The sequence below is a fragment of the Arachis stenosperma genome, chromosome 7 (assembly GCF_014773155.1).
Source record: "Arachis stenosperma cultivar V10309 chromosome 7, arast.V10309.gnm1.PFL2, whole genome shotgun sequence".
NCBI classification, from domain to species: domain Eukaryota; kingdom Viridiplantae; phylum Streptophyta; class Magnoliopsida; order Fabales; family Fabaceae; genus Arachis; species Arachis stenosperma.
The window spans coordinates 51,552,958-51,697,136 of record NC_080383.1 but is presented as its reverse complement, the minus strand read 5'-3'; the positions used below and the strand labels follow the sequence as shown (position 1 = coordinate 51,697,136).

Below are 144,179 nucleotides of genomic sequence, written 5' to 3'. Positions count from 1 at the left end.
CATAACTTGAGCTACAGAGATCCAATTGAGATGCTTCCCGTTGCGTTGAAAAGCTGACATTCAGAGATTTTCAACCATGTATAATAGTCTATAATGAAGCACAAAATTAAAGCTCAAACCAGAGGCAACTTTGGGCATCAAAACTGAGTTTAAAAAGGTAGAAAGGGCCAAGTGTTTGGCAACGCCCAAGCACCAAGCTCCCAGCCCAGAAAATTCTTGAGCACGTTGCCAACGTGCATAAAGCTGGCGTGTTTGCCAGTAACACCCACTGGGTCAGGATTGATGAAAACTTGCTCTGCTCTCTTTGCTCTCTTTAAAGGGGAATACTTCCTCCATTGGACCAAGAATTCAACAAGGGTAAAGCCCACATTGCTAACCCAATTGAAGATCTCCAAATGAGTTTTAGGAGTAGTATAAATAGAGTAGAGTTTTGTACTTTAAGGAGACTTCTGAACTTTTCACAATTAGATTTTTATTTTTTTTACTCTTTTTATTTTAATTTTTTTAGAGACTTTTATATACTTTTACTTTTACACTTAGATTTTGTAAAAGTTACTTTCGAAAGCAATTTGGAATTTCAGTTTTCTAAGAACTTCTTCTTCTTCACTCTTCATTTTCTTCTCTACTTAATTGGAATGTCTACTTTTGCATTTGTTGTTGAATTTAGAGCTATGATTCACTAAACCCCACTTTCATTACGGGGAGGAGCTCTGTTTATTTGAATGGGTTGACAACTATTCTTTTCCTTCTCAATTCAAGTGGTTCATCCAAGGAGAAACTCTTGTTCTTCACAGATTTAATTACATTCGAGAGAAGGGTTGAATCTACATTAATTATATGGTGAACTTGAGAAAGAATCCATATAATTCAGTTTAGAGTTATCCTTTCATGATTTCTTTGATCAATACACTTTGGGTTGGTTTGTGAGATGTAACCTCCCTTAGTTGAGATTCTGGAAGTTGTATGACTTTGGATTAGAAATTGAACTTCACCTCTTCTCATGACCAATTAGATCACAAGAGTGACAATTGATTGTGTTGAGAGAAATTGAATTGCCAAGAGATTGGGATTCAATTATTCACAATCCGCCATGGATCTATACCCATGATTGAGAAGGAGATGAGCAAAGTCAATTCATGACAATTTACATCTCTGATCCCTAATGATCTCTCTATCATTAATTCTCATATCTTTTGTTCTTTAGTTCTTTGAATACCCACTACCCAATTCCCTTCTACATTCTTACAATTTATCATTCTTGCCATTTACATTATGTTTTCTATTCCTTGTAATTTACCTCTCTACTCTCTACAATTCTGCAATCTTTACTTTCTTGCAATTTATCTTCGATGTCATTTAAGTTTCTTGCACTTTAAGTTCAGTTATTTACTTTAATTTTCCTTCTTTATTGTAGTTCTTAAAATTCCTTGTCATTTAACTTTCTGTAATTATATTCAAAAATCAAATCTCATGAATTCAAAACCATATTTGCTTGACTAAATATACCATTTAACTAAAGGTGCTTAATCTACCAATCTCCGTGGGATCGACCTCACTCTTAGTGAGTTTTATTACTTGATACGACCCGGTATACTTGTCGGTTGTACGTGAAATCTAAATTTTCGCGTATCAGCCTCCATGTGGCCCTTCAGCAGAACCTCGGATACTGGTAAGTTCAACTTTAGTTGTGATTTTTGGTACTTCTGTATGATATATTAAGTAGGTTTGAGATATGGCTGAAGCAATATTGTTTTGTTATGTTCAGGGAGGTTTAGAGGGTTGGTGGAGCGCATAGTTGTCTAGCACCCACCATGTCTCAAGACCATCGTCAGTTAGACAGCAGTCTGATCTCCAGGGTCATATTGCCATTGATTTAATCCAACTCCTCTATGAGTGTTCCGATTTTGTAAGGTGCGGTGCAGGCAAGTTATCACTTCAAACCATCCTACAGAAAGGTGTGGATGGCAAAGCAGAAGCCAATTGCACGAATATACGAGGATTGGAAAGAGTCGTCCAACAAGGTTTCCAAGCTGCTTCAGGCACTACAGAGCTACTTTCCTGGAACCATCTGTGACCTACGCGTCAAACCATTCTACGATGGACACCTCCTGGTACACGACTCCAGCATGTTCGACAAGGTATTTTGGGCTTTCCCGTTGGTGCACGAATCCCCGCAGTACAACTGTACCAGCAAGTTGGTGCACGAAATTCTAATCCCAATATCAAAATCAAGATTTCTTATGATCTCGTACCACTAACCAGCAAGTGCACTGGGTCGTCCAAGTAATACCTTACGTGAGTAAGGGTCGATCTCACAGGGATTATTGGTTTGAAGCAAGCTATGTTTATTTTATTATTCTTAGTCAGGATATCAATTAAAATTATCAGTTTGAATTATTAGAAAAATAAAAGAGTGTGAAATAATTACTTGTTGTGCAGTAATGGAAAATATGTTAGAGTTTTGGAGATGCTTTGTCCTCTGAATTCGTGTAACATAATGCTTCCTCACTTTCAAAAGTGCAAAGTTCCTTCCATGGCAAGCTGTGTGTAGGGGAATCACCGTTGTCAATGGCTACCATCCATCCTCTCAGCGAAAACGTTCCAAATGCTCTGTCACAGCACGGCTAATCATCTGTCGGTTCTCAATCAGGTTGGAATAGAATCCAGTTATTCTTTTGCGTCTATCACTAACGCCCAGCCTTCAGGAGTTTGAAGCTCGTCACAGTCATTCAATCCTCGAATCCTACTCGGAATACCACAGACAAGGTTTAGACTTTCCGGATTCTCTTGAATGCCGCCATCAGTCTAGCTTATACCACGAAGATTCTGATTAAGGAATCTAAGAGATACTCATTCAATCTAATGTAGAACGGAGGTGGTTGTCAGGCACACGTTCATGGATTGAGGAAGGTGATGAGTGTCACGGATCATCACCTTCTCCATAATTAAGCGCGAATGAACATCTTAGATAGGAACACGCATGTTTGAAAGGAAAACAGAAATAATTGCATTAATTCATCGAGACGCTGCAAAGCTCCTCACCCCCAAAAATGGAGTTTAGAGACTCATGCCATCAAAGAGTATATAATTCAGATCTGAAAATGTCATGAGGTACAAAATAAGTCTCTAAAAGTTGTTTAAATAGTAAACTAGTAACCTAGGTTTACAGAAATGAGTAAACTAAGATAATTGGTGCAGAAATCCACTTCTGGGGCCCACTTGGTGTGTGCTGGGGCTGAGACTTAAGCCTCTCACGTGCTTGGGCTATTTTTGGAGTTGAACGCCAGGTTGTAACGTGTTTTGGGCGTTGAACTCCAACTTGTAACCTATTTCTGGCGCTGGATGCCAGACTGCAACATGGAACTGGCATTGAACGCCAGTTTACGTCGTCTATCTTTGCGCAAAGTATAAACTATTATATATTGCTGGAAAGCCCTGGATGTCTACTTTCCAACCCAAATGAGAGCGCGTCAATTGGATTCCTGTAGCTCCAAAAAATCCATTCCGAGTGCAGGGAGGTCAGGATCCAATAGCATCAGTAGTCCTTTTTCAGCCTAACTCAGATTTTTGCTCAGCTCCCTCAATTTCAGCCAGAAAATACCTGAAATCACAGAAAAATACACAAACTCATAGTAAAGTCCAAAAATATGATTTTTGCCTAAAAACTAATAAAATTCTATTAAAAACTAATTAAAACATACTAAAATCTACATGAAATTACCCCCAAAAAGCGTATAAAATATCCGCTCATCACAAGTGCACTGGGTCGTCCAAGTAATACCTGAGCGAGTCAGGGTCGATCCCACGAGGATTGTGGTTTAAAGCAAGCTATGGTTATCTTGTAGATCTTAGTCAAGCGGATAGAAGAGTTATTGGATTTGAATGCATAAAAGTGAAATAGGGTATACAATACTTTGTGAATTCAAATGTAACCAGTGATAAGAAGATGGTTAAGGCTTGAAGATGCTTTGTCCTTCGGGATTAAATCTGGTCTTATTATCTTCTTCAACTGTGAATGATTTCCTCTATGGCAGGTTGTATGTGATTGACGCTGGTTTGAGCAGCCGCCAATACTCCTCCAGATCTAAACCTTATGCCAGTTCAACGCATTGATGTTGATAAAGAACGAAGATACATCTTAGAATAGAGAATCAAATACGAATTGAGAAAGAAATAGTAGTACTTTTATTAATCCATAAAACTCAGCAGGGCTCCTCCCCTCAACCTAGGAGGTTTAGAAACTTATACTGATAGAAAATACAATGTGAAAAATGAAATATGGCAGAAAATGTCCTCTATGATTATGTAAAAAATATCCCTTAAATACTAAACTAATGACTAAGGATTACATAAGAAGTGTAAAACAGTCTTTTAGTGCTAAAATCCACTTCCGAGGCCACCTTTGTGAGTGTTTGGGCTGAGGTTTGATGAGACCCACGTGCTATGAGGCCTCTAGGGCATTGAACACTGGCTAGGGGTCCTCTTTGGGCGTTTGGACACTGGTCTCCTCCTTTGGGCGCTGGACACCTGGATTGGGATAGGAGGCTGGCGTTGAACACCAGTTTTGGGCCTTCAATTCTAAAACAAAGTATGAACTATTATACATTTCTGGAAAGCTCTGAAAGTTAGCTTTCCATAGCTATTGAGAACTCTCTGTTTAGACTTCTATAGCTCCAGAAAAGCTCTTCCAAGTGCAAGGAGGTCAGATCCAGACAGCATCTGCAGTGCTTTTTTTGTCTTTGAATTAGACTTTTGCTTCAGCTCCTCAATTTTAGCCAAAAAATACCTGAAATTGCATAAAAACACACAAACTCAAAGTGGAATCCAAAAATATTAATTTTACACTAAAACCTATGAAAACTGAATAAAACTTAAACAAAATATACTAAAAACTATATGAAAATGATGCCAAAAAGCGTATAAATTATCCGCTCATCACAATACCAAACTTAAAATGTTGCTTGTCCCCAAGCAACTAAAAACCTCAGTAGGATAAAAAGAAGAGTAAGATACAATAAATCTCAGAGTTTCCAATGAAACTCAGTTTCAATTAAATGAGCGGGACTTAGTAGTTTTTTGCTTCTGAATAGTTTTCGCATTTCACTATCCATTGAAACTCAGAATGGTTGGCATCTTTAAGAACATAGAATCCAGATGATATTATTGACTCTCCTAGTTCAGTTCTTTTTTACTCTTGAACACAGCTTTCAGAGTCTTGGCTGTGACCCTAAGCACTTTGTTTTCCAGTATTACCACCGGATACGTAAATGACACAGCACTTTAACTAGGTGAAGCCTTTCGGATTTTGATTCAACTTTGCTAGAGTCTCCAGAAAGAGGTGTCCAGAGTTCTTAAGCACACTCTTAGGATCTTTGGATCCCTTTACCCTTGCCTTTTGGTTTAAAGGGTTACTAGCTTTTTGCTCTTGCCTTTTGGATTAAAGAGCTATTGGGTTTTTCTGCTTTTTATTTATTTATTATTTTTTTGCCATTTTTCTTTTTTTCTTTTTTTTGCATGCATATATATTATTTTTCTTTTGCAACATGCTTTTCCTTTTTCTTTTTGCTGCTTTTTCTTACTTCAAGAATCAATTTTTAGATTTTTCAAATTACCAATAATACTTTTCCTTTTTCATCATTCTTTCAAGAGCCAACATTCTTAATTTCAACTTCAAATATGCACTGTTTATTCATACATTCAGAAACCAAAAGCAATGCCACCACATCAAGATAATTGAACTATACTTATTATAAACTTTTGAAATTCATGTACCTCTCAATTTTTTTCAAATAAAATTTTCTTTTTAAGCAAGGTGAGAGATATATGGAACATTTTACATCTTTAAGACATAAATGGAAATGATCTTTCAATAAGAACAAGAGAACAGACAGAAAAACATAACAAAAAATAAAAAAATAACATAAGAAAAGGATATTAAAAGAACGAATCCACCTTTAATGGTGGCGGCTAGTGCTCCTCCTTGAGGATCCAATGTAGTGCTTGATTTATTCAATGTCACTCCTTTGCCTTTGATGTTCTTCCCTCATAGCCCTTTGATCTTCTCTAATTTTATTGAGGATAGTAGAATGCTCTTGATGCTCCATCCTCAACTGATTCATGTTAGAGCTCAATTCTCCCATGAAAGTATGCTATTGATCTCAATAGCTTTGAGGAGAAAAATATATCCCTTGAGGCATCTCAGGGATCTCATGCTGAGGCGGCTACACAGGCTCATGTGCATGCTCTCTAGTTTGCTCCATCCTCTTCTTAGTGATGGGCTTGTCCTCCTCAATGGAGATATCTCCCTCTATGACAATTCCAGCTGAATTGCATATATGACGGATGAGGTGTGAGAATGCCAACCTTCCTTTAATGGAAGGCTTCTCAGCTATCTTGTACAATTCTTGAGGAATCACCTCATGTACTTCCACCTCACTTCCAATCATGATGCAATGGATCATAATGGCTCTTTCAATAGTCACTTCTGACCGATTGCTGGTAGGAATGATAGAGCGTTGGATGAATTTCAACCATCCTCTAGCTATGGGCTTGAGGTCAAGCCTTTTTAGTTGAATGGGCTTGCCTTGGGAATCCCTTTTCCACTGTGCTCCTTCCACACAGATGTCTGAGAGCACTTGATCCAGTCTCTGATCAAATTTGACTCTTCTAGTGTAAAGATATGGGTCTCCTTGCATTAGAGGCAAGTTGAATGCTAACCTCACACTTTCTGGGCTAAAATCTAAGATTCTCCCTCAGACCATGGTGCTCCAATTCTTAGGATTTGGGTTCACACTAATGTCATGGTTTTTCGTGACCCATGCATTATCATAGAACTCTTGCACCATTAAAATCCCAACCTCTTGGAAGGTATTGGTTAGGACTTCCCAACCTCTTCTCCGAATCTCTCTTCGGATTTCCAAATACTCATTCTTTTTTAGACTGAAAGGGACCTCAGGGATCACTTTCTTCTCTACCACTACTTCATAGAAGTGGTCTTGGTGGGGTTTGGTGATGAATCTCTCCATCTCCCAAGATTCAGAGGTGGCGGCTACTACTTTTCCTTTCCTTTTTCTAGAGGATTCTCCAACCTTGGGTGCCATAAGTGGTAATGAAAATAAAAAAATAACACTTTTCTCACACCAAACTTAAAAGCTTTGCTCGTCCTCGAGCAAAACTAAAGAGAAGAGAAGAATGGAGTAAAAGAAGAAGAAAATAGAAGGAGATTGAGGGAGAGAGAGAGGGCTCGGCCTGATGGGGCTTATGAATGTATGAAATGTGTGTCTATGAAGGGTTAGAAGGAGGGGGTAGGGTTGGGTTCGGCCATAGGTGGGTAATTTGGAGGAAAATTTAATTTTAAAGTGGGTGGGGGTTGGTGGAAGTTATGATAGTTTTGAGGAAGTGATATGGATGTGATTGGGCTTAGGGCTTATAGGGAAGAGTGTATGGGGAAGTGTGAAAGTAAGAAGGAAGAAATAGGGTAGGTAAAGATGCTGTGGGACCCACTGATCTTGAGAGGGTAGGAAATTCAGATTCCCTGCCCTCTACACTAGCGTGAACGCCTAGGGTCTGCTTCTTGGCTGGCGTTCAACTCCAACAACACTCCATCCAGAGTGTTCTGTTTTCACTGCTGAACGTTTCTGTCTCTATTCTGACTGTTGCACATAATCATGAACCTAAAAAAATAACTTAAAGAAAAACAAAATAAAAGAAAATATAAATAATTAATTAAGGTTGGGTTGCCTCCCAACAAGCACTTCTTTAACGTCACTAGCTTGACGGTTAGCTCCTTACGGAGGTGAGTATGGGCTTAGAATTTCGCCCCTTACAGTGAACTTTCTTCCTGTCTTCCCATGAATGAGCTCCACATGCTCTAGATATAGGATACAACTCACTATATGTAGTATGACTAGTTTCTTGGTGAAGAAAACTTTCATGCCAGGTGAGAGGCCTTCAGTTGGGACTTTCTTGTCACTCTAGCGTTTAGGTACTTTCTTTCGAGTACCTATGTTCTCAGTGCTTGTTAATGGCTGCCAAACACCAAACTTAGAATTGATGTTTAGGGGCTTAGTACAGCTCTACACTGAAAGAGATGGTTGGAACACTAGGTGTTGCATCATTGTCTCTTTCTTATTAGAGGGAAATTGGGGTGAGGCATCTTGAACAAGATGTAGTCCTCTCCTAGTTGGAAAACAATTTCTCCCTTTGCCACATTAATCAAGGCATTGGTAGTGGTTAGGAAAGGTCTTCCAAGAATGATGGATTCATCCTCATCCTCCCTAGTATCTAAGGCTATGAAGCTTGTAGAGATGTAATGGTCTTCAACCTTTACCAAGACATCCTCTACGAAGCCATATAGCTTCTTCATTGACTTGTCTGCCATCTATAGTAAGATATTTGTAGCTTGTACCTCAAAGATTCACAGCTTCTTGGTGCACGAAATTGTGATCCATTCTTTTCACAACTCAAACAGTCCCCGGTAATGGCTCCAAAAACTTGGTGCTCAATACCATGGTCTAAATATAATTTCATAACTTCGCACAACTAACCAGCAAGTGCACTGGGTCGTCCAAGTAATAAACCTTACGCGAGTAAGGGTCGATCCCACGGAGATTGTTGGTATGAAGGAAGCTATGGTCATCTTGTAAATCTCAATCAGGCAGATTCAAATGGTTATGGATGATATATGAATAAAACGTAAAATAAAGATAGAGATACTTATGTAATTCATTGGTGAGAATTTCAGATAAGTGTATGGAGATGCTCAGTCCCTTCCGTCTATCTGCTTTCCTACTGTCTTCATCTAATCCTTCTTACTCCTTTCTATGGCAAGCTGTATGTTGGGCATCACCGTTGTCAGTGGCTACAATCCCGTCCTCTCAGTGAAAATGTTCAACGCACCCTGTCACGGCACGGCTAATCATCTGTCGGTTCTCAATCAGGTTGGAATAGAATCCATTGATTCTTTTGCGTCTGTCACTAATGCCCAGCCTTCAGGAGTTTGAAGCTCGTCACAGTCATTCAATCATTGAATCCTACTCAGAATACCACAGACAAGGTTTAGACCTTCCGGATTCTCTTGAATGCCACCATCAATTCTAGCTTATACCACGAAGATTCTAGTTAAGAAATCCAAGAGATATCCACTCAATCTAAGGTAGAACGGAGGTGGTTGTCAGGCACACGTTCATAGGTGAGAATGATGATGAGTGTCACGGATCATCACATTCATCAAGTTGAGGAACAAGTGATATCTTAGAACAAGAACAAGCTGAATTGAATAGAAGAACAATAGTAATTGCATTAATACTCGAGGTACAGCAGAGCTCCACACCTTAATCTATGGTGTGTAGAAACTTCACCGTTGAAAATACATAAGAACAAGGTCTAGGCATGGCCGAATGGCCAGCCCCATGATCTAAGATAGCATAAGACTACTCAAAGATAGCTACCAAGATGAGAATACAATAGTAAAAGGTCCTATTTGTAGAGAACTAGTAGCCTAGGGTTTACAGAGATGAGTAAATGACATAAAAATCCACTTCCGGGCCCACTTGGTGTGTGCTTGGGCTGAGCATTGAAGCTTTCATGTGTAGAGACTTTTCTTGGAGTTAAACGCCAGCTTTTGTGCCAGTTTGGGCGTTTAACTCCCATTCTTGTGCCAATTCCGGCGTTTAACGCCGGGCAGTTTTGAGCTAATTTGGAACGCCAGTTTAGGCCATCAAATCTCGGGCAAAGTATGGACTATTATACATTGCTGGAAATCCCAGGATGTCTACTTTCCAACACCATTGAGAACGTGCCAATTGGGCTTCTGTAGCTCCAGAAAATTCACTTCGAGTGCAGGGAGGTCAGAATCCAACAGCATCTACAGTCCTTTTCAGCCTCTGAATCAGATTTTTGCTCAGGTCCCTCAATTTCAGCCAAAAAATACCTGAAATCACAGAAAAACACACAACTCATAGTAAAGTCCATAAAAGTGAATTTTAACTAAAAACTAATAAAAATATAATAAAAACTAACTAAAACATACTAAAAACAATGCTAAAAAGCGTATAAATTATTCGCTCATCACAACACCAAACTTAAATTGTTGCTTGTCCCCAAGCAACTGAAAACCAAATAGGATAAAAAGAAGAGAATATGCAATGAATTCCAAAAACATCTATGAAGATCAGTATTAATTAAATGAGCGGGGCTTTTAGCTTTTTGCCTCTGAACAGTTTTGGCATCTCACTCTATCCTTTGAAATTCAGAATGATTGGCTTCTATAGGAACTCAGAATCCAGATAGTGTTATTGATTCTCCTAGTTAAGTATGATGATTCTTGAACACAGCTACTTTATGAGTCTTGGCCGTGGCCCAAAGCACTCTGTCTTCCAGTATTACCATCGGATACATACATGCCACAGACACATAATTGGGTGAACCTTTTCAGATTGTGACTCAGCTTTGCTAGAGTCCCCAATTAGAGGTGTCCAGGGTTCTTAAGCACACTCTTTTTGCCTTGGATCACAACTTCATTATTATTTTTTTCCTTTTTTTTCTCTCTTTTTTTTTCGTTTTCTCTTTTCTCTCTTTTTTCTTTTTTTTTTTTTGAATATTCACTGCTTTTTCTTGCTTCAAGAATCATTTTTATGATTTTTCAGATCCTCAGTAACATGTCTCCTTTTTCATCTTTCTTTCAAGAGCCAACATTCATGAACAACAAATTCAAAAGACATATGCACTGTTTAAGCATACATTCAGAAAACAAAAGTATTGCCACCACATCAAAATAATTAATATGTTATAAAATTCAAAATTCATGCAATTCTTCTCTTTTTCAATTAAGAACATTTTTCATTCAAGAAAGGTGATGGATTCATAGGACATTCATAACTTTAAGGCATAGACACTAAGACACTAATGATCATAAGACACAAACATAGATAAACATAAGCATGAAAATTAAAAAAACAGAAAGTAAAGAACAAGGAAATTAAAGAACGGGTCCACCTTAGTGATGGCGGCTTGTTCTTCCTCTTGAAGATCTTATGGAGTGCTTGAGCTTCTCAATGTCTCTTCCTTGTCTTTGTTGCTCCTCTCTCATGATTCTTTGATCTTCTCTAATTTCATGGAGGAGAATGGAATGTTCTTGGTGCTCCACCCTTAGTTGTCCCATGTTGGAACTCAATTCTCCTAGGAAGGTGTTGATTTGCTCCCAATAGTTTTGTGGAAGAAAGTGTATCCCTTGAGGCATCTCAGGGATTTCATGATGAGTGGGATCTCTTGTTTGCTCCATCCTTTTCTTAGTGATGGGCTTGTCCTCATCAATGAGGATGTCTCCCTCTATGTCAACTCCAACTGAATAACAGAGGTGACAAATGAGATGAGGAAAGGCTAACCTTGCCAAGGTAGAGGACTTGTTCGCCACCTTATAAAGTTCTTGGGCTATAACCTCATGAACTTCTACTTCCTCTCCAATCATGATGCTATGAATCATGAAGGCCCGGTCTATAGTAACTTTGGACCGGTTGCTAGTGGGAATGATTGACCGTTGGATAAACTCCAACCATCCCCTAGCCACGGGCTTGAGGTTTTGCCTTCTCAGTTGAACCGGCTTCCCTCTTGAATCTCTCTTCCATTGGGCGCCCTCTTCACAAATGTCTGTGAGGACTTGGTCCAACCTTTGATCAAAGTTGACCCTTCTAGTGTAAGGGTGTTCATCTCCTTGCATCATGGGCAAGTTGAATGCCAACCTTACATTTTTCGGACTAAAATCTAAGCATTTCCCCCGAACCATTGTAAGCCAATTCTTTGGGTTCGGGTTCACGCTTTGATCATGGTTCTTGGTGATCCATGCTTTGGCATAGAACTCTTGAACCATTAAGATTTCGACTTGTTGAATGGGGTTGGTAAGAACTTCCCAACCTCTTCTTCGAATCTCATGTCGGATCTCCGGATATTCACTCTTTTTGAGTTTGAAAGGACCTCGGGGATCACCTTCTTCAAGGCCACAACTTCATAGAAGTGGTCTTGATGCACCATTGAGATGAATCTCTCCATCTCCCATGACTCGGAAGTAGAAGCTTTTGCCTTCCCTTTCCTCTTTCTAGAGGTTTCTCCGGCCTTAGGTGCCATAAATGGTTATGGAAAAACAAAAAGCAATGCTTTTACCACACCAAACTTAGAAGGTTTGCTCGTCCTCGAGCAAAAGAAGAAAGAAGAGAGTAGAAGAAGAAGAAATAGAGGAGATTGAGATGGCTTTGTGGTTTGGCCAAAGGGGGAGAAGTAGTATTTAGGTTGTGTGAAAATGAAGGAGTGAAGATGGGTTTATATAGGGGTAGAGAGAGGGGTAGGGTTCGGTTATGAATGGGTGGGTTTGGGAGGGAAAGTGGTTTGAATTTGAATGGTGAGGTAGGTGGGATTTTATGAAGGATGGATGTGAGTGGTGAAGAGAATAGTGGGATTTGATAGGTGATGGGTTTTTGGGGAAGAGTGGTTGAGGTGATTGGTGAATGGGTGAAGAAGAGAGAGTGGTGCGGTAGGTGGGGATCCTGTGGGGTCCACAGATCCTAAGGTGTCAAGGAAAATTCATCCCTGCACCAAGTGGCGAGCAAAAAATGCTCTCTATGCCAATTCTGGCGTTAAACGCCGGGCTGGTGCCCATTTCTGGCGTTTAACGCCAGCTTTTTGCCCTTTCCTGGCGTTTAACGCCAGTCTGGTGCCCCTTTCTGGCGTTAAACGCCCAGAATGGTGCCAGACTGGGCGTTAAACGCCCATTTGCTGCCCTTACTGGCGTTTAAACGCCAGCAAGATCTTCCTCCAGGGTGTGCTGTTTTTCTTTCTGTTTTTGTTTTTTCAATTGATTTTGTGACTTCCCATGATCATCAACCTATAGAAAACATAAAATAACAAAGGAAAATAGATTAAATATAACATTGGGTTACCTCCCAACAAGCGCTTCTTTAATGTCAGTAGCTTGACAGTGGGCTCTCATGGAGCCTCACAGATACTCAGAGCAATGTTGGAACCTCCCAACACCAAACTTAGAGTTTGAATGTGGGGGTTCAACACCAAACTTAGAAGTTGGTTGTGGCCTCCCAACACCAAACTTAGAGTTTGGCTGTGGGGCTCTGTTTGGCTCTGTTTTGAGAGAAGCTCTTCATGCTTCCTCTCTATGGTAAAAGAAGGATATCCTTGAGCCTTAAACACAAAGGATTCTTCATTCACTTGAATGATCAATTCTCCTCTGTCAACATCAATCACAGCCTTTGCTGTGGCTAGGAAGGGTCTGCCAAGGATGATGGATTCATCCATGCACTTTCCAGTTCCTAGGACTATGAAATCAGTAGGGATGTAATGGTCTTCAACCTTTACCAAAACATCCTCTACAAGTCCATAAGCTTGTTTTCTTGAATTGTCTGCCATCTCTAGTGAGATTCTTGCAGCTTGCACCTCAAAGATCCCTAGCTTCTCCATTACAGAGAGATGCATAAGGTTTATACTTGACCCTAGGTCACACAGAGCCTTTTTAAAGGTCATGGTGCCTATGGTACAAGGTATTGAAAACTTCCCAGGATCATGTCTCTTTTGAGGTAATTTCTGCCTAGACAAGTCATCCAGTTCTTTGGTGAGCAAAGGAGGTTCATCCTCCCAAGTCTCATTACCAAAAAACTTGTTATTTAGCTTCATGATTGCTCCAAGGTATTTAGCAACTTGCTCTTCAGTGACATACTCATCCTCTTCAGAGAAAGAATACTCATCAGAGCTCATGAATGGCAGAAGTAAATCCAATAGAATCTCTATGTTCTCAGTGTGAGCCTCAGATTCCCATGGTTCCTCATTAGGGAACTCATTGGAAGCCAGTGGACGTCCATTGAGGTCTTCCTCAATGGCGTTCACTGCCTCTTCCTCCTCTCCTAGTTCAGCCATGTTAATCATGTTAATGGCCTTGCATTCTCCTTTTGGATTCTCTTTTGTATTGCTTGGAAGAGTACTAGGAGGGAGTTCAGTAACTTTCTTACTCAGCTGACCCACTTGTGCCTCCAAATTCCTAATGGAGGACCTTGTTTCAGTCATGAAACTTTGAGTGGTTTTGATTAGATCAGAGACCATGGTTGCTAAGTCAGAGTGGTTCTGCTTAGAATTCTCTGTTTGTTGCTGAGAAGATGATGGAAATGGCTTGCCATTGCTAAACATGTTTCTTCCACCATTATTGTTGTTGAAACCTTGTTGAGGTCTCTGTTGATCCTTCCATGAGAGATTTGGATGATTTCTCCATGAAGAATTATAGGTGTTTCCATAGGGTTCTCCCATGTAATTCACCTCTTCCATTGAAGGGTTCTCAGGATCATAAGCTTCTTCTTCAGATGAAGCGTCCTTAGTACTGCCTGGTGCAGCTTGCATTCCAGACAGACTTTGAGAAATCAAATTAACTTGCTGAGTCAATATTTTGTTCTGAGCCAGTATGGCATTCAGAGTGTCAATCTCAAGAATTCCTTTCTTCTGATTCGTCCCATTGTTCACAGGATTCCTTTCAGAAGTGTACATGAATTGGTTATTTGCAACCATTTCAATTAGTTCTTCAGCTTCTGCAGGCGTCTTCTTCAGATGAAGAGATCCTCCAGCAGAGCTATCCAATGACATCTTGGACAGTTCAAAAAAACCATCATAGAAGATACCTGTGATGCTCCATTTAGAAAGCATGTCAGAAGGACACTTTCTGATTAATTGTTTGTATCTTTCCCAAGCTTCATAGAGGGATTCTCCTTCCTTCTGTCTGAAGGTTTGGACTTCCACTCTAAGCTTACTCAATTTTTGAGGCGGAAAGAACTTTGCCAAGAAGGCATTGACTAGCTTTTTCCAAGAGTTCAGGCTTTCTTTAGGTTGTGAGTCCAACCATATCCTAGCTCTATCTCTTACAGCAAAAGGGAATAGCATAAGTTTGTAGACCTCAGGGTCAACCCCATTAGTCTTGACAGTGTCACAGATTTGCAAGAATTCAGCTAAAAACTGATGAGGATCTTCCAATGGAAGTCCATGGAACTTGCAATTCTGTTGCATTAGAGAAACTAATTGAGGCTTAAGCTCAAAGTTGTTTGCTCCAATGGCAGGGATAGAGATGCTTCTCCCATAGAAGTCGGGAGTAGGTGCAATAAAGTCACCCAGCACCTTCCTTGCATTGTTGGCATTGTTGTTGTTTTCAGCTGCCAAGGGTTCTTCTTCTTTGAAGATTTCTGTTAGATCCTCTATAGAGAGTTGTGCCTTAGCTTCTCTTAGCTTTCGCTTCAAGGTCCTTTCAGGTTCAGGATTAGCCTCAACAAGAATGCTTTTGTCTTTGCTCCTGCTCATATGAAAGAGAAGAGAACAAGAAAATATGGAATCCTCTATGTCACAGTATAGAGATTCCTTGAGGTGTCAGAGGAAAAGAAAAATAGAAGGAAGAGGTAGAAAATTCGAACTTATCAAGGAAAGATGGAGTTCGAATTGTGCATTGAGGAGTAGTGTTAGTCCATAAATAGAAGGATGTGAGAAGAGGGGAAGAAATTTTTGGAAATAAATTAAAAATATTTTAAAAACATTTTGAAAAATACTAATTGATTTTCGAAAACTAAGAGTGGAAAAGAAATCAAGTGATTTTTGAAAAAGATTTTGAAATTAGAAATCAAAAAGATATGATTGAAAACTATTTTGAAAAAGATGTGATTAAAAAGATATGATTGAAAAGTTATGGTTTTAAAAAGATATAATTGAGAAGATATGATTTGAAAAATAATTTAAAAAAGATTTGATTTTGAAAATTAATGACTTGGCTAACAAGAAAAGATATGATTCAAACATTTAACCTTTCTCAACAGAAAAGGCAACATACTTGAAATGTTGAATCAAATCATTAACTGATAGCAAGTATTTTTGAAAATGGAAAGAAATTGATTTTGAAAACTTTTGAAAACTTGAAAAAAATTTGAATTAAAAAAAACAGAGTCTTCCCTCTTGTGCCATCCTGGCGTTAAATGCCCAAAATGGTGCACATTCTGGCGTTATAACGCCCAAAGCTCTACCCTTTTGGGCGTTAAACGCCCAGCCAGGCACCCTGGTGTCACCGTTGTCAATGGCTACTTCCCATCCTCTCAGTGAAAATGGTCCAAATGCTCTATCACAGCACGACTAATCATCTGTCGGTTCTCGATCATGTTGGAATAGAATCCAGTGATTCTTTTGCGTCTGTTATTACGCCCAACACTCGCGAGTTTGAAGCTCGTCACAGTCATCCCATCTCAGATCCTACTCGGAATACTACAGACAAGGTTTAGACTTTCTGGATCTTAGGAATGGCTGCCAATAATTCTAGCTTATAGCACGAAGACTCCGATCTTTCGGAATGGAGGCTAAGATAATACAAAAATACCCAATAAACAAAAAATAAACATAATTCCTCTGAAGCTTTGTCGTCCATATCTTGAAAAGGAATAACCTGTAGGGGAGTGAGAACGTCATCCTCGCTTGTTCTCACTATAGGGTTACAAAAATTGCTATAACAAGATACGTAAAAAAATAAATTTATTCTTAGAGTACAGTGATCATTGCTCGTCTTATGAGTCTTTCCAAAAACCTTGGGTACACATTAGAAATCCAGAAAATCCCTTTTTTGAAGACTAGGTAAATTTCTCAAATGATTTAAAACAAAACCCTTTTCCTTTCTTGTAAAATCTGAAAAGTTTTTCCTAGACAGTATGAATGACCAACAAGTCCCAAACATAGGTTCAATTAAGTATATGATGTAAGAGTTTGATTTTTCATACTTTTCTAGACCATAACCATGAAAGCAGTTACCTACGTGGTATAAATGACGATCCCATTCCAAGCATAGGTTCATTAAGTCTATGCTGAACCGGTCAGATACTTTATACAAAACTAGAACTCAATATACCAATCTCGGTCTCAAGCCCATCTAATCCAACACGCCCCCCAGCCCAAACAACTCAATCATCAACCAATTCATCACAAACCAACTAATCAAACACAATCACAAATAATGTAGTTCAAACATAATCAATAGCAATTACATCAATTATAGCAGTTAGCAATTAACATAAGTATTCACATAGGCAAACTAATTACAATGTGCACACCTAAACAATGTCACATAAATGTAAATGATGAATGTCTGCCCTACTGGCAGTGATATCACATTATCAGTTCAACTGCGAACTCGACACATCCCCATGGAGATGTTGCCCTTCGAATTCATGGTGTGGGAACCCCCGAGATATAATGCTCGAATCACTATCCAGGGTTTTGCTCCTGTACACTCTGATGATCCGAAGGGATGCAAGCGGGATCTATTGCCACCGACCTCACATCTAAGCGCAAGCGGGACGAACTGCCGCCCTTACACCGCCGCCGCTACCTCGACAGGCGAGATCCAACCACAACCCCTGCCGGGTGCATAGCGTCTCTGGTGCACGAAATTGTGATCATCAACAATGGCACCAAAAACTTGGTAGTGCTCTCAAACGTGAATCACACTTTGTCACAACTTCGCACAACTAACCAGCAAGTACACTGGGTCGTCCAAGTAATAAACCTTACGTGAGTAAGGGTCGATCCCACGGAGATTGTTGGTATGAAGCAAGCTATGGTCATCTTGTAAATCTCAGTTAGGCAGATAATAAATGGTTATGGAGTTTTCGAAAATAATAATAAATAACGCATAAAATAAAGATAGAGATACTTATGTAATTCATTGATGAGACTTTCAGATAAGTGTATGGAGATGCTTGTCCCTTCTGAATCTCTACTTTCCTACTGCTTTCATCCAATCCTTCATACTCCTTTCCATGGCAAGCTGTATGTAGGGCATCACCGTTGTCAATGGCTACTTTCCATCCTCTCAGTGAAAGTGGTCCCAATGCTCTGTCACAGCACGGCTAATCATCTGTCGGTTTTCGATCATGTCGGAATAGAATCCATTGATTCTTTTACGTTTGTCATCACGCCCAATAATCATGAGTTTGAAGCTCGTCACAGCTATTCAATCCCTGAATCCTACTCAGAATACCACAGACAAGGTTTAGACTTTCCAGATCCTCAAGAGTGGCCGCCATAGGGTTCTAACTTATACCACGAAGATTTTGGTTAGGGAATCCAAGAGATACTCTTTCGTTCTAAGGTAGAACGGAAGTGGTTGTCAATCACACGTTCATAAGTGAGAATGATGATGAGTGTCACGGATCATCACATTCATCATGTTGAAGTGCAACGAATATCTTAGAGTAAGAATAAGCCGAATTGAATAGAAAACTGTAGTAATTGCATTAAAACTCGAGGTACAGTAGAGCTCTACACCCTTAATATATGGTGTGTAAAAACTCCACCGTTGAAAATACATAAGTGATCAAGGTTTAGGCATGGCCGAATGGCCAGCCCCCAAAGTCTAAGAACTAAACGTTCAAAGATGGATGCTAAGATAAAAGACGAAACCAAGATGTCTAATACAATAGTAAAATGTCCTATTTATACTAGACTAGCTACTAGGGTTTACAAAAATAAGTAATTAATGCAGAAATCTACTTCCGGGGCCCACTTGGTGTGTGCTTGGGCTGAGCTTGAGCTTTACATGTGCAAAGGCTTCTCTTGGAGTTAAACGCCAAGTTGTAACATGTTTTTGGCGTTTAACTCTAGTTTATGACGTGTTTCTAGCGTTTGACTCCAAAATGCAGCATGGAACTGGCGTTGTCATCTAAGCTCGAATAAAGTATGGACTATTATATTTCTGAAAAGCTCTGGATGTCTACTTTCCAACGTCATTAAAAGCGCGCCATTTGGAGTTCTGTAGCTCCAGAAAATCCATTTCGAATGCAGGGAGGTCAGAATCCAACAGCATTAGCAGTCTTTTGTCAGCCTTTTATCAGAGTTTTGCTCAGGTCCATCAATTTCAGCCAGAAAATACCTGAAATCACAGAAAAACATACAAACTCATAGTAAAGTTCAGAAATGTGAATTTTGCATGAAAACTAATGAAAATATACCTAAAAGTAGCTAGATCCTACTAAAAACTACCTAAAAACAATGCCAAAAGGCGTATAAATTATCCGCTCATCACAACACCAAACTTAAATTGTTGCTTGTCCCTAAGAAACTTGAAAATCAAATAGGATAAAAAGAAGAGAATATACTATAAATCCCAAAATATCAATGAATATTAATTCTAATTAGATAAGCGGGACTTGTAGCTTTTTGCTTATGAACAGTTTTGGCATCTCACTTTTTCCTTTGAAGTTCAGAATGATTGGCTTCTATAGGAACTCAGAGTTCAGATAGTGTTAATTGATTCTCCTAGTTAAGTATGTTGATTCTTGAACACAGCTACTTTTATGAGTCTTGGCCGTGGCCCTAAGCACTTTGTTTTCCAGTATTACCACCGGATACATAAATGCCACAGACATATGACTAGGTGAACCTTTTCAGATTGTGACTCAGCTTTGCTAAAGTCCCCAGCTAGAGGTGTCCAGAGCTCTTAAGCACACTCTTTTTGCTTTGGATCACGAATTTAACCACTCAGTCTCAAGCTTTTCACTTGGACCTGCATGCCACAAGCACATGGTTAGGGACAACTTGATTTAGCCGCTTAGGCCTAGATTTTATTTCCTTGGGCCCTCCTATCCATTGATGCTCAAAGCCTTGGATCCTTTTTACCCTTGCATTTTGGTTTTAAGGGCTATTGGCTTTTTCTGCTTGCTTTTTCTTTTTCTTTCTAATTTTTTTCGCCACTTTTTTTTTCGCAAGCTTTGTTCTTCACTACTTTTTCTTGCTTCAAGAATCAATTTTATGATTTTTCAGATCATCAATAACATTTTTCTTATTCATCATTCTTTCAAGAGCCAACAATTTTAACATTCATAAACAACAAGATAAAAAATATGCACTGTTCAAGCATTCATTCAGAAAACAAAAAGTATTGTCACCATATCAATATAATTAAACTAAATTCAAGGATAAATTCAAAACTCATGTACTTCTTGTTCTTTTGTATTAAAAACATTTTTCATTTAAGAGAGGTGAAGGATTAATGGAATTATTCATAGCCTTAAGACATGGTTACTAAATACTAATGATCATGAAGTAAAGACACAAACATAGACAAACATATAGCATAAGAACCGAAAAACAGAGAAATAAGAACAAGGAATGAGTCCACCTTAGTGATGGTGGCGCCTTCTCCTTGAAGGACCAATGATGTCCTTGAGCTCTTCTATGTCTCTTCCTTGCCTTTGTTGCTCCTCCCTCATTGTTCTTTGATCTTCTCTAATCTCATGGAGAATGATGGAGTGCTCTTGGTATTCCACCCTTAGTTGGTCCATGTTATAACTCAAGTCTTCTAGAGAAGTGTTGAGTTGTTCCCAATAGTTGTTAGGAGGAAAGTGCATCCCTTGAGGCATCTCAGGGATTTCTTGATGATGAGCTTCCTCATGTGTCTCTTGAGATCCATGAATGGGCTCTCTTGTTTGCTCCATCCTCTTCTTAGTGATGGGCTTATCCTCTTCAATGAGAATGTCTCCTTCTATGATAATTCCAACTGAGTAGCATAGATGGCAAATAAGATGAGGAAAAGCTAGCCTTGCCATGGTGGAGGACTTTTCGGCTATTTTGTAGAATTCAAGAGAGATGACTTCATGAACTGCTACTTCCTCTCCAATCATGATGCTATGGATCATGATGGCCCGATCCACAATAACTTCGGATCGGTTGCTAGTGGAGATGATAGAGCGTTGGATGAATTCCAACCATATTCTAGCCACAGGCTTTAGGTCCAGTCTTCTTAATTGAACCGGCTTGCCTTTTGAGTCTCTTTTCCATTGAGCTCTTTCCACACATATGTCCATAAGGACTTGGTCCAACCTTTGATCAAAGTTGACCCTTCTAGTGTAGGGGCGTGCATCTTCTTGCATCATAGGCAAGTTGAATGCCAACCTCAGATTTTCCGGACTGAAATCTAAATATTTCACCCGAACCATTGTAAGATAATTCTTTGGATTCGGGTTCATACTTTGATCATGGTTCCTAGTGATCCATGCATTGGCATAGAACTCTTGAACCATTAGAATTCCGACTTGTTGAATGGGGTTGGTCAGAACTTCCCAACCTCTTCTTTGGATCTCATGTTGGATCTTCGGATACTCATTTTTCTTGAGCTTAAAAGGGACCTCAGGGATCACCTTCTTCTTGGCCACAACTTCATAGAAGTGGTCTTGATGGGCTTTTTAGATGAATCTCTCCATCTCCCATGACTCGGAGGTGGAAACTTTTGTCTTCTCTTTCCCTTTTCTAGAGGTTTCTCCGGCCTTAGGTGCCATAAGTGGTTATGGAAAAACAAAAAAAGCTATGCTTTTACCACACCAAACTTAGAATATTGCTCGCCCTCGAGCAAGAGAAGAAAGAAGAGAAGAATAAAACATGATCATGAACCTAATAAAACATAAAAGAACAATAAAAATAAAAATAGAATTAGATAAATAAAAATTGGGTTGCCTCCCAATAAGCGCTTCTTTAATGTCACTAGCTTGACAGTGGGCTCTCATGGAACCTCACAGGTGATCAGGTCAATGTTGTGGACTCCCAACACCAAACTTATAGTTTGAATGTAGGGGTTTAACACCAAACTTAGAGTTTGGTTGTGGCCTCCCAACACCAAACTTAGAGTTTGATTGTGGGGGCTTTGTTTGACTCTGTATTGAGAGAAGCTTTTCATGCTTCCTCTCCATGGTTGCAGAAGAAGATCCTTGAGCTTTAAACACAAGGTAGTCCCCATTTAATTGAAGGACTAGCTCTCCTCTGTCAACATCAATCACAGCTCCTGTTGTGGCTAGGAATGGTCTTCCAAGGATGATGCATTCATCCTCATCCTTCCTAGTCTCTAAGATTATGAAATCAGCAGGGATGTAGAGGCCTTTAACCTTCACTAACACGTCCTCTACTAATCCATAAGCTTGTCTTTGTGATCCGTCTGCCATCTCTTATAAGAATGTGACAGGCTGTACCTCAATGATCCCCAGCTTCTCCATTACAAAGAGTGGCATAAGATTTATGCCTGACCCTAGGTCACACAGAGCCTACTCAAAGGTCATGGTGCCTATGGTACAGGGTATTAAGAATTTACTAGGATCTTGTTTCTTTTGAGGTAACGTTTGCTGAACCCATGTATCTAGTTCACTAATGAGCAAGGGAGGCTCACCTTCCAAAGTCTCATTACCAAACAACTTGACATTCAGTTTCATGATGGCTCCTAGATATTGAGAAACTTGCTCTCCAGTTACATCTTCATCCTCTTCAGAGGAAGAATAGTCTTTAGAGCTCATGAATGGCAGAAGGAAGTTTAATGGGATCTCTATGGTCTCTATATGACCTTCAGATTCCTTTGGGTCCTTGATAAACCACTATTTTATGGTTTATCTTGTGTTTAATTGAGTGAATTTTATCAATCTTTCATACATTTATTCATATGATTTGCATGTTTTACAATTCCTTCCCAGAATTTGTGCTATGATTAAAAACATGCTTCTTTGGCTTTTATTTTCTTTTATTTAAATCCTCTCTTATTACCATTAGATATCTTGATATGTGTGTTAAGTGATTTCAGAGATTACAGGGCAGGAATGACTTAGAGGATGGAAAGGAAGTGTTCCGAGGGTTACCTGAAACGTGTAGCTCGGTCGTCTGGCAAGACCCGAGGTAGGGGTTCCGTGACCCGAGCTTGGTGTGCTGAGCGGCTGGGGGTTGTACCTGCAATGACACTCCGATGCTTAAGTTAGCATGGGTCCAAGCAGATATTGAGTAGAATTAGAGTATGAGTTATACCTGGGTGCTCCAGTGTATTTATAGTGGTTGGTCGTGATCTTCCCTGGATAAGATATTCTTATCTTATCTTATCTTTGGGAGTCTTATCTCTATCTTTTGTGGAACCGCCTTTCCTAGGCCTTTTTCGGCCTTTAGGTTTTGGGCTTCATTCCTTTTGATGGGCCTTCTTCTTTATTTGTCCGAGGTCCGACCTTAGGCGTGGGCCTTTGGGACGAGGTCGGACCTTCTGCGAACTTCCCGAGTTTGGAGAGCTCGGTCAGGGTATGAACAGTGCCCCTGTCCGAGTTCGTCCTTTTGAGAGGTCGAGCTCGGGCATAGTCGTCTTTTCAAAATTTTGAAAATGGCCGTTTCAGCATTTATTGCTTTTTACCGTTTCTCCTCGATTTCCGTTCGGGCTCTGTGAAGGCATTATTTATTTGCCCCTTTCCTCATTTTCTTTGTTTATTCTGTTCCCTTTCCTTTTTCTGGGTTTTTCGCCACCTCTCTTTCGAGCATCTTCCTTCTTTCTCTCTGTTCTTCTTCTCCGATTCTTTCTGTGCGTTGTTTTTCGGGGTTTCCTCTGCGCCGCTGTTTTCGTTCTTCTTGCATCGGAGCTTGTCGTTTTCTTCCTTTCTTCCAGGTTTGTTTCTCGTCTTTACTTTCGCTGTGCACATATGCTTTTGTTTCTTTTCTTCTATGCTGGGGTTGCCCCGAAAAGAGGCGCCGCCATTGTTTGGTTGTTTGTATGTGGGGGGGGGGGGGGCTCTTTTCTCTTGGTACTTTGTTTTCGGGTTACTGCATTTTTTCTTCTAAAAGAACTTTTGTTTTCTTGCTTCTGCTGAATGGGTTTTTTGCTGTCTGCCTATTATGTGATTTTTGGCTTGCTGTTGTATTCTTCTTTGTAGGCAAGATTTTTTATGTCTCGAAAGGTGTTTCAAGCAATGTCGACCAAGATTCCGAGTGGTCTTGGTTGGGTAGATCCTGTTCCTCTAAGGGTCCCTTCTGTTGTAGATTCTGAGTATCTAGTTAGGTTCCGTAGGGAGTGTAGTATTTGTGAGAACAGGGAGTCTGAGCGGGATTATGAGCTAGGAGCCCCGGAGTCCGAGGAGAGAGTGTGCTTCCCGCCTTTAGAAAGTTCCGAGAAGCTATTCTTTATGCTTACGATTGTTTTTTCTCTAAGCTGGGTGTACGACTTCCTTTTACCGACTTGGAGTCCGAGGTCCTTTGGTCTTGTAACCTTGCCCCTACGCAACTCCATCCAAATTCTTGGGCGTTTTTAAAGCTGTTTCAACTTTTGTGTCAGTTTTTGGGCGTCTCCCCTTCTGTTTCTCTTTTTCCTATCTGTTCGTGTTGACGAAGCCGGGGTCGGGTGCTGGGAAGGTGTCCTGGGTCTCTTTTAGGGCTAACCAGGGAAAGAAGTTTTGTACCTTGTATGATGAGTCGTTTCATGATTTCAAGAACTACTATTTCAAGGTCCGGGCTGCTGGAGATGTCCGACCTTTCTTTCTAGATGAGAGTGGGGAGCCTTCTTTTCCTCTTTGTTGGCAGGAGAATGTAGTGTCGGTTAAGTATATTTTTGAGAGTCTAGATGAGGTGGAGCAGGCTTTTGTGGGTGTGTTGAGCAGTTTATGGGGTCGGGCACCTCACTTGGATACGAAGAAAATGTTGGGAGATCCAAGCCTTCTCCGTTCCGAGTTAGGTAGTTCCCGACCTCTTTGAGATTTCATCTTAGTATTTTGGCTTCGTTTTGGAGGTTTTTCCGTTGTGATAATCCCTTTCTTTTGTTTCTGCAGAGATGTCTTCTCAGGCTGATTCCATGAAGTTCCTTCGTCGGTCGAAGAAGTCTGCGGCTGCTCGGAATGTCGAGGCTGAGGCTTCTGCCCGATCTTCTCCGCAGAAGACTACCGTGGGTGTTCAGACTCGGTCGAAGACCATTCCGACTCCTCAGTTCCGAGCTATAACTCAAGATCCTCCGACCTCCGGACCCGGTCACCTTTCCCCGTCTTCGACCTCGGGTCCTCCCCCCAAGAAACAGAAGACCTCTCAAGAGCTTGCCGGTTTCAATGATAAGGATTTTGACGCTCTTGGTTGGATTGAGCAGCACATTCTCCCCCAGACCTTTATTTCTACTGATGATGCGTCTATGGAGCATCACTTTCAGTATATGGCGCGGAGCTGTGTTCGGATGGCTAGTCTTCATGCCGCTATTGCTCGGGAGTTCAAGAAAGCTCCCCTTGGGGCGACCAGCTCCCGACTTGAGAAGGCACGGTCCGAGCTTGATAAGATTAGTCAACTGAAGGCTGCCAGGATTACTGAGCTGGAGGCCTCTTTGGAGGAAGAGAAAACTAGGGGCACCGCGGCTGTGGCGGCGGCGAAGACATCTGAGGAGATGGCGAGGGTGGCGACGGAGAACTATACTAAGCTGTATGCCGAGCTTGTGGAGACGAAGGAGAAGTTGCAGTCTGCTCGGGATGATTTTACGAGCTGGAAGATAATGTGGCCAAGGGTATGGATGCTATGTTTGTGAATTTGAGGGATCAGGTCCGGGTTCTTGCTCCCGACCTGGATCTGAGCTTATTCAGTATGGAAAACATTGTTGTGGAGGGAAAGATTGTTCCTGCTCCTGCCGAGGATGAGGTTCCGGTGTCCGACCACAAGGCTCCGGTGTCCGACCCCGAGGTTCCGGTTGTGAACCCGACTTCACCTTTGGCTGAGGATAGATCTGGTGTGGAGGTTTCAAGCCGGGATGATGGTGCTGTCGATGCAGTCCCGATTTCGATGTTCCCTCCGCAGCCTTCTGTTGATGCGGAGACCGGAAAGGACCTTGATCCTCTGTGATCTTTTTAGTGGTTTGCCCGGCCTGTGGGCTTTTTGTTGGATGGCTTTTGTGAACACTTTTGGACACCTTTTGCTTTTATTTAGCCACTTGTGGTGACTTTATTATGCGGTGTTTGTGTTTTGACCTTTGGTTTCTGCCTTCGTGCTTTTTAGTTGTTTTTCGGATAACAACTTTTTAGCTAGCGTTTTGACTTTATGTTTCCGCTTTCGTGCTTTTTAGTTGTTTTTCGGATAACAACTTTTTAGCTAGCGTTTTGACTTTATGTCTCCGCTTTTGTGCTTTTTAGTTGTTTTTCGGATAACAACTTTTTAGCTAGCGTTTTGACTTTATGTCTCCGCTTTCGTGCTTTTTAGTTGTTTTTCGGATAACAACTTTTTAGCTAGCGTTTTGAAACTTCTTTCGATTTCGTTCTTTTCGCTTTGTACTTTTTAGTTGCTTTTTGTAAAGCAACTTTTTAGTAAGCGTTTTTCGAAATCCTGGTTCTTGCCGTTTTAAGGCTTCTTTCTTGGGCCGAGCTTTTTCTCGGACATAGGGTGCTCGAGTACCTCCTTTTTGTTAGGTCCGACTTTGTCGTTGGTCGGTTCTTTTGAGTTATTTCTGTAATCTCTTTTTATTTGGCTTTTGAGCCATTTTAGAGTTACTTTATAACTTTTCCCTTTGTTGGGTCCGACTTCGTCGTTTGGTCGGCCTTTTTAAGTTATTTTTGTAACCTCTTTTTATTTGGCTTTTCGAGCCATTTCAGAGTTACTTTATAACTTCTCACATTAATTTGAACCTCGTCGCTTTATCTTTGCCGACCTTGTATGGTCTCTTGGCAAATGATTTTTTGCGTTTTGCCGAGCATAAATTAATGCGCCTTGGTGGGGTACTTTCTAGGATTTGCTTCATCATGAGGAAGAGAAAATAGAGAAATTTGATTAGTATTAAAAAGAAAGAATATTTACAAAGTGTTTACCTTTTAGGTCGGGTATCCTACTTAACCGGGTGTCTCATTAAAAAACCCTTGTAGGGAAAAAGAGTACACCTCGGGTTAAGTTTTTCTAGCTGTAGTACCGTCTTAGATTACAGGCGTGCCAGGTCCTGGGCAGCTCATTGCCTTCTAGGTCGGATATTTGTAGTAGCCTGTCCCTAAGACTTCTGTTACCTTGTAGGGCCCTTTCCAATTTGCGGCTAGCTTTCCTTCTCCCGACTTTTGTGTTCCGATGTCATTTCGGATTAGAATCAGGTCGTGACTGGAGAAGCTTCGCTTTATTACCTTTTGATTGTATCTGAGGGCCGTTCGCCGTTTTAAGGCTTCTTCTCGGATTCGGGCTCTTTCTCGGACCTCGGGGAGGAGGTCGAGTTCTTCCCTTTGTGCCTGTGGGTTGCCTCTTTCGTTGTAGAAGATGACTCTGGGCGACCCTTCATCTATTTCGATAGGAATCATTGCCTCCATCCCGTAAGCTAGCCGGAATGGGGATTCTCCCGTTGTAGAGTGCGGGGTTGTCCGATATGCCCATAGTACCTGGGGAGTTCGTCGGCCCACGCCCCTTTGGCCTCTTGGAGTCTTCGCTTTAACCCGGCCAAGATGACTTTATTTGCAGCCTCTGCTTGTCCATTGGCTTGTGGGTGCTCGACCGATGTGAATTGCTGTTTGATTTTTAGTTCGGCCACCAAGTTCTGAAAACTTGTGTCCGTGAACTGTGTTCCATTGTCTGTTGTGATGGAGTAGGGGACTCCGAACCTCGTGACGATGTTTTTGTATAGGAATTTACGGCTTTTCTGAGCCGTAATAGTGGCTAAGGGTTCGGCTTCGATCCACTTTGTGAAGTAGTCGACCCCTACTATGAGGTATTTGACTTGCCCCGGTCCTTGTGGAAATGGGCCAAGTAGGTCGAGTCCCCATTTTGCGAAGGGCCATGGCGCAGTGATGCTGATAAGGTCTTCGGGCGGTGCCTTGTGAAAATTGGCGTGTTTTTGGCAGGGGGGGCATATTTTCACAAACTCTGTCGCGTCTCTTTGTAAGGTCGGCCAGTAGAACCCGGCCCTGACTACTTTCTTGGATAGTGCCCGAGCTCCGAGATGGTTCCCACACATGCCTTCGTGGACTTCTTCGAGGACGCCCTTTGTTTCTGAGGTCGGAACGCACCTAAGGAGGGGGTTTGAGAATCCTCTTCTGTATAATACGTCGTGAATTAGCGTATAATTCTGGGCGTCCTTTGTAAGCCTTTAGCTTCTTTTCTTTCTATGGGGAGAGTTCCTGACTTCAGGTAGTTGAGTATGGGGGTCATCCATCCTTGCTGTTGGTTGGATATATTTAACGTTTCTTCCTCTCTTAGCACGGAGGGAGATTGTAGGGTTTCTTGGAGAAGGCTTCTGTTGTTGCCTCCGGGCTTGGTGCTAGCGGGCTTCGAGAGGGCGTCTGCCCGGGCATTTTGTTCCCGAGGTATGTGCTGGATTTGTATTTCCGGGAAGTGTCGTAATTGTGCCTGTGTTTGGTCCAGGTATTTTTTCATAGTAGGGTCTTTGGCCTGGTAACTTCCATTTACTTGTGATGTGACGACCTGGGAGTCGCTGAAGATCGTGATTCTCTGGGCTCCGACCTCTTCGGCTAGCTTTAGTCCTGCTAGTAGGGCCTCGTATTCGGCTTGGTTGTTTGAAGCCTGGAACTCGAATTTTAAGGATAGCTCTATCCGTGTTCCTTGGTCGCTTTCGAGTATAACACCGGCTCCGCTTCCTGTTTTGTTTGAGGACTCGTCGACATACAGATTCCACGAGAGTGGGGTTCCCGGGGTCTCAGTATATTCTGCGATGAAGTCGGCTAGATATTGAGATTTTATGGCAGTCCGGGCTTCATAGTGGAGGTCGAACTCGGACAGTTCTACCGCCCATTGTAGGATTCGTCCTGCCATGTCTGTTTTTTGTAGGATGTGTCTCATGGGTTGGTTCGTCCGGACTTTGATGGTGTGGGCTTGAAAGTAGGGACGGAGCCTCCGAGCCGTGAATACTAGGGCGTAGGCGAATTTCTCTATTTTCTGATAGTTTAATTCGGCCCCTTGTAGTGCCTTGCTTACGAAGTATATGGGGTGTTGTCCTTGGTCATTTTCTCGTATTAATGCTGAAGCAACTGCCCGATGTCCGACCGAGAGGTATAATACGAGCTCTTCCCCTTTTAAAGGTCGGGTTAGGATTGGTGGCTGCCCGAGGAATTCCTTGAATTCTTGGAAGGCTTTTTCGCACTCCGGGGTCCATGAGAAGGGTTTCCCTTTCTTTAGGAGTGAGTAGAGAGGTAGTGATTTTATCGCTGATCCTGCCAAGAATCTTGATAGGGCGGCTAGCCTTCCATTTAGTTGTTGTACTTCTTTGACACTCGTCGGGCTCTTCATTTTGAGTATCGCTTGGCATTTGTCCGGGTTTGCTTCGATGCCTCTTTGAGTCAGCATGAAGCCTAAGAACTTTCCGGCTTCTGCGGCGAAGGTGCACTTGGTCGGGTTAAGTCTCATGTTGTGTTTCCTGAGGGTGCCGAAGACACTTGTGAGGTCGGGAACCAAGTTTCTGTCTTCTTGTGTCTTTACCAGCATATCGTCGACGTACACTTCTAGCTGTAGCCCGATGTGCTCTGAGAATACTTTGTTCATTAGCCTCTGGTAGGTTGCCCCGGCGTTCTTCAGCCCGAATGGCATTACTACGTAGCAGTAGTTTGCCCTTGGGGTTATGAACGAGGTCTTTTCTTGGTCGGGTCCGTACATCGGGATTTGATTGTATCCCGAGTATGCATCCATGAAGGAGAGATATCTGTAGCCTGAGGCTGCGTCGACTAAGGCGTCGATGTTTGGTAGTAGATATGGGTCTTTGGGGCAGGCTTTGTTGAGATCCGTGTAATCGACGCACATCCTCCATTTTCCGTTGGGCTTTTTTACCAGGACCACGTTTGCGAGCCATAGGGGATATTTTACTTCCCTAATGAATCCTGCATCTAGCAGTGCTTGTACCTGTTCTTCTATTGCCTGCATGCGCTCGGGTCCGAGCTTCCGGCGTCTCTGTTGGACGGGTCTGGATCCCGGGTATACTGATAGCTTATGGCACATCAGGTCGGGACTTATGCCTGGCATGTCGGAGGCCTTCCAGGCGAAGAGGTCGGAATTCTCCCTTAAGAGGGTTATGAGTTCCTCCTTTAGGCCTGCTTCGAGGTTTGCTCCAATGTTTGTTACTTTTTCAGGTGTGTTCCCGATTTGGATCCTTTCGGTTTCTCCCTCTGGTTGTGGCCGAAGGTCTTCTCGGGTTTGAACTCGCCCGAGTTCTATTGTGTTGACTTCTTTCCCTTTTAGGCTTAGACTTTCGTTGTAGCATCGCCGTGCTAATTTTTGGTCGCCTTTTAGGGTGGCGATTCCCTTTGCGGTAGGGAACTTCATACAGAGGTGTGGGGTTGAGACCACAGCTGCCAGTCTGTTTAGGGTTGGTCGCCCAATGAGGGCATTGTATGCTGAGGTAACGTCGACTATAATGTAGTCGATGCTTAACGTTTTAGATTGCTCGCCTCTTCCGAAGGTAGTGTGTAGCGAGATGTATCCTAAGGGGTGGATCGGGTGTCCCCTAGCCCAAATAGGTCGGAGGGATAGGCCTTTAGCTCTTTTTCTTCAAGCCCGAGCTTGTCGAAGGCCGCTTTGAACAGGATATCTGCTGAGCTTCCTTGGTCAATCAGGGTTCGATGTAAGTTGGCGTTTGCTAGGATAATGGTGATCACCATAGGATCGTCGTGGCCGGGTATTATCCCCTGAGCATCTTCTTGGGTAAATGAGATGGTTGGCAGCTCGGGCAGGGGATTGTCTTCTCGGACATGATAGATCTCTTTGAGGTGTCTTTTTCGCGAGGATCTGGATGTTCCTCCGCCTGCAAAACCTCCGTTTATCATGTGTATGTGCCTTTCAGGGGTTCGCAGGGTCTGTTCGGCCCGATCCTCGTTATCTCCCCTCCTTCTCTTTTTGGTCTCTTCTCCTTTTTCCGCTATGTATCTGTCGAGTTTTCCTTCTCTGGCTAGCTTTTCTATAACATTCTTCAGGTCGTGGCAGTCATTAGTAGAATGACCGTAGAGCTTGTGGTATTCACAGTATTCAGACCGATCTCTCCCCGCTCTCTTGTGTTTTAAAGGTCGGGGCGGTGGGATTTTTTCGGTGTGGCATACTTCTCTGTAGACGTCTACCAGGGAAACTCGGAGGGGAGTGTAGCTATGGTACTTCCGTGGTTTGTCCGAGTTGGATTCTTCTTTCTTTTTTTGTTCTCGATCTCGGTCTCGGAGTGGGTAGGTTGATTCCTTCCTAGAAGAGTCTCTTAGCTGGGAGGTTTCCTCCATGTTGATATATTTTTCTGCCCGCTCTTGCACCTCGTATAAGGAGGTCGGGTATCGTTTGGATAGGGATTGGCTAAATGGTCCTTCTTTTAGGCCGTTTGCTAGTCCCATGATGGCTGCTTCAGTGGGCAAGTGTTGTATGTCCAGGCAGGCTTTGTTGAATCGCTCCATGTATTCTCGGAGAGTTTCTTGGTTACCCTGTTTGATCCCGAGTAGACTGGGGGCATGTTTTGCCTTGTCCTTTTGAATAGAGAACCTTGTTAGGAATTTTTTGGTTAGGTCCTCGAAGCTGGAGATTGATCCTGGTGGCAGGTTGTCGAACCACTTCATGGCCGACTTGGTGAGAGTGGTGGGGAAGGCTTTGCACCGAATCGCGTCGGAGGCATCGACCAGGTACATTCTGCTTCGGAAGTTGCTGAGGTGGTGACTTGGGTCGGTGGTGCCGTCGTAGAGATCCATATCAGGTGGTTTGAAGTTTCGCGGTACCTTCTCCTTCATGATCTCTTGCGTGAAGGGATCATGGTTGTTTTCGGGGGTGGTGCCGCGTTCCGTCCGGTCTTTCAACTCGGCCTCTATCTTCCGCAGCTTTTCTTCTAACTCTCTGCGCTTGCGAGCTTCCCTTCTCAAATCTTGTTCAGTTTCTTTCTGCTTTTTTATGTCCTCTTCGAGTTGTTTCAGTCGGTTTTGCTGTGCCCGTACTGCTTCTAGAATCTCTGAGCTCTCTTCTTTTTCGGGATTTTGTGGATTTTTGTTTGGAAGTGATGTCTTTGGGCGATTCTGTTTGTTTCCTCCTGGAGTGCGTGGTGATAGAGGGCTGTCCGGTCGTTCTCCGGTGTCAATTTCCTCTTCTTGTTCTGATGTAGCGTGGTTATTGTTGGGAGGGTCGTCCGCCATGGTAAAGGGATGACTTCCAGGGTCCCCGGCAACGGCGCCAATGTTCCGAGGGTTACCTGAAACGTGTAGCTCAGTCGTCTGGCAAGACCCGAGGTAGGGGTTCCGTGACCCGAGCTTGGTGTGCTGAGCGGCTGGGGGTTGTACCTGCAATGACACTCCGATGCTTAAGTTAGCATGGGTCCAAGCAGATATTGAGTAGAATTAGAGTATGAGTTATACCTGGGTGCTCCAGTGTATTTATAGTGGTTGGTCGTGATCTTCCCTGGATAAGATATTCTTATCTTATCTTATCTTTGGGAGTCTTATCTCTATCTTTTGTGGAACCGCCTTTCCTAGGCCTTTTTCGGCCTTTAGGTTTTGGGCTTCGTTCCTTTTGATGGGCCTTCTTCTTTATTTGTCCGAGGTCCGACCTTAGGCGTGGGCCTTTGGGACGAGGTCGGACCTTCTGCGAACTTCCCGAGTTTGGAGAGCTCGGTCAGGGTATGAACAGGAAGCATGCAAAAGCGGAAGGAATACAAGAAGTTGAAGAAATTGCTAAGCTGTCCAGCCTGACCTCTTCGCACTAAAATGGTCATAACTTGAGCTACAGAGATTCAAATGATGCGGTTTTACTTGCGTTGGAAAGATAACGTCTGGGGCTTCGATTTGATATATAATTTGCCATAGTGGCCATACTGATAGGCAACGCGAACGCGTGATCCACACGGACGCGTCGCATCTGCGAAAATCAGCGTGGCTAAATTCGTAAACAGCGATTTCTGGGCTGTTTCTGACCCAGTTCTGGGCCCAAAAAATACAGATTAGAAGCTATAAAGTGGGGAAATGCATCCATTCATGAAAATGCTTTCATAATTCATAATTTTTAGTTTTAGATGTAGTTTTTAGAGAGAGAGGTTCTCTCTTCTCTCTTAGGATTAGGATTAGGATTTTTAGGACTTAGGAATATTTTTATCTCATCTTTTTATCAGGATCAGTATCTTTTTATTTCGACTTCTCTTAATTGTTGATTATTGATGTTTCTTATTTGGCTTATGACTCTTCATATTTGGATTGATTTCATTTTATTAATGCAATTGAGGTATTTCAGACTTATATGTTACTGATGCTTGGGCTCTATCCAAATTATTTTCATTCAAGTAGATTTTTTTCCCTTTTGGCTTTAATTGATTAACTGGAAGCTCTTGAGTTATTAACTATTCATGATTGATTGTTATGTCGGCTAATTAACTGGAATTCCACTAACTCTAGTCTTTCCTTAGGAATTGGCTAGGACTTGGGAAATCTAACTAATTGGTTCACTTGACTTTCCCTTGCTTACGCAAAGGTTAACTAAGTGGGATTAACTTCCATTCTTATAGGAATAACTAGGATAGGACTTCCGAATTTTCATATCTTGCCAAGAGTTTATTTTATAGTTAATTATTTATTTTATTTGTCATTTAATTTACTTGTTCCTCACTTTCAAAACCTCAATTTACAAAACCCATAACCAATAATAAGAACATACCTCCCTGCAATTCCTTGAGAAGACGACCTGAGGTTTGAATACTCGGTTATCAATTTCAAAAGGGTTTGTTACTTATGACAACCAAAACGTTTGTAAGAAAGGTTGATTGCTTGGTTTAGTAACTATACTTACAATGAGAGTTTACTATAACTTATAAACCATCAATCTTCAGTTCTTCTGTCCTTAATAGGGAACTCCTTCTTGCTTGAGAGACGTCCCATGAGGTCTTCTTCATTGGGATTCACGTCCTCTCCTTCCTCTCTATGTTCGGCCATGTTGATTATGTCAATGACCTTGCACTCTCTTTTTGGATTCTCTTCAGTATTGCTTGGGAGAGTACTAGGAAGAGTTTCAGTGACTTTCTTACTCAGCTGGCCCACTTGTGCCTCCAAATTTCTGATGGAGGACCTTGTTTCACTCATGAAACTTAAAGTGGCCTTAAACAAATCAGAGACTATATTTGCTAAGTTAGAGGTGCTCTGCTCAAAATTCTCTATCTGTTGCTGAGAAGATGATGGAAAAGGCTTGCTATTGCTGAGCCTATTTCTTCCACCATTATTAAAGCCTTGTTGAGGCTTTTGTTGATCGTTCCATGAGAAATTTGGATAATTTCTCCACCATTATTAAAGCCTTGTCTCTGGATTGTTGTATTTTAGCTTCTCTCAATTTCCTCTTCAAAGTCCTTTCAGGTTCAGGATCAGCTTCAACAAGAATGTCTTTTTCCTTGTTCCTGCTCATATGAAAAAGAAGAGAACAGAAAAAGAAGAGGAATCCTCTATGTCACAGTATAGAGATTCCTTTATGTCAGTAGAAGAAGAAAGGAATAGAAAAAGGAAAAGAGTTAAGAATCCAAACACAAGGGGGAAGATAGGCTCGAATTCTTGAGATGAAGAGAAGTGTTAGTAGATAAATAAATAGATAGAAGAAGATGAGATAGAGGAGTTTTTGAAAAAGAGATAGTGATTTTCAAAAATTAAAAGAAGAATTAAAATTAAAATTTGAAACAATTAGTTAATTAAGAAAGTTTTGAAAAAGAGGGAGGAATTTTCGAAAATTAGAGAGGAGGAAGTAGTTAAGTGGTTTTGAAAAAGATAAGAATTTTAAAACAAACAAAAAATCAATTAGATAGTTGAAAAAGATTTAAAAATCAATTTTAAAAAGATAAGAAGTTAGAAAAGATATTTTGAAAAGATATGATTGAAAAAGATATTTTGGAAAAGATTTGATTTTTAAAATTAAAATTTGATTACTTGACTAACAAGAAACTAAAAGATATGATTCTAGAATTTAAAGATTGAACCTTTCTTAACAAGAAAGTAACAAACTTCAAATTTTTTAATCAATCACATTAATTGTTAGTAAAGTTTTCGAAATTTTGAAATAAAGATAAGAAAAAGATTTTGAAAATAATTTTAAAAATTTTCGAAAATAATAAAAAAAATGAAAAGATTTGATTTTTGAAAAAGTTTTGAAAAGATAAGATTTTTAAAATTGAAATCTTGACTTGACTAACAAGAAACAACTTATTTTAAAAATTTTAACTAAGTCAACCCAAAGATTTCAAAAATTATGAGAAAAATAAGGAAAAGATATTTTTTATTTTTGAATTTTTAATGAAGAGAGAGAAAAACACAAAAATGACTCATAACATGAAAATTATGAATCAAAACACATGATGCATGCAAGAACACTATGAATGTCAAGATGAACACCAAGAACACTTTGAAGATCAAGATGAACATCAAGATTTATTTTTGAAAAATTTTTAAGAAAAGAAAACATGCAAGACACCAAACTTAGAAATTTTTAACGCTTAAACACTATGAATGCAAAAATGCATATGAAAAACAACAAAAAACAAAAAACAAGAAAATTTAAAGATCAAACAAGAAGACTTGTCAAGAACAACTTGAAGATCATGAAGAACACATGCATGAATTTTCGAAAAATGCAAAAGTTTTTAAAACATGCAATTGACACCAAACTTAAAAATTGACTCAAGACTCAAACAAGAAACACAAAATATTTTTTAATTTTATGATTTTATAAAATTTTTTGTTTTTTTCGAAAATTAATTTTTGGAAAAAAGAAAATAGAGAAAAAAATTTTGAAAAAATTTTGAAAACTTTTTGAAAAGAAAATTACCTAATCTGAGCAACAAGATGAACCGTCAGTTGTCCAAACTCGAACAATCCCTGGCAACGGCGCCAAAAACTTGGTGCACGAAATTGTGATCATCAACAATGGCGCCAAAAACTTGGTAGCGCTCTCAAATGTGAATCACACTTTGTCACAACTTCGCACAACTAACCAGCAAATGCATTGGGTCGTCCAAGTAATAAACCTTACGTGAGTAAGGGTCGATCCCACGGAGATTGTTGGTATGAAGCAAGCTATGGTCATCTTGTAAATCTCAGTTAGGCAGATAATAAATGGTTATGGAGTTTTCGAAAATAATAATAAATAACGCATAAAATAAAGATAGAGATACTTATGTAATTCATTGATGAGACTTTCAAATAAGTGTATGGAGATGCTTGTCCCTTCTGAATCTCTACTTTCCTACTGCTTTCATCCAATCCTTTATACTCCTTTCCATGGCAAGCTGTATGTAGGGCATCACCATTGTCAATGGCTACTTCCCATCCTCTCAGTGAAAATGGTCCAAATGCTCTGTCACAGCACGGCTAATCACCTGTCAGTTCTCGATCATGTCAGAATAGAATCCATTGATTCTTTTGCATTTGTCATCACGCCCAACAATCGCGAGTTTGAAGCTCGTCATAGCTATTCAATCCCTAAATCCTACTCGGAATACCACAGACAAGGTTTAGACTTTCCAGATCCTCAAGACTGGCCACCAAAGGGTTCTAGCTTATACCATGAAGATTCTGGTTAGGAAATCTAAGAGATACTCGCTCGTTCTAAGGTAGAACGGAAGTGGTTGTCAATCACGCGTTCATAAGTGAGAATGATGATGAGTGTCACGGATCATCACATTCATCATGTTGAAGTGCAACGAATATCTTAGAGTAAGAATAAGCCAAATTGAATAGAAAACTGTAGTAATTGCATTAAAACTCGAGGTACAGCAGAGCTCCACACCCTTAATCTATGGTGTGTAGAAACTCCACCATTGAAAATACATAAGTGATCAAGGTTCAGGCATGGCCAAATGGCCAGCCCCCAAAGTCTAATAACTAAACATCCAAATATGGATGCTAAGATAAAGACGAAACCAAGATGTCTAATACAATAGTAAAATGTCCTATTTATACTAGACTAGCTACTAGGGTTTACAGAAATAAGTAATTAATGCAGAAATCCACTTCCGGGGCCCACTTGGTGTGTGCTTGGGCTGAGCTTGAGCTTTACATGTGCAGAGGCTTCTCTTGGAGTTAAACGCCAAGTTGTAACATGTTTTTGGCGTTTAACTCTGGTTTATGACGTGTTTCTGGCGTTTAACTCCAGAATGCAGCATGGAACTGGTGTTGAATGCCAGTTTGCGTCATCTAATCTCAAATAAAGTATGAACTATTATATATTGCTGGAAAGATCTGGATGTGTACTTTCCAACGCCGTTAAGAAAGCGCCATTTGGAGTTCTGTAGATCTAGAAAATCCATTTCGTTTGCAGGGAGGTCAGAATCCAACAGCATCAGCAGTCCTTTGTCAGCCTTTTATCAGAGTTTTGCTCAGGTCCATCAATTTCAGCAAGAAAATACCTGAAATCGCAGAAAAACACACAAACTCATAGTAAAGTCTAGAATTGTAAATTTTGCATAAAAACTAATGAAAACATCCCTAAAAGTAGCTAGATCCTACTAAAAACTACCTAAAAATAAATGCCAAAAAGCGTATAAATTATCCGCTCATCAGTCTCATAATTTCAATATAAAACAGTAATCCAGTGGTTTTTCAGAAACATTTTCAACATATCAATTAGGCTCAATATCTTAGTTCAAAATCATTCTTGGCCCATTTACTTTCAAATAACAACCGTATTCAAATTCGCATCTTGCCAAGAATCACTTTTCAAAAGGAGCCACTTTCCACGTCTTTCCAACACTTCCAAACAACCTCAAAACCATGTCAAATTGAAAATCATCTTTCGAAAGACTCAAAATCATCCATTTCTAAATCAGGATTTTGGTCATAAAATTCCTCAGCGGAGTCTCAAGACTTCAGGGGAGAATAACCTAACTCATTTCTTAAATTCATTGAAAACCTCCGAAACCTTAACTTCTTGATTTAAATAAATAAAATTGAATTTAAACCAAAACCAAGTCATGTGTCCAAATATTCCGAACCAATTTAAAGATCAACTTACTTAGGCCAAAACCAAGTCATTTAAACCAAAAACCAATTTCAGTTTCATTCTTAAATATGTTTCCAAAAGCTCGGGAATTATATCAGTTTTGCTAAGTCAAAGTTTCCTAAAATACTTCAAACTTTTCTTAAAACGTCGTAAAGTGAAATTAGTTAATCAAAATCCAAGTTCCTTTTAAATCCATTAAAACTCCTTCAGATTCGCTTATTTAATCAACTTCCAAAACATAATTATTTTCATCTTTAAATTGACTTTAAAACCTAATCCTTTTCTAAAATAGTTTACATTCAAAATATAATAATTTTCTTAATAAAAGAGTTCAAACCTGTTTCATATATCCGTAATTCAATTCAAGGCATTATTCATTCTTTTTTAAAAATTCGTTTCAAATAAAGTCTCGGATTTTATAAAAATTTCGGCAGTATATCCCCTAAAACTTGGAGTTTGCCGTCCTTTCTGGGTCCCAACAAAACCAATCATCAACTCTTTCCAATAGGTTCAAGACCAAATCAGTTTCCAATAAAACAAAACTCAACTTTCAGATTATCAAAAATCATTCAAATCAACCAATGCAGAAATCTCCAATCTATCAAAACCAGACATTGTTTCAATCAAACAGGCAACCATATTCATTCAAGATAAAATCAGACAATTCATAAGACTCACATAACCACCAGAAATACATTTCGCATAGCATATCTATTTATAACAATTTCCAATTTAAATAAAATTAGTTTGTATAAAAAGCCCCTACCTCAACTCGTCGAACACATAAACCAAATGCGTCACAGGAATCTTCTCTCTCAACTTGAAATCACCGACAACCGCAACCTCAGCTCTAAGCCACCTTCGCAGCAACGACAACAACTCTAATCGCAACATATAACAATCAGGACTCGACCCCACGTTATCAAAAGTCATATTCTTTAACCAAACACAACCAAATAATACCGAGAGGCTTTTCGAAACATAGATTACTTACCAAACTAGCGAAACAAAGTAGCCGCGAACTCCGAGCACGTCACGCAAGCATCGATACACAACCTTACGACTGATAACACGACAACACCTCAGCCTAAATTATCAGAAAAATAATCTAAAGGGCTTTCAAATCGAAAATGCTTACTGAACGAAGAAGAAACGGCTGAACCAAAACAGTGGCAGTCTCCGAACCGGTTCGGCGGTAGACCGATAGCCACTTCATGCGGCAGCGGTGACCTGAACACATGTAGCGACAATGAGGTTCCCAGAAACTCAACGGAAAGGAGAACCAACCTAAAACCCTTACCGACAGAATTTTCCGACAATGGTAGTGCCATTTTTCGGTGGCAGAAGCGGCCAGAAGGTTCAGCGGTGGTTTTGGCAGCCACAGAACTCCGACGACAGTAGCAGAAGCTCTAGTTAGGCACCGCGGAGTAGCAGATCAACAGATATGGAGGTAGACGGCGGTGTCGGGATGGCAGCCACCAGACACGGTGCCTCCTCCACTTCGGCCATGGCTCGCACCTTCTTCTCCTCCTGTTTGCGGTTCTGCGGTGGCAGCAAAGGACGATCGACGACGACAACGAGATCTTCAGCGACGGCAACGAGGATGCACGGCGATGGCTTCTCCTCGCGCGGTGACGGGTCGGGGCGGACGAATCTGCGGTGACGGGTCAGACCCGCGCCTCCCCTTCCTGTGGCTGAGCTTTCTCTCACGCTCGTTCTTCCTCTCCCTCTCTTCGTGCTCGCCGGCAGTGGCGCAAATGGCGATGACAAAACCCTAGTGGTGGCGGCGGTGGTTCAGCAGGGACGAGCTTCACATTGGCAGGGCAAGCAAGGTTGGTAACGGCACAGCATGATGGCAAACTGAACGGCGATAGCAGCGTGACTCATCTCCCCTTCCGATCGCAGCTCCGCCCTTTCCCTCTTTGATTCATTTTCTGCTTCTGTTTCAGTTTCTCTCCTTCTTCAGATAGCTGGGTGTGTATGTTTAGGGTAGAGAGGGGCAACAGCTGCGGCTACGTGGGTTTGAGGGGGCTAGGGTTACATTATTTTTAAAATTAGGGTTAGGGGTAATTTGGTAATATCAAATACAAGTTGGGATAATATAGTAATTGAAACCCCAATTAAGTCCAACACTAATTGTATATAGAAAATACTATTTGCTCATCAATTTTACAAATTATTTTCAATAAAATGTCCAAATCAAATAATTAGAAATAATATAATTAAATCCTTTATTTTCCCAAAACAGTAGTATCAATATCTTAAAATATTAGTTATTTAGTCCAAATCATATAAAAATCCTTATTATTTCACAATTACCAACTTTACCATTTAAATATATAACATAACTCAATAATTGTAAAATTAGATAAAATCTTAATTTAAATAGCCCAAACTCATTGTTTTTGGATTTCTAGAACTTGAAGTTGTAAATAGAAAATTAATCCATAATTATAGAGTTTGGATGAAAACCTTAATTTATTTCAAATCCAATTAATCAAAACTACCTTTAATTACTTTCACTAAGATAATTTATGAAATTAAAACTGTAAATATATATATGGTTTGAGATTAGTTAAAAATAGGACTTTTCAAAAGTCTTGGGTCTTACACCACCCAATAACCTTTTTATGTCTTCTTAGCACACTAAGCAGTTGCTCCTCTTGTTGGGAAGTGAGTTCCTTTGCAATGATAACTGGGAGCTTCTGATTGTCTTCAAGGTAGGCGTACTTGAGATGAGGTGGAAGGGGGCTTCAATTCCATTTTCAACTCACGGCTTGGTACTTGATCATCCAGAGCCATTGAAGGTAGCAGGGCGTCCTCAGTATGCTCAGATGGCTCCCCCACACTTGTACTTTGCTCCGTGTGCATCTCATCCATTGCTTCTTGGTGAACTTCTGCCATAGTCTCTTCAATAATGTCACATTTGAAGATGGAGTGGTCTTCTGGTGGGTGCTTCATAGCTTTGTCAAGGTTAAAGCTCACTGCTCTTCCATCCACTTCGAAGGAATAGGTACCCGAGAAGGCATCCAACTTGAACCGTGAAGTCTTCCCAAATGGCCTTCCCAGCAAGATGGATAAAGGTCTTCCGGAGTCATTAGGGGGCATCTCTAGAATGTAGAATTCGATAGGAAATGTCAGCCCCTCGATGCTCACCAGGACGTCCTCCGCAATGCCAACCACTGAAATTATGCTCTTATCTACCAAAACAAAATATGCTGCCGACCTTTTCAAGGGTGGGAGCCTCAAGGCATCATATACAAATAATGGCATAATACTAACACATGCACCTAAATCACACATGCAGTCAATAAATTGTACACCCCCTATAATGCAAGTAACCATGCATGGACCGGGGTCCCCACATTTTTCAGGTATAGCACCCATTAAGGTAGAAATAGAGCTACTTAAAGGAATAGTTTCTAAATCATGTATTTTATCTTTATGCATGAACAAATCTTTTAGAAACTTAGCATATTTAGGTACTTGTTGAATAACATAAAAAAGGGGAATAGTTACCTTAACCTTTTTGAAAATCTCTACCATTTTGGGGTCTAGCTCCACTTGCTTCTTGGTCCTCCTAGCAAGGTGTGGAAAGGGAATGGGAATGGCTTCTCTCACAGCATCATCTTCCTTAGGCACTCCATTCCTTGGTTGAGCAACTACTTCTTCAACCACATCATGTACCTCATTCTCTTCTTCAACATCCTCTACCTCAACAACATCCTCAACTTGAACATATTCTTTTGAGCTTGGCTCCTCGGGACTTCTCTCTGGCAATGTAGTTCTAGATCTCAAAGTGATGGTGTTGATTCTACCCTTGGGGTTGGGTAAAGATTGAGAAGTAAGTGCACTAGAGCTTGAAGGTTGATTGTTAGGGGTAGATGGTGGTTCCATTCGGGATATAAGAGCTTGTAGAGTTGAGGTAAGGCCGGTAAGGCTAGAGGTAAGTAAATTCTGAAGCTCTTTTTGTCCTTGTGGGGTAGAACGGAGTGTTTCATCTTGGTTAGAGGGAGGGGGAGGGTAAGTGATTTGAAGGGCTTGTTGTTGGTTGAATGGATGTGATGGTATTTATGTGGAAAAACGAATTTTTCCAAAACACCTAAAACTCACCGGCAAGTGTACCGGGTCGCATCAAGTAATAAAACTCACGGGAGTGAGGTCGATCCCACAGGGATTGAAGGATTGAGCAATTTTAGTTTAGTGGTTGATTTAGTCAAGCGAATCAAGTATTGGTTGAGTTGTTTGTAATTCGCAAAAACTAAATTGCAGTAAAATTAAAGGGAACTGAAATTAAAATGCTGAATCTTAAAGAACGAGAAATTAAATGGCAGAAACTTAAAACGCAAGAAATGTAAATTGCAGAATCTTAAAGTGCAAGAAATGTAAATGGCTTGAATAATAAAGGGAATCGGGAAGTGGGTTTGCAGAAATTAGACAAGAAAAAGTAACTTGCAAAGAACAGAAAAGTAGAAGATGACTTGAATTGAACCGGATCTAGAATGGAAATGTAAATGAACTTGAAAAGCATTCAACAGAGAAAATAAAATGATAATTCCAGATCTCAGGACTCAAGAGACTAAATAACCAAGTCTAGATCTCAATGCCTTCCTAGATCCAAATTCAGAGAGCAATTGCAAAATTTAAGAGGAAAGCAATGTAGAAATGTAAATTCAAGTTCAATTTCCAGAAGTTGCAGTAAGAAAACAGAGAGATCTCAAGGTGAGATTGAGACAGAATTTCCTCAATTCTTCAACACCCAAGACTCAAGACAAGTGTAGATGAAATTGAAAACAAGGAAACTAAGAGGAAGAGAATTCAATTCTTCTTCCCAGGGCTCAAAATCTCTCAACAACTCAAAACCCAAAAGCTTTCCAAAACTCCCAGCAATACTAAAAGAAAAATTCTCAGGGAAAGCTCTCCGAAAACTTAAATTCTAAGCTATTTATACACTCTCTTCAAATGATCTTCAAGCCTTGAATTGGGCCTTTCCTCTTGATGGAATTGGGTTGAAAAAGGCCTCTGTTGATTGCTCTTGGAGTTGGAGAGAAACCCATTGTGAACCGGGCCATGAATCACAAAAGTTTGAGTCAAAGTTTGAGGCAAATTTTGGCTCAAGCTTTTCATATCAGCTAAAGCCCCCTTGCTGTCATCCACGTTTGAGCTAAAGTTTGAGGTCAAACTTTAAGCCAAACGTGAATCCCCTTTGTATGCCTTGTGGCACCAACGTTTGCCAAAAAGCTTGAGACAAACGTTGGCGCAAGCTTTTGTTCCTCCAGGGTGTTGGTGTGTGGCACCAACGTTTGCCAAAAAGCTTGAGGCAAACGTTGGCGCAAGCTTTTTCCTCCAGGGTGTTGGTGTGTGGCGCCAACGTTTGCCAAAAAGCTTGAGGCAAACGTTGGCGCAAGCTTTTTCTTCATCTAGGGTGAATTCAATTCTTCCAAAAGTTTGAGCTAAAGTTTGAGGCAAGCTTTTGCTCAAGCTTTTTGTTCTCTCTTGCTCCTTGCCCTTTCTTCTTTCTTCAACCTTTTTCAAAGCTCTTTTCCCCTATCATCAATCAACCAAACACATCAAAGCTATGCTCAAAATCATGAGTTTGTTATTCTTTCAAAATATATGACAATTATAGTACAAAATCTCATGAAATTGCATTAATTCATCTATGGTTGATTGAATCAAAGGAAACATGAAGTTCTACCCAATTGGCTTACTTATGGCTCAAGAAAGTGCATAAAATCAATTGAAAACATAAGAAAAAGACTAGTGAAACTAGGCTAAGATGACTCGTCATCACAACACCAAACTTAAAACTTGCTTGTCCCCAAGCAAGAAAGGAATTATTGAGAAGAAAGAATGAAATGGAAGAGGGTGTTCATGCTAGCAGAGTATTATTGTTAGCTCATGGGGTTTTCATGTAGATATGTAAATACTCACTTCTTATTGACTTTTAGGCCTAGAAAGTCTCCCACAAGCATCAAGCAACACACTGCTATGACCTTTCATTATTCCTTTGTCCTTGACTATTATTTTTCTTCAAAAGCTCTAGTTCAGTGTCATGTGTAACAAGTTCTTTTCTTTCTTTATGCTTGACACATTATTCACCATAGACACTTGGCTCACATTCCTTCTTAGAACATTGATGCCCAGCACCTCTTTGGGTTACTAAATGCCTTGTAGTTAGGTTGCTCTTGATAATGGACTTTCAGTTGATGATCCCGGGTTAGTTAACCTAAGTCACCAAGTGTTGATGCACTCCAAAGAACTTAATAATCCAAGCAGATCCTAGTACAAAGACACCACAGGCATATATTCTAAGGTTCAAGCTATTGGTGTCTAGCTTTGTTTCTTTTTTTTTTCTTTTGTTCTGTTGCCACTTTTGGCTCTTTCTTTTCTCTTTTTGTTTTTCTTTTTAACCAAGGACTTTTTAGTTGATTGAGATTCATAGACAGTGAGCTACTTTCTACTTAAAAGGAGACAACCTAGTTCTCTTATTCACTAAAAGTGAGCTATCATACAATCACACATACATACCACCACTTACTTTTATTGTACTTCTATCTAACAAAGAACTATCTCACTTCACATTCCAAACATTTCTTTTATTGAATTAAAGATGCAGGGGACAAAACATGCTTTTAGTTAAGTGAAAGTAAACACACAAGCACACACTTAGACTAGCTTACTTATTTTAAGAGAAACAAACATAATGCAAAGACTATTAACTATAATAACTACTAAAGATGCAAAGACTATTTTAACAGATAGGATGCATGCTTTTTCTTTGTAGTGATGAACAAGGAGCAAGTCCACCTTTCATTTGTCATGCTTTTTCTTTCTTCTTTCATTTGCTTGGGTGTTGGTGTTCTCTGTGTCCAAGTTTGTTGTCTGTTGACCCCTCCAGAACCCAGCTCTATTCATCGTTTCTTCTACTCGATCTTCAAGGCTTATAGCTTTGCTTACTTCTATCTCACTTTTCTTTTTGAAGAACTCATCAAAAGTTGGGAATGCTGGATCCATGTTGTGCAGATGCTCTCCAATATAATTCAATTTAATTTGACTATTTATGTTGTAATCAGCTTAGACTTCATATCTTGCATCTTGAAGGGCTGTGAATTCCTTGAGAGCCCTCATATTTTCAGCTTGCATTTGTGCCAACTTCCCAAATGATTCGTGAGATTGAAAAGCATGCTCCTCTTGCATCACAAAGAATTTTGATTCAAACTCACTTTGTTGGTTCATCATTTTTAACTGCCATTCCTCTTGCTCTTGTTGGTGATTCATGTATTGTAGATGGTACTCCTCTTGCCTTTCTTGAATTCTTGTGTACTGTTGTGATAACCTTCCAATTGCTTCCTGCATCTGAGTCATGTTCAGATTGTCATGTGGTTGGACGTGTTGCGGTTCCTCTTCCTCTTGTGCCTCTTCTTCCTCTTGTGACTCTTCCTCCTCCATTGGTTCATCTCTTTGCCTTCTTCTTTGTGGTCTTCAGCTCTACTGTGTTTCAGTAACAATCATCATCCTTTCAATGGTTATAGGCATGCCCGGGTTCAACCATGTTGGGTTCTCGTCCTCCATTGGCACTTTAGCTTTTGCGCACAACCTCATAATGGTGCTTGGGTAGTACAACCAAGACCCGGCCAAGTTCTTCTCTGCAATTTTCTGGATATCCTTTGCAAGGATTTCATGAACTCTTACCTCTCCTCCCACCATGATGCAATGCAACATAATGGCTCTCTTCCGATTGACTTCTGAGGTGTTTACTGTGCCCAGAATTGACCTTTTTAATAGCTCATACCATCCCTTTGCTTCAGGGATAAGATCTCCTCTCCTCAGGTATTTGTATTTGTTCTTGTCATCTCCTTCCCACTCTGAGTTTATCACACAAATATCGCTTGCAATTTCATCATAATCCGGATCTCCATTTACCCTTTGGTGATATCCCGGCTCATTAAAGTGGGCTGTTCTTAGTCCCAAGACTTTCTTGATGGCGTTTGGACTAAAGTCTACTTCCATTCCCCGCACGTAGCTCTTGTATGTTGGGGCCTCACTCATGTTAAGCCTTGAGACATTGGCATAGAACTCTCTTATGATGTTAGTATTGATCCGGGTGATTGGTGAGATGAGTTCTTCCCACCTCCTCTTTCTAATCTTGTCCTTCATTTCTTGGCACCCTTCATCCGGTAGCAAGAGTGGAACCTCTGGATATATCTTCTTCTCATTCATCTATTCAATGTGCAACTGATGGTACCAAGATTTGAATCTCCATCGGTCATATTCAGGTGTACTCTCCTCCACCACGGGCTCTTTTCCTTTTCTTCGTTTGGTTCTTGAGGAAGACGCCATGATCACTTGCTTGGTTGATCTTCTTGAGGTTAAAGGGAGTGTGAAGAATGTTGGAGATTTGGATGTGTTTTAGGAAAAGAAAATATTTGAGGCTGAGCTTATATGATGAAGAATAATGAAGGGAATGGAGTTTGAATGGTTGGAGTGCAGGGAGTGTGCAACTCTTCGGTTATGTGCATGGCTTGAAGGTGGTGTCTTATAATCACTTATTTGAACAATGGAGGGCTGGGATGCAATTGGATACTTTTCAAATCAAAGGTGTGCATGTAAGGTTGAATGAGGACAAAACTTGCTTCTTCAAAGGTCTTCAACGTGCTCATTCCAAGGAGTGTGCAGATTCACTTTTTGAAGCATGTGATGGGATTTTGTCCTCATCCTATGCTCCCCCTTTGTCCTGTCTCTTTCATTGAGTGTTCTTTGACCACCTAACCATCACAACAAGACAACAAAGATCAACATTATCAAACCGTGGCAAGAATGCCTTCTTTATTAACAACTATGTGAACTTTCATTCTTTACATCCATTTTAACCGTGACTTTTCTTGGGGGACACCAAACTTAATGTTTGGTCATATAGTTTAAAAATGTTTCTTCCTCCAACTAGTGTTCTTGAAATCCCAATGTTACTCTTTTTTTTTCATGAAGAATCAATTGTGTCCCTTAATTAGTGCATCAAGGTTTGATGAACACCAAACTTGTCTCTTGTTAAGGGGTAAATGTGAGATGCCAGCAGTTAATCACAATTGATGCCTTCATCACAGAATGTAATTTCTTTTCAATTGTAAAGTCCAGAAAGTAACAATGTATGATCATTGGTGCATGATTTTTAAATTTCATGAATGAAAAAAAATTGATCTTCTGAAAATATCCACATATGCAGACACCAAACTTAGTGTTTGGTCATATGCTTCATCAGGATAACTAAGCATATAGTCTGAAAATGTTTGTAATACTGGTTTGGTGTGCTTGAAGGCACACCAAACTTAGAAGTCTTAGCATATGTTTCAAAACAGTGCATGCATTCATTAAGTGCGTTCATGAAAGAAAAAATTCATGCTCGGATGATCATAGCTTATTGAATTTAAAATGACAGAAATCTTAAATCATGGGTTGCCTCCCATGGAGCGCTCTTTTATTGTCACTAGCTTGACACTGGGGCTTTCTTTTATGGTGGTTGATGATTGTAGTGCCTCAACTTGTCTCCCCTGGCTGTGATCCTCTTCTTTGTTCTCTGGTGTTCAATTTCAGCATGCTCTAATGAGAGTATATTGCTGACAGTGTAATAGTCATCAGTCTGTTGGCTTGCTCCCAATTGTTGATAGATCAATTGCACTTTATCACCTTTGAAAAGCCCTTCTGTTGGAATCTTTCTGTTCTTCCAACCCCTTTTTGTCTTGTTTCTGTGTTTCTTGCTCAATAGACATCTCGGCTACTTGTTCCTCTGTTGTCTCTTGATTTTCTTCTTGCTCTTGATGGTTATCTTCCAACATTTCTTCCACCAAACTCTCTATCATATCCACTCTCATGTAATCCTCTTGCTTAGAAATGTGTTGCATTGACTTGAAAACGTTTATGACCATTTGTTCATTGTGGACCCTGAAGATCATCTCTCCTTTTTCTACATCAATGATGGCTCTTGCTGTGGCTAAAAATGGCCTTCCTAAAATGATTGAATTGTTTCCTTCCTCTTTAGTATCCAAAATCACAAAATCTGCTGGGAAAATAAACTCCCCAACCTTCACCAACAGGTTTTCCACAATTCCATTGGGTGTTTTGATTGATCTGTCAGCCATGACCAATGACATCCTGGTGGGTTTAAACTCTTCTATGGCAAGCTTTCTCATCATTGATAGAGGCATTAGGTTGATACTGGCACCAAGGTCACAGAGAGCTTTGTTGAGAACCATTCTGCCAATAGTGCATGAGACTACAAAGCTTCCTGGATCCTTGAGTTTTGGTGGAATGCCTCTTTGAATCACAGCACTACATTCCTTGGTGAGTAACATAGTTTCCTTCTCAAGCCAGCTCCTCTTTTTGTTGATAAGCTCCTTCAAAAACTTGGCATACAAAGGCATTTGTTCCAATGCTTCAGCCAAGGAAATGTTGATCTCCAGCTTCTTGAAGGTCTCAAGGAACTTATGAAAATGTTGGTCCTTAGTTTCTTTGCTGAACCTCTGGGGATATGGCAGTGGAGGTGTGATGCTCTTTCCCACTTGCTGTTGTCCCTGAATCACTTCTTTTGAACTGTGTGACTGGTTGTTCTTCTCTTTGAGTTTCTCAGTGTCCTTGTTTGGCGTCACAACTTGACCCTCAGCTTCATCTGCCTTTGTTGGCTTTTCATCTTCTATTGGTCTTTTGCTGCTCTCCATTTGCTTCTTTGTAGTGTCATTGTTGCTCATCAATGTTCTCCCACTCCTTAATTGTATCGCCTTGCATTCTTCCTTAGGATTTGGGATTGTGTCACTCGGTAGGGAACTTGATGGTCTTTCTGTTGCAAGGTGTTTAGAGAGCTGGCCAATTTGCCTCTCTATATTCTTCATGGAGGCTTCATGGTTCCGTGTTGTCAATTCTTGGCGCTTCATCATCTTCTCCATTAACATTTCTAAGTTGGTGATTGATGAGCGGATAATTTGTACGCTTTTTTGCATTGTTTTTAGTATGTTTTTAGTATGATCTAGTTAGTTTTTAGTATATTTTTATTAGTTTTTAGTTAAAATTCACTTTTCTGGGCTTTACTATGAGTTTGTGTGTTTTTCTGTGATTTCAGGTATTTTCTGGCTGAAATTGAAGGTTCTGAGCAAAAATCTGATTCAGAGACTGAAAAGGACTGCAGATGCTGTTGGATTCTGACCTCCCTGCACTCGAAGTGGATTTTCTGGAGCTACAGAAGCCCAATTGGCGCGCTCTCAACGGCGTTGGAAAGTAGACATCCTGGGCTTTCCAGCAATATATGATAGTCCATACTTTGCCCAAGATTTGATGGCCCAAACCGGCGTTCAAAGTCACCTCAAGAAATTCCAGCGTTAAACGCCGGAACTGGCACCTAAATGGGAGTTAAACGCCCAAACTGGCATAAAAGCTGGCGTTTAACTCCAAGAGGAGTCTCTACACGAAAATGCTTCATTTGCTCAGCCCAAGCACACACCAAGTGGGCCCGGAAGTGGATTTTATGTCATTTACTCATCTTTGTACACCTTAGGCTACTAGTTTTCTATAAGTAGGACCTTTTACTATTGTATTTGACATCTTGGTAGCTATCTTTGAGTTTTATGCTATCTTAGATCATTGGGAGGCTGGCCTCACGGCCATGCCTAGATCTTGTTCTTATGTATTTTCAACGGTGGAGTTTCTACACACCATAGATTAAGGTGTGGAGCTCTGCTGTACCTCGAGTATTAATGCAATTACTACTGTTCTTCTATTCAATTCCGCTTGTTCTTGTTCCAAGATATCACTTGTTCTTCAACTTGATGAATGTGATGATCCGTGACACTCATCATCATTCTCACTCATGAACAAGGTGACTGACAACCACTCTTGTTCTACAAGCATATGAGGCTTAGTGAATATCTCTTGGATTCCTGATAACACGATGCATGGTTGATCGCCTGACAACCGAGTGCTCGCCTGACAAACGAGCCAGCCATTCCGTGAGATCAGAGTCTTCATGGTATAGGCGAGAACTGATGGCGGCATTCAAGAGAATCCGGAAGGTCTAACCTTGTCTGTGGTATTATGAGTAGGATTCAATGAATGAATGACTGTGACGTGCTTCAAACTCCTAGCAGGCGGGGCGTTAGTGACAGACGCAAAAGGATCGATGGATTTTATTCCGGCCTGACCGAGAACCGACAGCTGATTAGCCATATGCTGTGACAGAGCATGGGAACATTTTCACTGAGAGGATGGGAGGTAGCCACTGACAACGGTGAAACCCTACATGAGCTTGCCATGGAAAGGAGTAAGAAGGATTGGATGAAGACAGTAGGAAAGCAGAGAGACGGAAGGGAAGGCATCTTCATACGCTTATCTGAAGCTCTCACCAATGATATACATAAGTATCTCTATCTTTATCTTTATGCTTTATTCGTTTATCACTATACCCATTTGAGTCTGCCTGACTGAGATTTACAAGGTGACCATAGCTTGCTTCATAACAACAATCTCCGTGGGATCGACCCTTACTCGCGTAAGGTTTATTACTTGGACGACCCAGTGCACTTGCTGGTTAGTTGTGCGAAGTTGTGTTTATGCCATGGTATTGTGCACCAAGTCTTTGGAGCCATTACTAGGGATTATTTCGTGTATTAAAAAGTATTGATCACAATTTCGTGCACCAAGTTTTTGGCGCCGTTGCCGGGGATTGTTCGAGTATGGACAAAGTAGTGATCACAATTTCGTGCACCAAGTTTTTGGCGCCGTTGCCGGGGATTGTTTGTGTATGGACAACTGACGGTTCATCTTGTTGCTTAGATTAGGTATTTTTTCTTCAGAGTTCTTAAGAATGAATTCTAGTGTTTCATGATGATCTGTTGAAATCTGGCTGGCTGAGAAGCCATGTCTAATCTTATTGGACCGAGGTTTCAACTAATCATCACAATAACTTGTTGATCTCTATCAATCTTGCTATTGGAGCAATGATCTGCTAAGGCTTGGCTGGCCATTGGCCATGTCTAGTGTTTTGGACCGAAGCTTTCTTTGGAAGCTTGGCTGGCTGTGAAGCCATGTCTAATTCCTGGACCGGAGTCTTAGACTAGCATTGCAATGATTCCTGGAAATTCAAATTGAGAAATTCTGAAACCTTTATTTTCTTTTCCACTTAATTTTCGAAAAAAAAGCACAAAAAAATTAGAAAATCATAAAAACCAAAAATATTTCTTGTTTAAGTCTAGTGTCTCATTTTAAGTTTGGTGTCAATTGCATGTTTCTGTTCTTCTTGCATTTTTCGAATTTATGCATGTGTCTTCATTAATCTTCAAGTTGTTCTTGATGATTTACTTGTTTTGATCTTTGAATTCTATTGACTTGAGTGTTTTGTTGTTTCTCATATGCATTCTTATTTTGTTAGTGTCAATAGTATACAAACTGCTAAGTTTGGTGTCTTGCATGCATTGTTATTTGATTATTCCTCATTATCAAAAATCCAAACATTTTTTTAATTTGTGTCTTTTCAAGTCAATAATACAAAGAATTGAAGATTCAGAACATACTGCAGAGGAATTATACAGAAAAAGCTGGGCGTTCAAAACGCCCAGTGAAGAAGGACAGACTGGCGTTTAAACGCCAGCCAGGGTACCTGGTTAGGCGTTTAACGCCCAAAAAGGTAGCATTTTGGGCGTTAAATGCCAGAATGGATACCATTCTGGGCGTTTAACGCCAGGATGGCACTAGGGGGAAGATTTTGTTTTTCAAATCAATTTTTTTTCAAGTTTTCAAAGTTTTTCAAAATCAAATCTTTTTCAAATCATATCTTTTCAATCAAATGTTTTCAAAATCAATTTCTTTCCTTTTTCAAAGATACTTACTAACAATTAATGATTTGATTGAACATCTCAAGTTTGTTGCCTTTTCTGTTGAGAAAGGTCTAATGTTTGAATCATATCTTTTCTTGTTAGGCAAGTCATTAATTTTTAAAATCAAATCTTTTTAAAAATTGTTTTCAAATCATATCTTTTAAAATTGTTTTCAAATCAAATCTTTTCAATCATATCTTCTTAACCACATCTTTTTCAAAATAAGTTTTCAATCAAATCTTTTTAACTTCTAATTTCAAAATCTTTTTTTTTTTCAAAAAATCACTTGATTTCTTTCTCACTTTTATTTTCGAAAATCAATTAAGTGTTCTTCAAAATGTTTTCAAAAATCTTTTTAATTGAATTTTCGAAAATCTTCTTCCTCTCTTCCCACATCCTTCTATTTATGGAGTACTACTCCTTCTTAATGCACAATTCGAACTCTATCTAATCAAGTTCGAATTCTTCTACCTTCTTTCTTCTATTTTTCTTTTCCTCTGACACCTCAAGGAATCTCTATACTGTGACATAGAGGATTCCACATTTTCTTGTTCTCTTCTCTTTCATATGAGCAGGAGCAGAGACAAAGGCATTCTTGTTGAAGCTGACCCTGAACCTGAAAGGGCCTTGAAGCGAAAGCTAAGAGAAGCTAAGGCACAACTCTCTTTGGAGGACCTAACCGAATTCTTCAAAGAAGAAGAAGACATGGCAGCTGAAAACAACAACAATGCCAACAATGCAAGGAAGGTGCTGGGTGACTTTACTGCACCTACTCCCGACTTCTATGGGAGAAGCATCTCTATCCCTGCCATTGGAGCAAACAACTTTGAGCTTAAGCCTCAATTAGTTTCTCTAATGCAACAGAATTGCAAGTTCCATGGACTTCCATTGGAAGATCCTCATCAGTTTTTAGCTGAATTCTTGCAAATCTGTGACACTGTCAAGACTAATGGGGCTGACCCTGAGGTCTACAGACTTATGCTATTCCCTTTTGCTGTAAGAGACAGAGCTAGAATATGGTTGGACTCTCAACCTAAAGAAAGCCTGGACTCATGGGAAAAGCTAGTCAATGCCTTCTTGGCAAAATTCTTTCCACCTCAAAAATTGAGTAAGCTTAGAGTGGAAGTCCAAACCTTCAGACAGAAGGATGGTGAATCCCTCTATGAAGCTTGGGAAAGATATAAACAATTGATCAGAAAATGTCCATCTGACATGCTTTCTGAATGGAGCATCATAGGTATTTTCTATGATGGTCTCTCTGAACTGTCCAAGATGTCTTTGGATAGCTCTGCTGGAGGATCTCTTCATCTGAAGAAGACGCCTACAGAGGCTCAAGAGCTCATTGAAATGGTTGCAAATAACCAATTCATGTACACTTCTGAAAGAAATCCTGTGAACAATGGGACAAGTCAGAAGAAAGGAGTTCTTGAGATTGATACTCTGAATGCCATTTTGGCTCAGAACAAGATATTGACTCAACAAGTCAATTTGATTTCTCAAAGTTTGTCTGGAATGCAAAATGCACCAAGCAGTACTAAGGATGCTTCATCTGAAGAAGAAGCTTATGATCCTGAGAACCCTTCAATGGAAGAGTTGAATTACCTAGGAGAACCCTATGGAAACACCTATAATTCTTCATGGAGAAATCACCCAAATTTCTCATGGAAGAATCAAGAGAGACCTCAACGAGGTTTCAACAATAATGGTGGAAGAAACAGGTTTAGCAATGGCAAGCCTTTTCCATCATCTTCTCAGCAACAGACAGAGAATTCTAAGCAGAACCCCTCTGACTTAGCAACCATGGTCTCTGATCTAATCAAAACCACTCAAAGTTTCATGACTGAAACAAGGTCCTCCATTAGAAATTTGGAGGCACAAGTGGGACAGCTGAGTAAGAAAATTACTGAACTCCCTCCTAATACTCTCCCAAGTAATACAGAAGAAAATCTAAAAGGAGAGTGCAAAGTCATAACCATGGCCGAATCTGGAGAGGAGGGAGAGGAAGTGAACGCCACTGAGGAAGACCTCAATGGGCATGCACTAGCCTCCACAGAGTTCCCCAATGAGGAACCATGGGAATCTGAGGCTCAAAATGAGACCATAGAGATTCCATTGGACTTACTTCTGCCTTTCATGAGCTCTGATGAGTATTCTTCCTCTGAAGAGGATGAGTATGTCACTGAAGAGCAAGTTGCTAAATACCTTGGAGCAATCATGAAGCTAAATGACAAGTTATTTGGAAATGAGACTTGGGAGGATGAACCCCCTTTGCTCACCAAAGAACTGGATGACTTGTCTAGGCAGAAATTACCTCAAAAGAGACAAGATCCTGGGAAGTTTTCAATACCTTGTACCATAGGCACCATGACCTTCAAGAAGGCTCTGTGTGACTTAGGGTCAAGTGTAAACCTCATGCCTCTCTCTGTAATGGAGAAGCTAGGGATCTTTGAGGTACAAGCTGCAAGAATCTCACTAGAGATGGCAGACAATTCAAAGAAACAAGCTTATGGACTTGTAGAGGATGTTCTGGTGAAGATTGAAGACCATTACATCCCTGCTGATTTTATAGTCTTAGAGACTGGGAAGTGCAAGGATGAATCTATCATCCTTGGCAGACCCTTCCTAGCCACAGCAAAGGCTGTGATTGATGTTGATGGAGGTGAACTGATCATTCAAGTGAATGAAAAATCCTATGTGTTTAAGGCTCAAGGATATCCCTCTGTCACCATGGAGAGGAAGCATGAAAAGCTTCTCTCAAATCAGAGACAAACAGAGCCCCCACAGTCAAACTCTAAGTTTGATGTTGGGAGGCCACAACCAAACTCTAAGTTTGGTGTTGAACCCCCACATTCAAACTCTAAGTTTGGTGTTGGGAGGTTCCAACATTGCTCTGAGTATCTGTGAGGCTCCATGAGAGCCCTCTGTCAAGCTACTGACATTAAAGAAGCGCTTGTTGGGAGGCAACCCAATGTTATATTTTATCTATTTTCTTTGGTTATTTTATGTTTTTTGTAGGTTGATGATCATGAGAAGTCACAAAATCAATTGAAAAAGCAAAAACAGAATGAAAAACAGGAAGAAAAATAGCACACCCTGGAGGAAGAACTCACTGGCGTTTAAACGCCAGTGAGGCTAGCAGTTGGGCGTTTAACGCCCAGTCTGGCACCATTCTGGGCGTTTAACGCCAGAAAGGGGCTCCAGACTGGCGTTAAACGCTAGAAAAGGGCAAGAACCTGGCGTTAAACGCCAGGAATGGGCACCAGCCCGGCTTTTAACGCCAGAATTGGCTCAAAACGTGATTTTGAATACCATTTGGTGCAGGGATGACTTTTCCTTGACACCTCAGGATCTGTGGACCCCACAGGATCCCCACCAACCTCACCACTCTCTCTTCTTCACCCATTCACCAATCACCTCAATACCATACCCCTCCCCTATATAAACCCTTCTTCATCCCTTCATTTTCACACAACCTAAACACCACTTCTCCCCCTCCTTGGCCGAATACATAAGCCACTCCCTTTTTCCTCATTTCTTCTTCTTCTACTATCTTCTTTCTTCTTTTGCTCGAGGACGAGCAAACCTTTTAAGTTTGGTGTGGTAAAAGCGTTGCTTTTTCGTTTTTCCATAACCATTTATGGCATCCAAGGCCGGAGAAACCTCTAGAAAGAGGAAAGGGAAGGCAAAAGCTTCCACCTCCGAGTCATGGGAGATGGATAGATTCATCTCAAGGGTGCATCAAGACCACTTCTATGAAGTTGTGGCCTTGAAGAAGGTGATCCCCGAGGTCCCCTTTTCACTCAAAAAGGGTGAATATCCGGAGATCCGCCATGAGATCCGAAGAAGAGGTTGGGAAGTGCTTACCAACCCCATTCAACAAGTCGGAATCTTGATGGTTCAAGAGTTCTATGCCAATGCATGGATCACCAAGAACCATGATCAAAGTGTGAACCCGGATCCAAAGAAGTATCTTACTATGGTTCGGGGGAAATACTTGGATTTTAGTCCGGAAAATGTAAGGTTAGCATTCAACTTGCCCATGATGCAAGGAAATGAACATCCTTACACTAGAAGGGTCAATTTTGATCAAAGGTTGGACCAAGTCCTCACAGTCATATGTGAAGAGGGCGCACAATGGAAGCGAAATTCAAGAGGCAAGCCGGTTCAATTGAGAAGGCATGACCTCAAGCCCGTGGCTCGAGGATGGTTGGAGTTTATCCAACGCTCAATCATTCCCACTAGCAACCGGTCCGAAGTTACTCTAGACCGGGCCATCATGATTCATAGCATCATGATTGGAGAAGAAGTGGAAGTTCATGAGGTTATAGCCCAAGAACTCTATAAAGTGGCGGACAAGTCTTCCACCTTGGCAAGGCTAGCCTTTCCTCATCTCATTTGTCACCTCTGTTATTCAGTTGGAGTTGACATAGAAGGAGACACCCCCATTGATGAGGACAAGCCCATCACCAAGAAAAGGATGGAGCAAACAAGAGACCCCTCTCATCATGAGATCCCTGAGATACCTCAAGGGATGCACTTTCCTCCACAAGACTATTGGGAGCAAGTAAACACCTCCCTAGGAGAATTGAGTTCCAACATGGGACAACTAAGGGTAGAGCATCAAGAGCACTCCATTCTCCTCCATGAAATTAGAGAAGATCAAAGAATCATGAGAGAGGAGCAACAAAGACAAGGAAGAGGCATTGAGGAGCTCAAGCACTCCATAAGACCTTCAAGAGGAAGAACAAGCCGCCATCACTAAGGTGGACCCGTTCTTTAATCTCCTTGTTCTTTATTTCCTTGTTTTTCGAAATTTTCATGCTTATGATATCCATGTTTGTGTCTTATGATCATTAGAGTCTTAGTGTCTATGCCTTAAAGTTATGAATGTCCTATGAATCCATCACCTTTCTTAAAAATTGTTCTTAATTGAAAAAGAAAAGAATTGCATGAATTTTGAATTTTATAACAGTTTAATTATTTTGATGTGGTGGCAACACTTTTGTTCTATGAATGTATGCTGAACAGTGCATATGTCTTTTGAATTTGTGGTTCATGAATGTTGGCTCTTGAAAGAATGATGAAAAAGGAGACATGTTACTGAGGATCTGAAAAATCATAAAAATGATTCTTGAAGCAAGAAAAAGCAGTGAATACAAAAAAAAAAAAAAGAAAAGGGAAGAAAAGAAAACGAAAAAAAAAACGAAAAAAAAAGAGAAAAAGAAAGAAAAAGAAAGAAATTAAGTTGTGATCCAAGGCAATAAGAGTGTGCTTAAGAACCCTGGACACCTCTAATTGGGGACTTTAGCAAAGCTGAGTCACAATCTGAAAAGGTTCACCCAATTATGTGTCTGTGGCATGTATGTATCCGGTGGTAATACTGGAAGACAGAGTGCTTTGGGCCACGGCCAAGACTCAATAAGTAGCTGTGTTCAAGAATCATCATACTTAACTAGGAGAATCAATAACACTATCTGGATTCTGAGTTCCTAAAGAAGCCAATCATTCTGAATTCCAAAGGATAAAGTGAGATGCCAAAACTATTCAGAGGCAAAAAGCTAAAAGCCCCGCTCATCTAATTAATACTGATCTTCATAGATGTTTTTGGAGTTCATTGCATATTCTCTTCTTTTTATCTTATTTGATCTTCAGTTGCTTGAGGACAAGCAACAATTTAAGTTTGGTGTTGTGATGAGCGGATAATTTGTACGCTTTTTGGCATTGTTTTTAGTATGTTTTTAGTATGATCTAGTTAGTTTTTAGTATATTTTTATTAGTTTTTAGTTAAAATTCACTTTTCTGGGCTTTACTATGAGTTTGTGTGTTTTTCTGTGATTTCAGGTATTTTCTGGCTGAAATTGAAGGTTCTGAGCAAAAATCTGATTCAGAGACTGAAAAGGACTGCAGATGCTGTTGGATTCTGACCTCCCTGCACTCGAAGTGAATTTTCTAGAGCTACAGAAGCCCAATTTGAGCGCTCTCAACGGCGTTGGAAAGTAGACATTTTGGGCTTTCCAGCAATATATGATAGTCCATACTTTGCCCAAGATTTGATGGCCCAAACCGGCGTTCAAAGTCACCTCAAGAAATTCCAGCGTTAAACGCCGGAACTGGCACCTAAATGGGAGTTAAACGCCCAAACTGGCATAAAAGCTGGCGTTTAACTCCAAGAGGAGTCTCTACACGAAAATGCTTCATTTGCTCAGCCCAAGCACACACCAAGTGGGCCCGGAAGTGGATTTTTATGTCATTTACTCATCTTTGTACACCTTAGGCTACTAGTTTTCTATAAGTAGGACCTTTACTATTGTATTTGACATCTGGTAGCTATCTTTGAGTTTTATGCTATCTTAGATCATTGGGAGGCTGGCCTCACGGCCATGCCTAGACCTTGTTCTTATGTATTTTCAACGGTGGAGTATCTACACACCATAGATTAAGGTGTGGAGCTCTGCTGTACCTCGAGTATTAATGCAATTACTACTGTTCTTCTATTCAATTCCGCTTGTTCTTGTTCCAAGATATCACTTGTTCTTCAACTTGATGAATGTGATGATCCGTGACACTCATCATCATTCTCACTCATGAACAAGGTGACTGACAACACTCTTGTTCTACAAGCATATGAGGCTTAGTGAATATCTCTTGGATTCCTGATAACACGATGCATGGTTGATCGCCTGACAACCGAGTGCTCGCCTGACAAACGAGCCAGCCATTCCGTGAGATCAGAGTCTTCGTGGTATAGGCGAGAACTGATGGCGGCATTCAAGAGAATCCGGAAGGTCTAACCTTGTCTGTGGTATTATGAGTAGGATTCAATGAATGAATGACTGTGACGTGCTTCAAACTCCTAGCAGGCGGGGCGTTAGTGACAGACGCAAAAGGATCAATGGATTTTATTCCGGCCTGACCGAGAACCGACAGCTGATTAGCCATATGCTGTGACAGAGCATGGGAACATTTTCACTGAGAGGATGGGAGGTAGCCACTGACAACGGTGAAACCCTACATGAGCTTGCCATGGAAAGGAGTAAGAAGGATTGGATGAAGACAGTAGGAAAGCAGAGAGACGGAAGGGAAGGCATCTTCATACGCTTATCTGAAGCTCTCACCAATGATATACATAAGTATCTCTATCTTTATCTTTATGCTTTATTCGTTTATCACTATACCCATTTGAGTCTGCCTGACTGAGATTTACAAGGTGACCATAGCTTGCTTCATAACAACAATCTCCGTGGGATCGACCGTTACTCGCGTAAGGTTTATTACTTGGACGACCCAGTGCACTTGCTGGTTAGTTGTGCGAAGTTGTGTTTATGCCATGGTATTGTGCACCAAGTCTTTGGAGCCATTACTAGGGATTATTTCGTGTATTAAAAAGTATTGATCACAATTTCGTGCACTAAGTTTTTGGCGTCGTTGCCGGGGATTGTTCGAGTATGGACAAAGTAGTGATCACAATTTCGTGCACCAAGTTTTTGGCGCCGTTGCCGGGGATTGTTTGTGTATGGACAACTGACGGTTCATCTTGTTGCTTAGATTAGGTATTTTTTCTTCAGAGTTTTTAAGAATGAATTCTAGTGTTTCATGATGATCTGTTGAAATCTGGCTGGCTGAGAAGCCATGTCTAATCTTATTGGACCGAGGTTTCAACTAATCATCACAATAACTTGTTGATCTCTATCAATCTTGCTATTGGAGCAATGATCTGCTAAGGCTTGGCTGGCCATTGGCCATGTCTAGTGTTTTGGACCGAAGCTTTCTTTGGAAGCTTGGCTGGCTGTGAAGCCATGTCTAATTCTTGGACCGGAGTCTTAGACTAGCATTGCAATGATTCCTGGAAATTCAAATTGAGAAATTCTGAAACCTTTATTTTCTTTTCCACTTAATTTTCGAAAAAAAAGCACAAAAAAATTAGAAAATCATAAAAACCAAAAATATTTCTTGTTTAAGTCTAGTGTCTCATTTTAAGTTTGGTGTCAATTGCATGTTTCTGTTCTTCTTGCATTTTTCGAATTTATGCATGTGTCTTCATTAATCTTCAAGTTGTTCTTGATGATTTACTTGTTTGATCTTTGAATTCTATTGACTTGAGTGTTTTGTTGTTTCTCATATGCATTCTTATTTTGTTAGTGTCAATAGTATACAAACTGCTAAGTTTGGTGTCTTGCATGCATTGTTATTTGATTATTCCTCATTATCAAAAATCCAAACATTTTTTTAATTTGTGTCTTTTCAAGTCAATAATACAAAGAATTGAAGATTCAGAACATACTGCAGAGGAATTATACAGAAAAAGCTGGGCGTTCAAAACGCCCAGTGAAGAAGGACAGACTGGCGTTTAAACGCCAGCCAGGGTACCTGGTTGGGCGTTTAACGCCCAAAAAGGTAGCATTTTGGGCGTTAAACGCCAGAATGGTATTCTGGGCGTTTAACGCCAGGATGGCACTAGGGGGAAGATTTTGTTTTTCAAATCAATTTTTTTTCAAGTTTTCAAAGTTTTTCAAAATCAAATCTTTTTCAAATCATATCTTTTCAATCAAATGTTTTCAAAATCAATTTCTTTCCTTTTTCAAAGATACTTACTAACAATTAATGATTTGATTGAACATCTCAAGTTTGTTGCCTTTTCTGTTGAGAAAGGTCTAATGTTTGAATCATATCTTTTCTTGTTAGGCAAGTCATTAATTTTTAAAATCAAATCTTTTTAAAAATTGTTTTCAAATCATATCTTTTAAAATTGTTTTCAAATCAAATCTTTTCAATCATATCTTCTTAACCACATCTTTTTCAAAATAAGTTTTCAATCAAATCTTTTTAACTTCTAATTTCAAAATCTTTTTTTTTTCAAAAAATCACTTGATTTCTTTCTCACTTTTATTTTCGAAAATCAATTAAGTGTTCTTCAAAATGTTTTCAAAAATCTTTTTAATTGAATTTTCGAAAATCTTCTTCCTCTCTTCCCACATCCTTCTATTTATGGAGTACTACTCCTTCTAAATGCACAATTCGAACTCTATCTAATCAAGTTCGAATTCTTCTACCTTCTTTCTTCTATTTTTCTTTTCCTCTGACACCTCAAGGAATCTCTATACTGTGACATAGAGGATTCCACATTTTCTTGTTCTCTTCTCTTTCATATGAGCAGGAGCAGAGACAAAGGCATTCTTGTTGAAGCTGACCCTGAACCTGAAAGGACTTTAAGCGAAAGCTAAGAGAAGCTAAGGCACAACTCTCTATAGAGGACCTAACCGAATTCTTCAAAGAAGAAGAAGACATGGCAGCCGAAAACAACAACAATGCCAACAATGCAAGGAAGGTGCTGGGTGACTTTACTGCACCTACTCCCGACTTCTATGGGAGAAGCATCTCTATCCCTGCCATTGGAGCAAACAACTTTGAGCTTAAGCCTCAATTAGTTTCTCTAATGCAACAGAATTGCAAGTTCCATGGACTTCCATTGGAAGATCCTCATCAGTTTTTAGCTGAATTCTTGCAAATCTGTGACACTGTCAAGACTAATGGGGCTGACCCTGAGGTCTACAGACTTATGCTATTCCCTTTTGCTGTAAGAGACAGAGCTAGAATATGGTTGGACTCTCAACCTAAAGAAAGCCTGGACTCATGGGAAAAGCTAGTCAATGCCTTCTTGGCAAAATTCTTTCCACCTCAAAAATTGAGTAAGCTTAGAGTGGAAGTCCAAACCTTCAGACAGAAGGATGGTGAATCCCTCTATGAAGCTTGGGAAAGATATAAACAATTGATCAGAAAATGTCCATCTGACATGCTTTCTGAATGGAGCATCATAGGTATTTTCTATGATGGTCTCTGAACTGTCCAAGATGTCTTTGGATAGCTCTGCTGGAGGATCTCTTCATCTGAAGAAGACGCCTACAGAGGCTCAAGAGCTCATTGAAATGGTTGCAAATAACCAATTCATGTACACTTCTGAAAGAAATCCTGTGAACAATGGGACAAGTCAGAAGAAAGGAGTTCTTGAGATTGATACTCTGAATGCCATTTTGGCTCAGAACAAGATATTGACTCAACAAGTCAATTTGATTTCTCAAAGTCTGTCTGGAATGCAAAATGCACCAAGCAGTACTAAGGATGCTTCATCTGAAGAAGAAGCTTATGATCCTGAGAACCCTTCAATGGAAGAGGTGAATTACCTAGGAGAACCCTATGGAAACACCTATAATTCTTCATGGAGAAATCACCCAAATTTCTCATGGAAGAATCAAGAGAGACCTCAACAAGGTTTCAACAATAATGGTGGAAGAAACATGTTTAGCAATGGCAAGCCTTTTCCATCATCTTCTCAGCAACAGACAGAGAATTCTAAGCAGAACCCCTCTGACTTAGCAACCATGGTCTCTGATCTAATCAAAACCACTCAAAGTTTCATGACTGAAACAAGGTCCTCCATTAGAAATTTGGAGGCACAAGTGGGACAGCTGAGTAAGAAAATTACTGAACTCCCTCCTAATACTCTCCCAAGTAATACAGAAGAAAATCCAAAAGGAGAGTGCAAAGCCATAACCATGGCCAAATCTGGAGAGGAGGGAGAGGAAGTGAACGCCACTGAGGAAGACCTCAATGGGCATGCACTAGCCTCCACAGAGTTCCCCAATGAGGAACCATGGGAATCTGAGGCTCAAAATGAGACCATAGAGATTCCATTGGACTTACTTCTGCCTTTCATGAGCTCTGATGAGTATTCTTCCTCTGAAGAGGATGAGTATGTCACTGAAGAGCAAGTTGCTAAATACCTTGGAGCAATCATGAAGCTAAATGACAAGTTATTTGGAAATGAGACTTGGGAGGATGAACCCCCTTTGCTCACCAAAGAACTGGATGACTTGTCTAGGCAGAAATTACCTCAAAAGAGACAAGATCCTGGGAAGTTTTCAATACCTTGTACCATAGGCACCATGACCTTCAAGAAGGCTCTGTGTGACTTAGGGTCAAGTGTAAACCTCATGCCTCTCTCTGTAATGGAGAAGCTAGGGATCTTTGAGGTACAAGCTGCAAGAATCTCACTAGAGATGGCAGACAATTCAAAGAAACAAGCTTATGGACTTGTAGAGGATGTTCTGGTGAAGATTGAAGACCATTACATCCCTGCTGATTTTATAGTCCTAGAGACTGGGAAGTGCAAGGATGAATCTATCATCCTTGGCAGACCCTTCCTAGCCACAGCAAAGGCTGTGATTGATGTTGATGGAGGTGAACTGATCATTCAAGTGAATGAAAAATCCTATGTGTTTAAGGCTTAAGGATATCCCTCTGTCACCATGGAGAGGAAGCATGAAAAGCTTCTCTCAAATCAGAGACAAACAGAGCCCCCACAGTCAAACTCTAAGTTTGATGTTGGGAGGCCACAACCAAACTCTAAGTTTGGTGTTGAACCCCCACATTCAAACTCTAAGTTTGGTGTTGGGAGGTTCCAACATTGCTCTGAGTATCTGTGAGGCTCCATGAGAGCCCTCTGTCAAGCTACTGACATTAAAGAAGCGCTTGTTGGGAGGCAACCCAATGTTATATTTTATCTATTTTCTTTGGTTATTTTATGTTTTTTGTAGGTTGATGATCATGAGAAGTCACAAAATCAATTGAAAAAGCAAAAACAGAATGAAAAACAGGAAGAAAAACAGCACACCCTGGAGGAAGAACTCACTGGCGTTTAAACGCCAGTGAGGCTAGCAGTTGGGCGTTTAACGCCCAGTCTGGCACCATTCTGGGCGTTTAACGCCAGAAAGGGGCACCAGACTGGCGTTAAACGCCAGAAAAGGGCAAGAACCTGGCGTTAAACGCCAGGAATGGGCACCAGCCCGGCGTTTAACGCCAGAATTGGCTCAAAACGTGATTTTGAATGCCATTTGGTGCAGGGATGACTTTTCCTTGACACCGCAGGATCTGTGGACCCCACAGGATCCCCACCAACCTCACCACTCTCTCTCTTCTTCACCCATTCACCAATCACCTCAATACCATACCCCTCCCCTATATAAACCCTTCTTCATCCCTTCATTTTCACACAACCTAAACACCACTTCTCCCCCTCCTTGGCCGAATACATAAGCCACTCCCTTCTTCCTCATTTCTTCTTCTTCTACTCTCTTCTTTCTTCTTTTGCTCGAGGACGAGCAAACTTTTTAAGTTTGGTGTGGTAAAAGCGTTGCTTTTTCGTTTTTCCATAACCATTTATGGCATCCAAGGCCGGAGAAACCTCTAGAAAGAGGAAAGGGAAGGCAAAAGCTTCCACCTCCGAGTCATGGGAGATAGATAGATTCATCTCAAGGGTGCATCAAGACCACTTCTATGAAGTTGTGGCCTTGAAGAAGGTGATCCCCGAGGCCCCCTTTTCACTCAAAAAGGGTGAATATCCGGAGATCCGCCATGAGATCCGAAGATGAGGTTGGGAAGTGCTTACCAACCCCATTCAACAAGTCGGAATCTTGATGGTTCAAGAGTTCTATGCCAATGCATGGATCACCAAGAACCATGATCAAAGTGTGAACCCGGATCCAAAGAATTATCTTACTATGGTTCGGGGGAAATACTTGGATTTTAGTCCGGAAAATGTAAGGTTAGCATTCAACTTGCCCATGATGCAAGGAAATGAACATCCTTACACTAGAAGGGTCAATTTTGATCAAAGGTTGGACCAAGTCCTCACAGTCATATGTGAAGAGGGCGCACAATGGAAGCGAGATTCAAGAGGCAAGCCGGTTCAATTGAGAAGGCATGACCTCAAGCCCGTGGCTAGAGGATGGTTGGAGTTTATCCAACGCTCAATCATTCCCACTAGCAACCGGTCCGAAGTTACTCTAGACCGGGCCATCATGATTCATAGCATCATGATTGGAGAAGAAGTGGAAGTTCATGAGGTTATAGCCCAAGAACTCTATAAAGTGGCGGACAAGTCTTCCACCTTGGCAAGGCTAGCCTTTCCTCATCTCATTTGTCACCTGTTATTCAGTTGGAGTTGACATAGAAGGAGACACCCCCATTGATGAGGACAAGCCCATCACCAAGAAAAGGATAGAGCAAACAAGAGACCCCTCTCATCATGAGATCCCTGAGATACCTCAAGGGATGCACTTTCCTCCACAAGACTATTGGGAGCAAGTAAACACCTCCCTAGGAGAATTGAGTTCCAACATGGGACAACTAAGGGTGGAGCATCAAGAGCACTCCATTCTCCTCCATGAAATTAGAGAAGATCAAAGAATCATGAGAGAGGAGCAACAAAGACAAGGAAGAGACATTGAGGAGCTCAAGCACTCCATAAGACCTTCAAGAGGAAGAACAAGCCGCCATCACTAAGGTGGACCCGTTCTTTAATCTCCTTGTTCTTTATTTCCTTGTTTTTCGAAATTTTCATGCTTATGATATCCATGTTTGTGTCTTATGATCATTAGAGTCTTAGTGTCTATGCCTTAAAGTTATGAATGTCCTATGAATCCATCACCTTTCTTAAAAATTGTTCTTAATTGAAAAAGAAAAGAATTGCATGAATTTTGAATTTTATAACAGTTTAATTATTTTGATGTGGTGGCAACACTTTTGTTCTATGAATGTATGCTTGAACAGTGCATATGTCTTTTGAATTTGTGGTTCATGAATGTTGGCTCTTGAAAGAATGATGAAAAAGGAGACATGTTACTGAGGATCTGAAAAATCATAAAAATGATTCTTGAAGCAAGAAAAAGCAGTGAATACAAAAAAAAAAAAAGAAAAGGGAAGAAAAGAAAACGAAAAAAAAAACGAAAAAAAAAGAGAAAAAGAAAGAAAAAGAAAGAAATTAAGTTGTGATCCAAGGCAATAAGAGTGTGCTTAAGAACCCTAGACACCTCTAATTGGGGACTTTAGCAAAGCTGAGTCACAATCTGAAAAGGTTCACCCAATTATGTGTCTGTGGCATGTATGTATCCGGTGGTAATACTGGAAGACAGAGTGCTTTGGGCCACGGCCAAGACTCAATAAGTAGCTGTGTTCAAGAATCATCATACTTAACTAGGAGAATCAATAACACTATCTGGATTCTGAGTTCCTAAAGAAGCCAATCATTCTGAATTCCAAAGGATAAAGTGAGATGCCAAAACTATTCAGAGGCAAAAAGCTAAAAGCCCCGCTCATCTAATTAATACTGATCTTCATAGATGTTTTTGGAGTTCATTGCATATTCTCTTCTTTTTATCTTATTTGATCTTCAGTTGCTTGAGGACAAGCAACAATTTAAGTTTGGTGTTGTGATGAGCGGATAATTTGTACGCTTTTTGGCATTGTTTTTAGTATGTTTTTAGTATGATCTAGTTAGTTTTAGTATTTTTATTAGTTTTTAGTTAAAATTCACTTTTCTGGGCTTTACTATGAGTTTGTGTGTTTTTCTGTGATTTCAGGTATTTTCTGGCTGAAATTGAAGGTTCTGAGCAAAAATCTGATTCAGAGACTGAAAAGGACTGCAGATGCTGTTGGATTCTGACCTCCCTGCACTCGAAGTGGATTTTCTGGAGCTACAGAAGCCCAATTGGCGCGCTCTCAACGGCGTTGGAAAGTAGACATCCTGGGCTTTCCAGCAATATATGATAGTCCATACTTTGCCCAAGATTTGATGGCCCAAACCGGCGTTCAAAGTCACCTCAAGAAATTCCAGCGTTAAACGCCGGAACTGGCACCTAAATGGGAGTTAAACGCCCAAACTGGCATAAAAGCTGGCGTTTAACTCCAAGAGGAGTCTCTACATGAAAATGCTTCATTTGCTCAGCCCAAGCACACACCAAGTGGGCCCGGAAGTGGATTTTTATGTCATTTACTCATCTTTGTACACCTTAGGCTACTAGTTTTCTATAAGTAGGACCTTTTACTATTGTATTTGACATCTTGGTAGCTATCTTTGAGTTTTATGCTATGTTAGATCATTGGGAGGCTGGCCTCACGGCCATGCCTAGACCTTGTTCTTATGTATTTTCAACGGTGGAGTTTCTACACACCATAGATTAAGGTGTGGAGCTCTGCTGTACCTCGAGTATTAATGCAATTACTACTGTTCTTCTATTCAATTCCGCTTGTTCTTGTTCCAAGATATCACTTGTTCTTCAACTTGATGAATGTGATGATCCGTGACACTCATCATCATTCTCACTCATGAACAAGGTGACTGACAACCACTCTTGTTCTACAAGCATATGAGGCTTAGTGAATATCTCTTGGATTCCTGATAACACGATGCATGGTTGATCGCCTGACAACCGAGTGCTCGCCTGACAAACGAGCCAGCCATTCCGTGAGATCAGAGTCTTCGTGGTATAGGCGAGAACTGATGGCGGCATTCAAGAGAATCCGGAAGGTCTAACCTTGTCTGTGGTATTCTGAGTAGGATTCAATGAATGAATGACTGTGACGTGCTTCAAACTCCTAGCAGGCGGGGCGTTAGTGACAGACGCAAAAGGATCGATGGATTTTATTCCGGCCTGACCGAGAACCGACAGCTGATTAGCCATATGCTGTGACAGAGCATGGGAACATTTTCACTGAGAGGATGGGAGGTAGCCACTGACAACGGTGAAACCCTACATGAGCTTGCCATGGAAAGGAGTAAGAAGGATTGGATGAAGACAGTAGGAAAGCAGAGAGACGGAAGGGAAGGCATCTTCATACGCTTATCTGAAGCTCTCACCAATGATATACATAAGTATCTCTATCTTTATCTTTATGCTTTATTCGTTTATCACTATACCCATTTGAGTCTGCCTGACTGAGATTTACAAGGTGACCATAGCTTACTTCATAACAACAATCTCCGTGGGATCGACCCTTACTCGCATAAGGTTTATTACTTGGACGACCCAGTGCACTTGCTGGTTAGTTGTGCGAAGTTGTGTTTATGCCATGGTATTGTGCACCAAGTCTTTGGAGCCATTACTAGGGATTATTTCGTGTATTAAAAAGTATTGATCACAATTTCGTGCACCAGTGATCCTCTGAGAGTCATGTGAAGTTGTTTGGTTATGGGGTGTTAATGGTTGATGGTAAGTGTTTTTGTTAGTGGGTTGGTTATTGGATGGAAAATGGTTAGAGTTGGGAAAGTTGTTTTGGGGTTTTCTGTAAGAGTTTTGGTTAGTTTGCTGCTGGTTGTGGTTTTGGTTGTTTCTTGAAGTGTTTTGGTTTGAGTTCCTCTGCCATGGTTGTTGGTTCTGGTTGTGATTATCCCCCCATCTGAGGTTTGGGTGGTTCTTCCAGGATGGATTGTAGGTGTCACCATACACCTCATTTGATCCTTGGTTGTGCATATACTGCACTTGCTCTTGTTGTTGTTCTTCTTGGTTTTCCTCATTCTGTCCCCAAGGAGTTATTGGGTGGCTTGTATTGACTGCTGCAACTTGGAGATTATAAATCCTCTTGGCCATTTGTTCAAATTGTTGCTGAATTTGCTACTGCGTCATTTTTGTTTTGAGCTAGAATTGAATCCACTCCTTCCAGCTCCATTACTCCTCTTCTTTGTGATGGTTGGCGTTGCCTTTGATGAGCAAAGAAATACTGGTTATTTGCCACCATGTCAATGAGGTTTTGAGCCTCTTCTACAGTTTTCATCAGTTGCAATGATCCTCCAGCTGAGTGATCAAGTGCCTCTTGAGCCTTTAGAGTGAGCCCTTCATAAAAGTTCTGCAGCTTGTCCCACTCAGTGAACATCTCTGGTGGATATTTCCTCAGTAGCGCCTTATATCTTTCCCATACCTCATACAGATTTTCAGCAACCAATTGTGTGAATGTCTGCACCTCTGTCTTCAACCTAATGATCCTTTGAGGGGGGTAAAACTTGGCAAGAAACTTGCTCACCAAATCATCCTAAGTGTTGATGCTTTCCTTCGGGAATGTTTCTAGCCATTGAGCGGCCTTGTCCCTAAGAGAGAATGGGAACAGCAGAAGTTTGTAAGTTTCAGGATTCACACCATTGGATTTGACAGTGTCGCAAATCCTCAAAAAGGTGGATAGGTGCTGGTTTGGATCCTCCAGTGGACTTCCTCCATAGTGAACAGTTGTGGCTTCAACTCAAAGTTGTTCGCATTGACATTGGGAGTGAGAATGCTGCTCCCACAATGTCTAGCATTTGCAAAAGTATAGGAGGCCAGTACTCTCCTCTGTTGTGGATTATTGTTAACTCCTCCTCCTGGATGATTGGGATTAGATGGATCTCCTTCCATCTCGTGATATTCTTCCTCAGATTCTTCCTCTCCAACAATGCCTTTCCCTCTTTCGGCTCTTCTTAATCTCCTGAGAGTTCTCTGGTCAGCTTCAGATAAAACAGGAGTAACTCTCCCTGTACCTGACATACAAACCACACAAAAGAAACACAACCAGTGACACTTCAATCTATTGCTAGAATAAAGTTTTAGTTAGCTTAAGCAAAAATTCAAACAGTTAGTGTGTTAGTCAGAAATTCAAGAAACAGAAAAGAAAAAGTGCTTGATCTAGATCTCCACTTCACTTAATCATTGTCAATCTATTTCAATCCCCGGCAACGGCGCCAAAAATTTGATGGTATTTTTGTGGAAAAACGAATTTTTCCAAAACATCTAAAACTCACCGGCAAGTGTACCGGGTCGCATCAAGTAATAAAACTCACGGGAGTGAGGTCGATCCCACAGGGATTGAAGGATTGAGCAATTTTAGTTTAGTGGTTGATTTAGTCAAGCGAATCAAGTATTGGTTGAGTTGTTTGTAATTCGTAGAAACTAAATTGCAGTAAAATTAAAGGGGAAGGGTGAATTTGCAGGAAATTAAAGGGAACTGAAATTAAAATGCTGAATCTTAAAGAACGAGAAATTAAATGGCAGAAACTTAGAACGCAAGAAATGTAAATTGCAGAATCTTAAAGTGCAAGAAATGTAAATGGCTTGAATAATAAAGGGAATCGGGAAGTGGGTTTGCAGAAATTAGACAAGGAAAAGTAACTTGCAAAGAACAGAAAAGTATAAGATGACTTGAATTGAACCGGATCTAGAATGGAAATATAAATGAACTTGAAAAGCATTCAACAGAGAAAATAAAATGATAATTCCAGATCTCAGGACTCAAGAGACTAGATAACCAAGTTTAGATCTCAATGCCTTCCTAGATCCAAATTCAGAGAGCAATTGCAAAATTTAAGAGGAGAGCAATGTAGAAATGTAAATTCAAGTTCAATTTCCAGAAGTTGCAGTAAGAAAACAGAGAGATCTCAAGGTGAGATTGAGACAGAATTTCCTCAATTCTTCAACACCCAAGACTCAAGACAAGTGTAGATGAAATTGAAAACAAGGAAACTAAGAGGAAGAGAATTCAATTCTTCTTCCCAGGGCTCAGAATCTCTCAACAACTCAAAACCCAAAAGCTTTCCAAAACTCCCAGCAATACTAAAAGAAAAATTCTCAAGGAAAGCTCTCCAAAAACTTAAATTCTAAGCTATTTATACACTCTCTTCAAATGATCTTCAAGCCTTGAATTGGGCCTTTGCTCTTGATGGAATTGGGTTGAAAAAGGCCTCTGTTGATTGCTCTTGGAGTTGGAGAGAAACCCATTGTGAACCGGGCCATGAATCACAAAAGCTTGAGTCAAAGTTTGAGGCAAACTTTGGCTCAAGCTTTTCATATCAGCTAAAGCCCCCTTGCTGTCATCTACGTTTGAGCTAAAGTTTGAGGTCAAACCTTAAGCCAAACGTGGATCCCCTTTGTATGCCTTGTGGCGCCAACGTTTGCCAAAAAGCTTGAGGCAAACGTTGGCGCAAGCTTTTGTTCCTCCAGGGTGTTGGTGTGTGGCGCCAACGTTTGCCAAAAAGCTTGAGGCAAACGTTGGCGCAAGCTTTTTCTTCATCCAGGGTGAATTCAATTCTTCCAAAAGTTTGAGCTAAAGTTTGAGGCAAGCTTTTGCTCAAGCTTTTTGTTCTCTCTTGCTCCTTGCCCTTTCTTCTTTCTTCAACCTTTTTCAAAGCTCTTTTCCCTATCATCAATCAACCAAACACATCAAAGCTATGCTCAAAATCATGAGTTTGTTATTTGGTGCACGAAATTGTGATCATCAATGGCGCCATCAACATGGTACGCTCATTGCAATCTCAACTCTCTATCACAACTCCGCACAACTAACCAGCAAGTGCACTGGGTCGTCCAAGTAATAAACCTTACGCGAGTAAGGGTCGATCCCACGGAGATTGTTGGTATGAAGCAAACTATGGTCACCTTGTAAATCTTAGTCAGGCATACTCAAATGGTTATAGATGAAATATGAATAAAACATAAAGATAAAGATAGAGATACTTATGTATATCATTGGTGAGAGCTTCAGATAAGCGTATGAAGATGCTTTGTCCCTTCCGTCTCTCTGCTTTCCTACTGTCTTCATCCAATCCTTCTTACTCCTTTCCATGGCAAGCTTATGCAAGGGTTTCACCGTTGTCAGTGGCTACCTCCCATCCTCTCAGTGGAAATGTTCAACGCACCCTGTCACGGCACGGCTATCCAGCTGTCGGTTCTTGATCATGTCGGAATAGAATCCAGTGATTCTTTTGCGTCTGTCACTAACGCCCCACAATCGCGAGTTTGAAGCACGTCACAGTCATTCAATCATTGAATCCTACTCAGAATACCACAGACAAGGTTAGACCTTCCGGATTCTCTTGAATGCCGCCATTAGTTCTTGCCTATACCACGAAGACTCTGATCTCACGGAATGGCTGGCTCGTTTGTCAGGCGAGCGCTCGGTTGTCAGGCGATCAACCATGCGTCGTGTATCAGAAATCCAAGAGATATTCACCCAATCTAAGGTAGAACGGAGGTGGTTGTCAGTCACACGTTCATAGGTGAGAATGATGATGAGTGTCACGGATCATCACATTCATCAAGTTGAAGAACAAGTGATATCTTGGAACAAGAACAAGCTGAATTGAATAGAAGAACAATAGTAATTGCATTAATACTCGAGGTACAGCAGAGCTCCACACCTTAATCTATGGTGTGTAGAAACTCCACCATTGAAAATACATAAGAACAAGGTCTAGGCATAGCCGTGAGGCCAGCCTCCCAAAGAGGGTTCAATCATAAAAACATGATCAAAAGATTCTAAGATTGAAAGATGAAAATACAATAGTAAAAGGTCCTATTTATAGAGAACTAGTAGCTTAAGAATGAGTAAATGACATAAAAATCCACTTCCGGGCCCACTTGGTGTGTGCTTGGGCTGAGCATTGAAGCATTTTCGTGTAGAGACTCTTCTTGGAGTTAAACGCCAGCTTTTGTGCCAGTTTGGGCGTTTAACTCCCATTTTGGTGCCAGTTCCGGCGTTTAACGCTGGGAAATCTGAGGGTGACTTTGAACGCCGGTTTGGGCCATCAAATCTTGGACAAAGTATGGACTATCATATATTGCTGGAAAGCCCAGGATGTCTACTTTCCAACGCCGTTGAGAGCGCGCCAATTGGGCTTCTGTAGCTCCAGAAAATCCACTTCGAGTGCAGGGAGGTCAGAATCCAACAGCATCTGCAGTCCTATTCAGTCTCTGAATCAGATTTTTGCTCAGGTCCCTCAATTTCAGCCAGAAAATACCTGAAATCACAGAAAAACACACAAACTCATAGTAAAATCCAGAAAAGTGAATTTTAACTAAAAACTAATAAAAGTATACTAAAAACTAACTAAATCCTACTAGAAACATACTAAAAACAATGCCAAAAAGCGTACAAATTATCCGCTCATCACAACACCAAACTTAAATTGTTGCTTGTCCTCAAGCAACTGAAAATCAAATAAGATAAAAAGAAGAGAATATGCAATGAATTCCAAAAACATCTATGAAGATCAGTATTAATTAGATGAGCGGGGCTTTTAGCTTTTTGCCTTTGAACAGTTTTGGTATCTCACTCTATCCTTTGAAATTCAGAATGATTGGCTTCTTTAGGAACTCAGAATCCGGATAGTGTTATTGATTCTCCTAGTTAAGTTTGATGATTCTTGAACACAGCTACTTTATGAGTCTTGGCCGTGGCCCAAAGCACTCTGTCTTCCAGTATTACCACCGGATACATACATGCCACAGACACATAATTGGGTGAACCTTTTTAGATTGTGACTCAGCTTTGCTAGAGTCCCCAATTAGAGGTGTCCAGGGTTCTTAAGCACACTCTTTTTGCCTTGGATCACAACTTTATTTCTTTCTCTTTTTTTTTCTCTCTTTTTTTTTTCGTTTTTCTCCTTCCTTTTTTTTTGTATTCACTGCTTTTTCTTGCTTCAAGAATCATTTTTATGATTTTTCAGATCCTCAGTAACATGTCTCCTTTTTCATCATTCTTTCAAGAGCCAACAACTTTAACATTCATGAACCACAAATTCAAAAGACATATGCATTGTTTAAGCATACATTCAGAAACAAAAGTATTGCCACCACATCAAAATAATTAATTTGTTATAAAATTTGAAATTCATGCAATTCTTTTCTTTTTTCAATTAAGAACAATTTTTTATTCAAGAAAGGTGATGGATTCATAGGACATTCATAACTTTAAGGCATAGACACTAAGACTCTAATGATCATAAGACACAAACATGGATATCATAAGCATGAAAATTTCGAAAAACAAGGAAATAAAGAACAAGGAGATTAAAGAACGGGTCCACCTTAGTGATGGCGGCTTGTTCTTCCTCTTGAAGGTCTTATGGAGTGCTTGAGCTCCTCAATGTCTCTTCCTTGTCTTTGTTGCTCCTCTCTCATGATTCTTTGATCTTCTCTAATTTCATGGAGGAGAATGGAGTGCTCTTGATGCTCCACCCTTAGTTGTCCCATGTTGGAACTCAATTCTCCTAGGGAGGTGTTTACTTGCTCCCAATAGTCTTGTGGAGGAAAGTGCATCCCTTGAGGTATCTCAGGGATCTCATGATGAGAGGGGTCTCTTGTTTGCTCTATCCTTTTCTTGGTGATGGGCTTGTCCTCATCAATGGGGGTGTCTCCTTCTATGTCAACTCCAACTGAATAACAGAGGTGACAAATGAGATGAGGAAAGGCTAGCCTTGCCAAGGTGGAAGACTTGTCCGCCACTTTATAGAGTTCTTGGGCTATAACCTCATGAACTTCTACTTCTTCTCCAATCATGATGCTATGAATCATGATGGCCCGGTCTAGAGTAACTTCGGACCGGTTGCTAGTGGGAATGATTGAGCGTTGGATAAACTCCAACCATCCTCTAGCCACGGGCTTGAGGTCATGCCTTCTTAGTTGAACCGGCTTCCCTCTTGAATCTCTCTTCCATTGGGCGCCCTCTTCACAAATGTCAGTGAGGACTTGGTACAACCTTTGATCAAAGTTGACCCTTTTTGAGTTTGAAAGGGTCCTCATGGATCACCTTCTTCATGGCCACAACTTCATAGAAGTGGTCTTGATGCACCCTTGAGATGAATCTCTCCATCTCCCATGACTCGGAGGTGGAAGCTTTTGCCTTCCCTTTCCTCTTTCTAGAGGTTTCTCCGGCCTTGGATGCCATAAATGGTTATGGAAAAACGAAAAGCAACGCTTTTACCACACCAAACTTAAAAGGTTTGCTCGTCCTCGAGCAAAAGAAGAAAGAATAGAGGAGAAGAAGAAGAAAATGGAGGAGATGGAGGAGGTTGTGTGGTCCGGCCAAAAAGGGGGAAGAAGTAGTGTTTAGGGTGTGTGAAAATGAAGGAGTGAAGATGGGTTTATATAGGGGTGAAGGGAGGGGTAGGGTTCTGCCAATATGGGTGGGTTTGGGAGGGAAAGTGGTTTGAATTTGAATGGTAAGGTAGGTGGGGTTTTATGAAGGATGGATGTGAGTGGTGAAGAGAAAGATGGGATTTGATAGGTGAAGGGTTTTTGGGGAAGAGGTGTTGAGGTGATTGGTGAATGGGTGAAGAAGAAGAAGAGAGAGGGTGGTGGGGTAGGTGGGGATCCTGTGGGGTCCACAGATCCTGAGGTGTCAAGAAAAAGTCATCCCTGCACCAAATGGCATGCAAAAATGCGTTTTGAGCCAATTCTGGCGTTAAACGCCGGGCTGGTACCCATTTCTGGCGTTTAACGCCAAGTGCTTGCCCATATCTGGCGTTTAACGCCAGTCTGGTGCCCCTTTCTGGTGTTAAACGCCCAGAATGGTGCCAGACTGGGCGTTAAACGCCCATCTGCTAGCCTTACTGGCGTTTAAACGCCAGTAGGTTCTTCCTCAAGGGTGTGCTGTTTTTCTTCCTGTTTTTCATTCTGTTTTTGCTTTTTCAATTGATTTTGTGACTTCTCATGATCATCAACCTACAGAAAACATAAAATAACAAAGGAAAATAGATAAAATATAACATTGGGTTGCCTCCCAACAAGCGCTTCTTTAATGTCAGTAGCTTGACAGAGGGCTCTCATGGAGCCTCACAAATGCTCAGAGCAATGTTGGAACCTCCCAACACCAAACTTAGAGTTTGAATGTGGGGGTTCAACACCAAACTTAGAGTTTGGTTGTGGCCTCCCAACACCAAACTTAGAGTTTGACTGTGGGGGCTCTGTTTGACTCTGTTTTGAGAGAAGCTCTTCATGCTTCCTCTCCTTGGTGACAGAGGGATATCCTTGAGCCTTAAACACAAAGGATTCTTCATTCACTTGAATGATCAATTCTCCTCTGTCCACATCAACCATAGCCTTTGCTGTGGCTAGGAAGGGTCTGCCAAGGATGATGGATTCGTCCATGCACTTCCCAGTCTCTAGGACTATGAAATCAGCAGGGATGTAATGGTCTTCAATTTTCACCAGAACATCTTCTACAAGTCCATGAGCTTGTTTTCTTGAGTTGTCTGCCATCTCTAGTGAGATTCTTGTAGCTTGCACCTCAAAGATCCCTAGCTTCTCCATTACAGAGAGAGGCATGAGGTTTACACTTGACCCTAAGTCACACAGAGCCCTCTTGAAGGTCATGGTGCCTATGGTACAAGGTATTGAAAACTTCCCAGGATCTTGTCTCTTTTGAGGTAATTTCTGCCTAGACAAGTCATCCAGTTCTTTGATGAGCAAAGGAGGTTCATTCTCCCAAGTCTCATTACCAAATAACTTGTCATTTAGCTTCATGATTGCTCCAAGGTATTTAGCAACTTGCTCTTCAGTGACATATTCATCCTTTTCAGAGGAAGAATACTCATCAGAGCTCATGAAAGGCAGAAGTAAGTCTAATGGAATCTCTATGGTCTCATTTTGAGCCTCAAATTCCCATGGTTCCTCATTGGGGAACTCAGTGGAGGCCAGTGCACGCCTATTGAGGTCTTCCTCAGTGGCGTTCACTGCCTCTTCATCCTCTTCAAGTTCGGCCATGTTGATGGCCTTGCACTCTCCTTTTGGATTTTCTTCTGTATTGCTTGGAAGAGTACTAGGAGGGAGTTCAGTAATTTTCTTGCTCAGCTGTCCCACTTGTGCCTCCAAATTCCTAATGGAGGATCTTGTTTCAGTCATGAAACTTTGAGTGGTTTTGATTAGATCAGAGACCATGGTTGCTAAGTCAGAGTGGTTCTGCTTAGAATTCTCTGTCTGTTGCTGAGAAGATGATGGAAAAGGCTTGCTATTGCTAAACCTGTTTCTTCCACCATTATTGTTGTTGAAACCTTGTTGAGGTCTCTGTTGATCCTTCCATGAGAGATTTGGGTGATTTCTCCATGAAGAATTATAGGTGTTTCCATAGGGTTCTCCCATGTAATTCACCTCTTCCATTGAAGGGTTCTCAGGATCATAAGCTTCTTCTTCAGATGAAGCATCCTTAGTACTGCTTGGTGCATTTTGCATTCCAGACAGACTTTGAGAAATCAAATTGACTTGCTGAGTCAATATTTTGTTCTGAGCTAATATGGCATTCAGAGTATCAATCTCAAGAACTCCTTTCTTCTGATTTGTCCCATTGTTCACAGGGTTCCTTTCAGAAGTGTACATGAATTGGTTATTTGCAACCATTTCAATTAGTTCTTGAGCTTCTGTAGGCGTCTTCTTCAGATGAAGAGATCCTCCCGCAGAGCTATCCAAAGACATCTTGGATAGTTCAGAGAGACCATCATAGAAAATACCTATGATGCTCCATTCAGAAAGCATGTCAGAAGGACATTTTCTGATTAATTGTTTGTATCTTTCCCAAGCTTCATAGAGGGATTCACCTTCCTTCTGTCTGAAGGTTTGGACTTCCACTCTAAGCTTACTCAATTTTTGAGGTGGAAAGAACTTTGCCAAGAAGGCATTGACTAGCTTTTCCCAAGAGTTCAGGCTTTCTTTAGGTTGTGAGTCCAACCATATTCTAGCTCTGTCTCTTACAGCAAAAGGGAATAGCATAAGTCTGTAGACCTCAGGGTCAACCCCATTAGTCTTGACAGTGTCACAGATTTGCAAGAATTCAGCTAAGAACTGATGAGGATCTTCCAATGGAAGTCCATGGAACTTGCAATTCTGTTGCATTAGAGAAACTAATTGAGGCTTAAGCTCAAAGTTGTTTGCTCCAATGGCAGGGATAGAGATGCTTCTCCCATAGAAGTCGGGAGTAGGTGCAGTAAAGTCACCCAGCACCTTCCTTGCATTGTTGACATTGTTGTTGTTTTCGGCTGCCATGGGTTCTTCTTCTTTGAAGGTTTCTGTTAGGTCCTCTATAGAGAGTTGTGCCTTAGCTTCTCTTAGCTTTCGCTTCAAGGTCCTTTCAGGTTCAGGGTCAGCTTCAACAAGAATGCCTTTGTCTTTGTTCCTGCTCATATGAAAGAGAAGAGAATAAGAAAATATGGAATCCTCTATGTCACAGTATAGAGATTCCTTTAGGTGTCAAAGAAAAAGAAAAATAGACGGAAGAGGGAGAAGAATTCGAACTTAGTCAGATAGAGTTCGAATTGTGCATTGAGGAGGAGTGGTACTCCATAAATAGAAGGATGTGAGAAGAGAGGAAGAGTTTTTTTTTTTCGAAAATTAATTAGAAAAAATTTTAAAATCATTTTGAAAAAGATTTTGAAGAAGATATGATTGAAAACTTTTTTATTGAAAAAGATGTGATTAAAAAGATATGATTGAAAAAGTTATGTTTTTAAAAAGATATGATTGAAAAGATATGATTTGAAAAACAATTTAAAAAGATTTGATTTTAAAGATTAATGACTTGCCTAACAAGAAAAGATATGATTCAAACATTAAACCTTTCTCAGCAGAAAAGGCAACTTACTTGAAATGATGAATCAAATCATTAATTGTTAGCAAGTATCTTTGAAAATGGAAAGAAATTGATTTTGAAAAAGATTTGATTGAAAAGATTTGATTTGAAAAAGATTTGATTTTGAAAAACTTTGAAAACTTGAAAAAAATTTGATTTGAAAACAGAATCTTCCCTCTTGTGCCATCCTGGCGTTAAACGCCCAGAATGGTGCACATTCTGGCGTTTAACGCCCAATGCACTACCCTTTTGGGCGTTAAACGCCCAGCCAGGCACCCTGGCTGGCGTTTAAACGCCAGTCTGCCTTCTTCACTGGGCGTTTTGAATGCCCAGCTTTTTCTGTGTAATTCCTCTGCTGCATGTTCTGAATCTTCAGTTCCCTGTACTATTGACTTGAAAATAGAACCAAGATCAAATAAACAATGCATGCAAGACACCAAACTTAAAATGAGACACTAGACTTAAACAAGAAACATAAAATATTTTTTGGTTTTTATGATTTTGTAATTTTTTTGTGCTTTTTCGAAAATTATATGAAAAAAGAAAATAAAGGTTTCAGAATTCTTAATTAGAATTCCAGGAATCATTGCAATGCTAGTCTAAGACTCCGGTCCAGGAATTAGACATGGCTTCACAGCCAGCCAAGCTTTCAAAGAAAGCTCCGGTCCAAAACACTAGACATGGCCAATGGCCAGCCAAGCCTTAGCAGATCATTGCTTCAACAGCAAGATTGATAGAAATCAACAAGCTCTTGTGATGATAAGTTGAAACCTCAGTCCAATAAGATTAGACATGGCTTCACAGCCAGCCAGATTTCAACAGACCATCATGAAACTCTAGAATTCATCCTTAAAGAAATTCTGAAAAAAAATACCTAATCTAAGCAACAAGATGAGCCGTCAGTTGTCCAAACTCAACAATCCCCGGCAACGGCGCCAAAAACCTGGTGCACAAAATTGTGATCATCAATGGCGCCATCAACATGGTACGCTCATTGCAATCTCAACTCTCTATCACAACTCCGCACAACTAACCAGCAAGTGCACTGGGTCGTCCAAGTAATAAACCTTACGCGAGTAAGGGTCGATCCCACGGAGATTGTTGGTATGAAGCAAGCTATGGTCACCTTGTAAATCTTAGTCAGACAGACTCAAATGGTTATAGATGAAATATGAATAAAACATAAAGATAAAGATAGAGATACTTATGTATATCATTGGTGAGAGCTTCAGATAAGCGTATGAAGATGCTTTGTCCCTTCCGTCTCTCTGCTTTCCTACTGTCTTCATCCAATCCTTCTTACTCCTTTCCATGGCAAGCTTATGCAAGGGTTTCACCGTTGTCAGTGGCTACCTCCCATCCTCTCAGTGGAAATGTTCAACGCACCCTGTCACGGCACGGCTATCCAGCTGTCGGTTCTCGATCATGTCGGAATAGAATCCAGTGATTCTTTTGCGTCTGTCACTAACGCCCCACAATCGCGAGTTTGAAGCACGTCACAGTCATTCAATCATTGAATCCTACTCAGAATACCACAGACAAGGTTAGACCTTCCGGATTCTCTTGAATGCCGCCATCAGTTCTTGCCTATACCACGAAGACTCTGATCTCACGGAATGGCTGGCTCGTTTGTCAGGCGAGCGCTCGGTTGTCAGGCGATCAACCATGCGTCATGTATCAGGAATCCAAGAGATATTCACCCAATCTAAGGTAGAACGGAGGTGGTTGTCAGTCACACGTTCATAGGTGAGAATGATGATGAGTGTCACGGATCATCACATTCATCAAGTTGAAGAACAAGTGATATCTTGGAACAAGAACAAGCTGAATTGAATAGAAGAACAATAGTAATTGCATTAATACTCGAGGTACAGCAGAGCTCCACACCTTAATCTATGGTGTGTAGAAACTCCACCGTTGAAAATACATAAGAACAAGGTCTAGGCATAGCCGTGAGGCCAGCCTCCCAAAGAGGGTTCAATCATAAAAACATGATCAAAAGATTCTAAGATTGAAAGATGAAAATACAATAGTAAAAGGTCCTATTTATAGAGAACTAGTAGCTTAAGAATGAGTAAATGACATAAAAATCCACTTCCGGGCCCACTTGGTGTGTGCTTGGGCTGAGCATTGAAGCATTTTCGTGTAGAGACTCTTCTTGGAGTTAAACGCCAGCTTTTGTGCCAGTTTGGGCGTTTAACTCCCATTTTGGTGCCAGTTCCGGCGTTTAACGCTGGGAAATCTGAGGGTGACTTTGAACGCCGGTTTGGGCCATCAAATCTTGGACAAAGTATGGACTATCATATATTGCTGGAAAGCCCAGGATGTCTACTTTCCAACGCCATTGAGAGCGCGCCAATTGGGCTTCTGTAGCTCCAGAAAATCCACTTCGAGTGCAGGGAGGTCAGAATCCAACAGCATCTGCAGTCCTATTCAGTCTCTGAATCAGATTTTTGCTCAGGTCCCTCAATTTCAGCCAGAAAATACCTGAAATCACAGAAAAACACACAAACTCATAGTAAAATCCAGAAAAGTGAATTTTAACTAAAAACTAATAAAAGTATACTAAAAACTAACTAAATCCTACTAGAAACATACTAAAAACAATGCCAAAAAGCGTACAAATTATCCGCTCATCATTATTCTTTCATAATATATGACAATTATAGCACAAAATCTCATGAAATTGCATTAATTCATCCATGGTTGATTGAATCAAAGGAAACATGAAATTCTACCCAATTGGCTTACTTATGGCTCAAGAAAGTGCATAAAATCAATTGAAAACATAAGAAAAAGACTAGTGAAACTATGCTAAGATGACTCGTCATCAGGATGTGCTTGGTATTGTCTTTGGTGAGGTGCTCGGTATGGAGGGTTGCTGGTTCCGGTTCTGTTGATAGTTGTTGTTATTCCACCTTTGATTTTGACCGTTGTTTCTGCCTCCTTGGTTGTAGTTGTCCCTCCATCCTTGGTTGGAATTGTCTCTCCATCCTTGGTTGGAGTTGTTGGTATGCAAAATTGTGATTCACACTTTTCACAACTCCGCATAGCTGACCAGCAAGTTCACTGGGTCGTCCAAGTAATACCTTACGTGAGTAAGGGTCGATCCCACGGAGATTGTCGGCTTGAAGCAAGCTATGGTCATCTTGTAAATCTCAGTCAGGCGGATTCAAATGGTTATGAGGTATTGATAATTAAAAGATAAATAAAATGTAAAATAAGATAGGGATACTTATGTAATTCATTGGTGGGAATTTCAGATAAGCGTTTAGAGATGCTTTGTTGCTCCTGAACTTCTGCTTTCCTATTGTCTTCATCCAATCATGCGTGCTCCCTTCCATGGCAAGCTGTATGATCCTCTCAGTGAAAATGGTCCGGCTACAGTCTCTGTATGGCTAATCAACTGTCGGATTTCTCGTCTCGGATGAAAAATACCAGGCACAGCTACCGCAGGGCTAATCATCTGTCGGTTCTCACTAGCGTCGGAATAAGATCCATTGATCCTTTTGCACACTGTCACTGCACCCAACATTCACGAGTTTGAAGCTCTTCACAGTCATCCCTTCCCAGATCCTACTCGAAATACCACAGACAAGGTTTAGACTTTTCGAATCTCAGGAATGCTGTCTAGTGTTCTAGCCTATACCACGAAGATCTTAATCTCAGATTTAGATGCTCTGTTGTCAGGAGAGACGATGTGAATTGTTGATTAGAGACCCAAGAGAATATACTCCGGCTGTCGTCCAATGACTACGTTGAACATCATGTAGACCGCTTTGTGGTTGTCAGGCACGCGGATCTTGGCTAAGCGAGTACTGAAGATAAAGGGTGATTGTCACGGGTCACCCATTCAGTCTGACTTAACCGAATTAAGTACAAGAGTATATCTTGGAGAAGAAGTAGGCGTGAATTGAATGAAAAACCATAGTACTTGTATTAATTCATGAGGAACAGCAGAGCTCCTCACCTTAATATATGAGGTGTAGAAACTCCACCGTTGAAAATACATAAGAACAAAATGGTCTAGGCATGGCCAAATGGCCAGCCTCCAAAAAGGGTTCAAAGAACTCCCCAAAAGGTCCAAGACTCTTTAATACAATAGTAAAAAGTGCTATTTATACTAAACTAGTAAACTAGGTTTACAGAAAATGAGAAGATAGTGCAGAAATCCACTTCCGAGGCCTACTTGGTGTGTGTTTGGGCTGAGTCTTGAAGCTTTCATGTGCATAGGCCATCCTTGGAGTTAAACACCAGCTTTGGTGCCAGTTCTGGCATTTTACTCCAGAAAAGAGTCTCTGGTGGGCGTTTGGACGCCAGTTTGGACCATCAAATCTCAGGTAAAGTATGAACTATTAAACATTGTTGGAAAGCCCAAGATGTCTACTTTCCAACGCAATTAGGACCACGCCAATTGGACTTCTGTAGCTCCAGAAAATCTACTACGAGTGCAAAGAGGTCAGAATCCAACAGCATCTGTAGTCCTTTCTCAGCCTCTGAATCAGATTTTTGCTCAAGTCCCTCAATTTCATCCAGAAAATATCTGAAATCACAGAAAAACACACAAATCATAGTAAAGTCCAGAAATGTGATTTTTGCATAAAAACTAATAAAAATATACTAAAAAGTAACTAAAACATACTAAAAACTACCTAAAAATAATGCCAAAAAGCGTATAAATTATCCGCTCATCACAACACCAAACTTAAATTGTTGCTTGTCCCCCAAGCAACTGAAAACAAAATAGGATAAAAAGAAGAGAATGTACAATAAATCCCAAAATATCTATGAAGCTTAGTTCTAATTAGATGAGCGGGGCTTGTAGCTTTTTGCTTCTGAATAATTTTGGCATCTCACTTTATCTTTTGAAATTCAGAATGATTGGCATCTATAGGAACTCAGGATTAAGATAGTGTTATTGATTCTCCTAATTCAGTATGTTGATTCTTGAACACAGCTACTTATGAGTCCTGGCCGTGTCCCTAAGCATCTTGTTTTCCCGTATTACCATCGGATACATAAATGCCACAGACACATAACTGGGTGAACTTTTTCAGATTGTGACTCAGCTTTGCTAGAGTCCCCAGTTAGAGGTGTCCAGAGTTCTTAAGCACACTCTTTTTGCTTTGGATCACGACTTTAACCACTCAGTCTCAAGCTTTTCACTTGGACCTTCATGACACAAGCACATGGTTAGGGACAGCTTGATTTAGCCGCTTAGGCCAGGATTTTATTCCTTTGGGCCCTCCTATCCATTAATGCTCAAAGCCTTGGATCCTCTGTACCCTTGCCTTTTGGTTTAAAGGGCTATTGGCTTTTTCTGCTTGCTTTTTCTTTTTCTTTCTTTTTTTTTCGCCTATTTTCTCTCTTTTTTTCTCGCAAGCTTTGTATTTTTCACTACTTTTTCTTGCTTCAAGAATCAATTTTATGATTTTTCAGATTATCAATAACATTTCTCCTTTTTCATTATTCTTTCAAGAGCCAACAATTTTAACATTCATAAACTTCACTATAAAAAATATGCACTGTTCAAGCATTCATTCAGAAAATTAAAAGTATGGCCACCACATCAAAGTAATTAAACTAATTTCAAGATAGAATTTGAAAATCATGTACTTCTTGTTCTTTTGCAATTTAGAAACATTTTTTATTTAAGAAATATGAAGGATTTTTGGGACATTCATAACTTCAAGGCATAGACACTAGACACTAATGATCATGTAATAAAGACACAAACATAGACAAAATATAAAGCATAAGAAACAAAAAATAGAAAAATAAGAATAAGGAAATTAAAGAACGGGTCCACCTTAGTGATGGCGGCTAGTTCTTCTTCTTGAAGATCCTATGGAGTGCTTGAGCTCCTCAATGTCTCTTCTTTGCCTTTGTTGTTCTTCCCTCATGACTCTTTGGTCCTCTCTTATTTCATGGAGGATAATGGAGTGCTCTTGGTGTTCCACCCTTAGTTGCTCCATATTGGAACTCAAATCCCCTAAAGAGGTGTTGAGTTGTTCCCAATAGTTGTGTGGAGGAAAATGTATCCCTTGAGGCATCTCAGGGATTTCTTGATGAGGGACTTCCTCATGCTCTTGTTGAGGTCCATGAGTGGGCTCTCTTGTTTGCTCCATCCTCTTTTTAGTGATGGGCTTGTCCTCTTCAATGAGGATGTCTTCCTCTATGACAATTCCGGCTAAATTGCATAGGTGATAGATGAGATGAGGAAAGGCTAACCTTGCCAAAATGGAGGGCTTGTCAGCCACCTTGTATAGTTCTAGAGGTATGATCTCATGAACTTCCACTTCCTCTCCAATCATGATACTATGGATCATGATATCCCGATCCACAGTTACTTCAGATCGGTTGCTAGTAGGAATGATAGAGCGTTGGATGAACTCCAACCATCCTCTAGCCACAGGCTTAAGGTCCGGCCTTCTTAGTTGAACCGGCTTGCCATTGGAATCTCTCTTCTATTGAGCTCCTTCCACATAGATGTCCTTGAGGACTTGGTCCAACCTTTGATCAAAGTTGACTCTTCTAGTGAAAGGATGAGAATCTCCTCTCATGATTGGCAAGTTGAACGTCAATCTCACATTTTCCGGACTGAAATCTAAGCATTTCCCCCGGACCATTGTGAGCCAATTCTTCGGGTCCGGGTTCATACTTTGATCATGTTTCTTAGTGATCCATGCATTAGCATAGAACTCTTGAACCATTAAGATTCCGACTTATTGAATGGGATTGGTGAGAGCTTCCCATCCTCTTCTCCTAATCTCATGTCGGATCTCCGGATATTCGGTCCTTTTGAGCTTGAAGGGGACCTCGGGGATCACCTTTTTCTTGGCCACAACTTCATAGAAGTGGTCTTGATGGGCTTTTGAGATGACTCTTTCCATCTCCCATGACTCGGAGGTGGAAGCAATTGCCTTCCCTTTCCTCTTCCTTGAGGTTTCTCCGGCCTTAGGTGCCATTAATGGTTATGAAAAATTAAAAAGTAAGGCTTTTTTTCACACCAAACCTAAGAGGTTTGCTCGTTCTCGAACAAAAGAAGAAAGAAGAGAGTAGAAGAAGAAGAGAAGTGGGAGATGGAGGCGTGAGAGGGTTTCAGCCAAGGGGAAAAGAAGTGTTTGTGATGTGTGAAAGTGAAGGAATAGGTGTGAGGTATATATAGGGTAAGAGGAGGGGTGGGTCCGTGTGAAGTTGGGTGGGTTTGGGAGGAAAATGGTTTGAATTTGAATGGTGAGGTAGGTAGAGTTTTATGATGGGTATTTGGGAATTAAGGGATGGATGTGAGTGGTGAAGAGAATATGGAGAAGAGGGTTCCAGAGAGCTATGAAGAGGAGAGAGAGTGATTTTGTTATGCTGCTGTTTTGAATTAATTTAGGAGTAATTGTTTGTAAACTACTGTTTTAAATTAATTTAGGGGTAATTATTTGTTATGCTACTATTTGTATTAATTTTGCTGTTTGAATTAATTTAGAGCGATTAATAATTATTTCTAGTTGTCCTACTGCTGTTTGATAAGATCATATAATTTTTATGATGTTTATTTATAATTTATTTTTTATTTTATTTTAAAATGGTTTTTTTTATTGAACTACCTACTATTAAACTAGTTGGATCAATAAACCAATAAATAAGTAGGTAGCAGTTTGATAACTGGTCTGATTTCGAACCTTGCCACTAACTACCATCTTTGTTTTCCCCCAATATCATGAAAGTGACAAAACACTCCCTCGGTCCCTCCACTACACCATTGCATTGAGTCATTGACCCGTTTTCTTTCCATTATTTATTTATAATAATTCACTCTCACTACTCACTGTTCTCTCTCTCTCTCTCTCTCTCTCTCTCTCTCTCTCTCTGTATGTATGTATGTAGGTGATGGCTGCTTCTTCATCTTCTAAGTCTCTGGTGGGGCCTCTTGCTCTTGTCTCAGAGAATGGTAGCAGAGTTTGGGAGGATCCTTCGTTCATCAAGTGGAGGAAAAGGGATGCACATGTCACCTTGCGTTCTCATGAATCTGTTGAAGGTGTCACACGATCCCGCAATTATTTACCTTCATCACTCATTATTTTTTCTTGGATAATTGATGATGATTGGCATGCTTTCTTCTTGAGTTTATTTATTTATATTTTGATTTATCGGATTCAAATGCATTTTGCTGAAATGCAATTCGTCGACCTGGGTTGGGATTCGTTTAATAGGATGCAAATTTGTTCCTTTCTAAATTTGTAAGCATCATTTGTGATTGGAAATTATCCTTTGGACTTTCTTTTTAAAAATAATTTTTTAAATAATTATCTAGGGAAAATTTCATGGGCAATTTTCGTATTTTTTGTATTTAGGGAGATTTAGTGTGCTATTATTTCTGCAAAACTATCAATTGATTGAAATTAAGTTATAATATGATACAGTGAAGTCTGCATGTATATTGTATACAGATAATATTGTCCAATAAGTATTTGATGGAATCTGAATTAATATGAATATATTTAGATTCATTTCACTGCTACCTGAACTTGTCTTTAGGATCAGAAAAGTTTATGCGATTTCTGAGTTTTGAAGAATGGTTCCTGGTGCCTACAGGATATGGCTAAATCAATGATTGTGGTTTTTGAAATAGTTGGTCTCCCTTGTACATATGTTTTCAAAAAATTCCCGCTACGTCTATGCCCTTTATAATAAACACGTTTTGACACCAGTATTTTCTTAATAACCTAATATACATTCTCTTTGTGTTGTTAATTAAAAAATAATTTAAATACACAATTAATCAATAACAACTAGATTTTTATACGGGTGTCAAGAGTGTTTGGTGTATGAATACTGTTTTTCTTTTCAAACACTTTACATTGTGTTTGTGGTAAGCTTTGCAATATGCACTTCTTATTTATGTTGGACAACCTGAATTTTGTGATGAGTAGGATCTCTTAGATATTGGTATAAACGCAACAAAGTGGATTTTCTGGCATCAAAATTTGCTGTTTGGAATGATGATGCTATTCAAGGATCTCTTGATTGTGCCGCATTTTGGGTAAAAGATTTACCCTTTGTCAAGTCCTTGTCTGGATATTGGAAGTTTTTCTTAGCTAACAATCCCGACAATGTCCCTAATGAATTTTATGGAAATGAATTCCAAGATTCAGACTGGAAAACTTTACCTGGTAAGTTCATCTTAATTTTGAGTATGCCATATGTTTTAAAAAATTTATTTAGCTTCTAGAGCTTTACTTTCTTGAAGTCTCCTAGTTCTGAAGCATGTCCTTTATGATTTGATATTTGAAAATGAATATTTTTAGGAAAATTTGTATGAAATACTTTCGGAAATGACAACTTTATCTTTGTTTTAGAACAAGAGTTCCATTTTGATGCATTGACAATATAAATTTTTACAATGTCATCCAACCAAATTAGATGATTGATTCAAGTAGTATGTATGAAACCTTTTTACACTAACAATGCATACTGTTAAATCCTTATAACAATCATGAACTATATATGCCATTGTTACATAATTTTTGCCTGACTTTTTGCTGTTTATTTGATTTTCTTTTAATGGTGGTTTAGTGACTATTTCTCTGAGAGATTGTAACGATGTAGTAAATTTTCTCTTGGTTGAGGGACTAAAATTAGTATTCCTAATCCTCTCTGTTCAAACTTTCCTTTTCTTTGTTGCAGCTTCAGTTCATTAACAAATGAATTATTAATAAATGAATTATTATTTAATATCATATTAGTTTGTTATATTTGTCATGATTATATCAACTGGATGGTGCTTCGCATAATGGGTTCCCTTTGTGTATTTTGAAACATTCAGTAGGCTCCTAGGTCATACTTTGAAATTGTTGCTAGTTATACTCTTCGGTTTTCATAGACAATTTTGTGCGTGGTTAATGAATGGAATCAACTTAGGGGAGATCTCACCTTTTTTATTTGTTAATATTTATATTACCATTCATATAATTTTTTCTAAATCCATTTTTGTTAATTGACTTATCAATTATCGTTTTCGCCATTTACTGTATTCACAAGTGCTGATATCGTCTATGTCTAAATTTCCAAACTTTGGCAGTTCCTTCGAATTGGCAGTTGCATGGATTTGACCGCCCGATTTATACAAATGTAACATATCCATTTCCACTAAATCCTCCTTTTGTTCCTATGGAAAATCCAACTGGCTGCTACAGAATAAACTTCCACATTCCCAAAGAATGGGAGGGTATGTCTAATTGCGAATTCTGTAGAAATGTGAATTCTTTTCTCTATCTTTTGTTAACCAGTCTACGCTATAGAGGAATCTTGTGTTGTTTTTCTCTCTCTATTTCCATTCACTTCTAACTGTTGTTATTTATAACTATGATTGTTATTTATAACTATGATGCATTGTGCTTTACCTGCAATTTATGATGTATTATAAAGTACAAGTCACATGTGTCCATTGTTACACCATTAAATGAAAAGGTTATTTAATAGTATAAGAATTGCTTAAAGTTACACCGTTGTAATGTAACACACACACACACACACACACATCTTGCAACAGTGAAGTAGATTTGTTTTGTTCTTTGTTTCTTTTCAAATCACCTTCTATCATTCCCTCATTTATAAACCATGTTTTAGTTTTAATTTTTTTTTGTGCGTACCAACCATTACTTTATTTTATAGGTAGAAGAATTTTGCTCCATTTTGAAGCAGTTGATTCCGCATTTTGTGCTTGGATAAATGGGCATCCTATTGGATATAGGTATCTCTCCCTCTCCCTCTCCTTCTTCATCATTCCATCTCTTCCTCCCTTCATGTGGCTTCTGGAAGTTCCAGGTTCTGGAGGTGGATGTATACATTATGGATCGGTATGTTACTATGTTAACAGTGATGCCATATGACAAGGAGGCATTTTGTGAAATTGATGATAAGTTGATAACTTTTTTCTTGAGTAATGAAAAATATTATCACGTGTTCATATCTTGCACCAAATATAGCAGTGGAAAACACCAACCTAAATTGGAAAGGCATACATATTTATCTTATAGTACAAATTGTATTAAATGCCTTATTTTTGTCTAGAAAAGTCTTAGTGCCCTATTTCCACGAAGCTTTTAAATTAACTAACTCTTGGTCTCATTGACAGAAATTTTGATTATTTTGCAAGGACAGCCAAGATAGCAGGGTACCTGCAGAGTTTGAAATCACTGATTTTTGTCATCCATTTGGTTCAGACCATAAGAATGTTCTAGCTGTTCAAGTGTTTAGATGGAGTGACGGCTCTTACCTTGAAGATCAAGACCACTGGAGGTTATCTGGCATACACCGTGATGTACTTCTCCTAGCCAAACCAAAGGTTTGTTTTCTCTAAATTGCTCCTCTCGTACTTATGCTGTCTCATTTGATAGATGCTTTTGTGGGTAAAATTCTAATAATGCAGATTCTAGAAAGATGAAACGTAAGTCAGCACTATATGCATATGATATCAAAATGCAATGTTGAAGTTATTTTAATCATCAGTGTTACGAGTTTATGAAATCTCTAGTAGAATAAATTAAGCATCTTGTGTCTACCTGGTATGAGGGACGTGGAATATTTAGAGGTATATGTCTCTTTGATATGCAGAGAGATTTGAGAGCTTTGCTTTTTTAAATTTTTATGTATTCCAAATGTGCATTAATGCAATTTCTTCTTCATCCAAAAGGTTAAAGTTGGATTAGGTCCTTAATGCACCTCAATTATGATTTAGTCGTCCTAGAAAAATCCAAGTTTTAGAATAATATGGATTTATATTTTATAAATTTATTATTGTTTTTAATATAAGTCGAATCTACCGTTTGATGAGTTCTTCCAACACCCTCCCTTCTTCTTGCTTGACGCTAATATCTAATATGTGTGACATAGGTATTTATAATGGATTATTTTTTCAAAACAAACATTGCCGAGGACTTTTCATCTGCAGATATATTGGTAAGCATAATATCTTGTGAAATAATATTTTTCATGTTACAAATGTACATCGTGTTTGAAAATAATCTTATATGTGGAAGATTTTACCTTATTCCAATTACTTTTAACTCTTTCTTTTTTTTATTTTTTATTTTTTTTATATTTTGGGTACAAGTTGAATGCGAATACCATAATTTATTTCAATACGAAACTTGTTATGTTTTATTTTCACAAAATAGATTTAATCTTTGTTGCCCTTATTCTACATGATTGTACACTTATTTTGTCATTTTCTTTTTCTTGAAAATCTATATATTATTATAATATATCAAAAAGAGACCAAAGTAATATTATAGTGTGCTAATAACACCTTAAGTTCTTAAGGTATTTATAAATTGTCAACACTAGACTTAGTTTGTAATAACTTAGAGAAAAACATGTATCTATACAGCCGCATTTGTTATGATATTATAGAGAATATCATCTATGTAACCAATCTAAGATTAAGCTCGTTTAGTTTGAAATAACATAGAAAAATAAATCTATCAACATAGCCACATTTATAATACATAGAGAATAACATCTATTAAACTAATTCAGTATCAATTTCATAATCTTTCACATTAAGTTCTCCAATTATTAAAAAAAAAATATATTATAGAGGATGCTGATTCATATCAATAATTTAAATTCGAATATTGCATGTCTTATTTGTTGAGCAAACTTCATTTATGAAAATTATATAAAAGAGACTAAAGTAGTACTATAATGAGTTAATGACACCTATGTTCTTAAGTTTTCTATAGATATGACATGCTATCACTAAACTTATTTTGTAACAACATAAAAAATAACATCTTTCTACATAGTGACCATTATAATATCATATCGAATAGCATCTATATAACCAACCTAACTGTTCTAACATTAATCTCATAAGTTCTCCTATTATGTAAAATTTTATATTGTATAAAGGATGCTAGTTTATATCAAGCGCATAATTGTAATAGTTTTAATTCTAGTTAGTCCATATACTTGACACTTTGCAATATATCGTCCTACATACGAGAAAGTTAGCCATAACATTGTTCAAATGAGCAAAATATCATACTCATTTAGAATATTTTATTAATGACAATGAAATTTGAATACCAATTATATTGGTAAGTGTTAAGGCTGAAAATGCTATGTAAATACTGAGAATTTTTTTGCATTTTAGATAAGTAGAATTAAAAAAGAAAAAGGCAAAATTCATTTATTTTTTTTATCTTTTATTATTTGAGTATGTATATATAATGGTTCCCCTCTATTAAAACTGTCAGAGTTCAAGTAAGTTCATATATTTGTGAATTATTTCTAGGTCAATATTTGGAAAAGAAAAAAAAATGGGTCAAACATGTTATACTCTAGACTTATATAAAATATATAAGAATATTTGTATATAATGCATCATTTACTAATATATTTTTAAAATTAGACTAAATAATTCTATTGAAAAAAGTTTGATTAAATAATTTAAAAATTACTTAATTTTTAACAAAAAGAGTGTTCTAATTTGTATTCTGGTTTAAATCTAGTTGATGATAATTCTGGGCCAAAGGTGGAGGTTATCTAAAGTTTCTTCCAAAGTTCAAATACAGATTTGTAATGTGGTATCATAAGGTCTGCCTGGGTTCATGGTTCACTTTGATTGCCACTAACCACTATTGTGTTTAAATTGATATTGTAACTTTTTTATTATTTTATATATTCATGTTTGTATTTGGGGCATCATATTTTATTAATATCTCTTACCTATGATCCAGGTAGAAGTTAAAGTAGATAATTCCTTAGAGACATCCAAGGATAATCTCCTAACAAACTACAGCATTGAAGCTGCATTGTATGATTCTGGAAGCTGGTATACCAGTAATGGGAATCCTGACCTCCTCTCATCTAATGTAGTGGACTTAAAATTTCAACCATCAAGTGCACCAACATTAGGTTTTCATGGTTATGTGTTTGGTGGGAAATTGCAAGCACCAAAGCTTTGGTCTGCAGAGCATGTGAGTAATTTCAATCACTTTCTACATGTTTAGACCGAACTCTTATTATTGAGACATCAACCAATGATTTTAATCTGAAGATCTGAGCATTCATGTCTTAAATGATCACTGATTCTGTAAAAGTTCATGCTTTGATCTCAATTCAGTATTGAGCTAAAGATCTGGTATTTTCAAATTCTTTCATTTCATACTTACTCTATGGCTGTTATCTGCAGATATGCTCAAAGTTTATTGTTTCTCTCATTCTTCCCAATCAGTACATTTTTGTTTACCTTATCATCCCCATATGGTTTTTGAATACAGCTCTGTACCTTTTTCTGTGAACTTTGAAGACTTTTGTCCTCATTTGACATCTTATATTATTTGAATTTATCTCAGCCATACCTCTATACCTTAGTTGTCGTCCTCAAAGATAAAACTGGAAATATTGTTGATTGCGAGTCATGTCCAGTGGGCTTTAGGAAAGTATCTACGGCCTACAAACAATTGCTTGTCAATGGAAAGGCTGTCGTAATAAGAGGTGTGAACAGGCATGAACATCATCCACGAGTGGGAAAGGCAAATATAGAATCCTGCATGATCAAGGTAATGTTTGTCAGTTTATCCTCTCATATAGTAATTAAGAGAAAACAATATAATTAAGCTCTCCTGAACTTTCAAAAAGTGCAATGACACCCTAAAGTTATCAAATGGCCAGAGACGCCCTTTCGTGAACTTTTCTTAAGGGGGTAATTTTGTCAATAAGATATCACGTGAAGGGGTAATTTCGAAGAAAATTTAGCAAATCTTTTTGCACCATTTGATAATTCCAAAGCGTTCATTGCACACTATGAACGTTTAAGGGAGATGTCACAAGACCCAATGTTTAAGGGGTTAATTGCATTTTTCCCTTTAATTAATTTGGTGGTTAGTTTTTACCTTTATTATGGGCACTTTTCATACACTGATTACAACTTTGCTAGTTTGCTACAGGATTTGGTTTTGATGAAACAAAATAATATTAATGCTGTTAGGAATAGCCACTATCCTCAACATCCACGCTGGTATGAACTATGTGATCTGTTCGGCATGTACATGATAGATGAAGCCAACATTGAGACTCATGGTTTTGATTATTGTACACATTTCAAGCATCCTACTTTGGAACCGATTTGGGCAGCTGCAATGCTGGATCGAGTGATCAGCATGGTCGAGAGAGATAAAAACCATGCATGCATTATTTCTTGGTCTTTAGGGAATGAATCTGGATTTGGGCCAAATCATTTTTCTTTAGCTGGTACCACACTTACAGCTCACTCGCTTAGATTTTGTGCATAACTGAATCAATTTATTACTTTATCCTGCCAGTTATTTTTTGGAAAAATTGCTTAGTAAATTTATCTTGTACCCTGCGAATAAATTGCTTCCGAAAAATTGCGTTCTCTTTTTCAGAGCTTATTAATAACCATTTTAAGTATATGCAGGGCAAGTCGCTTACTGTAGTTAAACATTCACATATGTTGGTAGGAAAAATCAACAATTATTCACTGAGAATAACTTTGAAAAGAATAAGTAGGACAGCATTATTAAATGCATCTTATTTGGCTTTATTACCTTTTGAATTGTCATAAGGGAGTTAATTCTTTCGAATGATACAATAGGTTTATTTTTTAATTTTTATCTCCATTCAATGATGAGATATTTGTCAGGTTGGATTCGTGGAAGAGACCCATCGCGGGTAGTGCATTACGAAGGTGGTGGATCTAGAACTCCTTGCACAGATATTGTGTGCCCCATGTATATGCGTGTTTGGGACATGCTGAAAATTGCAAATGATCCAAATGAATCACGACCTCTCATTCTTTGCGAGTATGCATTATCATCATCATCATAATCATTATTACTTATTTATTTTTGACATTTCTATATTTGGATATTGGAATTTGTATCAACAATGCAGTGTTGATATTTTAATTTTCCATTTTTCCCTGTGATGCCCAAATGCCAGGTATTCACATGCAATGGGTAACAGCAATGGGAATCTACATATATATTGGGAAGCAATTGACAACACATTTGGACTTCAAGGAGGCTTTATTTGGGATTGGGTTGATCAGGTGAGCGGTCTATCAAGATTTGATTTGATCCTGTTACTGAATAAGGTGTTTGTTAGGAGGGAATATAGAAGGTAAGAGTGGCTTTCATGCGCTAGTTCCCAGCTAACTTTGAATACTGTAAAACAAATACTCATTAATATTGAGCCATCTTTGTCAAGGGTCTCTTTATTCTTGAAGTTCATGATCAAGGTCCACCTACTATGATCTTTTGTCTGTGTGATAATCTCTTGTTAAGCTTTATGTGGACCAAGTTATGTGGCCTTATGTGATTAGGCATGCTTATGAAGTGGGCTCATTGCCTGTACTCATTGAGTTCAGTTATGATCATCAGCTTTTTTGGGAGTGATTATACTTATCCAAGGAACAAAAAACCCTGCAACTTCTATTTTTCCTCTATTGATTGACCTCTTGAAATTAAATTCAATCTTCATTTCCTTGTTTCCTACCTTTTCCCCTGGATTTTCAATTTGGATGTTTGTTAATATCAGTTCTGGTATATTGTCTTCATGACATCGTAGGAGTATCTACAGATTATTATGATGAAGTCTTTTGATTAGTAGGTTTGGTACTTTGTATGTAGGCCCTGATAAAAATTGATGAAAGTGGCAGACAGAGATGGGCATATGGAGGTGAATTTGGGGATGTTCCTAATGACTCAAATTTTTGTTTGAATGGCCTCACATTTCCTGATCGAACTGCTCATCCTGTTTTACAAGGTAAACTGACATCATAGTGTTACTTTTGTATGCACCATTGTTGAGCTGGGTGCATCCTCCATTTGTTTAGACTCTTTAGAAAGGTAGTCATGGTTTTTCTTCTTTCAGAAGTCAAGTATCTATACCAACCAATCAAGGTGGCTTTGCATGAAGGGAAAATTGAGGTACAAATATTATGTTGTGGTTTTTGTATTTGATTGATCAAATCTGTGCTTGCCTATTTATTTTAATATATAATTTTGCAGATTAAAAATGGGCATTTTTTTCAAACAACAGAAGGACTGGAGTTTAGTTGGTATGCTTCTGCAGATGGGTGTAACCTCGGATCTGGAAGTTTAAGTCTTGAACCAATTAAGCCCCAAAGTAGTTATACCATCGATTGGCAATCAGGTCCATGGTATTCTTTGTGGACTTCGTCGTCATCCGAAGAAATGTTCCTCACTATAACTGCAAAGCTTTTGAGTTCTACACGCTGGGTTGAAGCTGGTCATATTGTTTCATCCTCACAAGTTCAACTGCCCACAAAGAGAGGCTTCGTTCCTCATGTAATCATTTTAACAAATGATATATCGTTATGAATGGATCTTGGTGTTTGGATGTCATTTACTGAAGTAACTGAGTTTAAAATTTTCTGTGTCATGGATGATTATTGTTCCAGGCTATCAATGTTAGTGGTGGCACCTTGGTGGCTGAAACTCTGGGTGATAAAATTAAAGTTAACCAGCAAGATATTTGGGACATAACATTGAGCACTAAAACAGGAACAGTTGAAAGCTGGAAGGTAACTTTGTTAATTTGGTTATCATGTGTGAAATCTCAAATTGCATGATATCTTAATTTATTTATTTGAGTATATTAGGTCTTCTATAATCTTTATAATTACTGTAATCCATATTTATGATATAAGTTAATAATAGAAATTTGTTATATTAAAATTAATATTCAGGAAGATTTTTCAAAAAAAAAAAAAAGTGGATTATTTGGTTAACCTTTGAAAAATAGTTTTCTTTTTATATTAATGTAAGGGAAACATAATCAATTTGTTTAGATTTTAGAAACCAGGTGGATAGCAGGAGTTATTGGAATTGGAAAAGTTGAATATTTATTTTTCTCTTTTAAGGGGTAGTTTAGATACTTGCTTGAGAGTTATTTGGAGCAACATAGTCTTAAAACCTGGTTTTAAAGATCAAAAGTATTCTTGCTGGTTAAGATATCTCTATTCTCTATTATTTTGTTCAGCTAAAGTGTGTGTGGTATAATGAGGGAACTTTTGTATTGTTGTGTTAAATCCTTCCACAATAACAATGAACAAAGTATCTATCTATCTATCTATCTATCTATTTTAATTATATAGAAATTGATACCAACTTCTTTTACATTAAGTTTTAGGCCATGTTTTCTCCTCTAATAATGCCATGTAAGCAATTTTGATTACTTGGCAAAACTTGAAAATCAACCAATCATCTTTTAGTTAAAGATTTTTAAAAAATTAAAAGAGAAAATACTTATCTATTATTATTCAACTAAAACATAAAGTACTAATTAAATACAATAAACACATATTAATAGTGCCATAATAATAATAATTAAAAAATTTTCAGTTATAAATATTGAAATTCTACAACTTATACATATTAAGACTCTTATTATTACATTAGTTGGTCTACTTATATACATGCTACCTAAGGCTCTTGCTACTTTTTATTTCTCAGTCTCTCATACCAATTGACGAAAACTTCTCCAAGTAAGTTTAAATTTGGCACATTTCTTTACTAAATACATTTAAATATATCATGATTATAAAATTAATTCATAATTTTATTACATTTCTGGTATTTTTCATTCTCTTTCATTTTTCCTAACCCAAGTAAGTTCAAATTTGGCACATCTTTTTATTAGGTATATTCAAATATATATGATGATTATAAAGTTAATTTATAATTTTATATTATATTTTTGGTATTTCTCATCTCATTCATTTTTTCCTTTTTTCTTTAATTATTTGCAAACCTAAGAATAGTATATAAGAAGACAAAGTATGACAACTAAAAAAATGTGAAAATAGAAGCAACAAATGAAGATTTAGTTTTGTACAACTCTAATATAAAAAGGCATATGCCTTTTTTAAAATTAAATGAATTCAAATTCTTAAAATAATAAATTATATTTCAATTTGTATTTTACATTTTAGTTGAATAATTATATGGAATTATATACAAATTATCAAATAAATGTTTTGCAAAATATTTTTAATATAAACAATTCAAATTTAACATTAGTTTACATATCTAATCAATTCCTAAATAATATAACACTTATTAGAATATACTATATACTATAATTAATTTACCTCTCTACACATCGCGCGGGTCTCACTCTAACAGAATAGAGAAAGGGATGAAGGTAGAAAGAGCTAGAACAGAAGAGAAGAGAGGAATAGAATAAAATAAAATAGAAATATGGGAATGTTGCAGCCAAGGATATCACTGTGATATTCCCGGGTCTAAGAGTATATTCAAGTATGATGTATGAGTAATATGTGTAAAGCATAACTTGGCTTTCAAGAGGCCAAGACTCTCCACTAATTCTACCCACTACTTTCCTCAATACAAATGCATTTCCCTTTTTCTATTTATATCACTCATTCCTTCTAACAGATTCCCTAAAAACTCGGTCCCCACTACCTCAATTAGTTATTTTTCTTTCTGCTCTGATATGTAAATTCCAGAGGAAGGATACTCCCTTTCTGCCCTTCCACCACTCTGCTGTTTGGGTTTGTAACAATGTTCCACCTTAATTAATTTGCTAGACTTTGGGACATTGCTTTTCCCAAAAATTTGATTTTGTATTGGGCTATGATCTAAAGGTTGTTTACAGTTTCTCTAGTTTTCAAAGAGATTGAGAATGAAATGACCTCTTGCATTTCAGGTGTCTTTGTTGATATGGTTTTCATATTCTGCATCATTTTTGTTTTAGTTTTGGTATGATCTTGATGTTAAGTTGTAATTAGTGATTGCCCCTAGTGCACTTTGTTTTGTTCTCATTTTTTCTAATAAGATCTTATTTCTAAGCAGTTTTCAATATCAGTTATATTTGAAAAGCAAAAATTATCATGTTTCTATTCTTTATCAATGATTTGTAGAAAGTTCATGATGTCTTTGATTTTCAATTTTTGCAGTTTTCTGTTCAGTTATTTTTGTTTCTTTACTAAATATTCATACTAATATTATGTTGATATATAATGCTAGGTCAAAGGAGTTGATGTTCTCAGTAAAGGTATATATCCATGTTTCTGGAGAGCTCCTACTGATAACGATAAAGGCGGAGGACCAGCTAGTTATTTGTCTAAATGGAAAGATGCTGGAATCGACAGCCTCCACTTTGTTACCGAAAGCTGTTCCCTCCAGAATACAACTAACAGCTCGGTTCAAATATTGGTTGTTTTTCTTGGTGTTTCCAGGCAAGACGAGTCAAAGGTTTTATTCACAACGGATATGAAATATTCAATTCATGCTTCTGGTGATGTCATTGTGGAATGCAGTGTTAAACCAAACCTGGATCTTCCTCCTTTGCCACGTGTGGGAGTAGAATTCAATGTGGAAAAATCGTTTGATCAAGTGACTTGGTATGGCAGAGGGCCATTTGAGTGTTATCCAGATCGAAAGGCTTCTGCACAGGTTGCAGTATATGAGTCGAATGTTAGTGACTTGCATGTTCCGTATGTTGTTCCAGGGGAAAGTTCAGGTAGGGCAGATGTTAGATGGGCAACATTCAAAAATAAAAATGGTTTTGGTATATATGCTTCTAGGTATGGTAGCTCTCCACCAATGCAAATGAGTGCAAGCTACTACAGCACTTCGGAGCTTCACCGAGCAATGCACAATGAAGAGCTTATTGCAGGAGATAGCATTGAGGTATTTAATTTCTGTTGGTATTTCAGCAATATTTTGGTTCAATTGTAGTTTGCTAGATAATTATTTTAGGGTGTGATCACTAGTGAGGGAATGGAAAGGGAAGACTTTAGAAGGTTGGAAATGTTTTAGGTATTCCACACTAAATGAAAGCTCTTGGTCTTGATGAGCCTGTGAAGAAGCGTGTTCTAAGCCTTCAAAAGAGGCAAAGAAGACACATTTCTTTACATGAAGAGTACCTCTTCTTTCCGGAGGAGAAGGTGTTAAGGGTTGGGGACTGATGTGTGAGCTCGTGGAAGAGGGAGGAATGTGATGACAGGACTTTTGAGAAGTTGGTTTGGCAAGCAGTAAGGATGTGAGAGATGGTGGCGGTTGAAGAGGAAAAGGGCGTGTGGGAGAGTGGTGGATTTAGAACTTGGATGACCAACAAGGTTCGACACTGGATTGTTGATCAGAGGGGAGATTGATGGTGGCAGTGGTGGTTATGATGGTGGGAAAGAGAAGGTGGTGACAGTGGCAGCAGCAGCATCAGTGTTGGTTTTAGTGTAGAGCTATGAAGTACGGACACTTCGTTGAATTGTCGTGTCTACATGGGATACGACACTCATCGACACTCGTCCAACACGCATACCTATTGTGTCCAACTATGTCTTAATAAAAAATAAAAAATTTTTCTTCGTACACACTTAAATACCATCACGTGTCAACGTCTCCAGTTTTATTCTTAACATGTATTCATGAAATGAGTTTAGAAATAATATATATTATTTATTAAAACAAAAAATATTTAAATACTTTATATAATTAAAAAAAAACATTACAAATATTAAAAAATATAATATCAATAAAATATCAAAATATAATTATAATTTATCTAAAAAATACTTTATATTTTATATATATGTTGTGTTCCTGTGTCTCATAAGATTTTAAAATTCATGTGTCTGTGTGTCCTATATTGTGTTCGTGTCACTGTCTGTACATCATAGGTGAAGAGAAATAAAACATGAATTAAATTTTGATGTACTGACACTATACAGAATTTTATATGGTCATTCAACAGGATTAATGTGTATAAATAACTTTTTTTAAGTAATAGGTTTGAAGATTAGTTACTTTTGTTAATATGGTAATACAGGATTAGATGTCTGTGTAATACACTTTTTAACAATTTTAACACATTTGACGAATGGAAGGGATAAATGAGTAACTTTTAGCAAATGTTGGGGTAATACTGTGCTATTTCATAGATTACACAGGAAAATGCGCATGGGTCCGCCCTTGACCATAAATTTTTGTATGCTCTCAGAATATATTGGTTTTGTGCTTTAAGAGAATTCGTAACTATTCATTCTTCATTTTTCACTTTGCTTTTCAATTTTTTAATATTGTAAACTAAAATGAGTGGTAGGCTACTGTCATTGAACCAAACAGGTTTCCATTGTCTTTGTATGTGTGTTAGAATCTGAACCCAAGAACATGCCTCTTTTCCCATTTTTTTTCTATTTTGTTCTTCTAACTATTCTGTTTATTTATAATTTTATTTTGGTATTAAATGCAGATTCATTTTGACCACAAACACATGGGTTTGGGTGGAGATGATAGTTGGTCCCCATGTGTGCACAACCAGTATTTGGTTCCTGCTGTGCCATACTCTTTCTCTCTAAGGTTATCTCCTGTTACTCCAGCTTCTTCTGGTCATGACATCTACAAATCTCAGCTTCAAATCTCTTGATTTCTCTGATATTCGACTAATTTGTCTATGAATGAGTAGGAATAAACTTCAAAGCTCTTGTGATGTGAGAAAGAAACATTAACATGCAATCTTTCTGTTGGTACCTATTTGAATCTATTTATTTATCTATTATATAAAAAAGAAAAACCTAAGGTAGTTTTGACAATTTCTCTTGGTACCTATTTGAATTTACAAAAAGGTTATTTCTACACTAAAATCAGTTACTAAAATCAGCTACTAATGTATTTGTGTATAAATACATGTGTAATTTAATTTATTTTCAATGTGTATTTGTATTCTAGCATATATTTTATACTAGTAGTTGACATTGGTGACTGATTTTGGTGGACACATAACATAACTCTCGAATCTATTTATTTATCTATTCTATAAAAAAGAAAAACCAAGGTAGTTTTGACAATCACTAGCAAAAGGCCAGTAGGGGTAGCAAACGGGCTAGCCCGTCCCGTTCTGCCAAAGCCTGTCATTTGGTGGGTTGCCCCACCCCGTCTTGCCTAGTGATGCGGTCCTGAATTCTTCTCTGCTCCGCCTAACGTAACCTTGCCAAATCTCCTTCTTATCATTATTATTTTAATTCTTTTAATAAATCATTAAATAGTAAACAATATATATAATTTCATCATTATTTCGATAAATTTATAATTTCTAAAGATAAAAAAAATTATAATTTCTAAATTCACAAACATTAAAGTTTTTATAATTCTAAATATATAATAAACATAATTATCAACCAAATTTTTTGAAACAAAATAATAAAACCAACATTATAAAAAATAAAATAAATATTGTTCAAACATATAATTAAACATCTTCATGTCTCTAATAAATAAAAAACATAATTTAAATTATAACTTAGAACATCTTAAATTATAAAAAAAAAAACAGTAGCCCTTCAGAAGCCGCCCCGCTTCGCCGAAATCCGCCAAATCCCGCGAATTAGGTAGGCTTTTTAATTATGGCAGTTTTAAATTTTCAGCTCGGCTCTTTTTTTGGCAATTTACACAGGTTGGCTCGGCGAGTTTTGGCCCGTCCATGTGTCACCTCTACACGCGGGTGAATGACTAAGTTTGTACAATTAATAACAGAGGTATAAGAACACATAGAAGTTGACTAATGATATGTTTGTCATATGCATATATTCAGCTTAGAAATATAAACATAGCGATGGAACTAATAATCCTAAATCATGTATTAAGTAAACATGCGTAATTAATATGAATACATGGCAAGAATAGGAAGATTCATTCTTGAAACAAAAGTGCACATTTTCTATGCCAGAATTGGATTGTTATGTTGCAATAAAGTGAGAAATGCCAAGTTTATAAATTAATAATGTGTGTAACATATAGGTACAATGATAAGGATAAAGTATAGTCAAAATTAAAAAACAAAATCTTTAGACATGAATAAGTAATAAATAGTTAAAGAAAGAATTCAAAGGATTGAGAATATGATTCTTACAAATTGTATGTGACACAATATGCCAAAATTAAATATTTCTGAAGATTTCATGATAAACAACATTGGTAGTTTCAGTGTGATTGTATATATTGTCTTGAGATATTTGTTAGTAATTCTTGAAATTACAAGATATAGTTGGCCATTTGTGAATACTGGCTATTTAAAGAGTAACTCAACATATAATGATTGCCCTTGAATTTTATTTATAGTCATGGAATATGAGAGCATTAATGGGAAATGCCTTCATCGAAACTTAAATGGCAATTTTGTATCTACAAGAATTAATATCATTCTAGGTATGAAAACCTTTTCACCAATATTACATCTTGATAAGACTTTTGTTTCGATAACTTTATTACCAAGTCTTGTGATAACTAATCTAGAACCATTACAAAGGTCTATTGGGTGATCAATATTTTTTATAAGCATCATGATTTAGAAGTCCGAGAGATTTAATCCATATCAATCTTTCTTTTGAAGTGTGCATTGATATTATGCTGTTGCCACTTGTCAGCTCCTTCTTTAAAAGGTGAATCCGAGCTAAGATATACTTTTTTTTTCTTTATTTTCACTCAAAATTAGCATGTAATCATTAACTTTTTCAACAATGTTGACTGTTGAAGTCAAAATAGCACTACCATACAAATGCCTCAAATTTATGAGATCTTTTAGGTAGTCACTATATCTAGCTCAACAATTGCATGAGTTGGATCATCAAAAATTATAATTAAAAGTTCACGAGAAATAGGAACTACACTATATCCATCTTTTGAAGAGTTAAGTCTCAAAGTAGTTCCTGAAGTTGCACTCGAGCCTCAAAGTGGTCCTTAAAGTTAATAATTACTCAATTTTGTTCTTGAACTTGCACTTCGAGACTCACACTAGTCCCTAAAGTACTTTCCGTTCATCAAAACACTGAAACGACGTCGTTTTATATTTATAAAAAAAATCCAAAGCCTCTCCTTCCGCCTTCCTCAACCCGAGCCCCTTCCCCTTCCTTTCTCCTTTCTCTCTGTTGTTACTTCTCGCCGGCCTCTGTAAAATTCGGTTAATTAATGACTGATTAACCCATAAATTAAAATATATTATAGAGAATAAGAAATGTGATTTTTATGATTTAATATGATAGAGAAAATTAAAACGAGAGTTTTGACACCAATTTTAAAGAAATCAGCCCAAAATTGGGTCAAACGGGTCAAACCGGACCCATAGTAGGCCCAGGGCCCAGCAAGACCCCTTTTATTAGAGAGCTCACCACTCTCTCTCTTCTCAAACAACACACACACGCTGAAATGGATGGGGGAAACAAGAAACCCTTTTCCAAATTCACTCCAAACTTCAATTGATCATAACTTTTTATCCGGAGCCCCGATTGACGATCCGTTTGCGGCCACGCGACTGCGGTGTTGAGTTCTACAAAACCCATAAATTTATTCTTAAGGTAAACCACAAATTCTTCTTCGAATTTACAGCCCTTAATTTCGAAAATTTTGGGTGAAAGGTGTTGAAATTTTGAGTTTTGATGTTATAGGATCAAATTAACTTGAAGGAAAGGCTTAGTATTGCTTCTTTGATCCTTGGGTAAGGTAAGATTCTTAACCCTAAGATAAACAGTTGGAATTTTGTGAGTTAGTGATTGAGTTATTGTGTTTCGGTGTGATGTTGTGGCTTAGGTAGTATGTATATATATATATATATATATATATATATATATATATATATATATATATATATATATATATATATATATATATAAAGCTTTGGAGTGGAGCAATAAGCTTGAAACATCTGTTGTTGAAGTTTTGAGACCTTGAAGGTTGAACTTGGAAGTGTTCCAGACTGAACGGAAATCAGTCAAGGTATGGTTTCGATTGCCTGCATCTAAAATGTAATGTGGTATTGAAAACTTAGGCTAGTGACTCTGGGATAGGATTTTGAAATGTTGATGTAAGTTGTTGGATGATATGGATTGAGTTGGATATATGTATAATGGTAGAATGATTGTGAATGGTGATAATTATTTGTAAAGCATGTAAAGTTATATGTGATATGGGTTGATATGCTCAAGTGTTGGTGATATTGATGCTCTTGTTGGTAAGCATGCTTTGATGTGTGATATTGATATGTGTATTCTTAGTGATTGATGAAATTGAATAATTATTTGGAGAATTGAGATGTGGAATGTTGTTAATTGAGATGGGTTAAAAAGGGAAGAATTGGTGGGTTGAGAATTGAATGAGGATTTGAAAATACTTGATGTTGGAAGGGTTGAGTTTTGGTTGGTTTGAATGAATTTGGAAGTGTATGTTTTAGAAATTGGAAGTTTATGAGCTTTGATAAAAATGAAATTTTGATAAACTTCAACGGATCATATCTTAAGCTATTGTTTTTGTAATTTGATGATTTTTATATCAAATGAAAGATAATTTCATAAGCTTTAAAATGGTTTAAATTTGGTAGAAATTTGAATTTTGTGGAAGGAGATATGATCCTTGAAATTTTGGGCCTGAAATATGAATTCTGCAAATTCTACAAAATTTGTGATTTCTGATTTGTGTACGTACGCACACCCTGTGGATTTCTGAACTTGTGCGCACGCACAAACTTGTGTGTACGCACACACAGGAAAGTGGCTGCTGCTGAGAGCGCTAGCATGTCCTGTGCGCGCCCACAATCAATATGGTTTTGCAAGCTGTGCGTGCGCACAGCTCTGTGCGTATGCACACGTTGGGAAGGACGTTTTGTTGATGGCGTTCGCACGTTCTGTGGGTGCACTCAACAAATGAAATTTTGCTTTCTGTGCGTACGCACAATCCTGTGCGCACGCACACTTTCTAAAAATACTTCTCGGTGTGTGCATGCACACCCCTATGCGTACGCATGCGACCATGTTTTCTTATAAAACCCTTATTTTTAAGTATTTTACCTTCCCAACAAGCTTGTGGCCTTCCGAAACACTGTTTCAAGCTTATAAACCCCCATTTTCATCCTTTAAATCTTAAATCAATATAAAATTCCTAGTGATTGAGAAGAAGTTAGGGAAAGGGGTAACTTGGGGATGAAGAAAGGGGATATAATGAGGCGTTAAGACTAATGATGAGGATATGAGATGCTGAGGAGAATGGTGGAGTGCTGTGTATGATATGAGCCGAATGCCTGTGTATGATGACGACTTATGGCTGAGTATGAATTATGAATTTAAGCCGGATGGCTGAGATAAATGTTGATTTATGGCTAAGAATAAATGTATATATGCTGAGTTATTGACATTGTGTTTGTTGCACTCCACCTGCCTGAGATACGAGTTTTCTTGGGTGAAAGCAGTGGCTAGCCACCATGTGCTCTAGGTGGAGACTCGATACTCTGCTGACCCTATGTCGTAAGTGTAGTCGGACACTTTGAAAGTTTCAGATGAGCTCGCCCCCGTGAATATACACCAGTGAGGGTGTTGGATGTGAGTTATGTTTATATTGTGGATAACTCGATTTGGGGATGCACGACAGAGGAACAGTCCAATGGTTAGCTACCAGGACTTGTCGGGTTGGCTTTATAACCGACAGATGAGACTCATCATTTGCATTATATGTGATTTGTCTGGAATGCCTAATTGATTGCATCATTAGTTGCTAATTGCCTAACTGTTATATCTGCTTCCTACTTGTGCATTTCCTTGTGTGAAATAATTGTGTTTGTGTATCAAGTTACTGTTGGCGGTTGGGAGGTCCGAAGGATTTGGAAAGAGGATATTTAGTAAGATTGGAGATCTTTAAGTTAGTCGCCTATTGTCATTTCTCATGGTTTAGTATATTTATATGCTTTGGTTATGAATTGGAAGTTATAGGATTGCCTTCGGCTTTCCCTAGACATTACATGTTAGATATTTGGGCACTGTTACCATGCTGAAAACCTCCAATTCTAATCCATGCGGATTTTGTGATTTTCAGATGCAGGACGTGAGGCTCCTCGCTGAGCCATGCTGGAGACTTCTATTTTGGCGAAGACCCTTAGCTCTCGGAACTTTATTTTGATTTTATGTATTTGCTTAGATACATATATTCTCCACCGTTTATATATATATATATATATATATATATATATATATATACTGTATTGACTCCTTTTAGAGGTTATTTTGGAGAAACAGGTTCTGTAACTTGTCCTTTATGTTTTATTTTGGGTAGTTCCTTTATATATGTATATATACTTCTATGGTCGGACCGGTTATCTTCGCAAACCGCGTCTCGAGTCTTGATATCTGTATTTATGACACTCTCTTGTATATCTTCTCGCGTTAACTTATCCTCTATCTGTTTCTTTACGTTATCGATCGAGTGTTGCGCTTTTCGATTTAACGGTTTTGATTTACCACTTTTCTTCAAAAGATATTAGTTATAATCATTTTTCACACTACTATATATACTAAATTTTATTTTTAGAGGTCGTAATACCCCGCCACCTCTGTTTTATGACTTGAGCATAAGACTCTGTGTGGTAGGGTGTTACATTATGGTATCAGAACAGTTCGTTCTTATAGAGCCTGAAGGACGGACTGACTATTCTTCTGTGCATTCTCTATGTATGTGTTCATGTGCTATTAGGATATATGATGGATATAACTGGCATAAACATTCATGAGCATGCATTTGGGACTTTGAAGCACTAGACTTTCGATATTGAGACTGATCAACTTGATATCGATTGTTTGGTGTGTATAAGAACCAGATGGCACCTCGTGGATGCGGTCGAGGCCATGGGAGAGGTCGTACTAGTACTCAAGGGCCAGAACCCAACCCGAATGATTCGGTAAACTTTATAGCGGCGTTGAAAAACATGGCTGCTGCTATGCAAGCCACTGGGGAGGCTCTTGGACACCAGATAAATAACAATGGCAATGGTGGGAATGGAGCTCAGGATCTGATGACACTAGCTACCTTTTTAAAGGTTAATCCACCAAAGTTCAAGGGGGCAACTAATCTGACTGAAGCCGATACCTGGTTTCAAGCTATGGAGCGAGCACTGCAAGCGCAGTTGGTACTTAAGAATCAGTGTGTTGAGTTTGTTACCTATCTGCTCACTAGGGAAGCTTCGCATTGGTGGCAGGGAACCCGACGTCTCCTACAACTAGGTGATGACCCTATCACCTGGGATTCCTTTCAGGTGCAATTCTATAAGAAGTACTATCCAAATTTCGCCCGAATGGCAAAGGAGATTGAGTTACTGCAGCTGAAGCAGGGTACTATGTCTGTATCTGAGTATACAGACATTTTTGAGGAGCTATTCAGGTTTTTTCGTATGTGTCAAGGAGCTCCGGGAGACTTCGAGGAGTGGAGGTGCATCAAGTATGAAGGAGGGCTCCGAAGCAACATCTTCAGTTTACCAGGGCCTATGGAAATCAGGACCTTCTCTGAGTTGGTGATAAGAGCAGGATTGCTTAAGAGTGTGTGAAAAAGGCAGCTGCAGAGAGAGGAAGATATAGGGGACCATTCCCACAGAACCGAGGGAAAAGCTTTGCTCCTAGAGGTCAGCCTTTCAAGTGGGGAGGCTTTGTGCCACACCAGACTCAGGGTCAAAATAGTTCCAGAAGGCCCAACAACAACAGCTTCCAGGGGAGAAGATTTGGGAAGCAGCCCCATAATGAGCAAGTTTGTGCTCGGTGCGGGAGTTACCATTCGGGAGTCCCGTGCAAGGCTGGATGGGGCTTGTGCTATTCTTGTGGCAAGCCGAGGCATAAAGCCTCGAACTGTCTGGAGACATAGAGGCAAGGTACTGGGAAAGCATAATAGCTTGGTCGGGTGTTCACTACCTTAGTCGTGGGTGCCGAAGGGTCCGACACACTTATCCAAGGTAAATGTGAAATGGCTGGTCAAACTTTAAATGCTTTATTTGATTTGGAAGCTTCACATTCATTCATTGTATTTGAAAAGGCTAGTGAGTTAGGATTGAAGATTGTGGTTTTAGGTTATGACCTGAAGGTGTATAATGCCACCCATGAAGCCATGGTAACTAGGCTAGGATGTCCGCAGGTTTCGTTTAGGGTCAAGCAGCGTGATTTTGTACACTATTTGATTTGTTTGCCGATGACTGGTCTTGATCTTATCTTGCGGTTGGACTGGTTGTCTAAGAATCGTGTCTTGTTAAACTATTTTGAGAAATCGTTGCATTTCATGCCAGGAGGGTCAGAAGGGCCGGTTGTGGTAAATGGCTGTTACCTAAACTACGTGGTAGTAAATTATTTGGGACAGGAATGTCAAGGCGTTATGCTGTTAGCTGCGAGTGTGTCGGGTGAGGAACAAAGTTTAGAGCAAATTCCCGTTGTTTGTGAATTTTCTGAGGTGTTTCCAGATGACATCAAGGAATTCCCTCCTGCCTGAGAGATAAAATTTGCAATTGAGCTGGTGCCTGGGACAGGGCCAATCCCGATTGCCCCTTACCGAATGTCGCTGGTGCACGAAATTGTGATTCATTCTTTTCACAACTAAGACAGTCCCCGGTAATGGCTCCAAAAACTTGGTGCTCAATACCATGGTCTAAACATAATTTCACAACTTCGCACAACTAACCAGCAAGTGCACTGGGTCGTCCAAGTAATAAACCTTACGCGAGTAAGGGTCGATCCCACGGAGATTGTTGGTATGAAGCAAGCTATGGTCACCTTGTAAATCTTAGTCAGGCAGATTCAAATGGTTATGAATGATATATGAATAAAGCATAAAGATAGAGATACTTATGTAATTCATTGGTGAGAATTTCAGATAAGCGAATGGAGATGCTTTGTCCCTTCTATCTCTCTGCTTTCCTACTGTCTTCATCCAATCCTTCTTACTCCTTTCCATGGCAAGCTGTATGTTGGGCATCACCGCTGTCAGTGGCTACAATCCCGTCCTCTCAGTGAAAATGTTCAACGCACCCTGTCACGGCACGGCTAATCATCTGACGGTTGTCAATCAGGTTAGAATAGAATCCATTGATTCTTTTGCGTCTGTCACTAACGCCCAGCCTTTAGGAGTTTGAAGCTCGTCACAGTCATTCAATCATTGAATCCTACTCAGAATACCACAGACAAGGTTTAGACCTTCTGGATTCTCTTGAATGCCGCCATCAATTCTAGCTTATACCACGAAGATTCTGATTAAGGAATCCAAGAGATAAACATTCAAGCCTTGTTTGCTTGTAGAACGGGAGTGATTGTCAGGCACGCGTTCATAAGTGAGAATGATGATGAGCATCACATAATCATCACATTCATCAAGTTCTTGAGTGCGAATGAATATCTTGGAATAAGAACAAGCTGAATTGAATAGAAGAACAATAGTAATTGCATTAATACTCGAGGTACAGCAGAGCTCCACACCTTAATCTATGGTGTGTAGAAACTCCACCGTTGAAAATACATAAGAACAAGGTCTAGGCATGGCCGTGAGGCCAGCCCCCAAAACGTGATCAAAAGATTCAAAGATCTAAAGATGATCTAAGATCTCCCGATCAAAATACAATAGCAAAAGGTCCTATTTGTAGAGAACTAGCAGCCTAGGGTTTACAGAGATGAGTAAATGACATAAAAATCCACTTCCGGGTCCACTTGGTGTGTGCTTGGGCTGGGCATTGAAGCTTTCATGTGTAGAGACTTTTCTTGGAGTTAAACGCCAGCTTTTGTGCCAGTTTGGGCGTTTAATTCCCATTCTTGTGCCAGTTCCGGCGTTTAACGCCGGGCATTCTTGAGCTGATTTGGAACGCCGGTTTGGGCCATCAAATCGTGGGCAAAGTATGGACTATTATACATTGCTGGAAAGCCCAGGATATCTACTTTCCATCGCCGTTGAAAGCGCCCCAATTGGGTTTCTGTAGCTCCAGAAAATCCACTTCGAGTGCAGGGAGGTCAGAATCCAACAGCATCTACAGTCCTTTTCAGTCTCTGAATCAGATTATTGCTCAGGTTCCTCAATTTCAGCCAGAAAATACCTAAAATCACAGAAAAACACACAAACTCATAGTAAAGTCCTGAAAAGTGAATTTTAACTAAAAACTAATAAAAATATAATAAAAACTAACTAAAACATACTAAAAACATACTAAAAACAATGCCGAAAAGCGTATAAATTATCCGCTCATCACAACACCAAACTTAAATTGTTGCTTGTCCCCAAGCAACTGAAAATCAAATAAGATAAAAAGAAGAGAATATGCAATGAATTCCAAAAACATCTATGAAGATCAATATTAATTAGATGAGCGGGACTTTTAGCTTTTTGTCTCTGAACAGTTTTGGCATCTCACTCTATCCTTTGAAATTCAGAATGATTGGCTTCTATAGGAACTCAGAATCCAGATAGTGTCATTGATTCTCCTAGTTAAGTATGATGATTCTTGAACACAGCTACTTTATGAGTCTTGGCCGTGGCCCAAAACACTCTGTCTTCCAGTATTACCACCGGATACATACATGCCACAAACACATAATTGGGTGAACCTTTTCAGATTGTGACTCAGCTTTGCTAGAGTCCCCAATTAGAGGTGTCCATGGTTCTTAAGCACACTCTTTTTGCCTTGGATCACAACTTTTTATATATATATATATATATATATATATATATATATTTTCTCTTTTTTTTTTTCGTTTTTCTCCTTCTTTTTTTTGTATTCACTGCTTTTTCTTGCTTCAAGAATCATTTTTATGATTTTTCAGATCCTCAGTAACATGTCTCCTTTTTCATCATTCTTTCAAGAGCCAACATTCATGAACAACAAATTCAAAAGACATATGCACTGTTCAAGCATACATTCAGAAAACAAAAGTATTGCCACCACATCAAAATAATTAATCTGTTATAAAATTCAAAATTCATGCAATTCTTCTCTTTTTCAATTAAGAACATTTTTTTAAGAAAGGTGATGGATTCATAGGACATTCATAACTTTAAGGCATAGATACTAAGACACTAATGACCATAAGACACAAACATTGGTAAACATAAGCATAATTTTCGAAAAACAGAAAAATAAAGAACAAGGAAATTAAAGAACGGGTCCACCTTAGTGATGGCGGCTTGTTCTTCCTCTTGAAGATCTTATGGAGTGCTTGAGCTCCTCAATGTCTCTTCCTTGCCTTTGTTGCTCCTCTCTCATGATTCTTTGATCTTCTCTAATTTCATGGAGGAGGATGGAATGTTCTTGGTGCTCCACCCTTAGTTGTCCCATGTTGGAACTCAATTCTCCTAGGGATGTGTTGATTTGCTCCCAATAGTTTTGTGGAGGAAAGTGCATTCCTTGAGGTATCTCAGGGATTTCATGATGAGGAATTTTTTCATGCACATGTCTATGAGTGGGATCTCCTGTTTGCATTGAGCTCCTTCCACATAGATATCCATGAGGACTTGGTCCAACCTTTGATTAAAGTTGACTTTTTTTGAGTTTGAAAAGGGACCTCGGGGATCACCTTCTTCATTGCCACAAATTCATAAAAGTGGTCTTGATGCACCCTTGAGATGAATCTCTCCATCTCCCATGACTCGGAGGTGGAAGCTTTTGCCTTCCCTTTCCTCTTTCTAGAGGTTTCTCCGGCCTTGGATGCCATAAATGGTTATGGAAAAACAAAAAGCAATGCTTTTACCACACCAAACTTAAAAGGTTTGCTCGTCCTCGAGCAAAAGAAGAAAGAAGAGAGTAGAAGAAGAAGAAATAGAGGAGATGGAGATGACTTTGTGGTTCGTCCAAAGGGGGAGAAGTAGTGTTTAGGTTGTGTGAAAATGAAGGAGTGAAGATGGGTTTATATAGGGGTGGCGAGAGGGGTAGGGTTCGGCTATGGGAGGGTGAGTTTGGGAGGGAAAGTGGTTTGAATTTGAATGGTGAGGTAAGTGGGGTTTTATGAAGGATGGATGTGAGTGGTGAAGAGAAAGGTGGGATTTGATAGGTGAGGGGTTTTTGGGGAAGAGGTGTTGAGGTGATTGGTGAATGGGTGAAGAAGAGAGAGAGTGGTGGGGTAGGTGGGGATCTTGTGGGGTCCACAGATCCTGAGGTGTCAAGGAAAATTCATCCCTGCACCAAGTGGCGAGCAAAATTGCTCTCTATGCCAATTCTGGCGTTAAACGCCGGGCTGGTGCCCATTTCTGGCGTTTAACGCCAACTTCTTGCCCTTTTCTGGCGTTTAACGCCAGTCTGGTGCCCCTTTCTGGCGTTAAACGCCCAGAATGGTGCCAGACTAGGCGTTAAACGCCCATTGCTGCCCTTACTGGCGTTTAAACGCCAACAAGGTCTTCCTCCAGGGTGTGCTGTTTTTCTTTCTGTTTTTCATTCTGTTTTTACTTTTTCAATTGATTTTGTGACTTCTCATGATCATCAACCTACAGAAAACATGAAATAACAAAGGAAAATAGATTAAATATAACATTGGGTTGCCTCCCAACAAGCGCTTCTTTAATGTCAGTAGCTTGACAGTGGGCTCTCATGGAGCCTCACAGATACTTAGAGCAATGTTGGAACCTCCCAACACCAAACTTAGAGTTTGAATGTGGGGGTTCAACACCAAACTTAGAATTTGGTTGTGGCCTCCCAACACCAAACTTAGAGTTTGACTGTGGGGGCTCTGTTTGGCTCTATTTTGAGAGAAGCTCTTCATGCTTCCTCTCCATGGTGACAAAGGGATATCCTTGAGCCTTAAACACAAAGGATTCTTCATTCACTTGAATGATCGATTCTCCTCTGTCCACATCAATCACAGCCTTTGCTGTGGCTAGGAAGGGTCTGCCAAGGATGATGGATTCATCCATGCACTTCCCAGTCTCTAGGACTATGAAATCAGCAGGGATGTAATGGTCTTCAATTTTTACCAAAACATCCTCTACAAGTCCATAAGCTTGTTTTCTTGAATTGTCTGTCATCTCTAGTGAGATTCTTGCAGCTTGTACCTCAAAGATCCCAAGCTTCTCCATTACAGAGAGAGGCATAAGGTTTATACTTGACCCTAGGTCACACAGAGCCTTTTTAAAGGTCATGGTGCCTATGGTACAAGATATTGAGAACTTCCCAGGATCTTGTCTCTTTTGAGGTAATTTCTGCCTAGACAAGTCATCCAGTTCTTTGGTGAGCAAAGGAGGTTCGTTCTCCCAAGTCTCATTACCAAATAACTTGTCATTTAGATTCATGATTGCTCCAAGGTACTTGGCAACTTGCTCTTCAGTGACATATTCATCCTCTTCAGAGGAAGAATACTCATCAGAGCTCATGAATGGCAGAAGTAAATCCAATGGAATCTCTATGGTCTCAGTGTGAGCCTCAGATTCCCATGGTTCCTCATTGGGGAACTTATTGGAGGCCAGTGGACGTCTACTGAGGTCTTCCTCAGTGGCGTTCACTGCCTCTTCCTCCTCTCCTAGTTCGGCCATGTGGATCATGTTAATGGCCTTACACTCTCCTTTTGGATTCTCTTCTGTATTGCTTGGAAGAGTACTAGGAGGGAGTTCAGTAATTTTCTTGCTCAGCTGTCCCACTTGTGCCTCCAAGTTTCTAATGGAGGACCTTGTTTCAGTCATGAAACTTTGAGTGGTTTTGATTAGATCAGAGACCATGGTTGCTAAGTCAGAGTGGTTCTGCTTAGAATTCTCTGTCTGTTGCTGAGAAGATGATGGAAAAGGCTTGCCATTGCTAAACCTGTTTCTTCCACCATTATTGTTGTTGAAACCTTGTTGAGGTCTCTGTTGATCCTTCCATGAGAGATTTGGATGATTTCTCCATGAAGAATTATAGGTGTTTCCATAGGGTTCTCCCATGTAATTCACCTCTTCCATTGAAGGGTTCTCAGGATCATAAGCTTCTTCTTCAGATGAAGCGTCCTTAGTACTGCAATCTCAAGAACTCCTTTCTTCTTCAGAGTATCAATCTCAAGAACTCCTTTCTTCTGATTCGTCCCATTGTTCACAAGATTCCTTTCAGAAGTGTACATGAATTGGTTATTTGCAACCATTTCAATTAGTTCTTGAGCTTCTGTAGGCGTCTTCTTCAGATGAAGAGATCTTCCAGCAGAGCTATCCAAAGACATCTTGGACAGTTCAAACAGACCATCATAGAAGATACCTATGATGCTCCATTTAGAAAGCATGTCAGAAGGACACTTTCTGATCAATTATTTGTATCTTTTCCAAGCTTCATAGAGGGATTCACCTTCCTTCTGTCTGAAGGTTTGGACTTCCACTCTAAGCTTACTCAATTTTTGAGGTGGAAAGAACTTTGCCAAGAAGGCATTGACTAGCTTTTTCCAAGAGTTCAGGCTTTCTTTAGGTTGTGAGTCCAACCATATCCTAGCTCTGTCTCTTACGGCAAAAGGGAATAGCATAAATCTGTAGACTTCAGGGTCAACCCCATTGGTCTTGACAGTGTCACAGATTTGCAAGAATTCAGCTAAAAACTGATAAGGATCTTCCAATGGAAGTCTATGGAACTTGCAATTCTGTTGCATTAGAGAAACTAATTGAGGCTTAAGCTCAAAGTTGTTTGCTCCAATGGCAGGGATAGAGATGCTTCTCCCATAGAAGTCGGGAGTAGGTGCAGTATAGTCACCCAGCACCTTCCTTGCATTGTTGGCATTGTTGTTGTTTTCGGCTGCCATGGGTTCTTCTTCTTTGAAGATTTCTGTTAGGTCCTCTACAGAGAGTTGTGCCTTAGCTTCTCTTAGCTTTCGCTTCAAAGTCCCTTCAGGTTCAGGGTCAGCCTTAACAAGAATGCTTTTGTCTTTGCTCCTGCTCATATGAAAGAGAAGAGAACAAGAAAATATGGAATCCTCTATGTCACAGTATAGAGATTTCTTGAGGTGTCAGAGGAAAAGAAAAATAGAAGGAGGAGGTAGAAGAATTCGAACTTATCAAGTATGATGGAGTTCGAATTGTGCATTGAGGAGCAGTGTTAGTCCATAAATAGAAGGATGTGAGAAGAGGGGAAGAAATTTTTGAAAATAAATTAAAAAGATTTTAAAAACATTTTGAAAAACTTTAATTGATTTTCGAAAACTAAGAGTGGAAAAGAAATCAAGTGATTTTTTGAAAAAGATTTTGAAATTAGAAATAAAAAAGATATGATTGAAAACTATTTTGAAAATGATTTGAGAAAAATATATGATTGAAAAGATATGATTTGAAAACAATTTAAAAAGATTTGATTTTAAAAATTAATGACTTGGCTAACAAGAAAAGATATGATTCAAACATTAAACCTTTCTCAACAGAAAAGGCAACATACTTGAAATGTTGAATCAAATCATTAATTGATAGCAAGTATTTTTGAAAATGGAAAGAAATTGATTTTGAAAAAGGTTTGATTGAAAAGATATGATTTGAAAAAGATTTGATTTTGAAAAAATTTGAAAACTTGAAAAAAATTTGAATTAAAAACAGCATCTTCCTTCTTGTTCCATCCTGGCGTTAAACGCCCAAAGCACTACCCTTTTGGGCGTTAAACGCCCAGCCAGGCACCCTGGCTGGCGTTTAAATGCCAGTTTGCCCTTCTTCACTGGGCGTTTTGAACGCCCAGCTTTTTCTGTGTAATTCCTCTGCTGTATGTTCTGAATCTTCAATTTTCTGTATTATTGACTTGAAAAGACACAAATAAAAAAATTTTTGGATTTTTAATAATCAAAATGTAACTAAAATCTAATAACAATGCATGCAAGACACCAAACTTAGAAGTTTGTATACTATTGACACTAACAAATGAGAATGCATATGAAAAACAACAAAACACTCAAGTCAAGAGAATTCAAAGATCAGAGCAAGGAAATCATCAAGAACATCTTGAAGATCACTTAAGACACATGAATGAATGCAAGAAGAACAGAAACCATCAACTGACACCAAATTTAAAATGAGACACTAGACTCAACAAGAAACATGAAAATATTTTTTGTTTTTATGATTTTGTAATTTTTTTTGGATTTTTCGAAAATTAAGTGGAAAAGAAAAGATATCAAAATTCTTAATGAGAATTCCAGGAATCATGCAATGTTAGTCTCAAGCTTCAGTCTAAATAAATTAGACATGGCTAGCCAAGCTTCAGCAGGACATTGCATTCAAGAGCTAAATTGATGAGAATCAATCAGCTTTGGTGATGATAAGAACATCACCTTGAAACACTAGAATTCATTCTTAAGAACTCTGAAAAATACCTAATCTAAGCAACAAGATGAACCGTCAGTTGTCCATACTCGAAACAATCCCCGGCAACGGCGCCAAAAACTTGGTGCACGAAATTGTGATTCATTCTTTTCACAACTAAGACAGTCCCCGGTAATGGCTCCAAAAACTTGGTGCTCAATACCATGGTCTAAACATAATTCCACAACTTCGCACAACTAACCAGCAAGTGCACTGGGTCGTCCAAGTAATAAACCTTACGCGAGTAAGGGTCGATCCCACGGAGATTGTTGGTATGAAGCAAGCTATGGTAACCTTGTAAATCTTAGTCAGGCAGATTCAAATGGTTATGAATGATATATGAATAAAGCATAAAGTTAGAGATACTTATGTAATTCATTATTGAGAATTTCAGATAAGCGAATGGAGATGCTTTGTCCCTTCCATCTCTCTGCTTTCCTACTGTCTTCATCCAATCCTTCTTACTCCTTTCTATGGCAAGCTGTATGTTGGGCATCACCGTTGTCAGTGGCTACAATCCCGTCCTCTCAGTGAAAATGTTCAACGCACCCTGTCACGGCATGGCTAATCATCTGTCGGTTCTTAATCAGGTTGGAATAGAATCCATTGATTCTTTTGCGTCTGTCACTAACGCCCAGCCTTCAGGAGTTTGAAGCTCGTCACAGTCATTCAATCATTAAATCCTACTCAGAATACCACAGACGAGGTTTAGACCTTCCGGATTCTCTTGAATGCCGCCATCAATTCTAGCTTATACCACGAAGATTCCAATTAAGGAATCCAAGAGATAAACATTCAAGCCTTGTTTGCTTGTAGAACGGGAGTGGTTGTCAGGCACGCGTTCATAAGTGAGAATGATGATGAGCGTCACATAATCATCACATTCATGAAGTTCTTGAGTGCGAATGAATATCTTGGAATAAGAACAAGCTGAATTGAATAGAAGAACAATAGTAATTGCATTAATACTCGAGGTACAGCAGAGCTCCACACCTTAATCTATGGTGTGTAGAAACTCCACCGTTGAAAATACATAAGAACAAGGTCTAGGCATGGCCGTGAGGCCAGCCCCCAAAATGTTATCAAAAGATTCAAAGATCTAAAGATGATCTAAGATCTCCCAATCAAAATACAATAGCAAAAGGTCCTATTTGTAGAGAACTAGTAGCCTAGGGTTTACAGAGATGAGTAAATGACATAAAAATCCACTTCCGGTCCCACTTGGTGTGTTCTTGGGCTGAGCATTGAAGCTTTCATGTGTAGAGACTTTTCTTGGAGTTAAACGCCAGCTTTTGTGCTAGTTTGGGCGTTTAACTCCCATTCTTGTGCCAGTTTCGGCGTTTAACGTCGGGCATTCTTGAGCTGATTTGGAACGCCGGTTTGGGCCATCAAATCTTGGGCAAAGTATAGACTATTATACATTGCTGGAAAGCCCAGGATGTCTACTTTCCAACGCCGTTGAGAGCGCGCCAATTGGGCTTCTGTAGCTCCAGAAAATTTACTTCGAGTGCAGGGAGATCAGAATCCAACAGCATCTACAGTCGTTTTCAGTCTCTAAATCAGATTTTTGCTCAGGTCCCTCAATTTCAGCCAGAAAATACTTGAAATCATAGAAAAATACACAAACTCATAGTAAAGTCCAGAAAAGTGAATTTTAACTAAAAACTAATAAAAATATAATAAAAACTAACTAAAACATACTAAAAACATACTAAAAACAATGCCAAAAAGCATATAAATTATCCGCTCATCAGTCGCCTTTAGAAATGGCCGAACTTAAGACTCAGTTGGAAGACTTAATGAGCAAACGCTTTATCTGCCATAGTGTTTCTCCGTTGGGAGCGCCGGTGTTATTGTTGAAGAAGAAAGACGGGAGTATGCGGCTTTGTATGGATTACAGGCAACTGAATAAAGTCACAATAAAGAATAAGTACTCACTGCCGAGAATTGATGATCTCATGGATCAGTTACAAGGAGCCGGGGTTTTCTCCAAGATTAATTTGCACTCCGATTATCACCAGATAAGGGTGAGAGATGAGGACATCCCTAAGACCGCTTTCATGACTCGTTATGGTCATTACGAGTACACTGTAATGTCTTTTGGGTTGACAAACGCTCTTGTAGTGTTTATGGACTATATGAACAAAATCATCCATCCATTTTTGGATAAATTCGTTGTTGTCTTCATTGATGACATACTGATTTACTCCAAGGCTGAAGAAGAGCATGCAAAACACTTGAGGACCATGTTGCAAATACTAAAGGAAAGGAAACTCTATGCAAAATTTTCCAAATATGAATTCTGGAAGGACGAAGTGAAGTTTCTCGGCCAGTAGTGAGTAAACAGGGGATAGCGATAGATCCTTCTAAGGTGAAAGCAGTGATAGAGTGGGGGCGACCGACCTCAGTAACTGAGATAAGGAGTTTTCTAAGCATAGCTGGCTACTATCGGAGATTCATCAAAGGCTTTTCGCAAATAGCTTTGTCATTGACAAAGTTAACCCGCAAGGACACGCCATTTATGTGGACTTCCGAGTGCGAGGAGAGCTTTCAAGCGTTGAAGCAAAAGCTAACTACCGCGCCTGTGTTGGTATTACCTGAGCCGAATGAACCATTTGAGGTGTATTGTGATGCCTCACTAAAGGTTCTGGGGTGCATGCTGATGCAGCACCAGAATCTGGTGGTGTATGCCTTACGACAGTTGAGACCTCACAAAGTCACTTACCCGATTGTATGATCTGGAACTCGCTGCGGTTGTGTTTGTGTTAAAGGTATGGAGGCATTACCTCTATGGAATTAAGTTCTGAGTTTTCTCTGATCACAAGAGCTTGAAATACCTCTTTGATAAGAAAGAGCTTAATATGCGGTAGAGGAGGTGGATGGAGTTACTAAAGGACTACGACTTTGAGTTGAATCACCATCCAGGAAAAGCGAATGTTGTGGCGGATGTGCTAAGTCGGAAGTCGTTGTATGTTGCTTGGATGATGCTTCGAGAAGAGGAGTTGCTCAAGGCATTCGAAGGCCTGAAGATCGGCATTCAGGAAGTATCTGAAACTCTGTGTTTGAGTCGATTACAGATCTCAAGTGATTTCAAATCCGAACTCCTGAAGGCTCATCAGAACGATGATGTGTTACCGAAGGTGTTGCCAGCTATTGAACAAGGGAAGCAGTGGAGAGTGCCGGATGTTGGGACTTTGCGACTAGATATCTTGAAGGAACCACACAAAAGCGGATTTTCTATTCACCTTGGGAGTACTAAGATGTACAATGATTTAAAGCACTATATTGGAGGCGAAATCGATCGCCAGAGGTCCGCTCATCTGCTGAATTAGCAAAACTGACCGTCAAGGTAGTGAAATTAAAGAAGCGCTTGTCGAGAGGCAACCCGATAATTTCATATCCTTAGTTATTTTCCGTAGTAGTGGTTTTCTTCTTTATTTGATTTTTATTGAGTTTGTACTGTTTTTCTTTCGTTTTATATGTGTTCTGATCATGCAGCTATTTTAGAACAGGAACCTAACACTTTGAAACAATTTTTACAAAAAAAAGGCTGAAAGTTGTGCTGGAGTTGTGCAGGAACTATGCCTTGCGCACTAGCTCACCCACGCATACGCGTCTCAGACGCGTACGCATCCCTCTGGTTCTCGGCAATCCACGCGGGAGCGCACATGGCGCGCACGCGTGCCTTGAAAAATCGACATAAATGGGTGCATGGCCAAAAGTTATGCTGGTCTTGCGCTGGTGCTATGCTAGCCGTGCAACTCAACTCATGCGTCCGTGTCCCTGACGCGTACGCGTCACCCTCACCATGTGGCCACCCACGCGTACGCATGCTGTGCGCGTACGCGTCGATCGCGCCGCATCACTTACCCAGCGCGTCGCCCTGTTTTCATTCTCTCTCCCTCCCAAATCTTTATTCTCTCTTGTTCTTTTATCCTTTTATTCTTCTTTTATCATACTATTTGTTTTTTTTCGTGTGTCTTTTTATGTCCCTCTCTGTATTCAGTTCCTCTTTGCTTGAGGACAAGCAAACCTTTAAGTTTGGTGTTGTCGCTTCGCTTATGGCTTTTCTATTTATTTTTATGGGACCAAAGGGAGGCGAATCATCTTCACTAAGGAGCATAGCCTGAAGAATAAAACGGCCACTAGGATAACTGAGGTGGTTGAATTCTTTTCATTCTATATTCCTTCCCGCTCTTACTATGTTATGTTCCGGTTTTCTGCTATTTTGTTTTAGTTATTGCATGATCATTTGTTATTTCAATTCCTAGTTCTAGTTAACTTATTGCCTAGTTGTTATTTGATTTTCTTTTAAAAAAATGTCTCATGTATTGCCCACTAAGCTTTAAATAAAAAAGAAAGAAGAAAAGATGTAGTGCATGCGAAATTGAGTTTAATTTTAAGAGTAGTCCTATTTACTTAAATGTGGTGGTATTATTTGTAATTCTGAATGCATGATATGAACAATGCATAGTTGAATTTGAATCAAAGGATGTTGATGTATAAGGAACAGGAATTTAGAGAACTGTTATGACTTCTCTAAAATTTATGAAAGTTTAATCCTTGAAGTAGAAGAAAACAGCAAAAGAAACAAAAATAAAAGCGAGATCCAAGACTCTGAGCATCAATGACTAGGGAGGTCAGACATGATTAAAAGCTCAAAGAGTTGTTTCCCTAGTCATATGCTTGTGGTGTGATTGTCAGGTAATCCTTGAGACAGAACACTAAGAGTCGAGATCAAATACATTTAACAGAGTTTGCCAAAGGCTTTGAGCACCACTATCTGGGAGTAACTGAAAGAAAAATCAGAACTTAAAGAGAGTTCCCCAGTTAAGTGCCTGTGGTGTTTCTGTGTCAAGTAACCCTTGAGATAAAACATTTAAAGTCACGGCTAGGCTCAAGGTGCAGAGCACCAAAGAAAAGAGAATTAAAGTAAATTTTGCTGTGTTCAAGGATTAAAATGGAGTATAAAGATCAGAGAATTCATAATATTATCTGGATAATAATTCTGAATGACACTGACATTCCTCTGATTCAAAGGAGAGTGAGATGCCAAAAATGTTCAAAGTTACAATGAATAAACCCCATTTTAAGAACTAAACTCTCACATCTCATGCAAATTCACATCTTAATCATGCACTTATTTTGGTTGCTTGAGGACAGGCAACAATTCAAGTTTGGTGTTGTGATGTGTGAGCATCTTTCCTACCTTTTCCTAGTGAATTTACATTTAATTTGTTGAGTTTAATCAAGAATTAAGTATCTTTTAGCCACTATGGATGCTACTTTGATCTGTATGCAATTCTATTTATTTTAGGTAGCATTCGGATGAATTTGATGGAGTTTCCGCAGAAAAAGAGAAGAAGGCGAATGATGCTGTCAATCCTGACCTCTCTGCACTCAAACCTAAATAACTCGAGCTACAGAGGTCAAATTGACGTGATTCTTTTGGCATTAGAAAGCTAACTTCTAGAGCTTTCTAACGATATATAATAGTCCAAACTTCTTCTCCAACCACACTGCCAAGGCTGCGCCTAACTTGAGATTTCTCAAGTTAGGCGCAATGCACAACAACACCACGCAAGATTGGTTCTGCCCACTTCAAGTTAGGCGCACTAAAGCCCAAGTTTGGCGCAGCTTCTGGTACATGATTCCAGAAGGGAAGTTAAATCCTAAAAAGGCCTGAGCGTGCCACTTGAGATCGAAGGCGTGGCACGCCAGGCCCTCATTCTCACTTTGGCGTGCCACTTGAGCAACCAGGTGTGGCACGCCAACGCACAAAGAAGCCAAAGCAAGGGCTGGGCGTGCCACTTGGTATCGAAGGCGTGGCACGCCAGTCCAAGAATCTCACTTTGGCATGCCACTTGGTATCAAAGGCGTGGCACGCTAGCTACTGATGGACGCACGGGAACCGTGTCGGAATAGATTTTCTAAATGAAATTGCGTTGCAAGTATAGCTCCCCCAACAACAATCCTCGCGGATCAAATTTAGAATGGAATTGGTTGTCACAAGTTCAACCTCAATAAAATAACCGAAGTATTCAAACCTCGGGTCGTCTCATGAAGAATGGGCAAACATGTGCTTCAACATTGGTTAGAAGTCCGGGGTTGTGATTTATTAACAAGAAAGTAAATTAAGAATCTTAGCAATTAAGCAATCTAAAGTGCAAGGAATTAATTCAAACAACAAGCAAGGTGTAAACAATTTCAAAATAATGAACCAACATTCAATCTAACTCTACTCTTAACTAAACAATAACTACAACTAAGCAAGACAATTGAGAAATTGATTTTCAAATATGAATAATAAAAGCAACTCTTGGTTAGGCATGGGAATTGGGGTCGCTATCCTTGTCTAATAACCATATCTTGACAATTATGAGGAGCTGAACTCATTAAGTCTACTTCCACACTTGAAGTACGTCAAGTGGTTTGGTCAACATCAACCCATAAGGCCTAACCTCACTACTAATTAACCTAGTAGTAGGCTAGTGTTAATGGATATCAAATTGATCACTAAGGACTCTCAAATCATCAAATCCATTAGACCCAACGACTCAAGTTTACCCAATTCCCTTGGCCTAAGCCAAGAGTAAAAAGGACTACTCCATAGTCAAGGTAAACAATTCATTAAACACTTGGTAAGCATTAATAAAAGACATGTTCAAATTGCAATTGAATTAAAATCAACAAATACCCACTAACAATTATCAACTTATAAGAGCTTAAACAACACAATGAAGCATAAAAATCATCAATGTAACATCAAGTCAAGATTCACAATATTCATGAAATGGGTATAAAGTGACAATTGACAAAATCCATAAACTAACACAAGATCTAAGTGGAAGTATACTAAGGAATTCAAATTAAGCAATCAAAGATAGTAACTAACAAAACCCAATTCAGATTCAACAAGGAAGGATCAAATTAAAGCTAGATCTAGAGAAGAACAAGGGTTTCTTCCTCTAGAAGAACAAAAAAACCTAAAAACTAGAAAAATTGTGTTTTAGTGTAAAATGATTGACCCCCCTTTCTCCTTAGCATCCTTGGGTCTTTTCCATGTAGAAACAGCCTGAAATTGGGCCTGTTGAGCCTCAGAAATTGCCAGGCACGATTTCTTTTAATGAGGTCACATGCAGCTTCCCGCGTGTGCGCACCAAGCATGCACCCGCGCTGATTGCTTTTGTGATCCATGCGTGCGCGCTAGCTGCGCGTTCGCGTCGTTGGAAATTCTCTGGCCTGCGCGGATGCGTCCATCGTTGCGCGCCACTTCCAGCTGTCCTCATCCACACGTGCGCGTGCGCGCCGATGCTGCAGTTCCCAAAATCCAAATCTTCATGTTCCTTCCTCTGGTGCATGCTTTCCTTCTCTCTTCTAGGCCATTCTTACCTTACTAATTCTAAAATCACTCAACAAATATGTCACGGCATCGAATGGCAATAAAGAGAATCAAAATATAGCAATTATAAGGCAAAATAAGCATGTTTTCCACAATGCAGCAACATTGGGAAGTGAACATAAAACCATGCATTTCTTGTGAATAAGTGTGAGAAATTTTGATTAAAACCACCAAAATAAGCACAAGATAAACCACAAAATTGGGGTTTATCAAATCTTTCCACACTTAAACCAAGCATGTCCTCATGCTTAAAATAAAAAGACCAAAGATCATGGTGAGAAAAGGTTTATGAAATGCAAACTATCTAGGCAAATGCATGTGACTAATGTAAAATTGTCTATCTACTTGGTCAAGGGTAAATCCATCTTCCGAGAACACATGTGAGTATATGGGGTGAAAATAATGTGTAATTCATGAATCCTACCACACTGGATATCACTATGAAGTGCATATGACTTGTTAAACGAACGCTTGTGAAAGCCGGGAACAAAGAGTTGAGCATCGAACCCTCACCGGATGTGTATCCGCTCTATGCGCTCAAGTGTATAGGGTTCATCACTCAATCCTCTCCTAATCATGCTTTCCAAGATTTGTCTTTCATCTAACAATCAACAATTACTTAATGCATGCTTACAAGTATCATGAGGTATTATTTATGGGTTGTAACGTGGCTAGGGTGAGGGTAAGGATGCATATGGTCAGATGAGCTTAATATTTGATTCCTTGATTAACTTAGAATCCCACTAGACACACAAAACAACCTATACAACTATACTACATTACATAGCTACCCTTGAGTTCCACTTTTTTCACACTCATGCATTCCTTTCAATTCATATCCCATATGCATTGTTTTTACTACTTGTCTTAGGGCATTTTTGTCCCCTTCATTGCCTTTCATTTTTTTGGTCCCCTTTTCCTTGAGGTTCATGTACAAAAGTTTCAATGCATATAGTTCAATCATTCAATACATGAGTATGTTCCCAAATCCCAGAGTTTTCAATTACAACACACCTCTATATCTACCCAAGTTCCCAAGTATACCCTCCCAATCGAATGATACACATCCTAATTTTCCTAAGCTAATCAAGGATCCAAATTTAGGGACATTCATGGTTTTTCACTTAGGGTTGTTGATGTGCTCTTTTTAGGAATAAAAAGAGTTTATCATAGGCTCAAATTTGGTTAGCAATGGTAGATAAAAGGGTTAAGGCCATTTGGGAAGAGTGACTATTGAAATTGTTCATACCCTGGGTCAAGCTGTCCGACCCGGGATGTTTAGCGACAAGCCGACCGACCTCTTCAGGCCAAATGCCCGACCTCTTCAGGCCAAATGCCCGACCTCTTCTCAAAGAGCTCGGCCAAATGCCCGACCTCTTCTCAAAGAGCTCGGCCAAATCACCAAAGGAGCCCAAAGCAGGCCCAAAACGAAGGAACACAGCCCAATCTAAAGGCAACAAAAGCCCAGAAAGATAAAGGCGGTTCCCTTGAAGATAAGATGACCTCATTTGAAGATAAGATAAAGAAAAGATAAGATAACTAACTTATCTTATCCACAAGAGGCCACATCACACCATTATAAATACACTGGAGCACCCAGGTATAATTCATTCCACATTCTACACACATCTGCTTGGACCCATGCTAACTTAAGCATCGGAGTGTCATTGCAGGTACCACCACCAACCACTCCACAAATCAAGTTCGGGTCCCTGACCCTCACCTCGGGCCATCCCAAGACGACCAAGCTACACGTTTCAGGTAACCCTCGGAACAAAAATGATGGCCTCAATCATGTAAATGCATTCATACACAAAGTAATGGACATATAGAATCAGACAAAGCAAGGATTGCAATCATAGAGAGAGAATAATGCACACAAGAATGAGACTTAATGGTTAAAAGATGTAACCATACAATAGGCTTAAAACTTACATGCTTGTGTTCTTAGCTCAATCACTATCTTCCAAAATACATTCTTGAAGCAAGTTCAACATAAAAATTTTTGGTAGGGTAGGATACCCCAAAACACGGTTTCTTGGAAAAGAAGTTATTATTTGACCAAGAAACTCTATAGAGACTAACTATCATGCAAGGAATATTTACACGCAAAACTAACTACACATGCAATGTACTAACTACTGAGCAAGAAATAAATCAATGGGTATTGAAGGGAAGAGAGTGTTACCCATGGAGATCGGTTGAACGACCTCCCCACACTTAGAATTTAGCACGGTCCTCCGTGCTACTAAGAATGCGCAAGGGATGGTCGGAACTGGAGCCTTCACTATCCTCTTCATCAGAGCACCCATCACTTGGGTTGGAGGTGGATGTGGATATTTCAGGTTCCTCCATGCTAGGGGTAACACAACGCAGAAGCTTCTTGATGTAGGTGTATCGGCGTTAGTTGCGACACTCATATCTATCAACCTTCCGGTGTAGATCTTCTATCCCTTGATGAGTGGATCTTTGCTGTAGTGGTGATGATGAGATGGGAGGAACAATAGGTGGTGTGGCTATGTCAAGGCTTGGGTTGTTCATAGGAAGATGTAAGTATTTTCCGGTTGGGACCACATTGCCCTTAGCCAGAATTATAGCTTTCGTGTTTGTGGCTTCCCAGGGGATATCCGCAGCAGCAACTAAATCAGATACCAAAGCTGGAAATGGCAAATTGCCCCGGTCGTAGATTTGACCCATCGCTTGCTTGACAAGAAGCGGAATGTTCACCGGTCTCCCAGTGAGGACACACCAAACAAGCAAGGCGAGATCCGCCATGAAGGATGATTTGTGGATGCTAGGTAGGACATAGTGAGATAGGATTTGAGCCCAAGCCTTAGCTTCCACAGTGAGGGAACGTGCATCAATGCACTTGGGTCGCATTCAGAGCCGACCATGGATCCAAGATGCTCCTGGTTCAGCAATGACTTGGAGGATCGAGTTCCAATCAAATCTAAACTTCTCCCACTGACGTAAGACCTCTTGGTAGCCATCCATGTCACTTGGTACTGGTAGGACATTAAGCACTTGCTGAATAGCCTCTTCCGAACCGAGACTTGCTTCCGGCGCACGTATACCGATTGAAGAGAGGGAAGATGGTAGTTAGTATAGAATTCTACCACCCATGAGAGATTGACCTCTTGTGGTTTTCTCAGAAGAAACTTCCATCCTTGCTGTTCAATGTGGGGTAGAATATAAGGAGCAACTTTGTCCGGTGGAACGAGTAGATGCTCAGCATGATAGTTCCTCTCAACCATGAAGGAAAACATAAGTTCACAGAAGCGGTTGGAAAACCTTGAAGAGTCTTTTGCTGGTTTGCTCTTTTCATTATCATCAATAGGAGCGGGTGCTTTTGCCTTCTTAGATAGGGGTTTGGCTCCTAATGAAGGGTGCGCCTTAGAGCGTGACTTTGGGAGTGCCCTCTTTGCGGCTGGTTTCCTTGAAGCTTTCTCCTTGCCTTTTGTGGTGGCCATCTTGAAAAGGAAGGGAAAGAAGGAAATTGTCAAACCCAAAGGATCAACTTAATAAACATGCAAGTGGGATGTGTGCCCAAAAAGAATAGTGCAACAAAGTAGTCATAGAAGCACGGGTCACAACACTTGGCATGAGATGCATGAGGAAGTAAAGCATGCAACATGGCATGAGAGGAATGATCTCAAGCATCCAAAACAAATATCAAGTCATGTTCAATGAGTGTCTAATTAGCGAGTGATGAACGGATAATTTATACGCTTTTTGTCATTATTTTTAGGTAGTTTTTAGTAAGTTCAAGCTACTTTTAGGGATGTTTTCATTAGTTTTTATGCTAAATTCACATTTCTGGACTTTACTATAAGTTTGTGTGTTTTTCTGTGATTTCAGGTAATTTCTGGCTGAAATTGAGGGACTTGAGCAAAACTCTGAAAAAGGCTGACAAAAAGACTGCTGATGCTGTTGGAATCTGACCTCCCTGCACTCGAAATGGATTTTCTGGAGCTACAGAACTCCAAATGGCGCGCTCTCAACGGCGATAGAAAGTATACATCCAGAGCTTTCCAACAATATATAATAGTCCATACTTTATTCTGAAATTGACGACGTAACTTGGCGTTGAACGCCAAGTACATGCTGCTGTCTGGAGTTAAACGCCAGAAAAACGTCATGATCCGGAGTTGAACGCCCAAAACACATTATAACTTGGAGTTCAACTCCAAGAGAAGCCTCAGCTCGTGGATAGATCAAGCTCAGCCCAAGCATACATCAAGTGGGCCCCGGAAGTGGATTTATGCATCAATTACTTACTCATGTAAACCCTAGTAGCTAGTTTATTATAAATAGGACTTTTTACCAATGTATTAGTCGTCTTTTGACCACGTTTCATCTTTGGTCTCAGTTTTGTTTTATTCTTCATCTTAAGAGGCTATTGATCACGTTTTAGGGGGCTGGCCATTCGGCCATGCCTGAACCTTTCACTTATGTATTTTCAACGGTGGAGTTTCTGCACACCATAGATTAAGGGTGTGGAGCTCTGCTGTACCTCAAGTTTCAATACAATTAATATTACTTTCTATTCAATTCTCTCTTATTCTTATTCCAAGATATACGTTGCACAACACTTTGATGAATGTGATGATCCATGACACTCATCATCATTCTCACCTATGAACGCGCGTGATTGACAACCACTTCCGTTCTACCTTAGGCCGGGCGAATATCTCTTAGATTCCCCAACAGAATCTTCGTGGTATAAGCTAGATAGATGGCGGCATTCATGGGGATCCGGAAAGTCTAACCTTGTCTGTGGTATTTCGAGTAGGATCCTGGGAATCCGGAAAGTCTAACCTTGTCTGTGGTATTCCGAGTAGGATTCCGGTATTGAATGACTATGACGAGCTTCAAACTCCTGAAGGCTGGGCGTTAGTGACAGATGCAAAAGAATCAATGGATTCTATTCCAACCTGATTGAGAATCGACAAATGATTAGCCGTGCTGTGACAGAGCATTTGGACCATTTTCACTGAGAGGATGGGATGTAGCTATCAACAAGGGTGATGCCTCCAGACGATTAGCCGTGCAGTGACAGCGCATAGGACCATTTTCCCGAGAGGATTAAAAGTAGCCATTGATGATGGTGATGCCCTACATACAGCTTGCCATGGAAAGGAGTAAGAAGGATTGGATGAATGTAATAAGAAAGTATAGATTCAAGAGGAGCACAGCATCTCCATATGCCTATCTGAAATTTCCACTATTGATTTACATAAGTATTTCTATCCCTTTTATTTTCTTTTTATTATTAGTTTTCGAACTCATCATAAACCAATTTAATCTGCCTAACTGAGATTTACAAGATGACCATAGCTTGCTTCATACCAACAATCTCTGTGGGATCGACCCTTACTCACGTAAAGTATTACTTGGATGACCCAGTACACTTGCTGGTTAAGTTGAACGGAGTTGTGTCCACACATAGCCAATAGCCATTAAATAAATCTCATGCAAATATAAAGAGGATCACAATTTCGTGCACCAAGTTTTTGGCGCCGTTGCCGGGGATTGTTCGAGTATGGACAACTGATGGTTCATCTTGTTGCTCAGATTAGGTAATTTTCTTTTCAAAAATCTTTTTCAAAATTTTTCTTTTCTTTTTTGTTTTTCCAAAAATATTTTCGAAAAAATTAATAAAAATCCAAAAAAAAAATTAGAAAATCATAAAAATCAAAAATATTTTGTGTTTCTTGTTTGAGTCTTGAGTCAATTTCTAAGTTTGGTGTCAATTGCATGCTTTAAAAATTTTTCTTGCATTTTTTCGAAAATTTCATGTATTCATAGTGTTCTTCATGATCTTCAAGTTGTTCTTGATAAGTCCTCTTGTTTGATCTTGATGTTTTCTTACTTTGTGTTGTTTGTTGTTTTTCTTATGCATTTTTTGTTTGTTAGTATCCATGCATTAAAGATTTCTAAGTTTGGTGTCTTGCATGTTTTATTTGCATCAAAAAATTTTCAAAATTATGTTCTTGATGTTCATCATGATCTTCAAAGTGTTCTTGGTGTTCATCTTGACATTCATAGCATTCTTGCATGCATTCATTGTTTTGATCTAAAAATTTCATGCATTGAGTATTTTTGTTGTTTTTCTCTCTCATAATTAAAAATTCAAAAATAAAAAAATATCTTTTCCTTATTTCCCTCCAAATTTTCGAAATTTTGGGTTGACTTGGTCAAAAATTTTTAAAATTAGTTGTTTCTTACAAGTCAAGTCAAAATTTCAATTTTAAAAATCTTATTTTTTTCAAAATCTTTTTCAAAAATCATATCTTTTTCAATTTTTTATCATTTTCGAAAATTTCAAAAATATTTTTCAAATTATTTTCAAAATCTTTTTCTTATCTTTATATCAAATTTTCGAAAATATGCTAACAATTAATGTGATTGATTCAAAAATTTGAAGTTGTTACTTTCTTGTTAAGAAAGGTTCAATCTTTAAATTCTAGAATCTTATCTTGTAGTTTCTTGTTAGTTAAGTAATTTTAAAAATTAAATCTCTTTCAAAATATCTTTTTATTAAAATTTTTATCTTATCTTTTTATCTTATCCTTCTCAAAATTTTATCTTTTTCAAAATTTGATTTCAAAATATCTTATCTAACTTCTTATCTTCTTATCTTTTTAAAATTTAATTTCAAATCTTTTTCAATCAACTAACTAAATTTTTGTTTGTTTCTTATCTTTTTCAAAACCACCTAACTACTTCTCCCTCTCTAATTTTCGAAAATATCTCACCCTTTTCAAAAATTCTTTTTAATTAACTAAGTGTTTCATGTTTTAATTTTAATTACATTTTATCTCTAATTTTCGAAAATACTAATCCCCTTTTCAAAATTATTTTCGAAAATTCCCCTCTCTTTTCTTATTCTATTTAATTATTTAATTACTAACACTTCTCTTTACCTTTCTCCATCTAAAAAATCCAAACCATTCTTCTTCACTCTTTCCCCCCTTTCTTTTTCTACTAATATAAAGGGATCTCTATACTGTGACATAGAGGATTCCTCTTTCTTTTCTTGTTTTCTTCTCTTTCATATGGGCAGGAACAGGGAAAAAGGCACTCTTGTTGAAATAGATCCAGAACCTGAAAGGACTTTGAAAAGGAAATTAAGAGAAGCTAAATTACATTATTCTAAAGGTAACCTTTCAGAAACATTAGAACAAGAGAAGGAGATGGCAGCCGAAAATAATAATAATGCAAGGAGAATGCTTGGTGACTTCACAAAGCCAACATCCAAATTTGATGGAAGAAGCATCTCCATTCCTGCCATTGGAGCCAACAACTTTGAGCTGAAACCTCAGCTAGTTGCCTTAATGCAACAAAACTGCAAGTTTTATGGACTTCCATCTGAAGATCCTTATCAGTTTCTAACTGAGTTCTTGCAGATCTGTGAGACTGTAAAGACGAATGGAGTTGATCCTGAAGTCTATAGACTCATGCTTTTCCCTTTTGCTGTAAGAGACAGAGCTAGAATATGGTTGGATTCACAACCTAAGGATAGCCTGGACTCCTGGGATAAGCTGGTCACTGCCTTCTTGGATAAATTCTTTCCTCCTCAAAAGCTGAGCAAGCTGAGAGTGGATGTTCAAACCTTCAAACAAAAAGATGGTGAATCCCTCTATGAAGTTTGGGAAAGATACAAGCAGCTGACCAAAAGATGTCCATCTGACATGTTTTCAGAATGGACCATATTAGATATATTCTATTATGGTCTATCTGAATTTTTGAAAATGTCATTGGACCATTCTGCAGGTGGATCTATTCACCTAAAGAAAATGCCTGAAGAGGCTCAAGAACTCATTGATATGGTTGCAAACAACCAATTCATGTACACTTCTGAGAGGAATTCCATGAATAATGGGATACCTTAGAAGAAAGGAGTTCTTGAAATTGATGCTCTGAATGCCATATTGACTCAGAACAAAGTGTTGACTCAACAGGTCAACATGATCACTCAAAATCTGAATGGATGGCAACATGCATCCAACAGTACTAAAGAGGCAGCTTCTGAAGAAGCTTATGATCCTGAGAACCCTGCCATGGCAGAGGTTAATTATATGGGTGAACCTTATGGAAACACCTATAACTCATCATGGAGAAATCATCCAATTTTCTCATGGAAGGATCAACAAAAGCCTCAACAAGGCTTTAACAATGGTGGACGCAATAGGCTGGGCAATAGCAAGCCTTTTCCATCATCTTCTCAGCAACAGACAGAGAATTCTGAACAAAACACTTCTAATTTAGCCAATGTAGTCTCTGATCTGTCAAAGGCCACTTTCAGTTTCATGAGTGAAACAAGATTCTCCATTAGAAATCTGGAGGCACAAGTGGGCCAGCTGAGTAAGAAAGTCATTGAAACTCCTCCCAGTATTCTCCCAAGCAATACAGAAGAGAATCCAAAAGGAGAGTGCAAGGCCATTGATATAATCAATATGGCCGAATGCACAAGGGAGGAGGGGGACAAAAATCCTAGTAAGGAAGACCTCCTGGGACGCCCCTCAAGCAAGAAGGAGTTTCCTATTAAGGATCCACAGGAATCTGAGGCTCATATAGAAACCATAGAGATTCTATTAAGTCTCCTTCTGCCATTCATGAGCTCTGAAGACTATTCTTCCTCTGAAAAGGATGAAGATGTAACTGGAGAGCAAGTTGCTCAATATTTAGGAGCTATCATGAAGCTGAATGCCAAGTTATTTGGTAATGAGACTGGGGAAAGTGAACCTCCCTTGCTCATTAGTGAACTAGATACCTGGATTCAGCAAATTTTACCTCAAAAGAAACAAGATACTGGCAAGTTTTTGATACCTTGTACCATAGGCACCATGACCTTTGCAAAAGCTCTGTGTGATCTAGGGTCAGGGATAAATCTTATGCCACTCTCTGTAATGGAGAAGCTGGGGATCATTGAGGTACAACCTGCCTTGTTCTCATTACAATTGGCAGACAAGTCATTGAGACAAGCTTAGGGAATAGTGGAGGACGTGTTAGTAAAGGTTGAAGGCCTTTACATCCCTGCTGATTTCATAATCTTAGACACTAGGAAGGAAGAGGATGATTGCATCATCCTTGGAAGACCTTTCCTAGCCACAGCAGGAGCTGTGATAGATGTCAACAGAGGCGAATTAGTCCTTCACTTGAATGGGGACAACCTTGTGTTTAAGGCATGATGAGCGGATAATTTATACGTTTTTTGGCATTGTTTTTAGGTAGTTTTTAGTAAGTTCAAATTACTTTTAGGGATGTTTTCATTAGTTTTTATGTTAAATTCACATTTCTGGACTTTACTATGAGTTTGTGTGTTTTTCTGTGATTTCAGGTAATTTCTGGCTGAAATTAAGGGACTTGAGCAAAACTCTGAAAAAAGGCTGACAAAAAGGACTGCTGATGCTGTTGGAATCTGACCTCCCTGCACTCAAAATGGATTTTCTGGAGCTACAGAACTCCAAATGGTGCGCTCTCAACGGTGTTGGAAAGTAGACATCCAGGGATTTCCAGCAATATATAATAGTCCATACTTTATTCGAAAATTGACGACGTAACTTGGCGTTGAACGCCAAGTACATGCTGCTGTCTGGAGTTAAACGCCAGAAAAACGTCATGATCCGGAGTTGAACGCCTAAAACACGTCATAACTTGGAGTTCAACTCCAATAAAAGCCTCAGCTCGTGGATAGATCAAGCTCAGCCCAAACATACACCAAGTGGGCCCTAGAAGTGGATTTATGCATCAATTACTTACTCCTGTAAACCCTAGTAGCTAGTTTATTATAAATAGGACTTTTTACTAGTGTATTAGACAACTTGGGACGATTAGTTCTCAGATCATGGGGGCTGGCCATTCGGCCATGCCTGAACCTTTTACTTATGTATTTTCAACGGTGGAGTTTCTGCACGCCATAGATTAAGGGTGTGGAGCTCTACTGTACCTCAAGTATTAATGCAATTCTATTTTCTTTTATTCAATTCTCTCTTATTCTTATTCCAAGATATTCATTCGTACCCAAGAACATGATGAATGTGATGATTATGTGATGCTCATCATCATTCTCACCTATGAACGCGTGTGATTGACAACCACTTCCGTTCTACATGCAACAGAGCTTGAATGTGTATCTCTTAGATTCCCCAACAGAATCTTCGTGGTATAAGCTAGATAGATGGCGGCATTTATGAGGATCCGGAAAGTCTAACCTTGTTTGTGGTATTCCGAGTAGGATCTTGGGAATCCGGAGAGTCTAACCTTGTCTGTGGTATTCCGAGTAGGATTCCGGTAATGAATAACTGTGACGTGCTTCAGACTTGCAAGTGCTGGGCGTTAGTGACAGATGCAAAAGAATCAAGGGATTCTATTCCAGCAGGAGCGGGAACCAACCAGTGATTAGCCGTGCTTTGACAGAGCGCGTGAGCGTAGTTTTCACTGTGAGGATGGGATGTAGCCTTCGGCCAGTGTGATGCCTCCAGACGATTAGCCATGCGAGTGACAGCGCAGAGGACCATTTTCCAGAGAGGATACAAAGTAGCCATCGTTGAACGGTGAACCCCTATACACAGCTTGCCATGGAAAGGAGTAAGAAGGATTGAGTTGAAGCAATAGGAAAGTAGGCGTTCTTGAGCCATACAGTATCTCCATTCGCTTATCTGAAATTCCCACCAATGAATCTGCATAAGTATTCTATCCCTTTTATTATTTCTTTTTATTAATTTTCGAAACCATAAACAAATTTAATCTGCCTAACTGAGATTTACAAGGTGACCATAGCTTGCTTCATACCAACAATCTCTGTGGGATCGACCCTTACTCGCGTAAGGTTTATTACTTGGACGACCCAGTACACTTGCTGGTTAGTTGAACGAGATTGTGGAAAGAAAGTGCTGAGTTAGTTTTTTTTTGGGCACATGCCAAAGAGCCATTATTGTTGATCACAATTTCGTCCACCAAGTTTTTGGCGCCGTTGCCGGGGATTGTTCGAGTATGGACAACTGACGGTTCATCTTGTTGCTCAGATTAGGTAATTTTCTTTTCAAAAATCTTTTTCAAAATTTTTCTTTTTATTTTTCGTTTTTCAAAACTATATTTTCGAAAAAAAAATAATAATAATAAAAATACAAAAAAATCATAAAATCATAAAAAAACCAAAAATATTTTGTGTTTTTTGTTAGAGTCTTGTGTCAAGTCATAAGTTTGGTGTCAATTGCATGCTTTAAAAATCTTTCCTTGCATTTTTCGAAAAATCCATGCATTTATAGTGTTCTTCATGATCTTCAAGTTATTCTTGATAAGTCCTCTTGTTTGATCTTGATGATTTCTTGTTTTGTGTCTTATGTTGTTTTTCATATGCATTTTTTGTTTGTTAAAGTCCATGCATTAAAGATTTCTAAGTTTGGTGTCTTTCATGTTTTCAAGGATTGATTGGTCAAGCAACTTTAGTTAGAAGAATATGCTAGTTGAGCTAAACAGAATTTAGATTGGGAACTTGCAGAAATTTAAATAACTGGAAGTAAATAACAGAAATTAAAGTGAAGAATCTTAAATGGGGATTTGGGGTAATGAGCATGAAAATAAATGGCAGAAAGTAAAGAGAATGGGTAAGATCAGAAATGGGGAAATCATTGGGTTCAGGAGATGTTGCATTCTCCAGATCAAGTTCATTCTCATCTCTTCCTCAATCAATGCATTCATTGATCTCCTTGGCAATCTTAAGTGATTGGATCCCAATTCCTTGGCAATCCAATCTCTCTAAGCTTGAACAATTGCCCAATTCCTTGATTTAATTGCTCATGGGAAGAGATAAAGTGTGGTCACTGATTATACCACATGTATTTCCAAATCAAAGTGTTGGGAGGATTACATGTCACTATATCCGCCCAAACCCCAATTTGGTCCAACATGAGAAAGCATTTCTAGCATGATCTCCTCATCCCTTTTCCAAGGCTCAAAGGAGATCCAATTATGGAGAGTTTCTTTTCCAAGACAACTAACCAGTTGAATTAAGATCGAAAGCTTTCTAGTATGATCAAGAGAAAAGAAAGAAGAAGAAGAATGAAAACTATAATTGATCCATCAAATTACAACAGAGCTCCCTAACCCAATGAAAGGGGTTTAGTTGTTCATAGCTCTAGAAATGAAAAATGGCAGAAAAGAAGAATCCATGCTAAAAGTGCAGAAAAGTAAATATACAGAGAGTAGTTCTCAAAAGTGCCAAGCTCCTCACTATAGTTCAAAACTACTCCTGTATATACTACTCCTCTTGATCTTCTAGTGAGTTCTTCAAGTCTTGGATGTGGGCTCTGGATCTTGAGTTGAAGCAGTTCTCATCTTTAGTGGGCCCAGCTTACAGAGAAATACGAATTAGGCTTGGGCATTTAGTGAGATTAATGTTGAGTGCCATTGTGGGTTCAAGAACGTTAGTGGCATTCACTTTTTCCACTAACGTTCCACCCTCATGTACCCACGTTAACTCCAACGTTAGTGGTCTTAACGTGACCACTAACGTTGCCTTTTCAATTTTTGGCCAACGTTATTGGGACTCACTTTTCCCAATAACGTTAGCTTATACCCATTCGCGAACGTTATTGGGAATCACTTTTCCCATTAATGTTGCTTGGTGCCTTTCATTCCTACGTTAGAGTTCACGTTAGTATAGCTAACGTGACTCTTAACGTGGGTGTGTCTCGCCTTCGAGAGCGTTAGTGACACTCACCTTTGTCACTAACGCTCCAAATGCCCAAATTCTCTACGTTAGAACTCACGTTAACTAAGTTAACGTGGCTCTTAACGTAGTAGTGATACCATCTTCCAACGTTAGTGACAAAAGTGAGTGTCACTAACGTTGGCTCTTTGATCTCAACTCCACGTTAACTTTCACGTTAATGGTCTTTACGTGAAAGTTAACGTAGGCAATGCTAGTTGGTCCAACGTTAGTGACAAAAGTGAGTGTCACTAACGTTGGCTTTTGTTTTCCTCTTCCACGTTAGAGTTCACGTTAACTAAGTTAACGTGACTTTTAACGTGGATTATTGCCAAGTTTTCCAACGTTAGTGGTGTCCACTTTTACCACTAACGTTGGAGAAAAATGTTATTGGTGTTCATGTTTTCTCTTAACGTTGGAGTTCTCTTTTACTTCTATGTTAACTACCACGTTAACTTAGTTAACGTGGCAAGTAACGTGAGCTATGGATGGCTTTGCATGCGTTATTGGTGATCACTTTTCTCATTAACGTTGCAAGTTTTTTACCATTCCACGTTAGTGTTTACGTTAACTAGGTTAACGTGAATACTAACGTGGTTCTTCCTTGCTTCCTTTGCCCTGAAATCAAGCAATTAAAGTGCATCAAAACTCTAGCCAAAGTCATGAGATTATGCATCATCAATTTATCATGCAATTCTAGCAAAATTCTCATGAAATCATGCAAAGTTCACAATAGTTGCTTGAATCAAGGTGTGAGTGTATTTTCATCCAAAACTTGCCTTATTCACTAAGAAAATGCATGAAACTACCCTAAAACAGTAAAGAAAAGGTCAGTGAAACTGGCCTAGATGCCCTGGCATCACAACACCAAACTTAAAGCTTGCTTGTCCTTAAGCAAGTACTAAAGCATAAGAAGAATGAAATGAAAGAACAAGAAGATAAAATAGAAGTAGAATTCCTGGTTTATGGGGTTTCATGCATAGCAACTTAGGTTCCTCCCCTTTAGGGTTCAAGCCTTTATCAAATCCTTGGTCACTTTCTTGATTGCATCCTTTGAGACTTCTTTCTTATTGATCCTTCCTTTTTTTTAAGGTTTATTTTTCTTTTGGCTAAGTGCTCTGTAAAAGGGCGACTCTTTATGATAAGCTTTCAGCCAACACTCCCAAACTAGTTGGTTCAAGGTGCTAGGTGTTAAGGCACCCCTAAGGACTTACTCCCTCAAGTCTCTTTCCCTCATACATAAACCCCAGGCACATGGTTTGTTATTATTCCTTTCTTGAGACCTTGGTGTCCAGCACCTCTTTGGGTTACTAAGTGTTCTGTAGCAAAGGTTACTCTTGATAGTGGACTTTCAGCTGATAATCCCGGATTAGTTAATCCAAGTTACCAAGTGATAAGGCACCCCTAAGAACTTATTCATCCAAGTATATCCCTTGCACATAAACACCACAGACACATGCCTCAATTTTAAAACCCTTGGTGCTTAGCATTATTTCTTATTGTGTTTCTTTCTTTTTCACTTTTATTGCTCTTTCTCTTTTCTTATTGGGATCTTATTGTTTAGTTAGTCTCAAAGGATGTGTCTCAAACATAGGACTTAGGATAGATAGTTGCTTTCTTTCCTTATTTGGTGAACCAACTTAGCTTACTAATCATCATACCACAAACATTCAGAATGCACTTAACAAAATAACCCCACTCTTGTTCTTTTCATAACATTTTCTTTTTGATTAACTTAAAGAACAAGCATACAAGTAAGAAAGGTGAAAGTGAACACTCAAGACATTAAGCTAGCACATTTAACCTATGCAACAAAACTTAAATGCAGAATTGAAAGTCCTAAACTACTCATGGAAGCATGTTCTATTTCATACATGATTTTTCTTATTTAAAGCTTTGAAAAAGGTAAACTAAGAAGGAACTTCACCACCTTTCACTTGTTGACATGCTCATGTTCTTCTGCTTCCTTGCCCTCTTTAAGTTTACTTTGTCCGCTTGTGCTTCCTCTCATCCGATTCATTCTGGCTATCTTCCAATCCTCTAGTGCCTTCCTTACTGATTCATGACTTTGTTCTACCCTTTCGTGCTCCACTCGTGCTAACTCATCCTTTACATCTTCATATTTTGTTATCCCAGGATGCAAAACAGGTAGTTGTCCGACTAGGTACCCAAGCCTGGCTTGGGTATTCACATGATACCCAGTCTCACTCATGTAGACACCTTCCGAAAATGCTCTGTATTCATCGAAAAGATCTGCTTGTTCTCTCTGTTTCCGATGCATCTCATGGATGTGTGCACCTTGATGTGCTTGGATGTTGGTTAGCCTTTGGATGGCTTCTTGTTGTTGATCTTGCTTCTGATTCAGGTTATGGAAGGATTCACTCCATTATCTCCCTTGTTCCATTTGCTGGTCCATCAATTATTTTTGCCATTCCCCTTGCTGATTCATCCATCTAGAGAGTGATCCTTCTTGGCGGTCTATTAATTGCATTTGAAACTCCCTTTGTGCCCCTTGATTTTCCATGCATTGCCTAGATAAGGTATCAATAGCCTCTTGCAATTGGTGCATGCTTAAGGTGGCTGGGGTTTGCTCCTGTGGATGTTGTTCTTCTTCAGCTTGATGGGCTGGCCTCTTTCGTACCCTTCGTGGAGGTAGTGGAGCTGCAGCAGCATGCATCCGACGATAAGTGATTGGAATACCAACCTTTATCCACTCGGGGTTTTCATCCTCAAATATCACCCTAGCCAGTTTGCAAAGACGAAAATAGTGCTGGGATAACCTAACTTTCCTCCAGAATCGCTCTTCTCAGCAAGCTTCCGAATGCCTTGGGCTATGAGTTCATGAGCCTTGATCTCTCCTCCCTTCATTAGACATTGTACCATCGTTGCTCTCTTGAGGTTTACCTCTGAGTTATTTCTAGCTGGGAGGATGGATCTCCTTACAATTTCGAACCAACCTTTAGCCTCAGGGAGGAGATCTTCTCTTTTTATAAATTTGGGCTTCCTCTTGGGGCCTCTTTCCCAATCTGCTCCTTGTACACATATATCCTGTATAATTTGGTCATAATTGGGGTTGTTGTCCATTCTCGAGTGATATCTCTCCTCTGCAAAGGGTATGCTTCGCAATTTCAACACTCTCATGATGGTCATGGGACTAAAATCTACCATGACTCCTCTCACAAAACTTGTGTATGAGTCATCCGCCTTGTCCTGTCTAACTACATTTGCATAAAACTCTCTTACTAGAGTTGCATTCACCCTTGTGATCGGATCGGTGAGGAGTTCCCATCGGCGTTGCTCCACCTTCTTTGTGATTTCTGGACACTCGGTTTTTGTGACTTGGAAGCCTAGTTCATAAATGATTTCTTTATCAGCCATCTACCCATACTGGAGTGCATGATGAAAGGTTCTAAATCGCCCTTCATCAAAAGGAGGATGCTCTATGGGTTCCTTCCCCTTTTTTCTCTTGGAGCTTGATGATGCCATGCAAGATTGTTGATGTGTTGGTTATTCTCAAGATGGCATGAAGTGTGTATGCCCGAAAGAAGGAAGTGGGAAAGGGTAAGAATTTGAAGTGTGTACGGAGAGGTTGTGTGAAGGGGTTTATATAGGAAGATGGCAATTGATTGAAGGGTGTGGATTGATGGTGTTGTTTGATAGTGGACGGTTGGGAATGAGCACAAGGATCACCTCATTTATAGGGGTTTTGGTTTGGTCTTCAAAATTATCCACTCCCAATGTTGCATGGCAACACTTCCAAGGACATTCCTCATGAAGACAAGTGTGAAATTCCCTTGGTGTAGTGGCCGAATCTCCCTTCCTCAATTGTCCTATCAAGTACCATCAACGTCCTTTTTGATTCCCTATACACGAAAAAAATGCAATCAGTTATTTGAAATTTTTGGTGGGAAACCTTAAAGTGTGAACTAAAAAAATATTTTCTTTTTCTTTTGTTTATACATGACTAAATGCTTTTCATGAATGCAAATCAATCAACCATTAAGCTTCCCATGCATGCACGTTGGTACACCAAACTTGTTTGTGATCACATGGTGCAACAAGTTTGGGGAATAAATTTTCCTCATAAGGTGTGTCCAAACCTCACTGGTGAGCTTCGAACACCAAACTTATCATGTAATATACATTGCATGTAGAGGGGCTTTATATTAGTTGTCAAAATTGATTTAAAAATCCATGGAAATTGCCTTATTACTATTATTAGAGATTTAAGAGCGAGGGTATAGAACATGGGTTGCCTCCCATGAAGCGCTTCTTTAGCGTCATTAGCTTGACGTTTGGTCCTTGTCAAGGTGGCTGATAGTGCTTGAAGTCTTCTCCTCTTGCAGTGAACCTATGTCCACTGGCTTTGTTGATAAGCTCCATATGCTCTAAAGACAAGATTTTGTTGATAGTGTACACAGGAGGCAGCTGAGATGGAATAGTGGGGAGGTGAGGTGGTATAGATGGAAAGTATGTAGAGATCACTTCATCACCTGGCGAGAAATTTTCTGTAGGAATTTTCTTATTTCTCCATCCCCTTGGGACTTTCTTCTTTGTATCTCTTGATGCTCTCTTACTTTCTATAGATTCTTTCTCTAAGGGATCCTTATTGTTGACTTTGCATGACTCTGGTGGTTCTGGTTCCCTTTGGATCAACTTCGAATATGGTTCTTCCTGAATATATGGCTTTCCAACCCATGGGATTTCCAGTTGTGTTGTTTGTGCTTTACTGCTTGTTTCTTGCATCAATGCTTCATTCTGCTCTTCTCTTGATTCTTTGTTTTCTTGACTTGCTTCTTGTGAGAGGTTGAAAACATTGAAAGTGAGCTGCTCATCATGTATTCTCAGTACTAGCTCTCTTCGCTCTACATCTATGAGTGCTCTGGCTGTGGCTAGGAATGGTCTTCCCAGAATGATGGGGTAAATAGGATTCTTATCCATTTCCAAAACAACAAAATCTGTGGGAAGATAGTAGCTCCCAACCTTCACCAACACATTTTCAACCACTCCTATTGCTTGTTTTTGAGTTTTGTCAGCCAATCTGATAATTACATCAGTAGGAATTAGTTCATTAATTTGGAGCTTCTTCATGAGGGAGAGAGGCATTAACTTGATGCTTGCTCCCAAGTCACAAAGCCCTTTGTCAATCATTGTTTCTCCTATGGCACAAGGAATGTGGAAACTCCCTGGATCCTCCTTCTTTATGGGTGGCCCTGGTTGAATGAGAGCACTACAATCCCTGTTCATCTTTATTGTTTGTCCACCCTTCAATGGACTTTTTCTGGCTAGTAGCTCCTTTATATACTTGATGTAGAAAGGCATTTGCTAGAGGGCTTTAATGAATGGTATATTTACATCAAGAAATGCAAACATATCAAGGAACCTTGAATACATTCTCCCTGTTACACCACCTTTAAGCCTGTGGGAAAAAGGTGCATATGGGTTCAATACCTCTTTCTTTTTCAGCTCTTCCTTGGATGTAGGTTGGGGTGTATAGCTTCCTTCTTCCTGGCTTTCCTTTTGATTATTTTGGAGGTGTTCTACTCCATTCATACTCCCCTCATCACTTGTGGTTATCATTTTGCATTCTTCCCATCTCACTTTCTTTGTTTCTCCTATTGGATTCTTCTCTGTATCACTGGGGAATCCATCAGTGGGTTTGGGAATTTGTTTAGATAGATACCCTACTTGGGACTCCAATCTCTTGATGTTTTCTCCTTGGTTCTTGATATTGGCTCGCACTTCTTCCTTAAATACTTTGTTGTCTTGGACTTCTCTGCATAAGTTTTCAAGTAGAGCCTCAATCTTTGAGAGCCTATCATCTGTTAATGATGGTGGGTTGAGATTAGGTGGTTAAGAATGTTGGTTAGATGGATGTTGGTAAGATCTTTGTGAGGTGTGTTGATGAGTTGCATTATTGTTGGAATTGAGGTTGTGGTGTCTCTGATCTTACCCTTGGTCTTGTTGGTTTTCCCACCCAAAGTTGGGGTGATTTCTCCATCCAGAGTTGTAAGTTTTGGAGTATGGATCATGGACTTGTCTAGGTGAGTTTCCAATATAGTTGGCTTGCTCCCAATCACCTTCTTCTCCTATGTTCGCTCCTTCTTAAGCTGACGATGAAGTGATGGTTGCTGCAACTTGGTTTTCCTCCACCTTCTTGGTAAGATCTGCTAGCTGCTTGGTGATCATCTTATTTTGAGCTAACAATGCATCCATGTGGTTCAGCTCCATTACTCCTCTGGTGTTACTTCTTTCGGAGGCATAGAAGTAGTCATTCTCAGCAACTATTTCAATGACATCTATGGCTTCTTCAATGGTTTTCTTCTTGTTTAGAGAGCCTCCTGATGAATGATCCACAGCCTTCTTTGACTCATAGGAAAGACTTTCATAGAAAATGTGAAGTTGAACCCATTCATTTAACATATCTGGTGGGCATCTTCTTGTTAAGTTTTTGAACCTCTTCCATGCTTCATAGAGAGTCTCACCATCTTGTTGCCTGAAAGTTTGCACCTTAGCTCTCAGCCTGTTGATTCTTTGAGGAGGGTAAAATTTTGCCAAAAATTTGTTCACCACATCTTCCCAATTTGTTAAGCTCTCCTTTGGGAAGGATTCAAGCCATTTGGATGCCTTGTCTCTGAGTGAAAAAGGGAACAAGAGCAGCCTATAGACATCCAGATGGACTCCATTAGACTTCACAGTGTCACAAATTCTCAGGAAGGTGGTTAGATGTTGATTGGGGTCTTCTTGAGCACTTCCTCCAAATGAACAATTGTTCTGAACAAGGGTGATGAGCTGGGGTTTTAGTTCGAAATTGTTGGCATGTATGGTGGGCTTTTGAATGCTACTTCCACAGTTTCCTGGATTAGGATTGATATAGGAGCCTAGAACTCTCCTTTCTTGCCCAGCACGGTTTGCATGGCCTTCTCTAGCATGGTTGTGAGCTTCTTCTTCATGATTGTTCTCCAAATTCTCTTCCATATTGGGTTCAAAGTATTCTTCCTCTTCCTCAGCACCAATAATTCTTTTCCCTCTTGCTTCCCTTCTTAGTCTCCAAAGGGTCCTTTCAGGTTCTGAATCGAAGGATGTTGAAACTCCTTCTCTTCTCCCTGTCATACAATAGACAGATTGCACAACAGAAGATAAAATGAAGAAACTATTCTTGTTAGAGTAATTGTTAGTGTGAGTGATGCAAATTATCAAACAGTTAGTGGGTTAGTGAGCAGAATTGTAATCAACAAAGATAGAAAGAACGAAAAACAAAGAGGGTGCAGGGGATGAGGAAGAAATTAAAACAAACTAAAGGAAATTGACTGAATCAAATAAACAAATAACGAAACACAAAAAAAATGCTCAATCTAGTGATCTTCAAACTTAGTCATTGTTGATTCAAAATCAATCCCCGGCAACGGCACCATAAACTTGATGCATGAAAACTTGTCTCTCAACAAATTTCCCTTCGGCAAGTATACCGAATTGTCGTCAAGTAAAACTCACAATAGAGTGAGGTCGAATCCTACAAGGATTGATTGGTCAAGAAACTTTAGTTAGAAGAATATGCTAGTTGAGCTAAATAGAATTTAGATTGGGAACTTGCAGAAATTTAAATAACTAGAAATAAATAATAGAAATTAAAGTGCAGAATCTTAAATGGGGATTTGGGGTAATGAGCATGAAAATAAATGGCAGAAAGTAAAGAGAATGGGTAAGATCAGAAATGGGGAAATCATTGGGTTCAGGAGATGTTGCATTCTCCAGATCAAGTTCATTCTCATCTCTTCCTCAATCAATGCATTCATTGATCTCCTTGGCAATCTTAAGTCATTGGATCCCAATTCCTTGGCAATCCAATCTCTCTAAGCTTGAACAATTGCCCAATTTCTTGATTTAATTGCTCATGGGAAGAGATGAAGTGTGGTCACTGATTATACCACATGTATTTCCAAATCAAAGTGTTGGGAGGATTACATGTCACTATATCCGCCCAAACCCCAATTTGGTCCAACATGAGAAAGCATTTCTAGCATGATCTCCTCATCCCTTTTCCAAGGCTCAAAGGAGATCCAATTATGGAGAGTTTCTTTTCCAAGACAACTAACCAATTGAATTAAGATCGAAAGCTTTCTAGTATGAACAAGAGAAAAGAAAGAAGAAGACGAATAAAAACTATAATTGATCCATCAAATTACAACAGAGCTCCCTAACCCAATGAAAGGGGTTTAGTTGTTTATAGCTCTAGAAATGAAAAATGGCAGAAAAGAAGAATC

At 39.3% G+C, this 144,179-nt stretch overlaps 4 protein-coding genes and 4 non-coding genes across 8 annotated transcripts; 5 read left to right on the top strand and 3 right to left on the bottom strand.

Annotated features, from left to right (window-relative positions):
- Positions 1-14,682: 14,682 nt before the first annotated feature.
- LOC130942702 (small nucleolar RNA R71) lies at positions 14,683-14,790 on the top strand. Its single transcript, XR_009071263.1, has one exon. It is a non-coding gene; the product is annotated as a small nucleolar RNA R71 (small nucleolar RNA).
- A 32,591-nt stretch (positions 14,791-47,381) lies between these two features.
- On the bottom strand, positions 47,382-48,443 carry LOC130939790 (uncharacterized). The gene has a single exon (XM_057867866.1). The coding sequence runs from the start codon at positions 48,441-48,443 to the stop codon at positions 47,382-47,384; it is 1,062 nt and encodes a 353-aa protein (XP_057723849.1).
- A 4,224-nt stretch (positions 48,444-52,667) lies between these two features.
- LOC130943040 (small nucleolar RNA R71) lies at positions 52,668-52,771 on the bottom strand. Its single transcript, XR_009071578.1, has one exon. It is a non-coding gene; the product is annotated as a small nucleolar RNA R71 (small nucleolar RNA).
- Positions 52,772-61,245: 8,474 nt separating this feature from the next.
- LOC130943039 (small nucleolar RNA R71) lies at positions 61,246-61,349 on the bottom strand. Its single transcript, XR_009071577.1, has one exon. It is a non-coding gene; the product is annotated as a small nucleolar RNA R71 (small nucleolar RNA).
- A 15,302-nt stretch (positions 61,350-76,651) lies between these two features.
- Positions 76,652-76,759, top strand: LOC130942953 (small nucleolar RNA R71). Its single transcript, XR_009071496.1, has one exon. It is a non-coding gene; the product is annotated as a small nucleolar RNA R71 (small nucleolar RNA).
- An 8,724-nt stretch (positions 76,760-85,483) lies between these two features.
- LOC130940834 (uncharacterized) lies at positions 85,484-100,471 on the top strand. The gene is made up of 17 exons (XM_057869094.1): positions 85,484-85,776; positions 86,672-86,911; positions 87,820-87,966; positions 88,413-88,491; positions 88,902-89,085; positions 89,634-89,699; positions 91,484-91,723; positions 92,102-92,308; positions 92,696-92,999; positions 93,412-93,571; positions 93,711-93,819; positions 94,400-94,535; positions 94,644-94,699; positions 94,781-95,080; positions 95,194-95,316; positions 97,784-98,449; positions 100,008-100,471. The coding sequence occupies exons 1-17, from the start codon at positions 85,629-85,631 to the stop codon at positions 100,179-100,181; spliced, it is 3,339 nt and encodes a 1,112-aa protein (XP_057725077.1). The 5' UTR covers positions 85,484-85,628; the 3' UTR covers positions 100,182-100,471.
- A 5,914-nt stretch (positions 100,472-106,385) lies between these two features.
- Positions 106,386-107,108, top strand: LOC130939788 (uncharacterized). The gene is made up of 2 exons (XM_057867865.1): positions 106,386-106,896; positions 106,966-107,108. Exons 1-2 carry the CDS (start codon positions 106,386-106,388, stop codon positions 107,106-107,108), a joined length of 654 nt encoding a protein of 217 aa, XP_057723848.1.
- A 189-nt stretch (positions 107,109-107,297) lies between these two features.
- On the top strand, positions 107,298-108,034 carry LOC130939787 (uncharacterized). The gene is made up of 2 exons (XM_057867864.1): positions 107,298-107,426; positions 107,588-108,034. The coding sequence occupies exons 1-2, from the start codon at positions 107,298-107,300 to the stop codon at positions 108,032-108,034; spliced, it is 576 nt and encodes a 191-aa protein (XP_057723847.1).
- Positions 108,035-144,179: the final 36,145 nt, after the last annotated feature.

Excerpts from the sequence above, each read along its gene's own strand:
- LOC130939790 (XM_057867866.1), bottom strand. The coding sequence starts at position 48,443 with ATGAGCAACAATGACACTACAAAGAAGCAAATGGAGAGCAGCAAAAGA.
- LOC130940834 (XM_057869094.1), top strand. The coding sequence starts at position 85,629 with ATGGCTGCTTCTTCATCTTCTAAGTCTCTGGTGGGGCCTCTTGCTCTT. Across the intron at positions 86,912-87,819 it reads AGACTGGAAAACTTTACCTG|TTCCTTCGAATTGGCAGTTG; the intron begins GTAAGTTCATCT and ends AAACTTTGGCAG. Across the intron at positions 91,724-92,101 it reads AGCTTTGGTCTGCAGAGCAT|CCATACCTCTATACCTTAGT; the intron begins GTGAGTAATTTC and ends AATTTATCTCAG.
- LOC130939788 (XM_057867865.1), top strand. The coding sequence starts at position 106,386 with ATGGCACCTCGTGGATGCGGTCGAGGCCATGGGAGAGGTCGTACTAGT. Across the intron at positions 106,897-106,965 it reads GTTACTGCAGCTGAAGCAGG|GAGCTCCGGGAGACTTCGAG; the intron begins GTACTATGTCTG and ends GTATGTGTCAAG.
- LOC130939787 (XM_057867864.1), top strand. The coding sequence starts at position 107,298 with ATGAGCAAGTTTGTGCTCGGTGCGGGAGTTACCATTCGGGAGTCCCGT. Across the intron at positions 107,427-107,587 it reads TCTGGAGACATAGAGGCAAG|GCTAGTGAGTTAGGATTGAA; the intron begins GTACTGGGAAAG and ends GTATTTGAAAAG.